At 41.1% G+C, this 125,453-nt stretch overlaps 1 protein-coding gene, 1 non-coding gene and 1 pseudogene across 3 annotated transcripts; 1 reads left to right on the forward strand and 2 right to left on the reverse strand.

Moving 5' to 3' along the window:
* Positions 1–1,958: 1,958 nt before the first annotated feature.
* Positions 1,959–111,100, reverse strand: PLOD2 (procollagen-lysine,2-oxoglutarate 5-dioxygenase 2). 2 transcript variants are annotated; one of them, XM_036242760.1, is made up of 20 exons: positions 110,992–111,100; positions 56,064–56,155; positions 51,550–51,686; positions 41,677–41,840; positions 37,234–37,346; positions 35,013–35,076; positions 32,568–32,665; positions 23,555–23,656; positions 19,469–19,594; positions 17,654–17,775; positions 15,431–15,535; positions 14,441–14,566; positions 11,766–11,907; positions 10,626–10,688; positions 9,518–9,631; positions 6,295–6,360; positions 4,741–4,845; positions 2,903–3,049; positions 2,670–2,795; positions 1,959–2,505 (listed from the first exon to the last, which is right to left on the reverse strand). In XM_036242760.1, the coding sequence occupies exons 1-20, from the start codon at positions 111,098–111,100 to the stop codon at positions 2,350–2,352; spliced, it is 2,277 nt and encodes a 758-aa protein (XP_036098653.1). In that variant the 3' UTR covers positions 1,959–2,349. The 2 variants fall into 2 exon arrangements, with proteins under 2 accessions (XP_036098653.1, XP_036098654.1); XM_036242761.1 differs by lacking the exon at positions 10,626–10,688.
* LOC118617584 lies at positions 62,318–81,675 on the forward strand (annotated as a pseudogene).
* Positions 111,101–117,828: 6,728 nt separating the features above from the next.
* LOC118617956 lies at positions 117,829–117,933 on the reverse strand. The gene has a single exon (XR_004956912.1). It is a non-coding gene; the product is annotated as a U6 spliceosomal RNA (small nuclear RNA).
* Between the last annotated feature and the right edge of the window lie 7,520 nt (positions 117,934–125,453).

Raw genomic sequence — 125,453 nt, forward strand, 5'->3', positions numbered from 1 at the left:
TTTTATGAAATCTGGGATGAAATAGAAAACGTACTCAGCTGACCACCTTGATCCAATTTCTGGACACATGGCATGTGATTAACATGGTGATGATAGGTCAGCACCCATGGATACAACCGAAAGGAACCGGGATCTGGTCGATGTCCGTCCTCTGACATGTTCCCCAGGCACAGTAAGCTGACTTGCACCGGTAGAACTCTGTCTGTTATAACCTGAGTCTGTTCTGACTGGGTGGCATCTATGACATACCAGCTGTTATGTATTTGGAATACCATCCCTGAAGTATACCAAATAAAAATTTTAAATCATTACTACAATGTCTCCTCAACCAACATGACAGATAGTAGGAATTTACTTTGGGTATTAAGTGCCACTGAAAAAGACAAAAGAGGTAGAACCCAACTTCCTTATTTCCTAAATCCATCTCCCAGTAATTATAACATCTTGTTTCATCACCACATCCTCAGTGCCTGCAATACTGCCTGCCCGGCCCACTGTAGAAACTTAAAAAACACCACTGAATAAACAAATATATGTTGAGCCCTGGCCCAGGAGCTCAGTTGGTTAGAGCATCATCCTCATACACCAAGGTTGTGGGTTTGACCTCTGGTTAGGGCACATATAAGAGGCAACCAGCCCTGGCCAGTTTGGCTCAGCAGTTGAGTGTCGGCCTGTGGACCAGAGAGTCCCGGGTTTGGTTTCTGCTAGGGGCACGTACCACAAAGGAAAAAAAAAAAAAAGAGGCAACCAATGAATGCATAAATAAGTGGAACAACAAATCAATATTTCTCTCTCACTCACTCTCTTTTTTCCCTCTTCCCCCCTCCCTCTAAAATCAATAAAATAAATATATATATAGAATAATATAAACTAATAAATATATATTTCCTCACTTGTAAAATAAGTTTGATCAAATCCCTAGTCACTCTGAGATTAAAAATATTAATTCCCTTTGTAATTCAATAAATAGAGTTTTCATTATGTTATGATATCAGTAAATGTACCAAGCAAAATGAAAAAATATAGCCTAGTCTGTCTAGGCTATTCAACTACAATTCCCTTCTTAAGCTAAATCACCAATAATAAAGAGAACAACAGAAACTTCTTTTAAATTATTTTATTTTTCATAATTTTCTAACACATGGTGTTAGAAAAATGAATTTTGGCACCATGACGGAACTTTTTTCAAGTTTAGCCTTTAAATTAAAAACAGTAGCTACAATAAGGATATTGAAACCTCATTCAGAGAAATGGTGAAAATCAAGGCACAAATTCTTTTGTGTAGGGGAGTTACTTCAGAGTGGGATTTTAAAAAGCTAATAAAAACAGTAAGAAGGATAAAATGAAGAATATTCTAGGAAGACTAAAAAAGTGAAAAATCCTTCCTTAAAAAAGAATAAGGAGGGGCAAAGAGCAAAAGGTAAAAAAGAGAGGCTCACCAACTTATTTTCCTGATATAAAATTCAAGTACTTAAAAAAGTTTTTAAGTCACAAAATGCTGCTACTCATCTCAAAGAAAAAATGAATCCTCATTGTTTTATAGAATGAAAAGAAACAACCTTCTTTGACTTAAAGACAGTTCATGATCTTAAGTCAATACTTAAGAAATGGAAAGATTTGAAAGCTTTTCTAAATCTAATATCTGCTTAACAAAATCTACCTTGGTAAATTCATCTGAAGGAACTCAGGGCTTTATTTCTAATACAAATGTAAAATAATCTGTCCAGGAAGCTAAACAAAGATGTTTCCCACTGGATATGCATCTCATTGTATTTTGTACTAAGTTTCTTAAGAAAGAACATGTGTAATACTCTTCATTATATTCTGTCAGGAACTACTATAAAACATACCTACGCAGGTGATCAAAAAAGTATTTACACAATTAATTGCACACAGATTCAGTCAGAATTCCAGTTTTCCAACATTTAAAAAACTGCCAATTTTAATTTATATCCTTCATTATCTACATGTTGATAAATAAAAGTCTTCCCAGGCTTTGTTAAATAAGAAAATATTACTAGTCTCCTTTGTCACTTGTACATCTGTACCAGAATATTTTATCAGAAGAAACGCAAATTCAGAAACACTCTCATTATTCTGAGACAAGAAGGCAAAGAAATAAATATTCGCTTTTCCTTTTTTTCCTTTTTCTTTCTTCTTCGATCTGTGTTTTAAGGCTCAGAGCAGACATTAGGACGTATCAATTTTTTATGAAGTTTTTCAAACGTTTGGCCCAAAGTGAAGTTGTTCTGTTGAAGTTGCTTAAATATCCCTCTCATCTTCTCCAGCACAACTTCAGACATCTTCACCCATTCCCGAGGAAACAGCGCTTCCAAGAATCCGAATAACTTAGGGATCTATGAAGGACACTGCGATGTATCTCGTCCCGTTTTTCACAGGAAGCCCTTCGTGAAGATGCGTGAGCCTCCCGGGGTGCATGAAGCTCCAGCCCTTCCTCGGCGACTCGATGGAGCAGTTGTACCTCAGGAATTTGCAGCCCCCGCCCTAAAAGAGATGCAGCAAATGAACGCATCGGCCTGTGACACTTAAATTTTTATCAGTGGCAACATTGAAAGCATGCCATATACGCAGAATCTTACCCAGAAGAGGGTCAAGTCCTTTTTGTAAGGACAGATTTGCGAAGGGTAAAGACGAGAACCCATACGTACCTGGAAATCTTCTCCCACGTTGTTGAGAGCGATGTTGATGGTGAAGGTGGAGGCATCGTGATGAGGGCGGAGAGAACGCTGTCTGTCAGGGGAGTATTTCACAACGAAATTCAATAATGCGAAGCCCTAAAGAGGCAAAGTAAGTGAATGGATTTGTGATCAATGAAAACATAAAATAGCATAGCTGGGTGGAAACTGGTAGGAGGTGGGCAGGGGAACAGGAGAATAACTACCTTTGTATAATAGCCTGCAAAGACCTTCAGCGTAACCGGTGCAATGAACTCCCGGATGAAATGAAGCCATACATTCTCCAGGTCAATTTGCTTCATGTGGATATCGTCAGTTGGTACATTTTCATAACCGCCAGATATACGACTATCCTGAAAACAGAATTAATGACACGGTAAAGGGTGGGCCATGAGCAATCCACATTTCTACCATCTTGGAATTTTTTCAACCCAAGATCATCATAGACAAAGAAACCAACCATTGAATTATGGCACATCATCTGCTGTAACAGCACAACTATCAGAAAAACTTAGGTAACACGGCTTGGCAAATACATCCGTGAAGCAAAACACTGCAGAGTCAGTAGACCCCTCTCCTACTTATTTAATGTGGTAACCCCAAAACAAAAGGCCAAAGTAAGAGGTAACAAGTTTATTTGACATCCAAAAGAGTAGTTATTCAGAAAGCACTGCTTCGGGCAGAAATCCAAACAGTGTTCTGATTGGGATGCAATGCTGTCCTTAGGGCCAATCCAAGGTTATTTCGCCACTTTAACATTCCGAGGAGGAATAAGATGTGCAAGTCTCTGGGATGGCAGCTCCAGCTGCATTTTAAAGTGGCTCCATTAAGCCCAACCTGTGTGGCTCAGTGGCTGAACATGGACCCATGAACCAAGAGGTCGCCGGTTCAATTTCCGGTCAGGGCACAAGCCCAGGTTGTGGGCCCCATCCCAAGTGGGGGCCATGAAGGAGGCGGACAATCACTGCTCTCTCTCATCAAAGTTTCTATCTATCTCTCTCTCCCTCTCCCTTCCTCTCTTCCTAAAATCAATAAAGAAAAAATAGTTTAAAAAAAAAATAAAGTGGCTCCATTAACGTTACTATTATTATTTTTTTGTATATGCCCCTAGAGAGAACCGAACCTGGGACTCTCTGGTCCACAGGCCAAAGCTTCAACCGCTGAGCCAAACCGGCCAGGGCAATATTATTATTATTTTTTAAATATTTTTTTCTTTATTGACTTTATAGAGGAAAGGAGAGAGATAAAAACATCAATGAGAGAGAACATCGACTGGCTGCCTCCTGCATGCCCCCCACCAGGGATCGGGCCCACAACCTGGGCATGTGCCCAGACCGGGAATCAAACCGGTGACCTTTCGGTGCGTGGATTGATGCTCAACCACTGAGCTACATAGGTTGGGCTCCATTCATATTATTTTTTTTACAAATGTGTGTGTAAGTTCTGACTACAATGTAAATACAATTAATTTCCAAAGCCCTCCCAAGCCCCCTAAAGGGCTTTTCCTTCCTTTTCTCCGAGGAAAAGAAATACATTGGCCCACTGACAGTAAGACTTCCTGCCACGTCTCTGACACAAATGTAAATAGGAAATAATTACACTAAAGGCATTCAGATTCCTCCTTCTTATGTTTTATACAGAAAAATAGCTCTGACCATCAACCAGGTAAAGTCAGACTTGGTATTTTCCCTATAGCTCACTATAAAAATGCAGACTAAAAAGTGGCCGCTGCAGAACAACATTACACAGTAAAGATAAACATTACCTTACCACCACCAGCCTGGGACACCGACCGTTAGGGACCATCCAGTTTACTTACATTCGTAAATGGGAAACTGAGGCCCAGACAGATCAAATGTTAAACACTAATTAGTTAGTGGCACAATTAGACTTAACACCAGCTCTCCTGATGGTCTTGGCTAGCCCGTTCATTTAGGTCTCCTCAGAGATGTACATCAAGGACAATCCACTCCGCATTCTCTAAATATCTACCCTGCTCCCACCCCACACACATTGCGGTTTTCTGTGTGAAAGCACAACTTACGTGATGTTTCCCTCCAGACCACTGGCCATAATGCTCCATTTCTTCCACCAACTCGTCACAGGCTTTTTCAGAAAATATGGGAAACCAAAAGACATCTGGACAAGGCTATAAAACATGGCATCACCATTAAGAGAATAATGTGCTGTCTTTAATAACGAGCAATTCAAAAGGAGTAGTACAGAATATTCGCTATTCATCTCATATAGATGTCTTTTTTAAAGAAATTTCCCCCATATTATTGACATTATTATTACAAACAATACTAGTTTGGGGTTTTAAACACTTTCTGAGATTTTTTTTTTAATTTTAACATCAGTGAAATCAACATGTATCTGTGTGTGTGTGTGTGGTAGGTGCCCCTAGCGGGAACCGAACCTGGGACTCTCTGGTCCACAGGCCGATGCTCAACTGCTGAGCCAAACTGGCCAGGGCAATTCAACATGTATCTTAAAGCCATATAGCCAAGCAGCCACTGTGATGCAGTTTGAATGGCACAGCCTCGGCCATACATTCATTCTGCCCCACCTTGTATGTGTGTACCTGTGTGTTTGTGTGTGTCTGTGTGTGTCTCTGTGTGTACATGTGTGTCTGTGTGTGTATGTTTGTGTGCATGTGTGTCTGTGTGCATGTGTGTGCATGTGCATGTGTGTGTGTGTGTCTGTGTGTACGTGTGTGTCTGTGTACATGTGTGTCGGCGTGTGCGTATGCATACATGCTTTTAGTTGGTTGCATTTGCTTAACTGAGTTGCCCTTTAAAATGTCTTTTAAAATGATTTACACTATAATTGGTGACAGAAATGAAGTTACTGTGTTTGCAGTGCACTAGAACACATTCTTATGCCTTAATAAGTGTAAAATAAGAACATATAACTACGCCTTAAAAATGTAGCACAAGTCTTTCACTATTTATAAAATAAAACAATTCTAAATGATTAAAAAACATTGTCATCGTTTAATTGCAGTGTTTTTTCCTTTCTCATAGTATACAAGAAAACAAGACATCTCAGAATCAAAGATTCCTTACATTCTCTGAAATAAGGAATCAGCAATAATTTGGAGCACAAATCTAACACAGAGTTCATTCGTAAGACATCTCTGAGAAGGGATTCTTGAAGCCCAGTTTCTTTCAAAGGTAAACTTTCACTGAAAGAGATTTGCCACCGGTTTCTTACTTTTCGTGGTTTGAGAAAGCTACGACATTAACTCATGAATACAGACACCAGTGTGGTCATTGCTGGGGAGGTGAGGAGGGGGGTGGAGGTGAGTTTGGGGGGATAAATGGTGACGGAAAAAATAAAACAGAAAGCTATGACATTGCGAGCATGCTTTGAAAACACATGATCTTTAAAATGTTGTTCATCTCCACAGTCTGAAGTTTTACAACTCTATGACTCTTAAGGCTATAAAATTGGAAACTAAGCCATACGAATTTTACCAAAAGGGTAGTTTCTCCACTTTCACAACATCCTCCACTAAAGCAGTACTGCGGTCATATATCCTTCTGGAAAATATAGCAAAAAGGCTCTACATATCGTAGTAATTATTAATACGAACCTGTTCAACTATATTTTCAGTGAAAATCTTTGAATAATCACGGTTTATATACTTTTCTTTCCAGTCCTACCAAGAAAAAAATCAAGTTCACAGGTTAAAGCAAATACCTTTACAAATACTTTAATAAAAAATATTAAGTACATGTATTTTAGAAATTGCTAAAACAACTTATGAATGACTATGTGTTTGGACAAAATAAAGAGTTCTCAGAAACCACAGTTTATATCTTTAATCTTTGCCTGATTTTATGTATGATCATATATCTATTTATAAAACAAAATTTTTATTTATGAAGTTTTATGCCTCAAGATTTTAAAACTGGAGTAACTGTATATTGATTAGATTTGTATGCTATATCCTATGTATATACACAGGGTAGATAAATAAGCGTGTTTAAAGTGAACAAGAACAAAACTTCAGTTCTTAATATTTTTCAAAGAATATTCATATGGTTACTAATACTTTCATTTCTTATAGTTAGTAAAATTAATGTATAAGACCATATATTTAAAAACAGGTCCTCTAGCCCATCCAGTCTGCCTCAGTTGGTTGAGTGTCATCCCATGCACCAAGAGGTCACTGGTTCAAGTCCCAGTCAGGACACATGCCCTGGTTGCAGGCTCAACATCCACTGGGGGCATGTAGGAAGCAGCTGATGGATGTTTCTATCTCTCTCTCTCCACTCCCCCCCCCCCAATCTCTCTCTCTAAAAAAAAAAAAAAAAAAAAAAATCAATAAAAACCTATTTAAAGGGGACAGAAAGCCCTAGCCGGTGTAGCTCAGTGGCTGAACGTCGTCCCATGCACCAAGAGGTTGCAGGTTCAATTCCCGGTCAGGGCACATGCCCCAGTTTCAGGCTTGATCCCCAGTAGGGGGCGTGCAGGAGGCAGCCGATCCATGTTTCTCCCATCGATGTTTCTCTTTCTCTCCCTCTCCCTTCCTCCCTCTCTAAAATCAATAAAAACATATTAAAAAAAAAAAAGGGTCCTCTTCATGCTAATTCATGAACCTGATTCTTCTCTTCAACCAATCTCCAACACATAAACCACACACTAAATATCTCAATTTTTGTCAACATCAGCTAAGGAATCCTTTTCCTCAGTCAAATATTTCATTTAAAAATCCAATTATTTAGAGGGTATATATTAAAATATGAAGTAATTTATTATCCCAAAATATCTCTTCTTAAATGTATTTAAGCAGTCTAACAAAATTTTTAATTTTATCTTTACATAAAACAAATATAGGGAAGCAACAAGAAAGAGCTGAGGTACAGACATAAAATAATTCCAATCAAAATATGTTCTAAAAATATTTGTCAGAAATATACCTTTTGAGGCCAGATTTCAAAGAGGTCTAGATAGTTTATATTCCATTCTTAGTTTAGCCTTTCTGCTTATATTAGCTCGGATATTTCTGATACAGAGAACCAAAGCTGTCTTCAAATTCTTTAATCAATTTCATTTATAGTATATATTTATATGGACCAAATTACTATATTTCCTCATTATTCCCTCTAATATCTGTTAGTTTTTTTTATTCCAAAATATGGAGAAAGTTAGAAGTAAATAATCATTCATAACATTTCAGAATCTTTCTGTATTCTTTTCTATGCATCATTATTGATTTTTGAAGTTAAAGAAAAAAGCCCCTAGGATTTTACATTATTTTTTTATTTCAGACCACCTTTCAAATATCATTGAACAAACTGTGACTTTACCGATATCGTAGAAGTTCTGATAACTGGACAATCATTAGATATGTTGCTGCGTACAACCCTCCCAAGGCAGATCCATAAGGCACATTTCCAAAATCACAGAGTAAAGCCACGAAAAGAAAAGCTGTTCCAACTTACTTATGACATCATAATTGCACACTCTGCAAAGATTTGAATTTCTACACAAACATCTACAACTCAGGATATAATTTGGAATATTTTTTTCAGGAAGCTAACATAACCCAAGAAATCAAATGATTCTATTTCCCAAAAGAACAAGAAATTCAGTGTTAACGTAAAATATGTAATTCCACCTTCACCATTGAAAAAACCTCTTCTCAAGTCTACTCTTGTGAAAGATAAAGATATGCAGCTAAAATAAACTAAAAGTACTTTTAAAATACAAAAGTTGCAAAAGATATTCTTTTCTATTCAACAGAGTATTCAGATACCATTAAATTTACTATGCCTGGACGTCAAATAGGCCTACAAAATAAAACAGATTTCTAATCAGGTGAATTGAGTCTTTGTCATTTAAAACTTTTACGACTGGCAAGAGAAACCCTAAATAGTACCATTACAAAGATGATTATTCAAGAGAGTATTTTCTTTTAAGTAAAAGTGCTGATTTTACTAAAGAGAACAGGCCCCAGTAAGACCAAAACAAAAAACAAAAAAACAACAACAGTTAATTCCTGTAGATTCAACATCTTTCAGAAAATAAATAAGTTTAGAATTTAAAAGGAAATAGTTTCCCAATTTAAGATTTTCTTTCTATGCTAAATCCACTTACTCTGCAATTTCCTCTGGCTATCTCTGGTATATATTCACAAAATTGTTATAAAAATTAAACAAAATGCCCTGGCCAGTTTGGCTCAGCGGTTAGAGTGTCGGCCTGTGGTCCTGAGAGACCCGGGTTCAGTTCCCGCTAAGGGCATGTACTTCAGTTGTAGTTTGTCCCCGGCCCTGGTCGGTTGTGCAGGTGGCAGCCACTCGATGTGTCCTTTCACATCTATGTTTCTCTCTCTCTCTCTGTTCCTCTCTCTCCCTCCCACTCTACCTGAACAACAACAAAAAAATGTCCTCGGGTGAGAATAAAAAAAAAATTAAATTAAAAAAAAAAAAAATGATGAAATAAAATGTATTTTCCCGAACTAACTCTTGAATTTTCTTCCTGAAAATCAAAATGCAATATTGTCATATGTGAGCTACTGGTAAACATTTTTTTCTGAAAGTGTGATTAAAAATTTGATGGTGCTTTTCAATATATAAGTAAAAATGCCAGAAAAAATTTTCTTCCCCAAACCTAATATATATGTTAGTAATAAAAAGTTCTCCATCAAGTTTAGCTCTACTCTATGGGAGATAAAATATAATTAACTACACCCTTCTAAAAAATTGTTAAAGCCTATTACCATAGTGTCATATTATTAACCCAATTTATGTTCATGTATGAAGAGTTACAGGAAAATAAGTAATAAATACAGTTGAGTATGAAATACATACCACAGGATTTTCAAAAATCTGCCAGAGGTCATTGTTATAATGGGAAGTATTGTAATTAGCAGTTGATAGTATTCTTCCAAATTCATGTCTATTAGAAATGTACATAAATACGCCCTATATGTAAAAGATAACAGTATTAACAATCTTAGAACGAAGTACTAGAAAATATAGCAAACCATAGAAAAGTATATGACATTAATTTCAACTTTTATCTTTTCATTCATGAACATGCAGTTTTATTTTTCATAGAAAGCATTATGAGTGAAAGGGAAAGAAATACAATTTCGGTTCATTATGAATTCAGACACCGCACAGAACTAATTGCTAGTGCTGACACTCAACTGAAAAAAAGAAGAGGGAGACCAGACTGTTTTAGTCCCTTCTCAGTGATCCTAGATGCAGACATCGGGGGAAAAATTCCTGTTTGGAAGCAGAAGTATTTTTTAGACACCAATGTGCAATGAATTGTACTTCTTTAGTCTTCTTCCCTTTCAAAGAAGACATCACATTTTTAAACAAGCATTCAGAAGTCAATGTGATTTCACCAGTCTATTTTACTCTTTTATTGTCCTGTTGTTCAAAAACCGAACACAGAAATTACTTGTACATTATAAGGCAGCTAAAGAAAATCAGTTTCATATTCTTGTCCCAAACGAAATAAATGTGGCCACACCACTAAGGTAAGGTTGTTTCTTTTTGAACCTGTTTTAATGGTAAAAGAGTTAGTTATTAATAATTTAAAAATTCACGAGAAGTGTCCAAGTAAATCTCATTTTTATCAACATGTACTTTATACTTACTTCTACTTCTTCTCTCCCTTAGAAAACAAACAAAACAAAAAAACTAGTGAAAGGGATTTATGTTTCATTTTCTCATCTGTCAGCTGTGAAATGTAAATCAGCCCAAAGAACTGAGAGCTGAACATCTTACACCGCCCAACAACACACAGAGCTTATAAGCACATCGGCAAATCCAGATCCAAAGAATACCAACAGTCACCAAGTTAAATGAAAAGAAGACTCTTTAAGACACGTTACTGCGAGGCAATATACCATATCTAATATCAATTAAATAAACAAAAACAAATAAAAAGAAATAAAAAGAACACCTTTGGGGGGCTGAGCATTTGGAATGTTTCCGGAGTAGGGGAGTCTTTTTCCCTTTGTAAAGTCTAAAATGAAGAGAAGCATTAGATAAGTTGACCCGCAAACCCACTCTCTCAGGTATTCTCAGGTACATAATAGCAGCACGTCATGAAAAGCTGAATGTCCTTCAGAGGATACATGCAGAACAAGCCAAGCTTGCAGAGCACACAAAGAAACAACTCCAGCCATAATCCCCCTCCCCTTTTTTTGGTGAAACATAAATCCAAGCTCATTCCGTAGTATAATTTCCGAGAGACATAAAATTCAGGCAAAGAAAAAAAAAATGTGTGAGAGAGGCCATTCCAGGATGCGCTGTTGAGTGAAATTAGCCAAACATGAGCACAAATTATAATTATAGGTACTGAGGAAATTCAATAACAATGCACATAGGTTTTTAGGAACAACAAACATATTCACACAACACATGCCTTATTAAACTAAGAAAAAAAAATACTTGCCAACTTTTCTGATTTTTCCCAGACTTATATTTGCTTACACAAATTTGAATATAATAATCCAATCCTTGCTAAAATAGAAAACCATACAAATATGTTTTAAAAGTAAAAATATATAAAATAAAAAATAAAAGATATTTATACATTTTGAAAAACTATTTTCTACAGTCATTTAAGTTGCATAATGAAAGTAGATTTGCAGAATAGCAATGTATTGTTAATTTTTTATACAGATTAAAGTGTGGACATTGATTTTCAGAATAAAGTATGTTCTTAAATATGTAAACAATCATTTCACCCTGGTTTTATCTAATTATTTTTAATTAGGTCAAGTTTTCAATACAGAATTTCAAATGAAAATAAAGACGAATTCTTAAAAATGCTGAGCTGATTTGTAACAAATTAATGTTTATTATTGAATCCCACTGTTGCTTATGAGTGGCCCTAAGTACCAACCTAAATTTTCAAATGTTTCATAGGTAAATATTCACAAACTCTTCTCCATAATTGTTCCCAACTTGTCAAGACAGAACCAAAAAAATTGGCTAGTATTTCTAAATCAGAAGGAACAAGGACCTCAAACAGCACATCAACCGGGAAAGCAAGCTGCGTACTAGAGCGACGGCACGCCACCTCCGCACACCCTACCGTTTCTCTGGCATTTCGGCAAAGGGCCATGTCAGGGTCCAGTCTGTCGCGGACAAAATAGTTCCTTTCACTCATCTCTGATCGGAGTGTCTGCCCTTTAATTAAGTACACATTAGCCATGTACGGGACATTCCATATTCCTCTGAAAGTAAAGAGAAGACATTCTAAAATGCCATAAATACAAACTATTTAAAGTTTTATTTTTGTTTTAAAAACAAATGCCTTATATGTTTTAAATTTTGTATATATATGAATTATTGAATCAAATGACATGAAAATGAAAACACATTTAATAATACTGACATATCTACACACACACACACACACACACACACATATATATATGAGATCATTTGGTATATACCACATTTTTATGAGATAAATCACTACCTTCCTAGATAAACTTTATTTTAAGGTTGATACCTGTCTGGCATTTTGGCTGTCACCCCACACCTAGTTGTTACAGAGTATAATATTCTATTTTACCAAAGGTGTTTTCATTGAAGATTAAGCAATTTGATAGAAAAAAAAATGACATACAACTGGTTTGCTAGAGCTAGTTTATACTGGCTCCCCAAAGCTGACTTGTCATTTCACTTCCCAACTCTATGCGTGGTGATTTTATACTAGAAGACTGAAATCAGCCATGGTAGAAGTATTTACACCACAGAAACTGGCAAACACCAGAAAGCAGGACATCCTCCAACCCCAAGAACCAGCTATTAGACATTTACCAGCACAACACTGCATATAGCCTAAATTCCTAAAACATATTCCCTTGGAATTTATTAAAGCATCTCAAATTTTTGTACAAAGGGCAAGATGGGAAGGAATACAGCCAGAAGAACATGCGAGGTACATTGTTTTATTGCTCGTTCTTCCACAGACCCATCTCCTCACTCCGAACATGATTCACTGCATCAGAACAAGTAAGAACGGAGCCGCCCGAAGGGACAGGCATGCCTATGGCTTTGCGAGAACAGCGAGGGGAGCTCCGGAAAAGAACAGGATATAATGTTGTCTTACTGGATGAGCCTCAAGAGAAATGGTCATAAAAAATATACACTGTGTCAACTGATTCAGAAATTATTCGCTGGCCGAGTGCAGAGTTTCAATTTAGAAAGAAGACACACACAGATAAGTCATCAGATGTCACTCCTTCATGCAGTTCTTGGACATAAAGAGTATTCTGGTATTAACAAGATAAAAATAAAAAAAAATTAAAAAAAAAAACAACCTCTACCTTATTCTTATCCCCACACTTTAGACAATGACAGGAGGTTGGACAAAAGATCACCCATGCCTCCAGCAACTTAAATAAAAAGGAATTCCCTATTCTACTTCAGGGAACCCTAACTTCTACTGTACCCACAATCAGGCATTTGGTCTCTACAAAGAATCCCAGAGACAATGTTAGTACTTGGAAATAACAGAATATAATCTCAATAGTGTTTCCTCAGCAATCTGCTTCTTAACTGCAGCAAACAAAAGCCTTTATCTCATTTATACCGTTCAAACTTATTACGTTCACCCAATGCTACTTTCACAAACCAAACATCTTTTTATGATTCAACTATTGAACAAGAAGTGTGAAAATTTTTTTCTAAATTTAAGGGCACATATTTTAGTCATGAAAGAATGATTTCCCTTTTTAACTGGGCTGACGCATTTGAGAAACCAGGGAAGGCATTTACGGTCTCGGTCACTCTGGCCCACTGTCTGTGTGACGAAAAGCACCGTTTTCCATTATATTACCCTGGAACAAAGCTACTCTTTCAACTGTGTTTATTTTCTAGTTCAAAAAATATCAACTGTTGTCTCTGAAGTATATATCAGTCATGCACATACTTTGTGACAAGTCTACTTTTTTCAAATTCTAGAAATTGAAATTAGATATCAGTGAGTAAATTGATCTTTAAAGCAGAATATTTTACATGGAAAACACTTGCAATAGGAAATGTTGGAAGATTCTGATTCAGAGTGTTGTTTTTGTTGGTTCCTTTATATGTTCTAAGAGCTATCAAAACGACCTGCATCCTGGCCACTAAATAAATCAGCTAAACTAATTGGTTTTCAAAATGTTTAACTAAAGAATATTACTCTTGCCCTGGCCAGTTTGGCTCAGCACTTAAAGTGTCAGCCCGCGGACCAAAGAGTCGTGGGTTCAATTCCGGTCTAGGGCATGTACCTTGATTGTGGTTTGTCCCTGGCCCGGTCAGGGTCATGAGGGAGGCAATCAGTCAATATATCTCTCTCACATCGATTGTTCTCTCTCTCTCCCCACCCCCCCCCTCACTATCTACCTTTCTCTCTCTCTTTCTCCTTCCCACTCTATCTGCAGATAAATGGAAAAATACCCTCGGGTGAGGATTAAAAAAAAAAGAATATTACTCTTCTCATAATCAATCACAAAATCGCTAGCCATGGTAACCATATATTGTCTCTTAGTATTTCCCACAACAGTGAGTTCGCTCCTTTGGAGATTTAAAATTTTAAAAACATTTTTTTTTTTTTGTAAAATACTAGTTTATACTAGTATTTCAGGATCCCAGGTTTTCACATTTCCATTAAACATAAAGAAAAAGGATAAATAGGAAACATTTTCAAGCAATATGAACAAGTCCCCATCTCTAACTCACGGTGTTTTACATTAAAGATTAAACTGAGTAACGCACACTCTGTTCCCCTGAACAATGTCCACATAATCTTCAGATCGCGCGTAGTACCCATCGGGGCTCAGGGCTCCCCAGAAGTTGGACCACAGCTTTCCATGGCGAGTTACAAGAGGAGCGATGATCTTTCTAAAGAGAAAGAAAAAAAAGCCATGTAACTTTTTTATCTATGACTACAGTACTATGTGTTTTGGATTTAGCATGACAAATAGAACAATAAAGTTCACTTAACATTCATGTAGTTAGTCCAAAATACTTAAAGTAACAGAGAGAGATTTCTTCCCCACACTTTTTCTTGAATAAGTACATTGCTGATTTTCAATAATATTTCTTAAAAAGAGTAATAAAAGCAACTCAAAATGTGAATGAAAGTATAAAAATGACTCTTAAAAGTCCCTTACATATGTCCAAAAAAGTGAAACTACCTTGATTGTTTAAGTATTTCAGAAATTAAGCTATATAAGATCAAATATTTTCATTGTTGTTAGAGACCCAATAGTCCCTAGTGCAGTAAAAGTGCCCAATAAATATCTGGTGAATAAAAAAATAAATGAGCCCTGGCTGGTTTGGCTAAGTGGTTATAGCATCAGACCAAGGACCAAAGAATCGCTGGTTCAAGTCCAATCAAGGGCATGTACCTGGGTTGCTGTTCGGTCCTCGGGCCCTGGGTGGGGTTCTGCAGGAGGCAACCAATCAATGTATGTGTGTCTCTCTCCCTCCCCCTTTCCACTCTATCAGAAAATCAATGGAAAAATATCCTCGGGTGAGAATTTAAAAAACTTCCAATTTTTATCAGGTTATTTTCTATTTGACTCCTTTCAAACAAGACTAATTAGAGTTGAAAGTTTATATGGTGTAGAAAATGACTTAGTGTGAGTTCCCTCAAGTTGCTCCTTCCCATTTGTTCCTTCCACAAATGCCCTCAGTGTGTCCCCCGATTAAGAAAATGATCATCATTTTAAAAATAAATTGACCTTGAATTTTATATAGTACCTGTTTTGTTCAATCAAAATTTTTAAGGTCCTTGGATTCGTCAAAACAACATCTGCGTCCACACTAAAGTAATATTCACAGCTGTTATCCTGACGGCAAAAATCCCTGACATTGGAAAAGAAATGAAATAAGAATTATTTTTAAAAAAGTACATTTGCTGTTGGAAAATGATAATATAAAGCTTATAGATAAAATAAATTTTCTCTAACATAGTTTTCTAATCAAAGTAGTCAGACAACATCCAAAAGGAAATATACTGCTTTGAATTTCAAAACAGTCAGTTTATCAAGATGTTCACAGGTAGGCAACACTAAAAAGTTTAGGCCAGGTGAAATATGTTTTCAGCCAGTAAATATTTTAGGGTATAAAACAACCAGTCAGAATGGCAATTTGTAATTTAGAATTAAATCCTCTCTAAAAGAGAAAAGCAATTTACCCCAATGTATTTATCAGCAACATGTTTTTTTTCAAAAAATCAAAATGTTGCACCTGCACACACACGTGCACACACATGCACACATTGCAAAATACTGTATATCCATCAACTCGGTTTTTAGTGACTCTTGGAGATACAAGTCAATGACTTTAGGGATTCGTACTTTTAAAATTGATTTGCACTGGATTCCTTCTAAGACTGTTACCGCCCTGTTTCTCACCAGGGGCACTGACTGTTCTTGGTACAGTCTGCAGTGTCCTATCAGGACACCAAGGAAAGAACCAGTTGTGATGCACGAAGTTCTTCCCCGTATTACGGCTTCTGCATTCGGGGTCTTCTCTCTCTGGGCTCCCGGTTACCACTGTCAGCTATTGTCCGCGTGTATCTCCACACCACGCTTGTTTCTAAGCAGCGACCAAACCACTGCCCCAGGCAGTAAGTAGTTGAAATCGTACAAATAATTTCAAAAAAACATTTGAATGTGGACCCAAGGATTCTCCACCAAGCAAGTTCTGGAACCGTTAGTAAAAACGGTCTGGTCTTTCTGAGGCCTGTTTCCCCACACACCCCATGCCCCCCACCCCAGTCACCATGCTGGATCCCCCACTTTGACAGCACAGAATGAGACGTCACCGTGACTGATGCGCCTGTTCAGCAGCAGCTGAAGCCCACCGCCTGGACTAGTCAATTAACATTTCCTGAGTAAAAGGCTGTTTTTACTGTTGACAGAAGTGAATGAGTAATCTGGCTGAAGTATTAAAAGGGCTGAACAGAGGACCTGAAATAGTTCCTGTTACAGTATTTTCTAGAGCAGCAGGAAACTAGAACGTAGGAGCTCCTTGCCCTTAGTCTAAAACATTCATCTCTACCGCACACAACCCCCAGAGAGTCACATTTAAAATCACTGCTTATGTAAGCCATACTATACACTTGTCCATTTTTTAAACTCTGTAGTTCAGTTCAGAGTTTGATAAAATATGTGGTCCCTTAGCCATTAAAATAAAAATGTAAACAACTCCCCTGGACCATTAGAGCAGCACAGAGGGAGTCTAACAGTGGAGAGTCCATGAGCACACACACACTCACACACACACTCACACACACCACACTCACACACACCACACTCACTCACTCACATACTCACCACACTCACACATACACTCACATACTCAAGCACCCTCACTCACACACACCACACTCACACACACACTCACACAAACATACTCACGCACCCTCACACACACACACTCACACACACACTCATACACACACCACACTCACACACCATACACACCACACTCACACACTCACCACACACTCACACACTCACACACTCACCACACTCACGCACTCACCACACACACACACTCACACCACACTCACTCACACACTCACCACACACACTCACACCACACTCACTCACACACTCACCACACACACTCACACACTCACTCACACACTCACCACATTCACACACTCACCACACTCACACACTCACCACACTCACTCACACACTCACCACACACTCACACCACACTCACTCACACACTCACCACACACACACACCACACTCATTCACACACTCACCACACACACACTCACACCACACACGCTCACACCACACTCATTCACACACTCACCACACTCACACACTCACCACACTCACACACTCACACACACACACTCACTCACACACCCTCACACACACCTATAATCCAAGATTAGGGTGCCATTTTTTTAAAAGTTTCTTTAGTACAAATTGTTTAATTTAATTTATTAAAACATACATTCCCATGTTTCTGGCTTCGGCTTGACTTAGATTTTCTTCTGGTCCTACTATTTTTATAGTACTGATTTCATGTTTTGCTTTATCAAAAAATACCTTGATGTCCTTTTCATGATAAACTTCCTGTAACATATTTAAAAAAAGAAAATGAATAAGAAGGTAAGACAATTAAGACGACTGTAGTATTCATATGCAGGGATGGGTTCACATTCAAAGTGGTAAATTCTACTATTCAACAGTCACTCAATTACCAAATTAAATGTTTTATTTAAATATCACCTAAATGTCATCTATAGAAGCTAAAATAGATACATATTATATTTTTTTAAAGAGAAGATATCTCAATATTATTTTAACATTTACTCCTAGACAAGTGCTCACATAAATATTTCATTCCCGGGTGTTATCAACTGTTTCTGGCTGAGATGGGGGAATGGTGTGGAAATGCCTTATGGCCTGAGAAGGTTAGACGTGTGAATATCCATTTAAAAATTTATGTTAAACCTAATATGAGCAATAGTTCATGTTCAATGATTAATGTAAGTTATAAACAGAAATTTTATGAAATAAATATTTCAATATTCTGTGAAGCCAGAGAGAAAAAATAATGGTCACATATAAAACTGTGGTTATACAAAACCAGTGTTTCCAAGGCATCAGAATAGTTTTATTAAACTTTGAACTGTGCTAAAACTTCGATAAGATTATTTCCCCCTCATTAGAGCATTTCAGAGCTTTTTATGTATCAAATCTCATCCAGTAGTTTTAAAAGCTTTTTATAGCCTATTAAAACTCCTTACCACATAAAAGCTACATAGACTTAATTTTAAATAAAAGAAGAGAAAAGCTTCTGCCAACAAGGAGTTTTAGGTCCTATGAAAGAAAAGAAAGTATAAATAAAAGACAATGCAGGGTGGGGCAAAAGTAGGCTTACATTTGTTCAAAATAATACAATAATAAATAAGTAATAACACAAAATAGTCACAACGGTAAAACCCTGTATGGAAAAGGAAAACGCCTTGATGTAAATATATGCACAGAACATTTTACAAAGCAAATACTCAATGATTCACCCTTTTAAACTTATTTTAGCTGCTTTTTCTGTAAATTTAAAATACTCTCAGAAAAACGCCGATGATTAGCCGGCATGCACATGAGTCAGAACCGACTGCGGTAAACAAAAGTTTACTGGAACAGAAGAGAGAACAGAGCCTACTTCACAGCTCCCGGGTTTTTCTAGATGATGTTACATGCCACGTGTTAAATCAGGAAAGAGGCTAGTATGGAAAAGTATTGAGAAAAAAATGTTATTAAGTTTGGATTCTATGTGGGAATTGTTTGGGAGGCGCTAAATATTTCTGAAGGAATTGATTCTATTCAGTCCTCTGGGGAACCATGTGCCATTGTGTGACGAATCAAAACAATTCTCTACTTGCAAGATGCTTCAAGTTTTACTGCTATGGTAACAACTGAATGACAGGTTCTATAAATGTGTCAGAACTAACCCAAAGGCAAAGGAATAGAAGGCCCTTGGACATCTCTTCATTATAGACTAAGTTGAGTCACAGGAAATGGCTAATATTCAACCATTTTTGATCTACAAAATATGTTGCTTTCATGAAGTTTATCCCAATATTATGATACTAGTTTCTAGATTCTTATCCTTAGGTCTTAAAAAGCCAGGGCAGTAATTACTCCCCAAATCCCTTACTTAATTTAGCCCAGTGGATTTTCTCAGACACAAATAGATAACAACAAATAGTTCCAAATAAAATAAATACTTGTTACATAAAATATTCACCTTTCAAATACTTACTTTGTTATGAATAAAGACTTTAAGTGCTTCTTTGGGGTAATCCAGTGTCATCAATATGTCCAGAAATCGAGGTAGGAAAGGGGTTGGTTGCTCAATAAAAACTCCTATTGTTACATTTGGATAGACCTTTATTTCATAGCAAACATAAGAAAACATTATCATTAGTGTGATTTTTCTTTAAATTCTATTCAGGTCTTACTCAGAACATCACATTTACTAGAATACTAATTCAACGCAATGGGCTAAATTTGAATGGTCCCATGGTAATTCTCTAACACTCAAAATACATTTGTGTAGACCCCATCAAAGTGATTGATCTTACCCATAGCTTGGCATTAGGAATTACGTTGGAAGAGGAAATTCTCTGTCACATTTATTACACTGATGTAATTAATTGCTTACTCTACGATTCAACGCTTCCTTTATGATGGTCCATAAAGAAACTTCTTTCAGATCTGCATGTTATTACAGCTTCATCTAAGAAACCAAAATGCTAATTTTGCTTCTTCTTTCAAGTTCAGAGGTTAGTCTGTAGCTCAACTAAAGCAATTATGAAGGTCTTGAACCTTTATTTCTACCCTTGAAAAACTCCTTTAATGTAATTTTATTACATAGAATCTAATTTTCATATGTATACATTACCCATATAGAAAATGAAGTACTATTCTGCTTCATTATTATATATAGGAAAGTGATTTCCTTTCACTAATACTTTTTATCTTGCATCTATTTTATATATTTTCTTAAGTGCTCTGAGTATGTTTTAGAGGACAATTTATCTTCATTCATTGCATACCAACTTTTTAAATATCCATTATATTTCTCAGTCCTTGTGACAAGCAACATTTAGAAAAAGAAATGAAAATTCCGACTTGAAAACTTACAGATGGTTGGGGAAATCAGAAACCTAACAACCATGTAATGCTGTTATTACCAGAACTATATGAAAGACTTCTTTATAATGTCATCTTAAAACTGTATTTGAGCCCTGGTCAGTGTGGCTCAGCTGGCTGGAGGGTCGTCCCACACACCACAAGGTGGTAGGTTTGATCCCAGGTCAGGGAGTGCACGGGAGGTAACCGATTAATGTTTTTCTCTCACATCGATATTTCTCTCTCTCTCCCTTTCTCTAAAATCAATTCATTTTTTTTAAATAAATAAGAATAAAACCATCTTTTGAAGACTGAATCTAAGTATTAAATATTTGTTAAAACCCAGATGTTAAATGGGTACCTCTCTCTTTTCCACATGGTACCTCCTACACCTTGAACACTACGAAATTTTTTAATCAATTCACTCAAACACCCAAATATTTAGTATCAAGTGAATAAACAAGCACAAACAACTAAAGACAAAATAGCTATCCTTTAGCTCGTCATAATAAAAGAATAAGTACATAGTGAAGAAAACTCTCCCTTAACAAATGAAACAGATTTTGTTTAAATTTCATAACCTTAAAGTTACCTATACAAAATTTACATGTGAGAAAAATAGAATTTAGAAAAGTTAAGCAACCGAGACACATAAACTAGTAGCTAAAGAGCTAGGCTTCAATATGCTACATCTCCATTATCAGTCTAATGATAACCACAACAAGAGTTAACATTAGGGAAGGCTTAGAAATTCACATATGTATAAAATTTATACACATAAAATATAATTTATACTCACACACATATATACATGTATATATGTATATATAAAATTCCATATTACCCTCCTACCAACCTTCTGAGATAGCCATTCTTATTTTTACATATAAAGAAGCTTGCCTGTGGCCCAATTTAAGAATATGGTAGGACTGAGATCTTAACTACCCATATAATTTTAATTTTTAAAACTATTGCATAATTACTATATATATAAAACATATAAAAATTTATTTTGTATAATAGAGTGGTTTTCCCTTCTAATATATATATATATTTTTTAATTGAATTTTTAGAGAGAGAAGAGGGAAAGAGAGAGAAACAGATGTGAGAGAGATACATTGATCGACTGCCTCCTGCATACCCCGTACTGGGGATCGAGCCCACAACCTGGGCATGTGCCCTGGCCAGAAATCAAGTCTCTCAGTCCATGGGATGATGCTCAGTCCACTGAGCCACACCAGCTGGGATCTAGTATTTTTTAATAGGCTGTAAGACAAAATAGCCCAAGAATCAAGAAATTTATTCCTATATACAAAAGATTTAAAAATTTTTAATATAAATATTTTTCTAACTTTGCACCAGAAAGTTTATATACATGAAACCAAACAGATAAAAAGTATTAACTCTCCCTCCAGGGTACAGAACTATTTGCTGCAAAAAAAAGTCAGGATATATTTTTAAACATCGGCATGAGGCAGCTTCCCTCAGACACAGTCTGGCATTCTTTCCAGAAAGGAAACATTCAGTTTGTTATCTGAGAGACGGCTAAAAACTCTTATTTTCAAGAAAAGAGGGCTCTATTTAAAAAGTTTCTCGAGGAGTGTCGAGTTGCAGGGCACATTATCTGCAAACCTCTGAAATGGGACCAGAACAATTTTTCCCCGAGTGATAGGCACACACTGCGACTAATCTCAGAATCAGGTGGAGGGACAATGGCACACTGCTCAGACATAGGAAGGGACGAAATACTGCCATTTGTGACAACACGGATAGATCTTGAGAATATCATGCTAAGTGAAATAAATCAGACCAAAAAAAGTCCAGAACCACATGATTCCACTCACATGTGGGCATAAAACTGAAGGCAGTAGCCCCGCAGGTGTGGCTCAGTGGATTGAGCATCGTCCCGTGGACTAAGAGGTCCTGATTCAATGCCCGGGTTGCAGATTTGATCCCCAGAGGGAGTTTGCAAGAGACAGCCAATTGATGTTTCTCTCTCACATTGATGTTTCTATCTCTCTCTCCCTTCCTCTCTCTCAAAAAAAACAACAAAATATAAAAAAAAAAAAAAAACTGAAAGCAACAAAAGAACAAACAGGAAAAACAAATGAAAACAGACAACAGCACGGTGGTTACCGGAGGGAAGGCAGGTGTTGGGGTGGTGAAGGGTACAGGGGGTCAAATATATGATGCTAGAAGAAGACCTGAGTTTGGGTGGTGGGCACACAGTGAATTATACAAGTGATGTATCATAGAACTGTACACTTTAGAGCTATACAATTTTATTAATCAATGTCACCTCAATAAATTTAATTTAAAAAAAGAAAGTGACTCAAGGGAAAAAAATCTTTTAAAAAGCTCCTAGCCTGCCTGTGTGGCTCAGTGGATTGAGCATTGTGCCATGGCCTGACAGGTCCTGGCTCAATTCCTGGTCAGGGCACACGCCCGGGCTGCAGGCTCGATCTCCAGTAGGGGGCGTGCAGGAGGCAGCCAACAGATGTCTCTCTCTCTCTCTCTCTCTCTCTCTCTCTAGCCCCCTACCCGGTTCCTCCCACTCTCTACAAATCAATGGAAAAATATCCTTGGGTGAGGATAAACAACAACAAAAAAGAATATAGGATCTGAAGCCAGATTGCTACAATTCAAATCCCACCTCCAACGCAAAGAAATTATATACCCTTAAGCAAGTTTCTTAATCTGTACATACCTCAGTTTTCTCATCGTAAAACTCAGTCAATAATGCTATCTACTGAAACATTTTATGAAGTTTAAATGAATTACTATATGTAAAATACTTAAAATAGTCCTTAGTTACATAATCATATATTATTACTTTTAGATCACATTTAAAATTAAGCACAGATAAAATTAGTCAATAAAAATGCTGAAGCACTGTAACCATTTTTTCCTCAATGCTTTTAACAGGTTAACAAACTAAATAAAACAAGAACACCTAATCATGGTAAGCTATTCAATGTTAATAACCAAGCCCCTTTTATTGGGGTCAACCATTAGCTAGTTTTGCTTTAAAAAATAGTTCAGATATATACAAATCTAACAATTTTCTGAATCATCATGTTTTAGCTTTATAACTCCATTATCTATTTATCAAAACTATATAATAATGTGCCCCCCCTTTTTTTTTACAAATCACTGTATTTCATGACAATATCTTTTTTATTACTATATTTCACACACAGTTAATTCCACTCACATTTACTGAGGACAAGTCAATTGTATCCAATTCACAAAGAGTGCAGCCACTATCCTGTGTCCATCCATTAGGTACATAGTTTCCAAAATAATTCAGGAGAATCTAGTAAATGAAGGAGAACTGTATTAACAAAAGTAATCCCTTCCTCTCAAGCCTCTCAAGGTACTTTCCTTCGATGTAACTGGTCTGTGTAACTAGGCACATTTCATTAATAATTCTACTGATATTTATCACTTAGAGTTACACACTGAACAACATTATTTCCAGACAATGAATCATAAAGCAGGTCAAACTTTGCTAAGAATGCCAAAAAATGCATCATAAACCATATAGGTCATTCAATTTCATTATATAAGGAATGATACCAGTAGAGACACAATTGAAGAAATAGGTCCAACAATGAAACATACGGTTTTAATTGGGCTAACGAGACTTATTAGAAAAACACCACCATGAATAAAAGCAGTCATGTAAAGAATAAATGAGTCATCAGATAAATGTTTAAAGGATCCGCTACAGTCAATGGGAGGGGCAGGACCTCTTACGAACCATTACCACTCAAACCAGTACCGTATACACCTGAGTACCCAAAGGCACGGAACGATGCTGCCCGCTGTGATCTAGCTTCCGAGGCACTGGCTTCAGGAAAGGAAAGCTTGCAGATGAACACAGATGCAGAACAAGCTCCTCGTTACAGCCACCCCAAAAATCCTATCGACAAGAAACTAACGTAACACGGCTTCCCGCCCACCCAGTTCAGATCTATCCTCCTTTGAGGCTCATCTCCTCCCCTTAAGACCCGACTGGCATTCCTTCTTTTCTGTAAAATCTCTGTCCTTGTGTGTGCTCTGGTTGAGGGAGTGAGCGAGAGCAGATGGATGGAGAAAAAGAGATAAACACTCTCAGACATGTTCTCAGACCTCAAACAAATCTTCAATATCCCTAGATGGAAACATCATAGGAAACAGTCTGCCGATTTACTTTTTAAAAAATCACTACCCTTTCTACTGCAATATTAATATCTGTGGTGGTATGAATGTCTGCAGACTTTTACATTTTATTATTCCTTCTCACAAGCTAATTATTTCACTTCAAGACACTGAAGCTGCAGCAACTAGCTTTGGCTGTGACTTTATGACTTTTAAGAGGAAGCAACTAAAATCCTCATTATGCATGTATCGGTGACTCTTCACTGGAAAGGTGAGGTGGGCTCAAAATAAAAACATGTTTGTCCATTAAATATGATGGTCAAAACGTACAGTGAATTTTTCTAGCTTCCTAAGACCAAAAAAAAAAAAAAAAATCTTAATGTATAGCGCAACCAAGATGATCATCCAGTACCATTCTACAAAAATCCTCCAAATTATCTGAGATCCATTTCTATTCCTATTGTGCTGAAACTGAAAATACTGTTAAAACAAGTACAGTATCCATCACAGTGGGAAAATCTGTGTCAGATACCGCAGACCGAGCTACCTTCAATCTGGACAGCACACAGAGGACATGAACAGCAACCAACTCAGTCACGTTCCTCATAAGCTACATGACAATTCAGGAAACAAATTACAAGGCAGGAAATGTGTAGCTGTGACATTTGTTCCTGACCTTTCAAGAGCCAACATGGTCACGCTAATGTGTCTCTAAAACAACAACAACAAAATTGCCGTTGTCAAATCGCAGATGCAAACATTAATCCTTCATGTTCTATACAAAATCATGGCCTTGAGGGAAAACAATAAAGTGATTTATTTGAAAATACATCACTTTACTTAGCATGTTTGCAAAAGAGTTGTTTTTGTTTTAAGGCTAGTGGGAAATACAGTTTTGTTTAAAACATCCTGAGAAAGAATATTTTTTAAAGAAAGAAAAAAATCCCACGTGGCCGGTGTGGCTCAGTGCACCATGCACTGAGAGGTCATCAGTTTGATTCCTGGTCAGGGCACATGCCCAGGTTGTGGGCCAAATCCCCAGTGGGGGGCATGCAGGAGGCAGCCAATCGATGTTCCTTCTCATCAATGTTTCTCTCTCTCTCTCTCTCCCAAATCAAGAACTATTTAAAATATACATACATAAAAGAAAAAACAATCCCTCATATAGTAGGCCATATCTAAAATTCCCATTTATATATATAGCCTCATCCTCCCCGCACCTCAGAAATATCATTTAAAAATCAAATATACATTTCATGAATTACTGATCAGTCTATTAGAATCTCAATGTGAATATACAAGTGACCGGTATTTTTTAAAAGGTCTGCGCATAAAAGCCATGCCTTTTAGTTCTCAAAATTAAGACTTTATTTCATGACCATCCTACTGTCTACCTCAATTCATTTTCATAGAGAGCGGACATATCTTTGAAATCATGGCTTCGGACTGGAGATCTCCCCTCTTGGATTCTCACCACAAAGGCCGAGCTCACACACCACCCAGCCTCCCATCTGTATCTGTTTTCTTCATTAAGAACTGCAGACATTGATGCTGGCAGCTTCGGAAAGTGCAGGAAACTGTTTATGTGTTTGGCTGTTCTGGGCAGCCTCCAGCTACTAGGTGGCAGCCCTCTCCTGGCCCTATTTCACAATCCCAAGTCGTGTCCAAGCATCATGTCATTCCGCTGGCAAAAAACTTTTCCAACCACATCCTTTCTCGTTTTAAATCATTCAATTATTCAAGGTCATACACAATCACCCAGGCATGGTGGTTTTTATACAAGAAAATTAAAGTTTTATTGCAAATCAGTTTCAGGAATGACTTTTTCGTGTACAAATTGGGGAATACGGTCTTGTTCTGTTAAACTTCTGATTGTATAAAAAGGCCACCACTTTCATCATGATTCCTTTAAGATGTATAGTATCTGACATTTAAAAGAAAAGGTGGGCATTTCAGCTTTTCTTATGGCTTAGTATTCCATTGTCTATAAGGACCACATCTTTATCCCATCCTCTGTCAAAGGACACTTCGGTTGTTGCCACCGTGAATGATGTTGCAATGAATATATGAGTGCACATATCTTTGTGAATACCCAGTTTTTTGGGTAGATACCCAGAAGAGGGATTGCTGATCACACGGTAACTCTATTCTTAATTTTTTGAGGGACCTCCATACTGTTTTGCATGGTGGCTGTGTCAGTTTACATTCCTCCAGCAGTGAATGGGGGTTCCTTTTTCTCCACAACATCTCCAACACTTGTTCTTACTTGTCGTGTTGAAAACAGCCATTCTAACAGGTGTGAGGTGGTATCTCACTGTAGTTTTGATTTGCATTTCCCTAACAGCTAGTGAATGAAGTTGAGCATCACCTTTGCATATATCGGCTGGCCATTTGTATGTCTTTTCGAGAGAAGTGTCCTCTGCACATTCGTTAATTGGGTTGTTTGTTTGGTGTTGAGTTGTGTGAGTTCTTTATATATTTTGGATATTAACCCCTTGTTGGAGCTGTTGTTTGCAAATCTCTTCTCCCATCTGTATTAAAATAAAGGTCTCAGGAACATATGTTCAGGAACAAGGAGTTCTGCTCCTTGGCCCATGTCATCAGTATGACTCATAAACTCTTATAAAAGTTGTCCCAAAAAAGCATGTTAAAAAAATTGAAAATCAGGCTGAAATAGCCTCAATCAAAAATAAAACATATTTTGCTTTTTTTTTTTTTTAAAAAAAGAGCCTCTTATGATGTGTTACTAACGATAAATGAGCTTCAAAAATAAAAAGTAAACCTTTACACCAAAATTCATAGTTTCTATCTAAAAACTGATCTATATTTGATTTTCTCTAGACAAGTATGAAAATTACATAGAATACAGAAACATATTTCAAATGAAATGCTAATTTAAAAGACATAAAATGGATGAAAGACAGTGAAGGGATTAGCCAAAGAAGATATACGCATAACTCATAGTCCCAGAGAATAGTGTGGAGATGGCTGGGGGGGGGGGGGGGGGCTGGTGGAGGTGCCAAAGGGCCAGAAAATGGGGGCTTATGTAATAGTGTCAGCAATAAAAATAAAGTTTTTCAAAAAGAACAAAATTATTGATAAATCATTATGGAAAATACGAATGCTCACAGATGTATGCTAGAGGACATCAACTGAAAGCAGTTATGAATGAAAACAATATGGGAGATTATTCGCGATTTTTAAAGTTATTTTCAAATTGTCCTTCCTAAGAATTACATGAGATTTAGAGAAAGGAACTAATTAAGAAATAAACTCATTTTTATATACTTTGGTCTATAAACACACTACAATTAACGTATCCTTTATGGATTATAAATACAGAGTAGTTCCCCTTACCCACAGTTTCACTTTCTAGGTTTTCAGTTACCCCGCTCAACCTCACTCGGTCTGAAATAGTAAAAGGAAAATTCCCTAAGTTTTAGATTGCACCTTGATCTGAGCAGCCCGATGAAACCTTAGGTCTCTCGGCTGACTCCTGCCCAGGATGTGCACCGCCCCTTTGTCCAGGTACCAAATCTGTGTGCGCGCCACACCTGTTTGGTCCCTTAGTAGTTAGGCATTTAGTAGCCCTCTCAGTTACAGGACCGACTGCTGGGGTATCACGGAGATTGTGCTCAAGTCACCCTTATTTCACTTAGTAATGGCCCCAAAGTGCAAGAGGGGCGATACTGGTCATTTGTATGTGACAAAGAGAAGCTGTAAGTGCTTCTTCAAGTGAAAGAATGTGTGTGTGCAGAAAAAACATAGCATATGTAAGGTTCGGTACTATCTGCTGTTTCAGCATCCACCGAGGGTCTTGGAACATATCCCCAGCAAATGGGGGGAGGGGGGACTGTATTTTTATACTCAACCCTCACTAAATCAAATAATAAGTAAAGTTAACTTATAAAATTCATATAAAAAATCCTTTCAGCTTTTCATGATTGTTTTTAAAAGTTTATATCTGCCCTGGCTGGTTTGGCTCAGTGGTGAGAGTGTTGGCCCGTGGACCAATGAGTCGCAGGTTCGATTCCAGTCCAGGGCATATACCTTGGTTGCGGTTCTGTCCCCGGCCCTGTTGGGTCCTGCGGGAGGCAGCTGGTCGGTCGATTAGTTGATGTGGCTCTATGACATCAATGTTTCTCTCTGTCTCTCTCTCCCCTTCCCTCCCACTCTGTCTGATGATAAATAGAAAAGTATCCTCAGGTAAGGAATATATATATATATATATATATATATATATATATATATATATATAGTAATCTGCTTTCTTTCCCTGTTGCCTGTACACAGGGAAAAGTGGGATATACTCATGTACCTCTAGTTAATATTATTTTTGTTTGTTTGTTTGTTTTATAACATTTTTTATTTCATACTTTCTGGCTAGTTTGTTTTTAATTTTTTAAAAATTAGCCTTTATGGTTCAAAGTATTACATCTCTCCCGTCTTCTTCCCCCACTGACCTCCCCTCCACTCCACTCCACCCCTCCCTACGGGCCTTCACTCACTGTGGAGGGACCGGCAGAGTGTTATCTAAACTAAACAAGCCAGTCTGAGAAAGACAAGCACCACAGGATCTCACTTACTTATGGAACATCATGAACAAAATAAGCTGTCAAACAAAACAGATGCAGAGACATAGAAGTAGGGGACAGACTGACAAACCTCAGAGGGAAAGAGGGGGTGGGGATGGGAAGAGATAAACCAAAGAACTTATATGCATTTATGCACAACCAATGGACACAGACAACAGTTTGGGGAAGGCAGGAGGGGGGTGGGAGCGGGGAGGAGAGGATCAATGGGGGAAAAAGGGGGGATATCTGTAATACTTTCAACACTAAAGATTAGAGAAAGAAAGAGTTCACCTATAATAAATGCTTTAGCTCCACTTTCAAAATGAATTCAATCCCGAAACGCGGGTGCATCATAGTGCGAGCAGTACTTGTTCGTTGCCTCGCTTCCGAAGAGCTTCACTCATCTCCAGCCCACACTCGACCTAGGCACTACGGACTAAAATGGGCAACCCCAAAGTTCGTACGTTGAAGCTTTAAGCCACAATGGGACTGTATTTGGAGACAGGGTCTTTAAGGAGGTACGAAGGTTAGTGGGGTCATAAGAGTGAAGACCTGCTCTCACAGTACTGGTGCCCTGACAAGAAGAGAAGCCAAAGAGGAGCACGGAGTGAAGGCCATGAGAGGGCACAGGGAGGAGGCAGCCACCTGCAGCCCCAGCAACGAGGCCTCCGGGAAACTAACCGTGCGGAATATCCGGCCTCCAGGACCGTGACAAAATAAATGTCTGTTGTTTACACCAAAAAAAAAAAAAATGTTACCTTTACTGTTGAAAGTATTACATATATCCACCCCTCTTTCCCCACACTGACCCCCTGCACCCCACTCCCAACCCCTCCCCACAAGGCCTTTACCCACTAATGTCTGTGTCCATGGGTTATGCATACATGCATATAAGTTCTTTGGTCTGTCTCTTCCCACCCCCTCCTTCCCTCTGAGGTTTGTCAGTCTGTCCCCTACTTCCATGTCACTGGCTCTATTTTGTTTGTCAGCTTCTTTTGTTCATTATATTCCACAAACAAGTGAGATCATGTGGTGCTTGTCTTTCTCTGAGTAACTTACTTCGCTTAGCATAATACTCTGCAGGTCCCTCGATGTTGTCTCAAAGAGTAAGAGACCTTTCTTTTTGATAGCTTCATAGTATTCCACTGTGTACATGTACCACAGCTTTTTTATCCACTCATCTACTGATGAGTACTTTGTCTATTTAACTTTAACATAATATTATTAAATAAAGTATTAGCACTAATTGAATACTTTTTATAAAACCTTTTCTCAATTTTTTATATTATACCAAATAATTTTCAAAACTACATTTTTTGTTGCCAAATAAAATCACAGGAAGATAGACTAGCAAGGATCACGTCAGAGAAAATATAATAGAATCATCATACTGCTTAAAATACCAGAAACAGTGAGAGCCCAGAATGTGTTTCCCAGAAGACTTAAAATTTCTTAGTATGCCTTTCTAAATGATTAAGGATTAGTGACCTTTTTCTTGTGAGAAATCTTTTAGTCACTTTGTTAACATGCCAAAGAGATGATCCTGGGAATTTGTAAGAAATTGGTGATCACACTGAAGTCACTGAACCACAATAGCTAAATTCTCAAAACCATGCTCCCTCTTTTAAGACTTTTAAATTTGATTAAAATAGTACGTTGCCCAAAAGGAACAATACACTTTGGTTGTAGATGTTTGCTTGTACAGACCCTTGCTAACAGGCACCAAGGTATCAGAGGGTTAACAGAGAAACTGCACACACACACAAATTAACACATGCATACACAACACACACACACAGATACCGTAAGTGGTTTTTCTAGACAAAATCAGTCCATTTGTCAAATTTGCCTAAAGACAGTTATGATGACCCACAGCAATTTTATGAGTATTTTGTCCAACTAGAAATATAAAAAAACTCCCCAAAATAATGCTAGATCCTTACATTGTTTAGACTCAGACATCCAGATTCCATTTATTGTATGGCTAATATAAGCTGCGCATGTGCTGAACCAGAGGGGAAAAGTGAATGGGGTAGAAATAAGTTCTACAATTCTTAGGCTAAAGGCCCTGTAAGTAAGAGAGATTAAAAACAGTGAAATTTGCCGGGCTGGTGTGGCTCAGTGGTGGAGCGACCCATGCACCAAGAGGTCACCGGTTTGATTCCCGGTCAGGGCGCATGCCCAGGTTGTGGACCCAATCCCCAATGGGGGGCGTGCAGGAGGCGGCCAGTCGATGTTCTCTCTCATCGATATTTCTCTCTCTCTCTCTCAAATCAATAAAGAAAAAAACAAACAGGTGAATCCTGCCACTGCCCCGTGTGAGGTATGTACGTGAAGGACAAAGTTTCAGATACTGTAAAGCGCACACAGGAGCAGGACAGAGCCGACACCTAACAGCCGAGAGGCTCAGTAGGTGGGCAAGGAGCGGGCGCTGGCAGCAGAGGGCTCCAGAGAGTGAGGTGCGCAAACGAAAGACTTGCAGACGTGGAAACGCGAAGGCTTTGTGAAGGTCACAGTCCTTCAGGAGGGCAGGAGCCGAGAGAGAATGATTACCTGGACGAGGTGCGTGCACATCTGTTGTGTCAGGAGTTGGGCATGAGATGGTGGAAGGGTGATCACTAAACAGAGCAAAATTTTAAAGGGCCTTGTGAGCCCTGGCCGGTTTGGCTCAGCGGTTGGAGCGTCGGCCTGTGGTCCCGAGAGACCCGGGTTCGGTGCCCTTAGCCGCTAAGGGCATGTATCTCGGTTGCAGTTTGTCCCCGGCCCTGGTTGATTGTGCGGGTGGCAGACACTCAATGTGTCCCTTTCACGTCGATGTTTCTCTCCCTCTCCCCCTCCCACTCAATCTGAACAAAAAAAAAAAAAAGGAAAAATGTCCCCGGGTGAGGATTAAATAAATAAATATATAAATAAATAAATAAAGCGCCTTGTGAGACACGCTGAGTTTGGAACGTCACACCTACGCCCGCGGAGGGCGCCCGCGGAGGGCACTCGCAGGTGAGTGACTCGACGGGGCCTCTGCTTCAGCACAGACTCTGGCTCCAGCTCCCTGGAGGGTGGTGGTGGGGCTGAGGGTGGCCTGCACTGAGGACGCTAGATCAACCACCACGCACAGCTAAAGCCCAGCGCCGGGACTGGGGGCGAAGCCACGCCGGCCAAAGTAAAACCAGGTTCCGTCAACGGGGGGAGGAAGAGGAGGCAGAGCTGAAGGTCCTGAGCTCCAGGTCTTGTGAGACCTACAACCCATCTACCAGCTGGGGATGCGGACCCGGCGTCCAGGAGAGAGAACGGGAGTCAGTGTCGGGGTCTGGACATCATCGGCCCGGAGAGAGGGCGGCTGGCGTGGGGTGAAGCACATTACCCCAGAACGTGTGTGAAGGGAAAAGGAAGAAGTCTCAGCTGGACGCGGGGCACACTCACCTGAAACAGCACCGGGGGAGGACCCCCCACCCCCACCCCCACCGTCCAGCTCCACATCGAAGGAAACAGAGGAACATCGCTGTGACTCACCTTGGTGGGTCCATTCCCATTAATGGCCACGGGTAACGTTTCATAAAATATATTCTTAGCTCTGGCTTTGCCATTTTCAAATTTCAAAGCCACTTCATCTGAGTTAAAAAGAAAAACAGGTTTTAGTCATTTAAAATGTGAGCGGACATCCACATGCACTCATCTGTTCCTGTGGTTATAAACGTGCTCCCGCACGCCGCTCCCTGTGCTCCCACACTCAGCAGGCACACCAGCGACACAGGACCAGACTCTGACACCTGCAGCCTGAAGTGTGTGGCGGACGGAGAGCACCTACCTCTGCAGTCCTGCCTCTGCCTCTTGACAGTGATGCATCCTAGGAGAGTTAATTATTGCCTCAATTTATTCATCTTAAAATGGGATCCCTGCCTCCCTTCCGAGGTTTTTGTGAAGATGATAACGGCAGATGCATGGCAAACAGAACACTGTGAGACACAGTGAGCAAGGCTTCTACACCTGGCCACCACTGATAGTATTTCCAGTTCTTAAAATCAGGCTTACTGTGGAAAGCAGTATAAAATTGCCTCAAAGATTAAAAATGGCCCTGGCCGGTTGGGTTCAGAGGTTAGAGCATGGGCCCGCAGAACCAAGGGTCATGGGTTCAATTCCCAGTCAAGGGCATGTACCTGGGTTGCAGATTCAACCCCTGGCCCCAGGGCTGTGCGGGAGACAACCAATCGATGTGGACACATCAAAGTTTATGTTTTTCTCTCTCTTTCTCTCTTTTTCTCTCTCCCTCCCTTCCACTCTAAAAAGAAAAAAGAAAAATCAATGGAAAAATATCCCCGGGTGAGGATTATGACCCAGTGAATCTACTTCTGGGATTATTTCTTAAAAATACTTAAACACTAAGTTGAAAGAATATATGCACCCTATGTTCATTGCAGCGTTATTTACAATAGCCAAGATCTGGAAGCAGTCCGAGTGTCCATCAGCAGGTAAGTGGATAAAAAAGTTACAATACACTTACACAATGGAATACTACTTGGCCGTCAAAGAGAAGGAAGTCTTACCCTTTGCCACAGCACGGATGGGCCTGGAGAGCATTATGCTAAGTGAAATAAGCCAGTCAGAGAAAGACAAGTACCATATGATTTCAGTCATATGTGGAATCTAATGAACAGAATAAACTAAACAAGCAAAATAGAGACAGACTCATAGAGAGCAGGCTGTCAGCTGTCAGGGGTGGGCTGGGGTGGGGGTGGAGGAATTGAGCAATAAAAGAAAAAAAACTCCTGGACACAGACAGCAGAATGATGGCCAGAGGGAAGGTGCGGCGGGAGAGGTGGAGGAGGGCAGAGGGGATCAATGGTGACGGGCGGAGACGTGACCTGGGGTGGTGAACACACAGTACAGTGTACAGACTATGTTGTACAGCTGCGCACAAAAACCTGTACAAGTTCGTTAACCAGTGTCACCCCAATTAATTCAACAAAAATGAAAAAGAGAAAAATCAGGCTTAATGTAAATTTCGGGAAGATACAAGTCCGATGGAGCAGAAGGGTGTTTTTGTTTGTTTTCATGATTCTTCCCTCACATTTCCTGAGCACTGCAAACTACATTCTTTCCTTCTGAGCATCCTGTTACTCTGTGCACTGCCTTGAAGCATTGTCTTGGATTGAAATGTATTTTTTTTTTTTTATCCTCACCCGAGGACATTTTTCCTTTTTTTTTTTGTTCAGGTAGAGTGGGAGGGAGAGAGAGGAACAGAGAGAGAGAGAAACATCGATGTGAAGGGACACATCGAGTGGTTGCCACCCGCACAACCAACCAGGGCCGGGGACAAACTGCAACCGAGGTACGCGCCCTTAGCGGGAACCGAACCCGGGTCTCTCAGGACCGCAGGCGGACGCTCTAATCGCTGCGACAAATCGGCCAGGGCTGTAATGTATTTTTAAATGTTAAGTATAATGCACTAATGAATTAATATGTCAATATTTATGTACTGTTTATTTAATTTTAATGTATTTGTGTATTTCATCAAGATATATGTCTATTTTAGGGAAACACACACACATACACACTCTTTACAGTGAATGTGCCCAGTTACCAGGTACCTCTCAGCTAAGTGAAAAAACTCTCACACGCTACCCTTCCTGAGTAACTCACAATACAGAGAACTTATCATGAAAAATGTGAAAGAGTAGGTGTAGTAATTTAAAATCCATCCACAGTCCCAGACAGTGAGACATTGAATTCTGAGTTACCTAAGGCCAGAAGCTTATCTTTTTTTGCATCAGTCTCAGGCAAAGATTTTAACGGAATATATTTAACTATATCAATAAGCTCAAGTCCGGATTTTTTAAAGTTGCAATATCTACACAGTAAACCTTAGGCACGGCCCCAAAACGGTTATACCAAAGCAGACAGCTGAAAACACCAGTGTCCATCTGTGCACACGAGCAACACGGTATTTTGGAAGCATACCTACAGCTCCATTTAAAGCCTGGAAAATTTTGCATTTGTGATCCAACGTGATGTTAAAAGCTTCCTAAAATAAGAACAGAGATAGTATTAAAAATGACAACAAGGACGAAAAACAACACTATCATGGTAATATGGTTTGTTCTTTTTGTAAAATATTTTTAATTCCCGTACGTAAATTATTCCAGCAATGTTCTTCAGAAAGACCATAATTTTATGGTTGATTCAATTAGGGGATAGAGTGTATGGAAAAGCATTTATGCTGTTCTCCAAGTATTTCCACATCTCCACCTTCTGACTAATCCAACCAGTGAATTGCTAGCAGAAGTAAGAGGAATCACTTCCCACCTGGGGAGGTCATTACCAGTTCGAGACCCTAAGTGTGCTCCTTCCCTCTGGCCCGCGACCCAGCAAGGTTGGGGATGGCTGCTCCATCAGCCAGGGTCCCAAAGTGACTACCCTGAGCAGAAACCCTTGCTGACTGATAACGGCCATGCAGCAGGAGAAACAAACCTCCGCTGTGTCAAACTGCCGAGCTTGGGGGTGATTATCTCAGCGTACACTGCCTGGATGCCCCAATAGGTTGGCAACTAATCAATCCAATCGTGAAGATTAATCTGCTTTACAAACCTAATGATTCTCAGGGCACCAGTTTTTCAGCTACATGGCTCTGTCATAGCAATATTTCTAAAACTGTCTTTGCATGCTATTATGAATTGAGTATCTGTGTCCCTTCAAAATTCATATGTTGAAGCCCTAACCCCAAGGAGGGTTAAATACAGGTTACGAGAGTGGGGCCCTTGTGATGAGAATGTTGCCCTTTTAAGATGAAATAAAAGAGTTTGCGCACCTGTGCGTTCTCTCACTCTCTCTCCCCCTCCCCTCCTCTTTCTTTCTCTGTCTCTCTCTCTTCCTCTAGCTCCCCTATCTGAGGACACAGCGAGAAGATGGCCAGCCCCAAGCCAGGAAGAGAGTTCTCACCAGAAACTGACCACCCTGGCCACCCTGTCTCAGGTGTCTAGACTCCACAACAGCGAGCAACACATTTCTTCTGTTCAGACCACGCAGTCTGTGGCATTTTGTGATGGCAACCCAAGCAGACTAAGACACATGCCAACCAGATGCAATCTTGTGCTTAGAGAGAAACTTAAGCAGGTTAGACAACCAAAAACATTGTAGAGCCAACAATGAAGAAGCACCCTAACGCCAAGACAACTCAGTAAGACTCGCAGCCCTTTCCCAGTTGAGCGACACCAAGAAAAGATGGGCCCCATGCTGCATGGGGCCAGCGTGCACACCGGAGCAGGTTTCTCATCCCGCCAGCATGGCTCAGTGGTTGACCCTGCACCAAGTGCACTGGTTCGATTCCTGGTCAGGGCAGAGGCCCAGGTTGTGGGCCCGATCCCCAGTCGAGGGGCATGCAGGAGGCGGCCAGTCGATGTTCTCTCTCATTGATGTTTCTGTCTCTCTCTCTCTCCCTCTCCCTCTAAAATTAATAAAGGGAAAAACATTTTTTTAAAAAGAGCAGGTTTCTCCCCAGACACAAGCCCAAGTCCTTCAGCCTGTTATGCCCGGCACAGGCGAGGGACAGTCACATACAGAGATGAAGAAAAATAAATAGCTTAAGAATAAGGTTTCTGAAGTATTGAGGTCTAATGAAAATATTTAGACGACTGAAGTACTTATCTAAGAAACAGAAACCACGTTAGTTGCAAATCCACTGTTACATGTACTTTCAAAAACCCTTATTCCCTAATGACAGCACCCGCAAATACGCAACTCATCACTTTTAGAACTTAAACTATGATACATAGTCCACTTATGAACAATTAACATATATGAGGTCAATGACTAAAAATATTGTTAAATTGGAGAGCTTTGGTTTTAATTTTCTCCAAAGTTTCATTTAAATCAGTCTCAGGAATGTTCTCTCTGGGGCCTGGGGCAGACCACGGATGGTCACATGCCCCCCAACCCCCCTGTAACTACAGAATTCAGATTTCTAGCAGGACACATGTGCTTGACGTAAAGGACAACACTTCCTCTGCAAGTTCTGTATTGCCACATAAATATGTTGCGATGAAAGAACAATGCGTCGTGCGAAGGAAGTTGGCAAGACTGAGATGGTCCCTGTGCATTCTTCAGCCTGTTGCCTGCCGGGAAGCTCCAGACGCCTCCTTGGACAAGGGGTGCACTAAAAACGGGAGCAGGAGCCATTACGTACCCTCTTCAGTGGATCGATGTAAATTTTAGTGTAAAAGAGCTGATCGTCATCATTATCCTGGAGATTCCACTGTTGAACTATACGGTTGATAGATGGCGCATAACCAATAAATCCTGCAATACCAGAAAGAGAATAGCTTAGTATTCAAACACCAAAATGATGTCTGTGTTAATTCCACTGACCAGCGCACAGTTATAATCCCATTAGGTCCAATCCTTAGGCTGTAGCATCACAGGTCACCATGAGAGAAATGAGAACTATTGGGTATCGCTGTTCTCTCTCGTCGATGTTTCTCTCTCTCTCCCTCTCACTTTCTCTCTCTCTAAAATCAATAAAGAAAATTTTTTTTAAAGAATTATTGAGAGTCCTTTGTTTTATATGTTAATTACTACAGAGTGAATTTTAGCACCAACTACAAATCAAAGATTCTTTGAATAAACAAAGTCCCAAAATTAACTTACACAAGAGGGGGAACTAATATTTTCCAAGGTGCACAGGGAAACAGTTACTAGGAAAAGGAGAGACTAGAGAGAATTCTCTTTCTGGAAAAGGAGAGACTAGAGAGAATTCTCTTTCTGACCTTCTAAAATGCTCTTCCTGGATCCTTCATACAGGAGTCACTGTTTCTGAAAAAAGGAAATCTCTACTAGAGTGGTTTTCATGCCGGTGCCAGAGACGCTAGCGCAATCAAAGGAATGTTGGATTTGTCACTGACTGCAAACATCCCGGAGAAAATTTATATGGAGGACATTTGGGGGATTTTTCCTTTACTTCAGCTAGTCATCACTGTACCTGCTAAACCATTTTCTGGCTCTCTTTTGTGGGTCAGTCTGGAGAAAGGAAATCTAAAATTGGATTGTTCCCTTTGGCCTCAGAACATAAGCCCTGAGTTTGCCAACAACAGCTGTCTATAAAAAACAGACAACAGGATCATTTTCCCTGGTTTGAGTCTTCCTCTGACGTTCAGAAATGTAGCCAAACTGTGTCTCATTGACATGCGATACTTTTTAAGAGACCAATTTTACTCCTGTGAATTAAAGAAACCAATTTTTTTACCCTCAATGTTAAAATGCCCTCATAAGAATAAAAGAATTAAAAGAAATAGGTCCAGCAACATTTATGTTACCTAGAGAAAATAAAACAAAATGAAAACATGGCTACACCAATCACTGGTTGGTCATTTTTGTTATTTTTGCCAAATAAAAAAATCGTAAAACACTGAAAGATGCTGTTTTTAATACTGTGATCAATCTTCTCCAATGAAAAATAGATGCAAGTAGAACATGACATTTTCAATGGTTTATATTACTGTTTTTCAAAAATTATGTTTCATTATCTTTTTTTACGTCCCTAACATCCTTAAAAAAATGAAAAGGGATTATAGTTGACCCTTGAACAACATGAATTTGAACTACACAGGTTCACTTAGAGGTGGATTTTTTCCCAGTAAATATACAGCCCAGCGGGTGTGGCTCAGTGGCTGAGCATCGACCCTGCACCAAGAGATGGCGGGTTCAATTCCCAGTCAGGGCACATGCCCAGGTTGTGGGCCTGATCCCCAGTGGGGTCATACAGGAGGCGGCCAACTGATGTTCTCTTTCATCAATGTTTCTAGCTCTCTCTCCCCTCTCCCTTCTTCTCTCTCTAAAATCAATAAAAAAATTTTAATTAAATAATAATAAATAAATATACAGTTGGCCCTCTATACCCGGGTTTCCTATCCATGAATGCAACTAGTTGCAGATGGAAACCAGTATTTTTTTTTCATCCTCACCCGAGGACACTTCTTTTGCATTTATCTTCAGATAGAGCAAGAGGGAGGGAAGGAGGAAGAGAGAGAAACATCGATGTGAGAGAGACACATCAACTGGCCCCCACCCACACGACCCCAATTGGGGCTGGAAACGAACTGCAACCGAAGCACATGCCCTTGGCAGGAACCGAACCCAGATCTCTTTGGACCACAGGCAGAAGCTCTAACCACTAAACCAAACCGGTCAGGGCGGAAACCAGTATTTTTGACCCAAGGTCGAGAATCCGCAGATGTGGCCAGCCAACTGTAGGCACTGTTTTATGCCATTTCATACGAGACTTGAGCACCCGTGGATTTTGCTATCTGGAACTAATTTCCCTTGGATACTGAGGGACTACTGAAGTTTTGGGGGAGTCAAAAGGTACATGTGAATTTTTGAATGCACAAGGATCAGTGCACTGAACCCCAGAAGTCCAATGGTCAAATACACATCAATGTTCAGAGTATGTGATATATAGTTTATATGATTTATATTTTTCTATTAAACTGCCACATTATTTCAAATCGATCAAGTTTCTCATATTTGAAATTTTCCTTATAAAGAAATAGGTTTACTCTCAATGATAAAGACTTTTGTAATTGAATGATGGACCCAGAGACAAAACTAATGTCCCTTAAAATAACTCTCCATATATCATTCATAAAATTACATAAACTTTTATTGAATGTATTTAGATTTTTCTACCATCTCTTTAATTATTTTACTACAAAAAATCATAAGCATTATTTTTGTTGTCCTTGTATGATCTCTTTTTCACTGATGAGCAACTTTTTCATAATTAAACCTGCTCACAAAGGCACTCACTTGGTAGTTTTTTGTTGTTGTTGTTTTGTGTTTGGGATTTTATTTTATTGTTTTTGCTATGTCTATAGTATTGTGCATCTATCTGACATTAAATTCCTGAGTAGCTATATTATGATCTAGATAAATATATGTATTTCATTATGCATGCTATGTTAGGAAAAAAGTAGTAAATATAAAATAAAACTTCACCGAGTTCCACAGCTAAACAGTTTGGAAATTATCTAGGACTCAATGAGAACTTAAAGATCAGTTGTGCTGAGGGCCCGGCAGCGTGGAGACAGAGGCGGCCCGGTCACAGCCCGTGTGTTCGGCCGGAAGGCGAGTGGGCATCCTCCTGAGGGCTCGGGAGCACAGGGGCTGGCCTCTGAGGGGAGCTGCTGAGACGACGAGGGTGGAGGGACCGACAGCACAAGCCCCAGGCTCTGGTGTGAACAGAGAAGCACAATCCAAAGGTGGTAGGGAGACAGATTAGGAGAAAACAAAATGGTCAGGAGATCCCCCAAAACTTGAAGTGTCGCTGTCCTGAGATGGAAAGAAACGGTGAGCTAAAACTTGGAAGTACAAACTGATTTTTAAGGCTTTAGAAGTGTAGCATTTACGTCGGCTATCAGAGTTCCAGGGTACAACCACGAGAATGAGTTACAGCCCTGGCCGTTTGGCTCAGTGGTTAGAGTGTCGGCCGCAGACCAGAGAGTCCCGGGTTTGGTTCCCGCTAAGGGCACGTACCACGGTTGCACTTTGTCCCCAGCCCTGGTTGGGGTCGTGTGGGTGGCAGCCACTCCATGTGTCTCTGTCACATCGATGTTTCTCTCTCTCTCTTCCTCCCTCTCTCCCGCCTGCTCTATCTGAAGATAAATGCAAAAATGTCTTCCGGTGAGGATTAAAAAAAAAAAAAGGGAATGAGTTACTTAAAAAAAAAAAGTGCAGATGAATAGAGCTATAACTGAGGCATCTCAGAGAATGCAAACTACTGGCTAAAGGTTTCACTCTAAAGCAGCAGTTATGCGAACCAGGCTGAACAGTATCAGTTATATACAGATATGTACACCACTCAAAAATATCTGTTCTCCCAATGAGGCATGCATGTCTAGCATGTCCCCCTCCTGCTCGATTCTACCTTCTGGCCATGTGTTTACATTAATCTCGGTCTAAGAAAACTTTAGTATACACATAATATCCAAAGTCAAACTGTACTTGATGTTTTGAAAGGAGGGAAGAAATGTGATCATCTGTTCCTTGAATCCATGGTGGCACAGTTAACGCAACATTTGCAATATACCAGACACTGCAAGTTGAATCTTTTTGACTAGTGACTTCAAGAAAAATTACTCATTTATGCCAATATATTTAAAGTACAGATAAAATTAAGCAATGCCTATTCTTTAAAGCTACATGATTGTAGCTTGCATGGTTTCCTAAAATAGAGAATTTACTAAATGCATTGTCCTACAGTCAGAAAATTCTCAATGACACTACAATCCGAAGACCTGGGTTCTTATAGCTTTTCCACTAACAACAGAATGTCTTTCAAAGAAGTCACTTAAATTTGGGGAACATGGGTTTTCTCACATATACTTTGGAAATAATGACACACTGTCTAGTGTTCTTAGGGGCATTATATGTTATAACACATATGGAAAAATGCTTTTTCAGCTATAAAATGCACTGTGAATTTTAAACTGATATAATTTTTCCATAGTAATATGATAATGATTATTTAAAACTATGTCTATAGTTACACATACCAAAAAAAAAAAGGTTGTTTCATAATTATTTATAATTTGTTATAACTTACATTACAGCTTTCTGCCAGTCTGTTACCCACCTCCGGAATTCAGGTAGCGTTTCCCAATGTGCACAACAGGATACTTGTCTGCTAGTCTTTTATCTGGCCACAGAATTCCATCTGCTGCAAAGACCACTTTGTGGTTTAACTTTTGGAACTTTTTCAGAACTTCTTCTGGACCACCAGCAAATATGACATCAAAGCTGTTTAATGAAGGGAAACAGTTTTAAAATACAAAAAAAAAAAAAATACACTTCTTGGAATTTAGGCACATATACCACAAAACCATCTCTAAAGAAGTCAGAATTTAGACTCCAACATGAAATTAATACAAACTATTTAGAGGGTACACCAAACAATTTTTCCTCGCCCTAACTGCATTAAATTATTAGTGTTTGCATTATATTGGAAATTGAGGTCCATCCAAATAAGAAACAACTTGTTTTAGTACTAGTCTTATTATTTTCTTCAATAATCACTTATTTTCCTAAATCAAAATTTTAAAACAGTGTTGAAATGTTAAAATATCAGTAGCTTGCCATCTAATTTAATAATATAGACACAATCATCGACAGAAGTTACCAGTGTAACTACCTAATGTTTCAATTTAATTTGTACCCATTCATTATAATTTCTAAAGATTTCTCCTGGCCTATGTGGCTTGGTGGTTGAGCATCGACCCATGCACCAAGAGGTAGCGGGTTCGATTCCCAGTCAGGGCACATGCCCAGGTTGTGGGCCTGATCCCTGGTGGGGGGCATGCAGGAGGCAGTCAATTGATGTTTCTCTCTCTCTCTCCCTCTCTTTTCCTCTCTCCCTAAAATCAATAAAGAAAAAATAAACAAGCAAGTTGCTTGCTTTCTGCTTCCTCTCTCTTTCTTCCCTTCATGGTAAACCAGACCTTATGAAATACTTGACATACACACCCTCACTATATAGTCTACTTCTGAATCTTAAAACAAGAGAGAGAATTATAATGTTGTCAATGTGCAACACAATTTAGTAATTCTGCCTAAACAATTTTTTAAATTGTAACAATAGGGTTGGGATCAGAGACATAGATTATTTCTTTTCATTTTAAATTAGATTTCATTTTAAATTGTTCTAGAGAATTTAAACATTATCATCCTTCTTTATTTTAATTACAGTAAAATAACAACTGAAAATTAAAACATAAATCTGTATGTATGTTTTGGTACATAGTTTTTTCGTTAATCCAGAACGATAGGCAATAAATTGTTAGTACTATTAAAATATAATCATAAAGTGACTGATGACGTATCATTTTAAGTCAGCCAGATGGGTGTCTAATCCCAGCTCCACACCTTGCTATCTGGGTAACTTTACCACGTCAGTCACTTAACCTCTGTATGCTCCCGTTCTTTTGTATAAAATCGAAGAGAAAATAGCACTTATCTCATCGAGTTATAGTAAAAAATAAATAAAAATTAAGAATACATTAAAACAATCAATAAAATTAACAAAAATTAATAGTATTACAAGAAGAAAGGGACTGAAAGAAGGAGAGAGGCGGGAGAAAAAAGTTTCCTTCGAGTTTACACCAATCTGTACTTTAAAATAATTTTATTTTTAGCCAGATACATTTTAATCAGAATAAAGGTTTTCTAACTAAAACTTTGAACCAGTTTTCCCTGTTTATATAAAAAAAAACTGTATTAATCTGATTTCACAAAATAATATTGACATAAATATATCGAGTTTCTGTTTTTTCTTATAAATAAGGACAAGTGATTTCCTCAGTAGGATGACTTTCAAAATCTGCCTCCTTAGATAATCTTATCTTTTCTAACAAGGGCATTTTCCTCCAGACTAGTAGTTGTGGATATAATTTTTAATACTGAAGATTAGGAAATAAGATCAGTTTTACGGGTAATTAAGCAGGGAAAGGCGAAGCAAATAAAACAAATCGTCGGGGACTGAGACTGTCAGATGAGTCACAGAGGAACCCAGCACGCTGTCTGGAGACGGACAGGAAGAGCTTATTGTGTCAGAGAACCCAAACAGTGGACACTTGGGCCAAACTGATCCAAACGTGTTTGCAGGCAGCATCGTGTATTCAAAGGTATAAACACACAGTGCAAAGGGAATGTTTCCTGACACTGTAACCCTAGTGGAGGACACAAAATTGACACAGTGTATCTCCAACTATTAACAGAAATCAACGGTTTACAAAGGAAGAGCCTTCGCAACTTTGACTTTTAAAACTTTATAAGCATGTGTTACCTTTATCACATAAAGTAATTATTTTAAAGCCAACAGTGAAGGCAAGATATTTCAGTCGCATAATTCAAATAATTTGATTTTTTTAAAAATTTAAGGTGGTCAAAATATTTCTATTTTATTCTACTGCCACTGATATTGCTGTGTTTAAGTACTTTAGAAAACTTCTTTGAATCAATTAAAAAAAAATTTAAGTTTTTCTATTTAAGATAACTTTGACCTCAAAAAACCAAGTAGTCAAGATTTTTTGTTGTTTTTTTAATGCAAAAAGTAAAATAAAGCATTCTCATAGGACTTCAGTGCATTTAAATATGAAGAACAAAATTTCCACAGCCACCTGTGGAAAATACTCCTGGGTCCTACAAAAGCCCTTGGTGTTCACCTTATGTGGTCATACTAAGCGTTCTACAGACTGGTTTTGTTCTGTCTCCAACAGGTCACTGAAACTCCACGACCATCTGTCCTTCTGTCTTCCATTTCTTTGGCACCACCGACCACACAGCCACCCAAACTGAAAATCTTTCATGCAACCTTGCCTCCTCTCTTTCCTTAGCCTTCTCTTCAAATCTTCTGCCAAATCCTACTGATTCCACACACTTAATCTACTTAGCACTCAAGTCCTCTCCACTCCCTGGACCAGACTGATTCAAAAACCCCACAAGACTCCACATGACCCACCCCCCTCCACTTCTCATAAGGACCGACGCCTCCCCTGAAGCCATTCTGTGCCTGTCCCCAGAGAGACTGCTGGTGCTCGAGGGACCATGCGGTCTCTGCTGCAGTGACCCTCGGTTGTCCTGTTGCAGAAGCAGCATAGGAAGCAGCACGGGAAATATGTAAACAAGTGGGCATAGCTGTGCTCCAGTAAAACTGTTTGCAACACAGGCAGTGGGCCGGACCACAGTCACCCACACTGGCCCGCAGAACAGTCCTAAATGAATGACCTCACATTAATAACTTGCCATTAAACAGCCTGTTCTGAAGCCAAACTAAATTACCTACCTGTCACCCATGTCTTTCCTCATGGTGTTTCCTCTCTCAGCACGTGTCTTCTCAAACAGGCCCAAACCACTCAACCTCGAGGCCCACCCCTAAGGTCCCCCCCCCTCAAACCTGAACTTCATCAGCGTAAATAAAAAAGATCACTTCCTTCCTCTTAACCCCCACAGCTCTTTCCTGTCCCCTTTCATGAAACATTTCATTTTCTGCTGGGACCAGACGGCATATATGCCAGACCCTCAATTCAGCTAGATATTCCTCTAGCCTAGTATCTCAAAGATAGTCAATATTTGTTGAAAAAGCGAATGAACAAATTAATCCCACATTTCAACAAGAAGCAAAAGCAACTGGGTATCTAGGAAAAGAAAGTAACAGCAGAGTTCCCTAACCCTCAGTCTGTTCCTCTCCAATCCAACACCTGCTTTATCATCACTGATATGAACTTAAGCCAACGTTACAAGCATCCAAACCATTTGCAGCTAGTACTTACAGGCGTAACATTAATGACAATGAAGAATACAAGTAGCAACCCACCTGGATTCTGGCTTTAACCATGTCTTCACCTTAAATACATATCTATTTCCGTAGATATTGCTACTACAAACAATGTTATGGAACCACCCTCACAGCCCCCCCCACCAAACAAAAAATAAAAACAGTTAAAAATGTCTACCCAGTTGAACCTGCAGAATAAATTACAATAAAATCACAGTGGAAATAATTAAATTAAATTTCCAAAATGAGGATGATTAAATTATTCTACGAATTTTGGAGAAAATGAAAGGAATCAGCTTATACAAAGTAGGGACGTTTTTGTTTTAAATTGGTTTGAGAGAGAGAGAGAGACACCAATATGAGAGACAAACATCCATTGGGTGCCTCCAGCACGTGTCCCGCAGGGACGGAACTGTACACCTGGGCATGTGCCCTGACCGAGGATGGAACTGTCCACCTGGCATGTGCCCTGACCGGGGATGGAACCGTCCACCTGGGTATGTTCCCTGACCGGGAATGGAACCATCCACCTGGGTTGCTCAGTGGTTGAGCATCGACCCATGCATGAAGAGGTCGCTGGTTCGATTTCCAGTCAGGGCACATGCCCAGGTTGTGGGCCTGATCCCCAATGGGGGCATGCAGGAGGTGGCCAATTGATGTTCTCTCTCATCAATGTTTCTCTCTGTCTCTCCTCCTTCCTCTCGCTCAAAAAATCAATAAAGAAAAATTTTTAAAAGAAATAAAGAAACCTATTTTTAGTCCCTAGAATGTATTATTATGTAACTACAAACTCCAGATACAACATTTAGAAAGCTAGGGGTAGAAAAATGTATCCAGAGGGCAAGGTTTCTTCCCCAGTCAGTCCCCCTTGTTTTATTTAACACATGCTTAATACATACTTACTCAAAAAATCTAAATTCAAGGAGTAAACAATCAGGTTTGGGAGGGATATATACATATATAAACATATGCACATATGTATATATACACACACACATATACACACACATAAAATAGACAAATTACTGTCATACAGGAGTACCATACATCAATCTCAATATACATCAACACCCAATGCATCTTTTGCATACAATTTGTTTCTTCCTCATTCGAACATACCCACTAACGCACTCAGTAAATATTAAGAACATCTGAACTACTTGAAAAAAATAAATCATTCATTTCCTATATAATTTCTAAACATGTTTCACTATTCTGACAGCTAATAACTCAATTTTTCCTCCAAAAAGAAGGGGAAAAGCAGCACAGAGATGCTGCTTTTGATGTGTTTTGGCTTTCCCTCTTCAGAATGTAATGAAATGTTGTCCATCGCTGATGACTGGGCTCTTCATGTCTGCACACTTAAATTGTCACCGCTGCCTGGATGAAGAAGTCTGTCAAATAAAGCTGGCACAGTGTGTTAAAATTATAGCTATCATACTTGAAAAGCTTTGCTTTAGAAAAATATTTCCTCTGTCTTCCGTATAAACCATGTAAGACTATGGAGGCATGCTGGGTAAGTAACCTGAATTATGAGAGGCATAAAATGTTTATTTTGTAGAATGTAATAAGATAGAAATTTGATTAGCTAAAGAATTAATACATATAAATTATACTCATGACAATAACAAAATCATACAAATATTTTCACAATTAGCAAAATGATCAATAAAGTAATCTTTCGCAATTTTCTACAAGTAAATGAGTCTAAGGAGATTATGCTAATATTCAATGTTTTTTAAAAAAAACATACCTTTTTCTTCCAAATTAGGTTTGTTCAGTTTTGTTTGTAGAATTAGTATAATATGAGAATTTTTTGAGGGTGGGATCTGTGTTGATCTCTTTTTCTGTGATGTTAAGTTCAATGCATAGACCATAGTTTGTGCTCGAAATATATACATTAAACACGTGTATATTAAAGATCTCACTCGTTAAGCAAAATAATGTTGAATTAGCAGCCAAATGAAACAGTACTAGCTTCCATGAAAGAGCAGAACCAAGAGCATGATTTTCATAGTTTCAATCTTTGAGATTAATAAAATTTGAATGTGTTCCTGCTTTTGTGAGTAATTTAGTTTTTCCAAATGAAGGAAGAACAATCTTTAAAATTAGTTTCAGAGCATCCACCATATTTCTCCCTCTTGAAAGTTCTGTTTCTCCTCTTTTAGTGCAACTTACTGGTACCTAATATTTATTGATTCCTTGCTATTTACCCTGACAACATATAAATCAGATATAGCTCCCCCGCCCCCCCCCCCCCCACTTCACTGTCTGAAACATACAAACAAGTCGACTTGGTAAGTGAACTGAAGCCAGCCCCATAGGGTCGTATTGATAACGCACACACCCTAACGGCGAAGATTTGTGTGACGGAGATTTTCAGTCTTGGTCAATCTCCCAAACCAGAGCCAGCTAGAGAACTACTATAGTAATGGCTTTATTTTATATTCTTTTTAATTCTATATTAACTTTTGTATGGTAACACTGACTACCATTCTCGTTTAAATGGCATTCTAGTAGTCTTCTTTACTGCTATCATTAGTTAGCAATAGCCTATCAATTACAAAGTCAGTTTAGTTAATCATCTTTCAACAAATATCTAAATGAACCAAGAGTTTCATACACCAAAATAACTGGGTAGACGTTTTCATAGAGGAAATACTCCTTTTGGTGAGGCAAATAACCACCACTGAATATGTTGTTCAAAAGTTTCATAAATTTGGAGCCTTTTAAAAAGGAGCGTATTTGCGTTCTGATTAATGGTGTAATACTTAGTACCACCAAAAAATATAAATGTCTGCTCAGTCTAAATTCTTATTCAGATAATTACACCAACTTTATTTCAACTAATTTTCTTCTAAAGAATTTTCTTGAGTCTAAAATAAAAGGAATAAAACAAAAAACCCAAAGTTTTTATTAGACATTTATTTGATACTCAAAAGGATTCTTCCACATGCTAATTTTAGGATCTGCGCTCTGCTGGTTTATATTTATTTCACTGTATTCAACACAGAATAAGTGTGCAGGAATATTCAGTATGTACCAAGTTTGCTCACAACTGCTCAAACACTTCTTGTTACATATTGGCCTACATATAATACAATGCTAAAAAGCAAAATAAAACAAAAAAAAAATGTCACCATATAATAATTCAGTCTATCAGCCATCAATGTGACTAGCATAAAAGAAATATATGCTTTGGAAGATAATTCTAAAAGTAATGCAAAGCACCTTATTTAAAATCCAATATGCCAGTTACCTTCTTTAAAGTAATTTAAACAAATATTAATTTTAACAAATAAAATTGTGTTTAAATTAGCTCACAAGAGCCCATCAAAATGAGCTCAAGGGATTACTCTGGAGTATTGGAAATGTTCTAAAATTGAGTACCGACGATAATTGCGCAACTCTTGTCAATTTACTAAAATTACTAAATTTAACACTTAAAATCAGTTATGTCATGGTATATAAATTAAAGCTTAATAAAGCTATTGTTTAAAGAAGCCTATCTAAACCATGAAGTACGTAAGTCTTTGTGTGTTTTTTTCCACATGGCAGTGACCCATGCTTCCATAAAACTATCACAGTGGAACGGCCCTAAAAAAATTACGTAAGAAATAGGAGTTTAATTTATTAAAATTCATGTATTCTGAATTCTAACCTTATCCAGATGTGAACTTAATTAGGAGATTGGCAATTCTATTATAGAATGAGTATCTTATTTCAAAAAATGTACAAACAACCTAATTCATCGTTCCATAATTTTCTATCGTATTGATCATTCTGTATACGATCCTTTTTAAAAAGGGTATAGTTTAAAAAAGAGAGAGAGAAAAAAGCTCTAAACCATCCACCCCTTGTTTCCTTGGTTACTGGCTCATCACCACTAGGTTTTTCCAGGACAGAGGTGGGTGATGAAGAAAGTGTTAACGATCCTTCTTAGACAGTGGTTTGGCTGAGGTGAGTCTGCATGTTTTTAGTTAGCTGGCTGTTCTCCCAAGGAAAGTTGTCAGAAACGTCTGTTTGGTTCACTGATACAGGCCAAACACTAACAGCACCTGGTACACACTGACCTTCCATTAAAACTGTATTATAGTCTTTTTTATCAAACTGGATCTAAAAGTATCATCTAAATAAACAGATGCAACCCCAAGCAGTCGTCAGATATCTGCATCCTTTCCTCATTAGAAACAAATTGGCTCCTGCCCTGGCCCATTTGGCTCAGCAGTTAGAGCATCAGATGTCGGGTTTGATCCCCGGTCAAAGGCATGTACCTCGGTTGAGGCTTGATCCCTGCCGTGGTCGGGGTCATGGAAACCGATTGATGCGTCTCTCTCACATCCATGTCTGTCTGTCTGTCTGTCTCTCCCTCCCTCCCACTCTAAAAATAATAATAATAAATTGAAAAATATCCTTGGGTGAGGAATAACAAAAAAACAAAACAAAACAAACAAAATTGTTTCTTGTTAAAGCAGTTTCTTCCAAGTCTAAGTCTTAGATGAGGGAGAGAGGACAGGGCATGGGATGGGGTGAGACAGAGGGCAAGTGCTTCCTAAAACCAGCACTGTCTAGTATGTGCTGGGTGGTAACGTTTAGAAAGAGAATCTGCCTCAAGGTCAAGACTGAGATCAACATATGGTTAAGTTCAAGCTGACCAAAATTGTTGTTTGAAATCCACAGTAATTTGAAACCAAAACATACTCAGTATTTAACCTAAACACAGTATAAGCCTCCTACTCTTTTGCCAAGGGTGAAAACTTTTTAATAATAGAAAAACTCCCAACACACAAGCTAACACCAGCTATGCTACATATCATGTTGCGAGAATAGGTTACTAGAAGCAAAACTTAATTTTTTTTCAAGACATTAGGGAAATTTAAGAAATGCAAGTATACAGACACTTCCAGAACTTGTGAGTGTTGCCCCGCTGGTGTGGCTCAGTGGATTGAGAGTCATCCCATAGACCAAGAGGTTCTGATTCGATTCCCAGTCAGGGCACATGCCCAGGTTGCAGGGATTGATCCCTAATGGGGGGTGTGCAGGAGGCAGCCGATCGATGGGTCTCTCGCACATCGATGTTTTGATGTTTCTCTCTCTCTCTCTCTCTCTCTCTCCCTTCCTCACTCTCTAAAGAATCAATGAAAATATATTTTTAAAAAAAACAAAAAACTTTTAAGTGTTAATGGCACTGGGAATTCACTGTCTATTTTCCTTTCAAAATATATGCCTTTGTTATTTACAAAATTGTATAAAAAGCATTAGCCTTACTTTCATCTGCAATAATTTGTGGCTTTAGATTTTCAAATTGAAGAAGAGAGATAAAGAAACTTTCCTAAATTAGAGGAGGAAGAGCAAGGGGGTTTCAAATGAGCAATCAATGATCGAAACACAGAAACTGAAAAGGCCGTGGAAGCCCACCCGGTGTGGCTCAGTGGTTGAGCGTCGACCCTGCACCAAGAGTTTGCTGGTTCAATTCCCGGTCAGGGCACATGCCCAAGTTGTAGGCCAAACCCCCACTAGGGGGGTGTTCAGGAGAAAGCCAATGGATGTTCTCTCTCATCAATGTTTCTATCTCTCTCTCCCTCACCCTTCCTCTCTCTCTAAGAATAAATACAGAAAATAGAAAAAAGGCCATGGAAATGAAAGAAGTTGGCGACCACTACTCCCTCATGACAAGCTGACATCATCAAGCACATGTAAGAAGGGAAAGAGAGACAGTAGACACCCAAAATCAAGGAGCATCAAAGTAGAGTAGCATATAAAAAGATATTTACACATTGGAAAGGTTTTTCTTTCTTAATAAACACTGATTTTCCTATTTCTGACTTAAAACTTTACATGATCTATTTCCACCTGGTGGACCAGAGTCCCCTGAGTCACTCTTGATAGAAATGCTCAACATGATCTTTATTCCTTCTCTAAATCAAGATTAAAACCAGGATTTCATGAAAATGTGAGCTCAGGCCATGTTTTCTCATTGGCGTTTACAGTAACTCATCAGATTCGATCATACTACATAACTATGCCAGACTGTGGTTTTATAATCATGAGTAAAATCTACTGTTTGAAGCAATGATTCCTTGTGAATACAACAATTTAATATGCAATCTACACATGAATATCAACTTTTTATAAAAATTTTAATACAGATTTCAAAATCCACAGGTTACTTCTTACCATTCAGTAAACAAGACCACCAGACCCTCTTGATTGGCGTACTGTTCCATAACTTCTTTCATTAATCGCACTTTTTGACCCCCGCCAATACTATTGATCCCATCGCCGCCTCTCCACACTTCTCCTTGCCCGAGGACCTACAAAGGAAATCAACATTCCACCCCTGAGTGACGTTTAAAATGACAGTATCGTAAAAACTGGAAGTCAGCAGCGGCTTGTGTAGCATTAGACAGTAACCACTTTTTAAACGTTTCATTAACTCATGATGCTAGAAAGCAAGCAACTTGACACCTAGGTCATCATTCTGCATAACATGCCATTCCTCGTTTTAGCATTTCAAAAGTAATGTCTAATGGGGGGGGGGTCCCCAGAAAGTTTTCTCATGTTTTCTTTCTGTCTGTTCAGATTAAGAAGAAAATGAAGAAAGACTCCACAGCACTTTCCAATCGGCAGGAAGTCTAGATGAGGAATATTGAACACCTTTGAAGCTCCGTGACTCCTGACAGGGCCATGAGCAATTTCCGACTGAACCGAAACGGGTTGGTGAGGGCAGCACAGGAGGAGTTAAGTCAAACACCGCCTTCTCAGCCTGGAGCTGCTCTCTGTACTGTTTGCCTTCCTGAATCCAAAGTGCAGGATCACCCCCCTGACGGAGGGAGCTGGACGTTTATGTCCGCGCCCCAAACACAGACTTTGCATTTTTGTTTCCTCCGAAGAAAGGTTGAAGTTCCCAAAATAATGGTGTACTTGCAAATTTGTGAAATTAAGGGGGAATGAAATTAAAAATAAATAGGAAGGAAAAGGATACAATGAATTTAGAAAATAAATATTATCAGTTCCATGTTTACTTAACTTTGAGCCAAATAACAACCAGCCTCAGCATCCCAGTTATCACTTCGTGAAGGCTGGGGGGAAAAGGCTGCCCAAGAACACAAACGATGTGACTCTGGATTCATCCTGGGGCGGGTCTAGTAGGTGTCTTAGTTCTTGTCCTAAAACGAGGCCTCTTCTGGCCCTAAGATCCTTGCACTTCCCTCAAGCGCACGCCCTCCTGCACTTGTGCAACACACAGCAGGCTGGGCCCAGCCGCACCTGACAGCCTCTCTGTTCAGGGCCCTCTCCTAGCTCCGCGCCCTCCACTGCACTCAGTCAGTGAGCCCAGCTCCAGCTCCAGCTCCAGCTCCAGCTCCAGCTCCAGCTCCCTCTCCAGCTCCAGCTCCAGCTCCAGCTCCCTCTCCAGCTCCAGCTCCCTCTCCAGCTCCAGCTCCAGCTCCAGCTCCAGCTCCAGCTCCAGCTCCAGCTCCAGCTCCAGCTCCAGCTCCAGCTCCAGCTCCAGCTCCAGCTCCAGCTCCAGCTCCAGCTCCAGCTCCCTCTCCAGCTCCAGCTCCAGCTCCAGCTCCAGCTCCAGCTCCAGCTCCAGCTCCCTCTCCAGCTCCAGCTCCAGCTCCCTCTCCAGCTCCAGCTCCAGCTCCAGCTCCAGCTCCAGCTCCAGCTCCCTCTCCAGCTCCAGCTCCAGCTCCAGCTCCAGCTCCAGCTCCAGCTCCAGCTCGCGTGGGAATCCCACGGTGGGTTCTGAAAACGCCGCCAGGTCCTGCTCCCAGAGCTCGTGATTCCCCCCGCTCAGAGGTGAGGTCTGAGACTCCAGGGCTGATGCACTTTATAAGGGAGCACGTCAGGGAGCACACACTCCATCAGTCCCACGGACTGGGTCCAAGATCTGACGTCACAGCTGCGCACCCTGGGGCAAGTTTTCCTCACTCGTGAACGTAGTTTCCGTAGGGAACCAACAGCATACCACATAGAAAGCTCCCAATGTGGTGCCGCACGTAAGAAACATTCCCTGGTCTCCCCAGTCCGAGACCTGAAGATCCCGCGCACCGAATGGCAGCATGATTTTGCCCTGATTTTCCCGTTACCCCATGGGCCTCCGATCAGGACACACCGCTGCTTCTCCGGCCTGACAAACAGCTCACGTTTTCCCTAGGCAAGGCTACAACCCCTTTTTAAGGTGTTTTCTGTTTGCTTGTTTGTTTTAAAGGGATGAGAAGTGGTTTTATTAGAATAAAAGGTTTTTTACCCTTTTCTTTAATGAAATTTTTAAAAATTGAGGTTGTAATTTACATACAGTAAAAAGGATTTGAAATTTTACAAAATAAAAATGGGGAAATAAAAGCAATTCATTGTAAGTGAGGTTTGTGATTAGGTTCAATGTTAAAACAAAAAAAAAAAAAAATGGGTGTCAAAGTTGCCCTGATAAAAATTTGTTGTCATTTTTTAAAAATTAAATTTGATGGATTTTTTTTTTACAGATTCCATGACATAGATTAATGATAAATGAATAATTTTCTCTGTTACTCATTTTGAGAACCTGTGTGAAATAAGAACCATTTTAAAAATATTTTTCAATTACAGTTGACCTACAACATTATTTTACGTGTTCAACCCAGTAATTAGCCATTTATATAACTTACAAAGTGATCTCCCCCATAAAACTGTACCCATCTGACACCAAACATAGTTATTATATTACTGACTATATTCTCTTCACTGGACTTTACATCTCTATGACTATTCTATAACTTTTTCTATTTTTCTGTGTATGTGTGTGTGGTTTTTTTTCTATATGTTTTTATTGATTTTTTTAGAGAGAGAGGACAGTAACCCACTGGGGATCAAGTCCGTAACCCGGTCATGTGCCCTGACTGGGATCGAACCGGGACCTCTCAGTCCATGGGACAACACTCAATCCTCTGAGCCACACTGGCCAGGTCAACTTCTATTTCTTAATCCCCTCACCTTTTTCACCCATCCTGATAACTTGCTTCCGAACTATCAACCATCAAAATGTTCTCTGGATCTATGAGTCTATTTTTATTCTGCTGGTTCATCTATTTTGTTTTTTAGATTCCACATTAAAATAAAATTATATGGCATTTGTCTCTCTCTGTCTGACTTGTTTCACTTAGTACAATACCCTCCAGGTCCATCCACGTTGTTGCAGATGCAAGATTTCTTTCTTTTTATGGCTGAGTCATATTCCATTGTATATATGCACCATTTCTTCTTTTTCATTCATCTATTGATGGACACCTAAGTTGCTTCCATACCTTGGCTATTGTAAGTAATGCTGCAATGAACATATGGATGCATATGTTTTTTTTATTTAGTGTTTTGGGGTTCTTTGGATAAATACCCAGAATTGGAATTGCTGGGTCTTCTTTGTCTCTTGTTATAACCTTTATTTTTGTTTTTTGTTTTTTTTTATTGTTGAAAGTATTACAGATGTCCCCCTTTTTTCCCCATTGACCCCCTTCTTCCCACTCCCACTCCCCTCCTGCCTTCCCTAGCCTAATGCCCGAGTTGACTGGTTGTGCATAAATTTTTTTTTTAATAAATATGTTGTCCTGGCTGGTTTGGCTCAGCAGTTAGAGCATTGGCCTGCAGACCAAAGAGCCTTGGGTTCAATTCCCAGTCAAGGGCATGAACCTGGGTTACAGGTTTGATCCCTGACCCTTGTTGGGGTTGTGTGGGAGGCAACGAATCAATGTGTGTATGTGTGTGTCTCTCTCTCCCACTCCCTCCCTTCCACTCTATCTAAAAATCAATAGAAAAGTATCCTTGGGTGAGGTTAACAAACAAACAAAAGAATCAACCAATGAATGCATAAATAACTAGAACAACAAACTGATGTTTCTCTCTCCGTCTCTCTGTCTTTCTGACTCTTTCTCTCTAAAAAAAAATCAATTAAATAAATAAATAAATATGTTAATTTATTTGTTTGTTTTTCTATCTGGAATTCCTCCCCCCCACTCTCCTCTTATTTGTGAAAAACTGTCTAACAAACCCTTATTTGTATTAAAGAATAAATAAAATTTTTAAAAGGCTTTTCACAGATCAGTTTACTAGCTCTACCCAATACCTCAGGTTTCCTCTGATCACTTATCAATGAGATATTCCCTTGGAGATGTCTTCTGAAACCTTTTTATATTTTTATAATGATCCCAAACTCTAAAACAAACAAAAAACAGGAAGAGCAATTCTCCACAATGGGACAGAAGAGGCATCTCTCTCTGCCATGTTTCCAATTCTCTGTACACAAAGAAACACACTATGGCAGACCAAAAACTCACTGTCAAATCTTAGTTATGTTGGACATACACATGACTCCCCTCCCAAAGAAATATAAATATAAAAATAGATACATATATACACGTTTCTGTTATTTATAATCATTTCATGCAAAGCATTAGCAAACATAAAGAAATTAACAAGAATAAATAAATATTACATAAAAAAGTATTATAAAATTATTTTCTGAGTTGCAGTGTATTAATAAGGCCAAAATGTATCATTAAAACAATCAAGTATATATAAATTTTAACAGCAACTGTGTGATCAAATTTCAGCTTCCTGCTATTGACTGCAGCCTGTGTTGCTATTGCTGCTATTATTATTATAAAAATGTACTTTAGGCACATATTTTAACATCTCCATATATTAAAGATATACCATACCTTCACAGTATAATTGAAGTATTTGGCTGACTGCATAAATCGATGAAACCCATCACTTTCTTTTGTTGCTACAGTTAGGACTAATAACTTATCTGTAAAGACAGAAGGAAATAACATCAGATGGTTCACCAGGAAAGAAGGTAACTGCTCCCGCTTCACAATCACGGCACCCAAGGGAACACTCTGCTTTCTTCACTGGCATCAGGGTAGATAAAGCCATTGGAAAAACAGGCAACTCAAGCCAGTTACACTACTGCCAAACACTGGACCATCACAGACGAATAATTGTAATGATAAGAAAGTGCACTAATGTTTTTGGAAAAGCACGCCCTCAACAGAGAATTTCAACACTTAAAATAAAAAAATAGTTCTACAAAAAATAGTTTTATAAAATACACAAAATTTTTATCTGTACAGACTCTCCTAGACATCATCAAATCAATTAGCTTCACTTCACCTATAAACCATCACTGATTTATTACAGACTTCAGTGAGGTCTGGAATCACATTATATTACTCAAAACACTAACATGTACAAAAATAAAAGATCCAATCTTGGTTCGAATTTTAAAAAATAAACTATGATAAATAGGGAGAAAATATTTACAAACAGAATCTTAATTGTGTCTTCCTATTAATGAATTTGTGTACATACAAAGCCTGTAAAAGCAACTTTTACATCCCCTTCAGTGTTTTATTTTTTCTGTTATAGAATAAAAGGAATCAAAATCAGCACCACCCTGGTAAATATACAGCTTTTAGTTCCTGTTTTATACAGGATTACCATTCAATCCAACAAAACACTCCCTCTTAGTAGAGAAGTAGACAGATTTAAGGAGTCATTTCAAAATACCTACAGAAGCTGTTAAAGAAAATACTTACAGAAAAAGACATGTTGCAAAAGAAACAATTGCATCACAAATGCCAAAGGTACTAGGATATGCATATTTTATTTATTTATTTATTTATTTATTTATTTATTTATTTATTTATTATTTTAAAATGAGGATGCAGGATGCCCAGTGGACTAAGAAGGCAAAACTAACATCTTTCTGACATTCAACGAACTGGCACTGAGCTACATGATTTGATTCTCACCTGCCCGTTATCAACGAGAAAAATATTCAGAAGGTGTTAAGTAGCTCATAAGCAATAGACAATCATTGAAAATAGCATTCATGTATGAAAGAAATTGATTAAAAACAATTTCATATGACCCAAGGTAGTCACCAAAATTTTAAACCACAGAACATAAATAAGTGCAGTACGTATAAAGAAGTAATAAACTCTTTCACTAGTCAACCCAAAAAAGAAAAATATTTTCATGAAGATAAATATCAACATTCTCAGACTTGTTTTTCTGTTAAGAGGTATTTTTTACCTAATAGTCACCATTATAAGAAATAAATACTCAAGGAAAAAGAAGTCATTTTATAAAGTTGTCAGGTCCCAAGTAAATACATTTTAGGAGTACTTTTTCAATTAACTATTCTCCTTTCTTTTAAAAAAAAATTTCATTTGTGATGTTTCAAAGAAGGCTTCACTGATTAAGAAAATCTGACCTGTTATCATTCACACATAAAAATTCATAATAGTGAATACTAGATTTTATTTATAAAAGTAAAGAACATGCTTTCTGCCCTGGCCGGTTTGGCTCAGTGGTGAGCATCGGCCTGCAGTCCAGAGAGACCCAGGTTCGGTTCCCACTAAGGGCACGTACTTCGGTTGCCGTTTGTCTCCGGCCCTGGTTGGATCGTGCAGGTGGCAGTCACTTGATGTGTCCCTTTCACATCAATGTTTCTCTCTCTCTCTCTCTCCCACTCTATCTGAACAAAATATCAAAAAATGTCCTTGGATGACAAAAAAAAAAAGAACACGCTTTCTAAAGTCTCTTTTCTCTGTAACCGAATGACTATTACAGGTAGCTTTCTTTCTTAACATTTTCCACATAAATCATAAGAATTAGTTACAAGTTTAGATTTTGACTGGATGGATTTTATGCTTACCATTTCCAGTATAAAGTTAACAGCAGGGATTTCATCATCCTTACTAGGAAAGTAACACTGGCCAGACTCTTGAGCAGACAGATACATTACCTAATCCAATGACTCAGAAGGCAAAACTAAAAATGTATGTAGGTTGTCTGGCAATCTTATGCCAAATAAGGACTTGGGCTGTTTCAACACTGCTAATTACAAAAAATAATAATAAGCAATTTGGATAAATGAAGGTATACTTAATAACATTATAAATACACATCTGTTTCCTCTCACCTTCTAATCAGTATCATTACTGTGATGAGAAATAAATCTTACTCAATTGGAGGAAGTAGAAAAAGTGCTGACATGTACCAGTCACAAGCTCTCTCCAACCAACTCAAGAGTCTAAAGTGTTCTTGCCAAAAATTGTAACCTACATTTGAAACATACTTCAGATTTCACTAAAATTTACACTACAAATTTACATAAAATAAAAAGACAACTGACTTATAGAATCAATGTCACATGTGGAAAAAAAGGAACGGAAACTGTTCCAGTATATGAACAGAATTAAGAGATAGTTCATCCAAAGGTAAATCATAGACTTCTGTTGGGTTCTGAGTTGAGAAACTAACTGTAAAATGGTATTTATGAGAAAATTTGAACACTAACTGCGTATTAAGAAATTAATTTTTAACATGATAACGACTGATTTTTTTAAAAAAGCGTCCTTATAATTTTGAGTCAGTACAAAAGTATTTACACAATGAAAGGATCCAGTGTTTGTGATTTTATTCAAAGCCATTTGGGATTAGATGGAAGGCAATGGAGGAGAAGAATAAAAATTAAACAAGACCGGTCATACGTGATGACTGTTAAAACTGAATTTCCTTTGTATATGCTTGGAAATTCCTATAATTAAAAAAACAGGGTGTCTGTGTGGAATAAGGAAAAACATTTGTAACAAAAATAAACTAATAATAATTTTAAAAAAGATAAAAATAAATAAATAAAATCAGAAAATAAATAAAATAAAAATTTAAAAAATTTAAAAATTCATGTACAATCTTCAGTCTTTCAGCCAGAAAAAATGATTACACTATTCAAAATAAAAAAATTTTTTAACAGTCTAAGTCACCTAAGTAACAGAAAGGGTAAAATAGATAAAAAGCAGAATTTTTCTAACCGAACAAAATTATAATTTAAACAACTATAATTAGTACCGTACCCAATCCAACCACAACTGAGATGATGACGTGAGACGGCAGGGAAATGGGCTTGAGGAACAGGTACCCACCAGCACCACTAGGACCCATCTATAGTGGCTCAAAGGAAAAACAATGGAAGCTCAACTGTGGCCAAATATAACTCCCACAGCCTCCGCCTGACTCTATTAGAAAAAGATTAATACAGTGTTCACGAACTAGAAACAGGCAATGCATCTAGATGGTGGTCGATTAGAACAACCACTTTTCCATGAAAATCACATCACATGCCTGGCGGGTGTGGCTCAGTGGTTGTGCGGACCCACATACCCAGAGGTCGCTGGTTGGACCCCGGGTCAGGGCACATTCCAGGGTTGTGGGCTCCATCCCCAGTAGGGGTGTGCAGGCGTCAGCTGATCAATGTTTCTCCCTCACTTGGCTGTACCTCTCTCTCTCTCCCTCTCCCCTGCTTTCTCTCTAAAAATTAATAAAAACATTTAAAAAAAAAAATCACATCACAGAAAAACAACAAAAATTTCTGTAATCATCTTTACAAAGTCCCACAAAATGCCTACTAGCATAGTAAGATTTAATAATACGAAAGTGGCTGACTATTTAACTCTGCAAAAATTTAGTTGAATATCAGAATTTCTCCAAACACCAAGAAGTTACTTTATTTAGAAAGGTGACAATATGCCGCGTCTCTTATGAATGCACCACAGATGGGGGTGGGGGGCAGCTCCCTTCCGCTGGGAAAGAATGAACCCCAGGAATTCCAAGGTGGCCACAGAGGAGGTGGATCTTTCTTGCACCTCCTCCCAGAACCAAACTGGAAATAAAATTAAACTGGGGAACATTTACCCTGAATTACCAACTGAAGACTAGCTGAAGAAGAGACCTTTAAACAAGAAAGGGCAGAAACCACCAGAGGGGCAGAGGCCTGGCCCCAGGCTCCCTAGCCCAGAGCCCAGAACTGGGAACAGCCGCCCACATAGCGCCCCGCAGGGAAAGGTGGTGAGGTTCTATCCACCAGGGAGAGACCGGGCCTGCCAGAGACAAAGCCACTTTCTTTTTCCCAAGGGCCAGGCACGGGGTTGGGTTCCCAGCCACTCACCCTGGCTGAAGCCGGGGGATGGTGACATGGACAGGAATCGCCTGAGGAGAGTCTGGGGGGGAGGCTTTGGGGAGGGACTGGAAGATGGGCTGCCAGGATCCCTGTGCTCGGTCATTCCCCACCCTCAGACCACAACAGACATTCTTCCAGAGAGGCAGAGGCCCCTCCAGCAGCCACAGGCTGGGGAAAGGCAAACCCCCCACGCCTGGGGATAAGCTCGCCCACCCTCCGGAACCCCAGCTCCACCCTGCTCTCCACCCCAGCTGCGAGGCAGCCGCAGAGGCCGGACCCACAGGTCTAGGCAACCTCAGGGGGCGTCAGCCATTCCCCCACTTTCTCAAGAAGCTGAATGGCGACCCCCTCATGGTGGAGCGCACAGAAACTCCTGCTTCAGCAGACTCGGCCAGCAAGCCTGGGAGGGGCTCGCCGTGCCCAGGTAGGGCAGACTCAGACCTGAGGCTCTGGAACAGGGAAACAAACACCTTCTTCCCCCGAGTGTGAATGGAACCTCCCTTCACGGGAGACCCAGAGACCCCATTCCCCGGATTCCACCAAAAACACTTTCAGAAAAAGCCTTTTGAGTGATTACTTCTGACAGCCAGCCAGCAGGGACAGGAAAGTGGTGGCGGATCCCAAAGCCCTTGGGACATTTGCTGACCTGCCCCTGGGCCCCAAGCTGCTATAAGCCAGAGAGCACAGCTGGGTCCCTCCCATGCACAGCCAGGACTAGCGACACAGCCACAAACTGTCTAGCACTTGAAGGTTGAACAGGTTGGCCAGAGCCAAGCGTGGACAGCTTCTGACGTTGGCTAGGACCAAAGTACCTCCCGAGAGGCCCAGAATTGGCTCACAAAAGTCAGCCTCAGACAACATCAGAGAAGGATTCAAAGTGAGATACCAGCAGGTGCTCAACTCTGCCAAGACTAACTCTACTTTGTTTTGTTTTTTCATCATTTCCTTAATTTTTTTTATTTTTACTGCGTTATTATTTTTTTCTTTTTTCTTTAATAGCTCTTATTTTTCTCTTTCCTTTTCTAACTCTATATTTTTTCTCTTTCTTAGTAATTTTATTCTTCTTTCTCTTTTTTCCTTTCTTTAAGTCTTTCTTCTTTTTTACCATTTTACTTTTCCTATTCTTTATTCTAATATTTTGTCTCTCTCTTCTTTCCTTTCATATAATTTTTTCTTCCCCTTTTTTCTTCTCTTATTCATATATTTTCTTTTTCTATTATTCCCATTATTTTTCTCTTTCCTAATTTTATTTTCTTTTGTCATTGTTTTTGTCATTTGTATGTCTTTGTTTTCTTTCATGTTTGTCCTGTTCTGTCAGCACCTGTACAAAAGCTTACACGACATGGGCGGAGTTGATCCTCACAGTGACCCAACCTGAGAACCCACTGATGAATGGGACAACAATCAAGACGCAATTACAGCCCTGGCCGGTTTGGCTCAGCGGTTAGAGCGTCGGCCTGCGGTCCTGAGAGACCCGGGTTCGGTTCCCGCTGGGGGCACGTACCTCGGTTGCAGTTTGTCCCCGGCCCTGGTCGGTTGTGTGGGTGGCAGCCACTCGATGTGTCCCTTTCACATCGATGTTTCTCTCTCTCTCTCCCTCCCACTCTACCTGAACAAAAAATGGAAGAATGTCCTCGGGTGAGGAAAAAAAAAGATCCAATTACAGCAGAAGAGCCCAAATAACCCACACAAGGGACATTCCTAGAGCATCCAGCTCAGGAGATCAAGGAGAATACATCACTGGGTCCCACAGGATACTTACTACATAAGGCCACCCTACAAAGACTGGGAGTCATAGCAGTTCTATCTGATACACAGAAACAAACAGAACGAGATGGCTAACTGGTGGACAAAAAGAAACAACCCCAAATAAAAGAAAAGAAGGAATCTCCAGGGAAAAAAAAAACTAAATGAAGCAATTTATCAGACATAGAGTTCAAAGTAATGGTTATAAGGAAGTTCAAGAAGCTTAGTGAGAATTACAAGGAATTTAATGGGAAGTACAACACAGAAACCATGAATAAGAACCAGTCAGAAATGAATACCATATCTGGCATCAAGAATACACTGGAAGGAATTAAAAGTAGGCTGGATGAAGTAGAGGACCAAATCAGCAATTTAGATGACAAGTTAGAAAGAAAATACCCAGTCAGAGCAACAAAAAGAAACACAAATTAAAAAAAAAAACAAGGATAGTTTAAGGGAACTTTGGAAAAATATGAAACGTAACAATATCTGAATTATAGGGATGCATGAAGAAGAAAATGAGCAAGTGACAGAAAACCTGTTTGAAGAAGGGAGTTCTCATTAGACTGTCAGCTGATTGCTCAACAGAAACACTTCAGTCCATAAGGAATTGCCATGAAGTAGTCAAAGTAATAAAAAGCAAGGACCTGAATCTAAGACTACTCTATCCAGCAAAGCTATCATTTAAAGTTGAAGACATTTTCAAGAGCTCCCCAGACAAAAAAAAAAAAAAAAAAAAAAAACAGGCTAAAGGAGTACATTACCACCAAACCAGCATCACAAGAAATGTGGGGTTTTTTTTTCTTTATTGATTTTTAGAGAAAGAGGAAGGGAGAGGAAGAGAAAAATAGAAACATCGGTGAGAAAGAACATCAATTAGCCACCTCCTGCGTGCCCCCCACTGGGAATCAGGTCTACCACCTGGGCATGTGCACTGACTGGGAATTGAACCAGAGATCTCTTGCTGCATGGGTCGAAGCTCAACCACTGAGTCACACCAGCCGGGCTAGAAATGTTAAAGGGTCTGCTTTAAGAAGAAGAAACAGACAGACAGAGGAACATAGGTATGAAGAAAAAAATGATAATAAACAAATACAGTGACACCTCGGTTCTCGAACACCTCGGTTCTCGACCAAATCGGTATTCGACCAGGAGATTCGAGAAACTTTTGTCTTGGAATCCGAACAAATATTTGGAACTCGAACTTCCGAGATGAGCCGAGTTGAGCCGAATGGCGTTCATTCGGCCCAGCGCGCCTTGCTCGCGGCATCAGTGTGAGTGCAGAGAGAGAGTCACGCTTTGTGGAGAGAGTCACGCTTTACACTGAATTTAACCCTTAGACATACTGTACACTTTTATTTCTTGTTGAGACTTATGTTTTTCTACATATTATATACAAATTAGGCCAGTAAATAGGCATTTTCTGGGGCTTGGAACGAATTAATCCAGTTTCCATGATTTCCTATTGGGTTTCATTGCTTCGGTTCTCGAACAATTCGGTTCTCGACCGTCCTCCTGGAACGAATTATGTTCGAGAACCGAGGTATCACTGTATTGCTGGATCAATTTACTAATAATTTGTTGAGCATTTTAGCATCTATGTTCATCCTGGATATTGCTCTATAATTTTCTTTCTTTGTAGTGTCATATCTGGCTTTATAATTAGGATAATGTTGGCCTTGTAAAAAGAGCTAGAAGTCTTCCTTACTTTTGAATTTTTTGGAATAGTTTGAGGAGGATGGGTGTTAGTTCTTCCTTGAATGTTCAGTAAAATTCCACTGTGAATTCATTTGGTCCAGGACTTTTGTTAGCTGAGAGGTTTTTTTTTTTTTTTAAAAAAAAAATACTGCTTCAATTACCTTAGTTGTTACTGGTCAATAAGGTTTCCTGATTCTTTTTTATTCAGTTTTGGAAGATTGTATGTATCTAGGAATTTGTCCACTTCACCCATGTTTTTCAATTTCTTTGGCATATCGTTGATCATAGTGTTTTCTTATAATTCTTTGTATTTCTGTCATGTTAGTTACTTCTCTTCAATTCTGATTTTATTTATTTGGGTCCTCATTGTTTCTTGGTAAGTTTGGTTACAGGTTTATTAATCTTGTTTATCTTTTCAAAGAACCACCCTTTGGTTTTATGGATCTATTGTATTTTTTTTTAGACTTTATGTTATTTCTTCTGTGATCTTTATTAATCCCTTCCTTTATTCATTCTGAGCTTTGTTTGTTGTTCTATTTCTGCGTCTTTTAGGTATAGGGTTAACTTGTTTATTTGAGATTTTTTTTTGCTTCTTGAGGTAGGCCTGTAATGCTTTGAACTTCCCTCTCAGGTTTGTTTTTCCTGTGTCCCATAGATTTTGGGTTTTTGTATGTTCATTTTTATTTATTTCCAGGTAGTTTTTTATTTCTTCCTTGATATCCTTGGTAACCCATTCATTGTTTATTAACATGCTATTTAGCCTCCATGTGTTTGAATGTTTTTGAGTTTTTTTATTATAGTTGATTTCTAGTTCCATGCCATTGTGATCCCAGCAGATGCTTGATATGATTTCCATCTTCTTGAATTTTTTAGTGTCCTACCAAGTGGTCTATCTCTGAGAATGTTCTATGTGTCCTCGAGAAGAATGAATATTCTGCTGCATTGGGGTGAAATGTTCTGTAATATCAATTAAATCCATCTGATCAGGCACTCCTTTAGCCTGTTTTTTTTTGGTCTAGGGAGCTCTTGAAAATGTCTTCAACTTTAAATGATAGCTTTGCTGGATAGAGTAGTCTTAGATTCAGGTCCTTGCTCTTTATTACTTTGACTACTTCACGGCAATACCTTATGGACTGAAGTGTTTCTGTTGAGCAATCAGCTGACAGTCTAATGAGAACTCCCTTCTTCAAACAGGTTTTCTGTCACTTGCTCATTTTCTTCTTCATGCATCCCTATAATTCAGTGTGTAGCTTAACATCGTTGTTTTGTTGTTGTTGTTGTTGTGGGGTTTTTCTTTTTGGTTTGGATGATCTATCTAGTTATGGTAATGGAGTGTTCAAGTCCCCTACTATGACTGTTGCTGCCTTTCTCCCTTAAAGTCCACCAAGATTTTTTAATATATATTTATATATTTAGTTGCTCCTGTATTGGATGCATATATGTTTCCAAGGGTTATGTCCTCTTGTTGGATTGATCCCTTTAGTATTATGTATTGACCATTTTTTTGTCTCTGGTGATGGCCTTTGTTTTGAAGTCTATTTTGTCAGATATGAATATTGTTACCCAGCTTTTTTTTGTTCTCATTTGCATGGAGTATTTTTTTCCATCCCTTCACTTTTAGTCTCTGTGAATCTTTTGTTCTGAGTTGTGTCTCTTGTAGACTGCATATATATAGGTCATGGTTCCTTATCCATTCAGCTGCCCTATGTGTTTTGATTGTATTGTTTAATTCATTTGAATTTAAGGTTGTTATTGATAGGTACAGTGATACCTCGGTTCTCGAACATAATTCGTTCCAGGAGGACGGTCGAGAACCGAATTGTTCGAGAACCGAAGCAATGAAACCCAATAGGAAATAATGGAAACTGGATTAATTCGTTCCAAGCCCCAGAAAATGCCTATTTACTGGCCTAATTTGTATATAATATGTAGAAAAACATAAGTCTCAACAAGAAATAAAAGTGTACAGTATGTCTAAGGGTTAAATTCAGTGTAAAGCGTGACTCTCTCCACAAAGCGTGACTCTCTCTCTGCACTCACACTGATGCCGCGAGCAAGGCGCGCTGGGCCGAATGAACGCCATTCGGCTCAACTCGGCTCATCTCGGAAGTTCGAGTTCCAAATATTTGTTCGGATTCCAAGACAAAAGTTTCTCGAATCTCCTGGTCGAATACCGATTTGGTCGAGAACCGAGGTGTTCGAGAACCGAGGTGTCACTGTACATTTAAAAGATCATATAATCACAAGTGGGATTTATTTCAGGGATGCAAGGCTGGTACATTATCCATAAATCAATAAATAAATAAACAAAATGAAAGATAAAAATCATAAGATCATATCAATAGTTGCAGAAAAATTATTTGATAAAATCCAATACCCATTTATGATTTAAAAAATTCTCAGCAAGGTGGGAATAGAGGGCTCATACTTCAACATAATAAAGGCCATATATGAAAAACCTACAGCCAATATTAAGTCAATATGTAAATATTAAAAGTGTTTCCCTTAAATTTTATTCTTTTTATTTATTTATTTTTATCCTCACCCAAGGACATTTTTCCACTTTTTATTCAGATAGAGTGGGAGGGAGAGAGAGGAAGAGAGAGAGAGAGAAACATCGATGTGAAAGGGACACATCGAGTGGCCGCCACCCGCACGACCCAACCAGGACCGGGGACAACTGCAGCCAAGGTGCGCCCTTAGCGGGAACCGAACCCAGGTCTCTCCGGACCGCAGGCTGACTCTCTAACCACTGAGCCAAACCAGCCAGGGCTAAAAGTGTTTCCCTTATGATTAGAAACAAAACAAGATGTCCACTTTCGCCACTCTTATTTAACATAGTGCTTGAAGTCCTAGTCAAAGCAATCAGACAAGAAGAAATAAAAGACATCCAAATGGGAAAGGAAGAAGTAAAACTGTTATTAATTGCAGATGACATGATATTGTACATAGAAAACCTGAAAGACTCCACCAAAAACTACTAAATCTAATAAATGAATTCAGCAAAGTAGCAGGATAGAAAATTAATACCTAGAAATTGATAGCATTTTAATACAGCAATAATAAACTCTCAGAAAGAGAATTAAGAAAACAATCCCATTTACTATTGCAACAAAAAATAAATAAGGTATCTAGGAATAAACTTCATCAAAGAGTTGTAAAAGACTTGTACTCGGAAAATTATAGAATACTGAATAAAGAAATAAAGGAAGATATAAACAAGTGGGAGCACATACTATGTTCATGGAGTGGAAGAATTAACATCATTAAAATGTCCACACCACTCAAAGAAATCTATAGATTAAACGCAATTCCTATAAAAATGCCAATGGCATATTTCACAGATCTAGAACAAATACTCCATCAATTTATATGGAACCAAAAAAGACCCCGAATAAGCTGTAGAAATCTTGAAAAAGAATAAAGATGGAGGGATTACAATACCAAATATGAAACTATGTGACAAAACCATTGTAATAAAAAAAAACAAAAAAACATGGTAGTAGGCCCTGACCAGTTTGGCTCAGCGATTATAGCATTGGCCTATGAAACAAAGGATCATGGGTTCAATTCCTGGTCATGGGCACATACCTGGGTTGCAGGTTTAATCAATGTGACTCTTTCACGTCAAAGTTCCAATCTCTCTCTCTCTCTCTCTCTCTCTCTCTCTCTCTCTCTCTCTCTCCTTCCCTCCCACTCTATCTAAAAAATTAATTAAAAAAATATTCTTAGGTGAGGATTAACCAAAAAAAGAAAAAAAAAAAAAAGAGTCTGGTACTGGCACAAGAACAGGCATACAGATCAATGGAACAGAACAGAGACTCCAGAAATCAACCCAAGCCATTAGGTCAATCAATATAAGAGCATACAATACAGTAAAAATAGTCTCTTCAATAAACGTTGTGGGGTACATGCAAAAAAATGCAACTACACCATCAACTTATACCATACACATGAACAAACTCAAAATGGATAAAAGACTTAAATGTAAATCGTGAAACCATAAAAATCCTATAAGAAAATATAAGCAATAAAATCTGAGATATCAAGCCCAGTTGGTGTGGCTCGGTGGACTGAGAGGTCCCAGTTCGATTCCTGGTCAAGGCACATGCCCAGGTTGTGGGCTCGGTCCCCCGTAGGGGGTGTGCAGGATGCAGCAGATCGATGTTTCTCTCTCACATTGATGTTTCTATCCCTCTCTCCCTTCTTCTCTCTCTCTAAAATATCAATAAAAATATATAAAAAATAAAGAAATAAAATCACAGCCATCTCTCGGAACAATATTTTTGCCAATATGTCTCCAAGGGCAAGAGAAACACAGGAAAAAATAAACAAATGGTACTACATCAAACCAAAAAATTTATGCACAGCAAAATAAATGATCAACAAAATGAAAAGGGAATTCACTGCACGGGAGAACATATTTGCCAATGATTCATCTGATAAGTGGTTAATCTCCAAAATACATAAAGAACTTATACAAATCAACACCAGGAAGACAGACAATCCAATTTAAAAAATGGGCAAAGAACCAGAACAGACACTTCTCCAAAGAGGACATACAAATGGCCAGAAGACATATGAAAAAATGCTCAATGGCAGAAATCATCAGAGAGATGCAAATTAAAACTACAATGAGGTATCAACCTCACATCTGTGAGAGTGGCTACTATCAATAAATCAACGAACAGCAAGTGCTGGTGAGAATGTGGAGAAAATGGCACCCTTGTGCACTGCTGGTGGGAATGCAGACTAGTGTAGCCACTGTGGGAAACTGTATGGAGTTTCCTTAAAAAATTAAAAATAGAATTGCCTTTTGACCCATCCATCCCACTTCTGGGAATATATCCTAAGAATCCCAAATCATCAATCAGAAAGAATATATGTGTTCACAGCAGCATTATTTACAATAGCCAAGGTCCGAAAACAGCCCAAGTGCCCATCATTAGATAAGTGGATAAAAAAGCTGTGGTAGGCCTGGCCGGTTTGGCTCAGTGGTTGGAGCGTCGGTCCAGGGACCAAAGAGTCCCAGGTTTGGTTCCCACTAGGGGTACATACCTCAGATGCAGTTTGTCCCTGGCCTGGTTAGGGTTGTTTGGGTGGCAACCACTCAATGTGTCTCTCTCACATAGATGTTTATCTCTCTCTCTCTTCCTTCCTCTCTCCCTCCCACTCCATCTGAAGATAAATGCAAAAATGTCCTCGGGTGAGGATAGAAAAAAAAGCTGTGGTACATTAACACAATGGAATACTATGTGGTTGTAAAAAAGAAGGCTCTCTTACCCTTTGAGACCACATGGAGGGACCTGGAGAGTATTATGCTAAGCAAAATAAGCCAGTCAGAGAAAGACAAGTATCACATGATCTCACTTGTTTATGGAATACAATGAACAAAATACACTGGGGAACAAAGTAGAACCAAAGGCAGGGATACATTGTCAGAGGGATTAGGGTGGGGGTGGGGAGGGGGAAGTGTTACTGGATAAAGCAAGTGAGGGGATTAGCTAAAGAACATATATGGTCCTGGCTGGTTTGGCTCAGCAGTTAGAGCATCAGCCTGCGGACCAAAGAGTCACAGGTTCGATTCCGGTCAAGGGCACATACCTGGGTTGCGGTTCAGACCCTAGCACTAATTGCGGTCGTGTGGGAGACAAACAGTAGATGCGTCTCTCTCACATTAGTGTTTCTCTCTCTCTCTCTTTCTCTCTCTCACAGTCTATCTGAAGATAAATAAAAAAATATCCTTGGGTAAAGATTTTTTTGAAAAAAAAAAAAAAGAACATATATGCATAGCCCACGGACACAGACATATATAATGAGGGCCAATAAAGGGGGGCAGGGGCTGGGTGGAGTTGGTAAAAAAGGGAGGGTGGGGGAACATCTGCAACAGTTTCAACAATAAAAAATTTAAATGAGACTTAAAAAAAGAATGAGTTGTAAATATTTTGGGCTTTATGGGCCACATATAATCTCTGTCACAATTCTCCTTTTTTCTTTCTTCTTTTAATCAGCCTTTAAAAGTGTTCAAAAATATTTGTTTTTTTTAGTTTTCTGGCTGTCTTAACAAAAACAGTCACAGGCCAGATTTGCCCTACTGGCCTAGTTGGCCACTGTGGTTGACTATAAATCTGACGACAAACTACTTGGGTTCAAGTCCCAGCTCTACTACCATTTACTATTTGTTAGAAATTGGCCAGTTAAACTTTGTGGCTCATCTGTTTGTCCCTTTTAATATGTGTGTAATAATAGCAACTATCTGATAGGTCAGCTGTGAGGGTAAAATCAGTTAACATATGCAAAGTAGCTAAAACACTAAGTTTGACGTATCTTATATCTTTATTATTTCCACTCAACTGACACATGGATAAGGTGGGTTGTAGTCGTGCAAATTTCAGCAGGTTATAACTTCATCTCTTTCTTTATAAGAATTATACACTCAAGAATCTGATATCCTTCCAACTTTCAATATTCTATACAAATAATAATAATAATAATAATAATAAGTAAAAACTTGAAGCAGTTCATTCAAATACTTAAGCAAGTAACTGTAGAAATGCCTTCTCAAATCTTTACATTGCTCTTCAGCTCCCAGAAAGCTACCTGACACTAACTCAAATTACAGTCATCATTAGTCCAGGCTTCTGCAATTACCTCCCGAACCCGCTTTACCCACTCCAATCATCGCTACAAAGTAGCCAGAGCGGTCTATTCAAAGCACTTAGATATCTGAACATGTCCCCCTTAAATGGCTTTCCGCTGCTCCGCAAATGTGGCTGAGCTCCATTGCGCCAAAGTGGTCCTCAGCTCCCTTGGTCCCCTGCAGTCCCTCCACCACCTCGCCCTGTGCTCTCTCTGCACCAGCTGCACTGGCCGTTCCCCCAACACTGCCTGCTCCCTCCACCAGACCAAAGAGCCTCTGAAAAACATTGTCTAATGTCTCTCCAGGTCACTTGATGTCGCTACTGCCCGTTCAGATTTGAGGTTCTTCCACATGCCATTTCCTCAGGAAGACCGTCCCTGACCCTACTAGTATTGGTCAGTACCCACATCGTATTTCTACCTCTGTCCGTGCACTTCCCAGGGACTGTAATTGCTGTAATAGTATACTAATTTGCATGACTATTATTGGAGATTAAAGTCTCTTTCCCCATTAAACTATAAATTGCAGACAGGCAGGATGTCTCTTGCTCCGCACTACAGGTCCTGGGCCTATCACAATGTTTAGCATATGGTACGTTCTAGATAAACATTTGTTAAATAGAGTCGGCCCTGGTTTATCGCGGCTCATCAGTTCCAGACTCTACCGGGATAAATGAATTTCCACAAAGTAGGATTCTTTATTTACACATAAGTGGATTCAGGGACCAGTGATGATGTGTTTCATATGTATGTGTGTATAAAATAATCTGTCTTAATAAAATCCCTATGTGGTTAGCTTTATCATCTGCAGTTCTCAGATGATCAGGTTTACAGACATAAAGCAACTTAGCCAAAGTCACCCAACAAGTTGCTAGCAGAGCCAGGGGCAGAACCTCAGTTATTCCTCAAAGTCCACTTCTTTCCAAGGTGTCATGTGGCTTTACTTGATGGTGAGAAGTCAAGAGGCTAGAAGCAAATTTTGAGTTTTATTACTGGTGCAGAAGAGAGACACTGTAGCAAACCGAGACGCCTATCCTTACAAAGACCTGCGGCAGGTCTGCTCCTTGGCCGGCCTCTAGAAAGTTCGATTTGAGGAGGGTTCCCACCGCTGCCAGACAAGAATGTTCACTGGACCTACACTGCACAAATAATACATGCTTGCCTCCTAGGAGTCAGGAATTTCGGTGCAGAGGTTGCCTGTTTGAACAGCTCCCAGAGAAAACCTTGGGCACGGAGTCTACTGAGCTTTCCTGACAAGTAACATTTCCTGTGTGTTGTCACAACGAGTTACTGGGGAAAGTGACAAAATCCTGTGTGACTCTGCTGAGGAAGGACTGTGTCTGGTTTCCCTGGACTTGGCCAGGTGCCTTTTCCCTCGGACGGTTTTGCTGGGTGTCCTTCCCCTGTGCTGAAGGAGGCCCATGAACAAGATGGTTCGCTGAGGCTTCGGAGCCCTCCTGGTGGACGGTCAAACGGCACGGTCTTGAAAATGCCCTCCCCATTATGCTTCTAGCTACAGGCAGCAAGTTTTCATCTGAAAGGGGCTCTATGGGACCAACTGTTCACGTTTCTGACAGAGGCTGGGTATCGGGTTCTCAGAGTGCAGGCTAGAGAGAGATGAGAAAAATCCCCGACCGTCTCCAGAAGAGAGCTGCCCCATAGGGCGGGGATGGCCGGCTCCCCCCACTGACAGAGCCATTCGCTTTAACACAGACTGTGGCCCCATGAACAGCCCAGCACAGAAGCTCACTCCTTTCATCGTGACCCAAGACCTGAGTGGAAACAAGGCCTGTCCAGGACCCTGCAGGGACCAATCTAACGGAACTCAGGGTTGCCAGTCACTAAAAACGTGGTTCCCTCGGGCTTACCGCACAATCGTGGTGCTTTATGAAACAATGAGTCACCCAAACACTAGGGCAGAATGAAGCCACAGAGCCCAGGTGGCAAGAAAACAAATTTAGTTTTGTGGAAACGTTTAAAGAAATTCAAGACGGAAAACCTCTCAAGAGCAATGCCCACCACGATTTCCACCAGGGAAATCCAGAGGAGCGTGGGAGAGGCAGCAGAGGGCGCTGCAGCATTCTGTAGGAAAGGGGAGGAGAAGGGGAGGGGCCTAAGAAACAAAAGGTGTAACCTTCAACCACTCACGCTCCTTGGAGAGCATGTTCACACAGGTTAGCCTTCAGATGGAGCCCGGACTCCCACATGCCACAGTGTGGGGTTGGGGGTTGGAAGATGGGTGTTTTTAAACCTTGTGTTAATGCATTCTGGGAATCCTGGTGGGGGGGGTGGGGGGGCTGGCCCAGGTGTACTGGGTGCTCCTTTGCATGTGTATAAGGGTTTGTTATCTTTTGGCTTCAAGGTCTCTTCCCCTAAAAAGCAAGAGACAAAGTTAGGGTGTATGCAGTAATGCCATCTCAAAGAAATAATTTACTTAAATCCACTTGTGACCTGGGGGTACCAATCTGCAATTAAATAGGACTGCATCCAGAGAGCTGGAGCTTTTGCTACCTTGAAAAGCTCCCCCTCACTCCAAGCAGCGTGTGCTTGTAGTTTTATTGTGTTGCACGCATCTCGGCAGGCCGAGAGAGGCACCACAGTGCACAACACTCAGAGACACGGCAAGTCAAGTGTGCTGGGAGGATGGAGGGTGACCAACCATCCCAGTCTGCCCGGGACTGAGGAGGTTCCCAGACACAGAACTCTCAGTTCTAAAACATGGAAAGTCCCGGGCAAACCAGGACAAGTTGGTCACCCCAACAAGAGTATGGGCAGAAGTCTAGGCAGGGTGAGTACTGCCAGTTGTGCATAAAAAACTCTATGGGAGATAGTCAGGGAGACAAATGGCAGCAAGTTAAGGAAAAATGCTTCTGGGCCAGAAAGTCAACCAACACCAGAGACCCGGTGAAACAGGGCCAGCTTCAGACTTCCAGAGGCCAGAGGCACCTGGAGGTCAAAGCGGACCAAGATCAGCCCTGTCCCTCATAAAAACTGAATCATAATACTTATTTTAAAATGGAAAAATGTTGTTCATTATACTAAAATTAGAAGGCTTTCCTAAGGTTTTCTGATTTCTTTTTTGATACCCACGTTTTCGATTATATATACACACGTTTAGTTTGTTAAGCAGTCCAGTATAGAACAGAAGACAAATTTCAATAGTCAAAAGGGTGATTAATGTTATGCTCTAAAACTCTTAGTGGCTAGGAATAGTTGAGGGATTAACATTTTTTTTATCTGGGGAAAATAAAGATTTAACACTTCTCTATATCCTCATATTTAAAGAGAAAAATAAAATAGATTCCCTCTGTCTTATGTTACAGGAGATAACTGGCTGGGGATTCATGGATTGGAGGCAAACTTTGTATTGATTCTGTGTTATCCATTCAGACTGCTATAATAAAATACCATGAACCAGGTGGCTTATAAAAAACAAAAATGTAGCCTGGTCAGCATGGCTCAGTGGTTGAGCGTTGACCCATGCACCAGGGGGTCACCAGTTCGATTCTCGGCCATGCCCAGGTTGTGAGCCCGAACCCCAGTGGGGGGCATGCAGGAGGTGGCCAATCGATGTTCTCTCTCATCGATGTTTCTCTCTCTCTCCCTCTCCCTTCCTCTCCCTAAAATCAATAAAGAAAAAAAAAATTTTAAGAAAAAGAAATGTACTTCTCACAGCTCTGGAGGCTGGAGACAGGGCATGTGAGACCTTCCTCCCTTTCACAGATGGGCCCTCTTGTGTGTCCTCGTGTGGGAGAAGGGGCCGCAGTTTCTCTGGAGTCTCTTTAACAAGACCACTGACCCAGTGTGTAAGGACTCTGCCCTCATGACTTAAGCAAAGGCCTCACATGTAATACTATGAACTTTGAAGGTTAGGATTTCAGCCTATGAATGGGGGGAGTGGGGGGCACAAACATTCAAACCATAGCAAATACAAAGCACAAGTAAAAGAATGTAGAACGAATGCACTTGTATAGAGAAGCAGTTTACTATCTTTACAAATATTAATACGAAGAGCACAGGACCATTTTCCAGGATTTATGAACTGGAGAGCACACTTCATCCCTTCAAACGTTATGACATCTATACCCTGAATGTAATTTTAACATCGAGGAAAAAGGGATCTGCCCTTTCAGACAGAGCCGACTTTAATCTGTTGAATTCCAAGGGTTCGAAGGTTGCAGCTACCTCCACCAGAGGAAGGGGTACCAGCAATGAGAACGGTCTCTGAGTGGGACTGTGAAATTCATCTGCCGGCAAAATGCTTTAGCAGCGACGATGAATTACCTGCCAGAAATCTGGTCTCAAGGTTGCGTAGTTTACTCAAACCACTTTGATCTATTGCTATTTCGTCCATGTTTTACATAGGCACTAAAAATAGTTCCCACACTCATAAGCAAAGAGCACAATAGTAAAGTGAACCACCAGAACAAAACAGGGCTGAGATCATACATTACTGCTAATTTGCCTACAAATGAAAAGAGTTGCCCTCAGGCAGGGGGCACCTGGAGAAGGACCTGGTAAGAGAAAGGTGCAGGGTAAGGTGCCTGATAAATGACGTTTACTTCTCCCTAAGGGAAAAAGAAAAATCTCTCCGAAGAAGTCTGCCTAAACAAAATGAATGAAAATACATGAATTTAGGATGCAAAATTAAAAGCGGCATAGTCAATCACTAAATAAAAGAAAATGTATTTGTTGTAAAAATAATGGATTCTGGTGGTATCATAAAGAAAGTGATGGAGCAATTTGCCCTAATTTAGAAGGCTGCAGTGCTAAAGAGTGTTGAATCCACAGCAGATTTATTATAGTCCTGCGCTATTTCCCTCGCTTTCTTGTATCATTCATCTTATACCTCTCTTACCAAAGTCCAAACAAAACTCATTCTTTTATATGGGATAGTTTATTTATTTACTTATTTTATTCCTCACCCAAGGATATTTTTCTACTTATTATCAGATAGAGTGGGAGGGAAGGGGAAAAAGAGAGACAGAGAGAAACATCAATGTGATAGTCATATCGACTGGCTGCCTCCCACATGACCCGACCAGGGCCAGGACGAGCCACAACCATGGCACATGCCCTTGACTGGAATCGAACCAGTGACTCATTGGTCCACAGGCTGACATTCTAACTGCTTAGTCAAACCATCCAGGGCTCTATGGGATAGTTTAAATGGGCATGTAATTACAAAGTTCATAATTGAGTATTCTAATTCAATGTAATATTATATAGCACCCCCAAAAAAATAAAATAAAAGCAGTCCTGATAAAGTGTGGTGTGGCTGAAATGGAAACAAGAAAGAAGAAAAGTCATAACTTTCATTCATCATCTTCAACTGAAACATTTGCTTCTTTCAATATACAACACTATGAACAAGTGCTACCTTTTTAAAAACATTATTTTTTAAAATGTTTTCCTTTATTGATTTTAGGGAGAGAGGAAGGGAGAGAGAGATAGAAGCATCGATGAGAGAGAACATCGACTGGCCTCCTCCTGCATGCCCCCCACTGGGGATCGAGCCCTCAACCTGGGCATGTCCCCTAACCAGGAATCAAACTGGTGACCTCTTGATGCATGGGTTGACGCTCAACCACTGAGCCATACTGGCTGGACAAAATTTTTTTTTTTTAATTCTATTTTGTTTTATTTTTATTAAACGTATTGAGGTGACATTGGTTAAAAGGATCAGATAGGTTGAGGCATAGATTTCTGTGATACAAGAAAGAAGCAAGGAGAACTGTGGCAGACTATGTGTGGCCTGCAAAACCTAAAATATTTACAATTCATTCTTCTTTCTTTAATTTAAATGTTTTATTGTGGGCACTACTGTAGATGTCCCTCATCCCCTCCTCTGCCCACCTCCACCCAGCCTCCGCCACCCCTCCCTGGCCCTCACCACACTGTCGTCAGTGTCCACGGGCTATGCATGTGTTCTTTGTCTAATCCCTTCACCTTCTGGTGCACAAGATGATACTCCAACTAACTGAGCCACACCGGCCAGCGCAAAACTTTAATATTTTAATGAGAAATACTATTTATTTCAACTATGGTTGCAAGGTTACCTGTGATTTTTTTTTAAGACAATAAACAAAAAGAATACAATGTAAATTTGTATAAAGTATACAAATTCTGAAAACACTAAAATGAACAGGAACATAATGCTGTTCCACAATTTGTTTTACTACATAAAACTGGCTTTATAACACTGTTTTGATTGGATATAAAGGTTCATATAGAAAGTTCTCCATGTGCTCCCATCTGCTACACTAACAAAAACTATACGATGTAACAACCTCCGATCCAATCAGTTCCCTGTTGTACAACTGCCTGATCTTCCTGTCTTCTTATTTCTTCTCTTAGTTTTGAGTAGTGACTGTCTTAAATTCTGAACCAGGTCATAGGTTAAAAGACAGACATGGATGACTTTCACTGACAAGTTATTGGTGGATAAGTCTGGCCTGTGTCTGATTAACCTTAGGGCAGCCTGACACACAATCATGGTTTATCAGGACCCTGCACCCCACTCCAAGACTTTCTTAATTCTAATGTGATGTGGGTACGTATGCACCCCAACATGGAGCTTACATGTCTTAAAGGTCAGCAGCAGAGGGAGACTACCCAACTGGGCCTTATTTCATGCAAAATAATATAAAACCCTGAACATGTTCACTTTTCTAAATTTTGTGACATTGCAATGGGTATGATTGGTCAGTTTCATCGGGGAGCTGAAGGTCTTCCTGAACACATGTTTACATTCTCCCAGTGCTTCAAATAGTCTTATTCAAGTTTGAAATTAGGAGGGAAAAATCAGAGACTGGTGTCCCATAGTAAACACACATATACAATTAGAATAAGTCCTCATAAACAGCGTATTAAAGTTATTAAAGAGTTTGCTTTCAATCCATTATCATTCAGACAGAAGAGACTGAAAGAAGTATAATGTGTACATAACCTGTCTTCAAGTAAAATATTTAATTTGCTATGTAGCACAGTAATCACTATTTGTTGACCTTAATGAGTTCTGTGATAACTGGCCCCTCTAAGCCTCTAAATGCCACCCCTGAGGTCATTCAACCTTGTTCCAGGAGCTCACATCAACCTCAGTCCTGGGTTCTTCCTTCTGCAAGCTCCTGTCCTTAATAACTGAGTTTCCTGTCCTTGACTGTTTCGGCCAGTGGTCAGATCCCTGTCAAGATGTTTTCACTATAAATGACTACGAAATTAAACTTTAAACAGATATTTTTCTATATCTTAAAGGACATTTTAATAATAATTTGGACCTAGCCAGTGTGACTCAGCAGTTGAGCATCGACCCATGGACCAAGAGGTTGCTGGGTTGATTCCCGGTCAGGGCACATGCCCAGGTTGTGGGCCAAATCCCCAGTGGGGGGCATGCAGGAGTCAGCTAATGGATGTTTCTCTCTCATCAATGTTTCTTTCTCTCTCTCCCTCTCCCTTCCTCTCTCTCTAAAAAAAAAAAAAAAAAAAAATCAATAAAACTAGTGGCTGTCAAAACAAAACTTTTCAAGAAGATTTACAAACCCCTCTCTAGAAAGTAAGTCTTGCTTGTGACCAGCCAAATTGCAAATGTGTATCATAATTATGCCCAAGATAAACCTGGGAATCAAAGCATAATATCTTCTCAGCTGAAAGTCCACCTATGATATCTAAGGTGAAATAAAGTAAATATGCATTCTTAATACACACACATACACACACACGCACACAAGATAAATGACTAGAACCTATGGCTTCTTCCTCAGTGGCGGTTCCTGCACCATATTCCCATCTCACACCTGGTATCCCAAACGCTCGCCACCCACAAGAGGCCATCTTCACTGGTGACTCTGCCTGGCTTGCCCTTCTAATTCTGCCCAATGCTAACACTCACAACTTCCAAAATCTCTGCGAGCCATCGTTGTCCAAAATTTACTCCACAAAAAGCAAGTCTAAGTCATGGATTTAGCAGACCTCCATTCCTCTGACCATCCTTTATCCTATAGACTTATTTTCCAGTTTGGGATATATTTTAGAGAAAGGATTTTGTCTGAGCATTCTTGCAACATTCTACCTCCGGCCCTCCTATATCCACTTGACTTTCCCTCCACTCCTGGGGGGAACTCTGAGGGTCCAACTGGACCCTTAATCCTGACACTCCCAGTCTGATCCATTATGTCACTGCCCCTGTCCAGTGGTTCTCAAACATTAGCGTGCATCAGAAATACCCAAAGGCATATTAAAACACAGTTTCAGGACCCCGCCCCAGAATTCTTGATTTGGTATGTCTTTGCAGAGATTCAGGAATAATTTCTGAGCTCCAGCACCTCCAGCAGAAGATGCTGATGATGCTGAGTAGGAGCCACATCATAAGAACCCTACCCCTGGTATGCCAGTGAATATACACACTTAGGCACTTCGGATTCTAGGTGACAGCCCAGTGAGGGTAAACAATCAAGGGTGAACTCAAGAGCAGACGGGAAAGTGCCAGAGAAAACTAATTTTAGGTGGGCCTCAAAAACAGGCTATGATTTGGCGAGTCAGAAATGCACTGAAACAATAGTGTCTTCGGTATCCAGAATGACAGGGAATACTTCATTGCAAATCACCACTTAGAAGTGAGAGATGGAAGCCGAGTTGGGGCAGACCACGGAGGCCAAGGCTAAGGGCACTGGGAGCTGTAGGTACAGGGGCGGAGCAAGCAGGTTCACAGTTGGGAGTGCGTGAAACACAGAGTTTATTCTCGTATTGTTATTTATTGTGTATTTTCCACACAAACAAAACAAATCAACTATATTATTTTCCGTGTAAAGCTACTTTTGCCCTACCCTGCATTCATGTAGCAGTTACGAGCACAGACTCCGGAACCAGGCTGTCTGGGTTCAAATCTAGGCCCTGACAATTATGGTCTATTAAATTTGGGGCAATATAACATAACTAAGTGTAAAATTGGAATAGTTATCGTATTTGGATTAAATAAGTTAATTGTACCTACGTAGAAAAACTCACTTAAAGATGCAATATGACTCTAGCAGCAAAGGCATCTGGGAAATGTTGGACTGACCTCTCTGTCGCCTCAGGCTTGGCTGACTACCCAGAAAACCAGGAAAGCTTCCCAAAGGTAAACATCAGGCCCCAGAAAGCAGGTTAGGGAATGGATAGTGTGTGATAACTACCTGATGCTATCTGTTCACTTAGGAATGCATTGGTCTTACTGATGGTCCATGTGAATTCCACCATGTGGTTTTACTACTAACCCCCCATAAAAAAAAAAAAAAAAAAAAAGAGACCCTTAATGGGGAGGAAAATAGGAGGGACATCTGTAATACTTTCAACAAAAAAGATAAATTTAAAAAAGAGAGACCCTGTCCTGGAAGGATGTGGGTTCTTCCCAGCCGGCCCCCACTGGCGGCAGCTGCTTGGCCCATGAATGTAACTTTCTCCTATTAAAGCTCTTACGAATTTGAATAAGGCTACTTGTCAGATCTTCGGAATCAATCCCGAATTTAGACTTTTGGGGTTTCCTCCAACAATCGACATGGTAGACACTTGTTATTACTAATAGTAGTAGTTGTATTTTAGCAACTATTATGTCATGCTTTACTCTAATTTTTCTAATAGCCTCATGTTGCATTTGGAGTAAAGGCCAAAATCTTCACAAGGACATGCCGGGCTCTATAATCTCTTCGATCTGATTGTGGACTCGCCTCATTTTCTGTCTTGCTTAGTCTCTGCAGGCCTTTCTCGGTGCGTCCACATACCAGGCCTAAACCTGGCTCAGTTAGATTTTTGTGTTTATTACTTCCTCTTGCAGGAAAGATTTCCCTTAGATATCTATCTGCATAGCTAGCTTACATCCTGTTCGTCATGGGACCCTCCCAGTGAAACTCCCTTATTCTAACCCAAACTGCAGTGCATTCGAGACGCCCTGTGCCCCTCCCCCTTTCTCTTTAGTCTATAGGTTACATAAAAATATTTTGTTTTTGTCTGCCTGTATTAGAGTATAAACTCCAGGGTGGCAGAGATTTATTTTTGTCTCCTTTGCTCACCCTTGAATATTCAGCCTCCAGAACAGCATCTGGAGCACAGCAGACACACAATATGTGTTGAAGGCGTGAATAAAATGATGGCTCCTTAAGAACGTCCGTTCTGCCCTGGCCGGTTTGGCTCAGCAGTTAGAGCATGGGCTTATGGACCAAAGAGTTGTAGGCTCGATTCAGGTCAAGGGCATGTACCTCGGTGGTGGTTCGATCCCCGGCCCTGGTCAGGGTCGTGCGAGAGGCAACCAGTCAACGTGTCTGTCTCACATCAATGTTTCTCCCTCTCTCTCTTTCTCTCCCTCCATCCTTCCCTCCCACTCCTTCCAACCCTATTTGAAAATCAATAGGAAAATATCCTACGTGAGGATTAAAACAACAACAACAAAGAATGTTAACTCTCTGCTCAAAGGTTCAGGCCACTCCCTCCTACCTGCTGGGGGAGGAAGGGGAGGCACTACAGGCCCCCGGAAAGGCCAGCAGAGACTGAGCGAGACAAATGAGGCAAGTTCACAAGTCAGCGTGAGTAGATTGTGCTGAGTAGCTGGTCACTGTAAAGACTTTGGCTTTTGCTTTGTCCAGCTCCGGCCCGGAGGGAGCAGCCCTCACAGTGCTGATGCCCAAGGAGAACCCGATTGCCATTTAAGGAGGCGGTTATGGTGGCGCAGAAGGGTGTGCACGTTCCTAGACACACAGAGCTGGCGGACAAGACCGTGCCTGATCTTCACGTCATGAAGGCCATGCAGTCTCTCAAATCCCGAGGCTACGTGGCAAAACAGTTTGCCTGGAGACATTTCTCCTGGCCCCTTGCCAAGGAGGGCCTCCAGTATCTCTGCGTTACCTCCACCTGCCCCAAGATCCCCGAGCTGTGCCTGCCCCTCTGCGTGCAGCCAGCCCGGGGCTGGCAGGCCAAGGCCCCAGGCCTGGAGGGACAGCCACCTGCAGCGCTCACACCTGGAGACGCTGACAGAAAGGCCTGCGGAGGGAGCCCCCTGCTGCCCACAGGAAGGCCGAGGCCAGGGCTGGTCGGCAACTGAATTCCAGGCTAGGGGTGGATTTGGTCCTGCACGTGGTCAACCACCTCAGTCAAGCTGGAGGGATTCCTTTGCGTTGAATAAACTCGGGGTCAGAAACAAAACAAACAAACAAAATAAAAAGATTTTGGCTTTTACCCCAAAGGCAATATGAAGCTATTAGAAAATTTTGAGCAAAAGATGATATAATAGTTGTTAAAATACTACTACTATTTGTAATAACATGTCTACCATGTAGATGCAATTAATTTACATAATCCAAGTACTACAGCTATTCCAACTTTACACTTACTTATGTTATGTTGTCCCAAATTAAACAGACTGTAAGTGTCAGGGACTAGCTTTGACCCCAGACAGCCTGGTTCCAGAGGCTGTGCTCAACACAGCTGTACAAAACTACGTCCCATAACGTGACCGGAGTTTAACAGGATTACTCTTGTGGCTATGACCGACCACAAGAGCTCAGGGGTAAATGAGGGAGCCTGATGGCCAGTGTTGGCCGCAGTGATCCGCACCACACGCGTCCGTGAGGCAGACCACCCTCCCCCGAGGAATGGCAGCAGAGAAGGTGGTGATCTGTAGTGATCAGTCTAATCTGCATGAAGGTAGATTACACAAGACTGACTGACAAATTAAATGTGGGGTTTGAAAGGAGTAAAGACAAACTCCAAGATATTTAAGAAGGGTCACGGTAAAAACTAGAGCCTGCTTCACATGTAAGATGGTGGGAAAATGTTTAAATCAAAAGTGTTTGCCCTGGCCAGGTGGCCCAGTGGGTTGAAGCATCGTCCCAAATTTACTAAATGGTGGCAGGTTAGATTCCTGGTCAGGACACAAATCTAGGTTGTGGGTTTGAGTCATATGGGAAGGCAACCCAATCAATTGATGTTTTTCTCTCTTTCTCTTCCCCTCGCCCTCTCTCTAAAAAAAAAAAAATTAATAAAGCCCGGCTGGTGTGGCTCAGTGGTTGAGTATTGATCGACCCATGAACCAAGAGGTCGCTGGTTTGATTCCCAGGCAGGGCACATGCCCAGGTTGTGGGACAAATGCCCAAAGAGGAGCTTGCAGGAGGCGGCCAATCGATGTTCTCTCTCATTGATGTTTCTCTCTCTCTCCTTCTCCCTCCCTGTCTCTCTCTAAAATCAATAAAGAAAGAAAAAAAATCAATAAAAATATATCCTTGGGTGAGAATAAAAAAAGAAAAGAAAAGTGTTTACTCTGATCTTAATATGCTAAGGAATCTAAATGCCATATTCCCTATCCTGAAGGGATACAGTCCCTATAACTATCAAACAACTTAAATGTATTTTAACTATTTACTCATAATACATAAAACAGGATAATGACAGAGTTCATTCTAAAACATAAAGCTTTTCTGTACCTGATAATATTTCACTTAGATTTTCACTGGTTCTAGCAGAAATCAATATGCAGAATTTTTTTTTCCTTTTTACAAACCTATTTGTAGAACAAGCAAGCCGTAGTGGCACATGCCTGCATAGAGAGCATCACTTTCAGTCACTAGTAAGAAATGTGTTACAGGGATCGGAATGCGTACACTGGAAAGCAACTGGGGAGGGGGATAAAGGAGAAACATCTGTAAAAAACATAAATCAGTAAGAGAAATAAAATTAAAAAAAAAAGAAAAGCAACCGGGAAAGACATCAGCAGTGAGCAGTGAACACTGCCGGAGGAAGGCCACTGTGCACAAGTTGATCCCTCCCTCCCATTTCTCGCCGTCTCTCTCGTAAAGCGGCATTCGATCAATACCTAGCTGCAGCACGTTAGACACGAATGGTTCCCGACCCCCTTCTTCAAGAAGAACAGAAACATAGCAAGTCATCAAAGCATCATGATATTTATAAAATAGCTCTTTTAGATGCAATCTAATCTCAGCGTTCTAGATCCCCGCGGGGCACCATGCTCTCATGCGTGGGATCAGGTTGTACCTGGACAAGGCAGCAACTCATTCAGATCCTGTGTGACAGAACCAGATACCCTGGTCGCAAAGCTGAGCCAGTTTCACATGGGGCCAGATGCTGCAAAGAATCCTCAAAAGTCCAAGCTCTCTAGAAGCCTCTGCAATCCAGAGTCAAAAGAGGAGACGCCCACAGTGTGGCGGGATCCTAGCATTACTCATCAGAGACTGCTCCCCAGGGAGGTCTGATTTCACGGAGACCTGGAAGCGGGCGTAGGTTTTCAGTATTTTCTCAGCAAGGACGACTTCTCCAACACTCTCACTCACTCTAACTCCAGAGTTTCTCAAAGTAAAAGAAAATTCACAATAATGTCATAAACCCGTACATTGTTAAACAGAAATATATATTTGAGTTACGTATAATCTCAAATAACCAGGATTAAACTACACTATTTATGTGTGGTTTTTTAGAAATATACAATATGACATAAAGTAAAAATAAAAGTATTTCTTTTTTAAAATATTTTCTATTAATTTTTTAGAGAGAAAGATAGAAAGAAACATTGATGTGAGAGAGATAATCGATTGGCTGGCTCCTGCACACCCCCCACTGGGGATCGAGCCCAAAACCTGGGCATGTGCCCTGACTGGGAATTAAACAGGACTTTTCAGTCCATGGGATGAAGCTCAATCCACTGAGCCACATCAGCTAGGCTAAAAATGATTTCTTAAATTCGCAAACTACTGTCTTTCTCTAAACACTTTTAAATAGAAATCATTCTATAAAAGACTATAATTAAGCAAAGAATACCAAACAAATATAACCTCTTCCTGATGTTTTTTTTTTTTTATCCTCACCCGAGGACATTTTTCCATATTTTGTTCAGATAGAGTGGGAGGGAGAAAGAGAGAAACATCGACATGAAAGGGACACATGGAGTGGTTGCCACCCACACAACCCAACCAGGGCCAGGGATAAACTGCAACCTCTTTCTGATGTTTTATGGTCATTTCTTACTGTACTTTCTAGAGATACAGTACTTTTCCAACACACACCTAATTCTACAGAGCTGTTTATCCCAAGAAAGAATGTTTTTCACACGCTGCTTCTGGGTGTCAACTGCCCGCTTCTGGTGATGCACAGCAGGCTTCTCCAGTTCTGCCCCCTTAGAATTTCATACTGTGTACTGAGAGATAGAAAACTCATTTGTTGCCTGGCCGGTGTGGCTCAGTGGTTGAGCGTCAACCCTGCACCAAGAGGTTGCTAGTTTGATTCCCGTCAGGGCACATGCCCAGGTTGTGGGCCCGATCCCCAGTGGGGGGCATGCAGGAGGAGGCCAATCGATGTTCTCTCTCACTGATGTTTCTATCTCTCTCTCCCTCTCCTTTCTCTCTCTCTAAAAGTCAATAAAAGAAAAAACATATTTAAAAAACAATAAAAAATAAATCAAAAAAAAAACAACCTCATTTGTTCATCCTGTGTATTAAAGTCAGTAAATGATTTTCTTATTTTTAATCATAAGCAATATAAAGAAACAGCTGGATGTCTAGATTAATTATGGGCATAAAAGTACAAACATAACTGTTAAAATTAAAAGTTCCGTATTTCATAAACTCACCAATAATAAAAGAATCACTCCCACATGAAGTCGTTAGATATTTATCTTGCCTTTTAAACTGTGCACACTCCCCAAATGTAGTTTACAAAATAAGATCTAACATTAAGGAGGTTCTGGTTTTTACTGAAAGAAAAGTCAGGCTGACCTAAAACATTCTCAGGCTGATACAGTGAAAACTATCTCAGGCTTCCGTGGTATCTGGTGGAAAACCATGCTGCTTTGATAATTATGAGAATGGCATGTAAAAAATTCAAAACTCCTGGGGGAAAATACACACACCACACACACCCTACCTGCCATTCGTCTGCCAAAATAAAGCAGTAGCATCTGAAGAGGAGAGAACCCTCTAGACATAAACTCCACACTCATCTTTCCTTAAGAGGGTAACTCTGGACCTGGCATGGCACCCACCTCAGTCAGACCAATCCATCACTCAGAATCGGTGGGTTTGGGGATTTCCCATTTCAGAGAAGAAACTTCTGAGCACCGCAGCACTGCGGGGCGGGGACACCTGGAAACTTCAGCTGGGAGAGGGAAAAGGAGTCCCCAGCCTCAGATGTTTACATTCCCAACTGTAGGTTTAAATGCTGACTCCACTCCCCCTGGAACCCGGCAGACAATCCTCCATGGCTCCCATCTTCCTTTTGTTAATAAACAGTTACTGACTGTTCTTTGGGAACCAGACACCGTGAGAAATACAACAGTGATGGTAAAAATGTAGGACAGTGTACACTCCAGGAGCTAATGCACCCCCAATTCCTAGTTGAAACAGAATAAGAATTCAATAAATATTTGGGGACGGAAAGAAGGCACTCCATGAATATTTGTGGAAGAATCAATCATCGTCTTCATGGATCTTGTAATACATTGGGGGTGGGGTAGCAGACAAGAAGCAGATAACTGCATGAATAAGTATAAGAGAAAATTGTGGTAAATGCTAAGAATGAATTCAAAGCAAGAATGAGATGAGGGATTTTCACAGAGAAACCTTTTTTAAGCTGAAAGGTTAGGGAAGACGCCAGAAATTCACACTGAAATTAGGACCTGAAAGAACAAGAAGATGAAGAAATGTGCTGTTGGTGTACGGGGATGGGATTAGATACAGCCCAGTAATATGATGTCTCTGGGGCCCCCTCTTTGCCAGCTATGCTGATTTTTTTCAATTCTGTCCCTCAAGAGTTAGAGGATTGGTTCCAATGTCTCTTTCTGTACCACTGAGCAAATGTTCCCATCAAAAAAGGAATTGTGAAGTTACAATGTAACACAATTTCTTTATGTTTCAAAGAGATGAAGAAAATATGTATCCATTTCAAAATAACTCTAAGCCACAACTGAAACTACTATATACTGTTATTTAATATCCTTTATTTAAAAAACTAATTTTTCCTATACAGATTTTTATAGCCTAAATCAATGTGTGTACAGTATTTTCCTTTTTCAGTAAAAAGAAGAGTAGGTGATCCAACAAATGTCCTTGTTTGAGACAATTAGCAAAACATGTAGTGCCCAATTCACTGTCCAGCTATATCAAACTATTCCCTCCTGATGCTTCTCTCCACATGTATTCCCTCTCCTTGCTGATTCATTTCCAGTCTCTTTTTCCAATGTTCCTTCCTCTGTTTGCTCTAGAAAATTAATTGGCACTTATAACAATCGCCTAGAATTTTTTTCCAAGTCCAGGGTAGCTGCATTTTTATGCACAGCGTGGTCAGTGAAAATGCTACAATCCCAAGCCTCTTACATTGCAAGATTGATTTTCCCACTGAACTCAATGGAAACCACGGAGGAGGAAAATATTTTCCAGGCACATAAATCTCCCAGTGCTGGCCTTTAGACATAACCTAAGCCTAACACACAACGAACAATAAAAGCTAAATTCAAAACACAGCTTTCTAATTAGTGTTGCACCGACCACAGGAGTGGGGCACCGCGCATTCGGATGCCAATCAAACACTGATGCCCGGGTGCAGCGGCCCTCTCCCAGCCACGAGGCCGGCTCCCCATCCGTTCCCCTCTTCCTCGGTTTGGTTATCAGTTTATGCAAACTTAAAACTCTGTTTCAAGGTGCTCGTTATGTCTCGGCCCAGAACCCCCAGTTCCCAGTGTGCGCTCCCCCAGCTGGGCTCAGGGCCGCAGCCGCTCAGGCCTGCTCCGAGGGTGGTGCTCCCGCGTCCCCCGCAATAACCTTGCTGGAGGGGCCTGTTTTTCAACACTAGCCCGCTACTGAGTAAATACCTGAACAACAGCATTATCGACATAAAGATGCTATTAATTTTAATGACGGTAATGATTAAAGTCATTGTAAAAGAGTCACCCACGTCTCTTTTTGTTGTTGTTAGAGTGGGAGGGAGAGAGAGGAAGAGAGAGAAACATCCACGTGAAAGGGACACATCGAGTGGCTGCCACACGCACGACTAACCAGGGCCGAGGACAAACTGCAGCCGAGGTACGTGCCCTCAGCGGGAACCGAGCCCGGGTCTCTCCGGACCGCAGGCCGACGCTCTAACCGCTGAGCCACGCCGGCCAGGGCCCCCACGTCGCCGAGGGAAAGTCCGGCCCACGTAGAACGAGAGAGAATGTAAAGCCCGACAGGCAGGGTGTATTCCTAACCGTGCAGACTGCAGCGAGTTTCAACGTTTACCGTGAAGAACTGTAACTCTGCCCCCACGCGCGCCATCCCATCCCTCTGCAACTCCTCCCTGTGTCCTAGGATCCAGCCTCAGCGCCCCGCCTCTCTGCCTGGCCCTCACCTGGGCCCTCACCTGGGCCCGCCCTCCTCTTCCTGGACTCGGAACTGCCCCCCTGGCTCACCTTGCCCATTTGTCTTCCCTTCACACCTCCCCCAGCAGCCCCCTGCCCGCAGCCACCCAGCAAGGGGCCAAAGGGTGAACTGGGCTGAAATGGAGCCCCCTCCATCCAGAGGAGGTAATTCATCCGAATTCACAGAGGTCGTGTCCCTCTTTTCCTCAGAATATTCCAACCGTTTCCTTCTTGTTCTCCAATTCCAGCTTCTACCATATTCTCTGAGCCCCTCCGAGATCTGGACTTGATGCCATCTGATGGCTTCACCCTGCAGCCCCTCCCAGCCCCTCCCGCAGGTCACATCCAGCACACCTGGGCTCCAGGTGTTTGCATCTGGAATCCTGCTTGCCGCCTGCAATGCTCTGCTCCCAGCAGCAAACCTCCCCTTCGGAACCTTTGCTCAGACGGAGCCAGTATGAAAAGCCTCCCTCAAAAACAGTACCTACGATGACCTTTCCGACCTCTGCACTCTCACCCCTAATCCTACTTTATTTTTCTTCTTAGGACGTATACCTACCTAGTACATCGGTGTATGGTCCCTTTTAACTCCACTGGAACGTTCGCTCCATGGACATAAATGTGCAACTCACAGAAGAAAGAGCAGTGACAAAAAAATGCTTTTATTTTGGCAAGTAGAGAAATAAATGGCTATATATTTAAAAAACAAAAAAATGGAGGATAAAGAAAATCAAACCCTATTTTTCCCTAAACACTGGAAGACATTTTCTTCAACGTAGTGCTGCTGAGAGTTCCATACAGACCACAGGGTGCCCTACAGATGGTGCCACTTGATAGTGTGGAACAAGAGACAGAAGAGCCCTTACCTTTGATTTCAATATTTTGGTTTTGGGACCTACCCTGTTAAAATGGAAACCAAACTCATTTTGAAGAACATCCCTACAATATTATTTTCTTAGCACAAAATAGCAAACTATATTCCAACAAGAGGATAATGGTTATATAAGTTATGGTATAATCCGATGACAAACATTAACATGTTAATAAAAAGCATGACTTGAAGAGCATGTGAAGCCATGAGAAAACACTTACAATGTAGTGTTTGATGAATAAAATAGAATATAAATTATCTCTTTGTGCATATCAATAAGTGTACGTATCCTGGTTTTATGAAGAACGCATACAACAATATATGAACAGAAAAAAAAAAAAGAAAAAATACTATCACCATGTTTTACATTATTTATTAATGATGAGATCATAGATAAATTCAACTTATTCTCCTTAAATGTCTTCATTTTTAGTTACAAGCAAGTTTCTTCTTAAAACCAAACATACAACTTTCGGAAGTTACACCACCTTCATGGGTCTATTATATCCTAGTGGTTCACTGGTTCTTACTAGTCCCCGATGGTCTTACAAGAGATCTGTAATTTCTCACTGTAGCATTCAGAACGGTTGACAGATGAAAAATGTATTAGAAAGAGCTAAACTGACTGTACACTGGGCGTATGTCATTATATTGGGTACATGTCATCAAAATAAATCCAGACTCACCAAGGATTTATTTTTATCTTCATCAAAATAAAAGCAAAAAAAATTTGAGATGTATCATTTCAAACACACACAAAAACCAAGAAGCTAAAATTCCCATGGCTGCATATGAAACCTATATACGGAGTATTTAATCTAACCCATCCATTCCCAATCTAGTTTTGTTTGTTTATTCATTTTAATACGGAAGTGTATGTTCTTGCCACTTGGACGCATCACAAACAATAAGCAAAACACATATCATTTTTAAGTAAATAAATGTGTGTGTGTTAAGAGCCCAGAGAAGCCAAGTAAGATGAGCCGACATTTGCATGTCCCGACTCCAGATACTTTTGAGGGAGACCAACATTCTGATTCTAAGGCAGGACAGTTCTCTGGAGATCTGCTCAGCAGAAGTTCCAGCAACAGGCTTGTTTATAGTCTCTGCTGTAAGCAAAGAAACTATAAAAGTAGAGAAAAGGTTTACAAGAACAAAACAAACTTGCAAGTAAAAACCATTAGAAATAAATATCTAATTATGAAGTACAGCACGGCGATCCATAAGTTTTCTTTCATACTTTTTTTCCACGAATACTTAAAAAGCCAAGTCACATTAAATCATTCCTTCCCAATGAGCTGGAATTTCACCTTATCTCTTGGCCTTCTCAAATTCCAGAAGCTTTGAGTAAGCCCCAGCTGCTTCATCTCAGAAAAGTGACTGCAGCTCGTTAAATATTTACTGAAAATTAACAGTGTTAGATGAGACAAAACCACCAGAAAATAAGAAAATGACTAAGTAGCTGAAAGTCAAGCAAACACTATAAACTGGCAATTAGAGATAAGCTACACCATACTGTCCCCACATAATTTAAGATCCCCTGGCCTAAAAAAGAAAAAAAAGAAAAAGATGAGGAGAGATAAATTCCCATTACTTAGTTGTCTCTATTTTGTAGTTTTATCAGATTTTCTTCATAACTTTCTTCAATCATTGTTCTTGAAATCTGACAACGCATTCAATAATCTTAGAACTTCATAACAGACCCCACGTTAATAAGTGGAGTATGTGTTTCACATGATGCTGAGTCCAACTGCTTCCCTCCTGTCAAAAACTTATCATAAAATTCTAAAATTATTGAATGAACTGTCAAGCTTCAAAAAGAACAATACTGAAGAAAGAAAGTCACAGAAAAATATAGACATTAAAACCGTATTTCCCCAACTCCTTCAGAACTCAGCTTCTAGATGAAAATCATGCCCCTTTTTTCCGGTGCATTTGTATGAAGACAAGGCTGTCCCTTCTCCACTACTTCTTTTTTTAATTATTAATTTATTTTTGTTACAGATGTTTCTCCTTTTCCCCCCACTGACATCCTCCTTCCGATCCCACACCCTCCCCCCTAAACATTATTGTCTATGTCCATTGGTTATGCATACATGCATGTAAGTTCTGTGGTTTATCTCATCCACCCTCCCTGCCTCCTCTTCTGAGGTTTGTCAGTCTGCACTCCACTTCCATGTTTCTGGGTCTATTTTGTTCATCAGCTCATTTTGTTCATTATATTCCACAAATAAATGAGATCATGTGATACTTGTCTTTCTCTGACTGCCTTGTTTCACTTAGGATAATCTCTCCAGGTCTCTCCATGTCATCTCAAAGGATAAGAGATCTTTCTGACAGCTGCATAGTATTCCACTGTGTATACGTACCACAGTTTTGTGTCCACTCATCTACTGATGGATACTTGGGCTGTTCCCAGATCTTAGCAATTGTAAATAGTGCTTCTATGAACATACTCCCCACTACTTTTGGCTGCTTCCAATGGTAGGCTTGTCTGGAAGGTGTGAGGTAACTCTCCATTGGAGCTCCAGCCTTCTATTTTGTATGGGGAGGAAGAGAGAAAGGAAGGGGGAAGGGCGGGGAGGGAAAGGAGAAGGAGAGAAGGAAAGAGGGAGGGAAACAGACACAGAAGGAGAAAGATATGTTGCAGAGACAGTAGTTAGATTCTGCTTTCTAGAGTCTAGTCACCAGCTTCCTAACCCCTGAACTACATCTATAGAAAGTTCATAACACAGCAGTTCTACCAGAGGGCGGCTGATTCCCCACTTAGGATTAAGGTAGTAACCTTCTAATTGGGTCGGCGCTCTCTGCTGTTCTTGGAGTCATTGATGAGGCTCATCCTAAAGCCCGCTCTTCAGCCTTTCCAGTAACTGAGTAAGCCTGTAATAATGTTGTTAAGTCACCTTCTGCTCCAGGTATCTCAGTTGGCTTCTCTTTGCTGAATGGCACCCTGACAGACATAGGTGCCCACTTCTCTGGTCAGCTACAACTGGAGTGAGCCATGAGTTATCCTGACTGTCCCTCTGTGGGGCCTACAGGCAAAGAAACTTCCAGAGCTAGTCAACAGAACAGTGTGGTACTGGCATAGTAACAGTACCAATGAAATGAAATCAAGATCCCAAAAATAAACCCATGATATATGGCCAACTAATACTCTATAAGAGAGCAAAGAATATGCAATGGAGAAATAATAGTCTTTTCAGTAATTGATGCTGAGATAACTGGATATTCACCTGTAAAAGAATAAAAGTAGACCCATATACACCACTCACAAAAATTAACTCAACCGGATTAAAGACTTAAACGTAAGACCTAAAACCATGAAACTCCTAGAAGAAAACAGTAATGGAGCTCTCCAACCTGGGTCTTAGCAATGAAATTTTGGACAAACAACAAAGTCGAAAATAAACAAATGGGGCAATATCAAACTAAAAATCTTTAAATGACAAAAGAACTGTCAGTGTGAAAAGAGAACCTACTGAATGAGAAAACAATATTTTCAAACCACCTATGCGATAAGGGTTAATATCTACAGTATACAAAAAAAAAAAAACAATGCATACAGCTCAACAGCAAATAATAGCAAGCCAAATTAAACATGGGCAAAGGACCTGAACAGACATTTCTCCAAAGAAGACATACCAGTAGCCAACAGGAACATAAAAAGATGTTCAACATCACTAGTACTCAGGAAAATGTAAACTGAAACCACAATGAGGTATCACCTCACACCTGTCAGAATAGCTGTCGTCGATAAATCAACAAACAACAGTGCTGGCGCGGGTGTGGAGAGAACCACTGTGAACTGCTGGTGAGGTGTCAGCTGGTGCAGCTGCTGTGGAAGACAGTATGGAGGCTCCTCAAATGTAAAATTGAATTAAATGATCCGCTAATTCCACTTCTGGGAACAGAAACAAAACACTAATTTGAAAAGATAGCTGCATTTCCGTGTTCACAGCAGTGTTATTTACTATAGTCATGGCATGAAAACAATGTGAGTGTCCACAGATGAATGACTGGGTAAAGAAGTCATGGTACACATACAATGGAATATTATTCAGCCATGCAAAAACAAAGAAGGAAATCCTACCATTTGTGATAACATGAGTGTGAGAAAGGACGGTAAGAAGCTAGGGGAATTCGTTGACAAGTGGAATAAGGAAAACTGAGACAAAGTAATCAGACAGGCCAAACAATTGAGCAATTTACAGCCAGCTAATACATCACAAGATTTAATCTTCCCTCACCAAGGACACTTAGGAGCAAATGATTTATACATTCCAGACTATCCTGGGGCAGGTTGGCTTCGCTCCCAGTCCCTCTTCAATAATGTTCTTTAAAAATAAAACTAAACTTGCCCGGCTGGTGTGGGCCAGTGGATTGAGCATTGTCCCAAGGACTGAGAGGTCCCTTTGATTCCCAATCAGGGCACATGCCTGGGTTTCAGGCTCGACCCCAGTGGGGGGCATTCAGGAGGCAGCCGACCAATGTTTCTCTCTCACATCGATGTTTCTATCTCTCTCTCCCTTCCCTTCTCTCTAAATAATCAATAAAAAAATTTTTTTAAACATGCCACACCTGACTATTTAGTCAGGGGCACTGAACTCTTTTCCCTTAGACCATCAAATAAAAAAAAAAATGACAACAGCCAACACAACAATAACCATGCAGTGTGAATGAATCAAAGTTATACCTACGTTTTTTGTCAAATCAGCAAAAATATTGGTTTTGGTGCGCTGCGGAATTTTAGTAATTAGTTTATGTGTGCCATGGGATGAAAAAGGTTGAAAATCGCTGAGAGAGAGCGAAATTGGACATAAGAACAAAGACATCGGGAAACGGGGGGCACTGCAAGCTTCTGAACAGGGGTGGTGACAGTAGCACAACCGCGGCTCTACTGACACTCAGGGCCAGATCATTCTCCCTTGTGAGGGGCACTCTGTGCATTGCAGGATGTTTTAGCAGCATCCCTGGCCTCCACCCACAGGAGGCCAGCAGCACCCACTACTCATGACAACCTACAATCTCCAGACACGACCACATATCCAATAGGAGGCAATATCACCATGGACTCAACACAAGATTGTATGAGAAAAATGAGGCAAGAGTAATAATTTAAGAAGCAATCACAGCAGACCCCTGCACAACACAGGAGTTGGAGCACCAACCACCATGCAGTCAAAAATCCATGTGTAACTTTTGACTCCCCCAAACGACCCTCAGTATCTGCAGGGGATTGTGTCCTGGATCCCCCAAAATACCAAACTCCATGGATGCTCCAGTCCCTTACACGAAATGATGGAGAACAATACATACAGCTGCTCTCCACATCCACAGATTCCCAACTGTGGACGGAGAATACTACTTTCAGTCTGCAGCTAGTTGGATCCACAGATGTGAAAGCTAGGGACACGGAGAGCCAGCTTATTTTCCAGAATTCATTGACAGCCTACACTTTTCTCCTCATTATCAACCAAAACACAAGAATTAATTCCATATCGTCTTGGTTTCACTTTAGAATAATGCTAATTAGACAGATACTGTTTAAAATAATAGCAATAGTTAGTAGCACTCATTGAGCAATTTGTTTGCAGACCCTGGGCTAAGCCTCTTCCTTGAATTACCACATTTAACCTCAAATCAACTCTAGGAGGCAATCACCATTAGAAAGAAACTATAATTCAGAGAGGATACGTAATTTGCTCCAAGGATAACCAGAAAATAAGTATTAGAAATGAGATTTTTTTTTTCTCACCTGAGGGCTTTTTATTGATTTTAGAGCGAGAAGAAGGGGGAAGGATATAGTGAGAGAAACATCGATGTGAGAGTTAAACATCAATCGGTTGCCTCTTCAGGCCCAAGCCCAAAACCTGGGTATGTGCCCTGATTGGAAATCGAACCCGTGACCTTGGGTGTATGGACTGAGTCACATGGGCCAGGGCAGAGACGGGACGTAGATTCAGGCTTTTTGATTCCAAACCCCACCCCCTTAACCATTACTCTATACTGTCTTCCACAGGGTATCTTTCATAATTAGCTCGCAAGCTGTTTATGAGCGTCTGGCCCTAAAATAAGTCGTGCATGCAGTAAGCCAGCCAAGTTCATACAGATCTTGAATTCAGTTAGAAGTATATAGCCCACTTCCTGCACAGAGAACCTACTCTGGCTCGATCTAGAAAACCAACACTCTTCTGTACTATCTCTGCAGTTACCCTGAAGTTTGAAGAGCAAAGTAGCCTCTTCCTCCAATTCTTAATAATATATTCAGAATAAAAGTGAGGCTGACACAGCCTTCCAGATCATTCGAAGCACAACAGACTTGCACCTCAACGTAGAAATGCCAAGCGATGTGAAGTGCCCTCTTCCACGTCGGAACACACCCGTGGCTGGCACCATCGTCACAGCGTGCATATTTCCGAACCTCTGCTGATCACCATGGCAACTGGCTAAGCCGCGCCATCATGTGAAAAGCAAACCCAGTACCACACACTGTCGCAGTGTGCATGTCCTGCCAGGGTCAATATGCATTGGACCACAGGCTGGGAGCTGTGGCATGGCAGGGACGGCTGGGACACACACTCATTATGGGTATATAACATGCTATGTCGGCAGTTAGCATAACCCCAATCAATAAATCCCTAGCGTGAAGCTACTCATACCACACTTCTGCTTAGGGCATTTTACATGAGTCAAGTTCCCCCCTTTGCCAGTGTTTGGGGAAGTGGCTCCTAATTAAAGTTTTTCTGAATTAACTGTCTGAAACCATTTAGATCAACATATTTTATAATTTTCTAACATGCTTTCAAGCAATTTCACCCCGTTCTCCACCTACCCTCTGCCTATCACCTCTTCACATTGAATGAAGCTCAGTTTCAAAAGGATTTTCTACAATTCTGACGTTCAAAACCAATTCAAATGTGGACGTTACTGACACTAAGTACAATTTACACTCTGCAGCTAAGAGAATTTAAATCCATTTATAGAAAGGGAGTTATAAGTAACATTTGTATTTATTTCTTAAGTGCACATGTATGGTTTAAAGTAGGCTTGTTAGTTTATCTTTTACTTCAAACTGAAAAATCTTAGCCACCCATTCAGCCACAGGTGTGACCATCGTGGTGCTGCGGGCTCGGGCAAAGAGCCTGTCAGTGCCTGGCTCCAGGGAGCAGGGGCTCTGCTAGGGATTTCAAACCCTGGGATGAAACCCTATGCTTACACTTGAGAGACATAAAAATACCCACTACTTTATATCAAACAGTAATACAAAGGTTACTTTGTCATTAAAAAAAAAAAAAAATGTTTCCTTTCGCTTACCTCCAGGAGGACCATCTGCTAATGTTTACTTGCTTATTCAATAAATAACAGCTAATCTCCTAAAGCAACATCCAGACTAAATAGTTCTGTGATTTCTGGCAATCTTACACTAGAAGAAAAGTAACAATGGTATCTATTTCCAAAATGTAGCCACTCTCTTCTCCTCCAATGGTTTTGTTTTTTGCTTGTTTGTTTGTTTGTTAATTTTAAATAAGTGTTTTAATAAATTCGGTACATTCTCAACCACAGGGTAGCCTCATCATGCCTGTTGAGCCTTCAAAAACATATTTCAGTATCACTAGCATGGCTATGCTACTATCTGTGGCTAATCCTTGGCCATCTAGAGCAGTGTTAGAAACCCAATGAAAATCTTTTATAAACCCCCACCCCACAAACAACTTTTGCTACTCAGTAGCAAAATTCTCTAAAAATCACTGGATAATAATGCTTGTCTCTTTTGTATATTATAGATTGTGTTTAGCAGTATAGTCTTACAAGTAAGTACAGAATTTACCCCAACCAAAATTGTCTGCTATGCCTCCTTGAATATAGGGTGCAGATGAATAAAATTTGCCTTTATTTTTGTATCATCATCAGAAATTAAGTATCCAATGGTTTTATTTGAACTGTTGCCTTCGCCTTACACAAGATCTCTCTGCAAACAGTTACGGGGGGAAGGCCAGGAACAGAGCAAAGGCACTGGGCACTACCCTCCATCCCCGCCAAGAACCAGGTCTCAGACTGTCTCCCTCACGGGGTGTGTGCCATTCGAGAGCTGTGGGCACACGCCCTCTGTGGGCCCCTGAGCTGGCACCGAGGAAGTGCGGCTGGAACCCGCATTCCAATCCCACTCGGTTCCTCAGGCCACACTAATCTCCAGGGCTGGAAACACACACACACACACACACACACACACACACACAGACACTGCTTCCCTCCAATTAACCGATTTTACTTACCATGTTCCTAGTTTACTAAACGCAATCATATTTTCAAGTATTTAATGCACCTAAAAATAGATGTCGGTGATCTGATAACTGTTACATTCATGTATAAAATGATTTTGACTTTTAAAAAGTTAGCAGCATAATTTCTGTTAACTAATATGAATGACTTAAACAGTGAGGACTGAAACAGAGAAATATAAAGCTATTTTTTAAAACTTACAAGGCTTAACTGTACTAAAGAGTCCATGATTCCTCACAGAAGACAGAAAATAGCTTCCTATAAATGCCTGACTGTTTTCTCCTGTCAAATTACAACACTTGGAATATTTTTAAATGTAAATTTAATTCTAGTTATTCTTGGCCTTACCTCAAAAGTTAGTTAGGAAAAAGGCAATATCAGGTCTGTCCAAGTCCAGCTCCTGCAGGAATAACTAGAATATTGAAACATAAACATCCTTGTATCTGCACTCCCTTTGGCCTGACCGATGTATTCACAGGAGGGTTACTTAGGGCCGTATACTCCCACAGCACTGTCTCTACTGCACATCCTGACACTTAGCATTCAAGAAACATCCGATAACAGAGCTGGGAAGAGCATAAATCACCAAGGAAGTCGGGGAGGCGAGGTAATTGGCTCAAGGCTGATGAGCGGATGAGTGAGAACGAAGATCTGGGTTCCTGCTGCCCAGATGTCTATCTCTTCCCCAGGGGTCAGGCTCCTTCACCATAAGTGCGTCCTTGATTTGTTCAGTTTTACATGTGAAGGATTTCTCCTGCAAGAATCTTAGAATTTCACCAGGCCGGTGTGGCTCAGCGGTTGAGCATCGAGCCCTGCACCAAGAGGTCGCCAGTTCGATTCCCAGTCAGGGCACATGCCCAGGTGTGGGCCAAATCCCCAGTGGGGGGCGTGCAGGAGACAGCCAATCAATGTTCTCTCTCATCGATGTTTCTATCTCTCTCTCTCCCTTCCTCTCTCTAAAATCTATAAAGAAAAAATAAATAAAAATTTTTAAAGAATCTTACGATTTCAATGTGGACCAGACAAAGAGCCTGGAGTGTTTTGTTTTGTTGTTTTTTACTGAGTGTTTTTTTATTTGTCTTGTTTTGCTTTTCTATTTTTCCTCCACATTAGGTGACTAGGAACACAGACTGGACATTCAATAAATACTTGCTGAACTAAATTTTGAAATACTGTCACACTTCAGAGTATTAGGAAATTATTCTTAGCATACATTTGTATTTAAGGAGTCAGGAAATAGTAACCTCTACAGAGAAAATGGATTCTGAGAGAATTTTTAAAATTTGGATAATTAAATAAATGTACATTTATGAAAGTATGTCGATTCATGAAAGCAAATACAAATTACTCAAAACCAATACCAAAAAACTTACAGGCAAAAATACACAAAAACTTTCACCATGGAAAAAACAGATTGTCTGCTGGCTAGGGCTATGCTGTTATGTCCTATGAAAGTATAAAAATATCTCATTCTTCTCTGTCTAAGAAAAAACACACTGTGTTTCTCCTCTGCTTCTTACACACAGTAATTCTGACAACAGAGGTGGGTTTGTTTTCCCCCCACACAGACCGATTCTCCCACACCAGCCGGGGGCCCTGTGATCCAATTCAATTCAACCAGAATCAGTGCAAACCCCACAGGTTAAGGTCTCAGCCCCACAAAACTGCCCCCACTTCAGATGCCAATCACCCGTGGCAGGTCCTTGGTCATCCACAACTTCTGTGTGACCTGGTTACAAATCAGAGGTTCCCAAGACGCCACGCTCAGGTTCAATAATTGGCTAGAGGGGCTCACAGAACCCAGGAAAAGTTCCCTCACTGTTGACTGTTTAGTACAAATAATTTATTTATTTATTTGTTTGTTTTGTTAATCCTCACCTGAGGATATTTTTCCATTGATGTTTAGATAGAGCGGGAAGGCGAGAGGGAGGGAGGGAGAGAAACATCAATGTGAGAGAGACACATAGATTGGTTGCCTCCTGCAGGACCCCAACTGGGGTCAGGGATTGTACCTGCAACCCAGGTACCTGCCCTTGACTAGGAATCCAACCTGAGACCCTTCGGTCCTAGGGCCAATGCTCTAACCCCTGAGCCAAACCGACAGGATACTAAGAACATTTTAAAAGATGCAAATAATCCCAGAAACTCTACAAATCCTGTCAGAGGTTTTTATAGAAAAGCTTCATCATGGAGGCATGAACGACTATTCTCTTACTTCTAACCCCTCTCCCTCTTCAGAAGATGGTGGGGAAGACTGACAGTCCCAAGCGTCTCCCCTCGGCGTGGTCCTTCTAGCCACCAGCCCCATCCCAGAACCCACCAAGAGTTGTCTCCTTAGAACAAAAGATGCTCCTATCACCCAAGAGCCTGGTGTTCGGAACCAAAGTCAAAGACCAAATCTTAGCAGGAGCTGGGGGCAGAGACCACATGCATATTTTTTATTATCTCAACCCTATTAACGCCTGTCTACCCAGGGACTCCCTGGATGCTGCCTGACAAAGGAAGAGGTGGGGTGGGGACCGGCGAGGAGCGGAGAAAGCTCAGGGGACAGGACCTGCGGCCGCCAGAAGGCCAGGTCTCCAGCTCCAGTCCGCGCCCACCGCAACTCTGAGCCTCTGCCCTGCAAGTCTGCTCATTTCTTTGCTTTGGTGCTTTTCCAGTTTCAGGTTTTTTGTTTTGCCCTTGGTTTCCTAGTAAAGTCACTCTTTAAAAAATTCCAACCCTGTTTAAACTCAGCTAAGAAGAAAAGGAGACTTGTCCCGCTCTAGACGTGGCCGACAGGGTCTGGACAGGCACGGTGCTCTGGTCACGGCGCGGGTGCCAGCGGGAGCCGGAGTGGCCCAGCCAGGCCGCAGCGCAGAGCCCGCTGCAGACTGGACAGTCCCGCCGAGGGCCCGCCGCCCTCGCTCAGCAGCTCCTCCGCCCAGGTGGCTGAGTGGTCAGCCTGCCTGCACACTGAGTCAGCTGCTGTCTTTTTAAAAAAGTACTCAAGTTCTGTATTTGCTGATTTCTTTTTTATTATTATTGACTTTTTAGAGAGAGAGGAAAGGAGAAATAGAAACATCGCAGTGAGAGAGACGCATCTATCGGCTGCCTCCCGCACGCCCCTCCTGGGGATCCGCCCGAAACCAGGCGTGTGCCCCGCCCGGGATCCCACCGGGACCTCTCAGCCCATGGGATGACGCTCAGTCCCCAGCCAGCCAGGCCAGGCCTTTTTTTTTTTTTTTTTTAAGATGCTAAAATAGCTACTGGTGTTCATGATACTGCTAGAACCAGAAAGAAAATGATTCCATGTTGAGAAACCAGTTAGAGAATACATTTGACATCATCTAAAAGCAACTGGCTCCCTTCTTAATGCAGTGATTGCACCTGTAAGTAATCAGCACCCTCAGGCCCCATGGGAGTTTGGCTTCAAACCAACACAACAGTGTACTCAGTGACAGAGCCTCGCGGATGGGACATGGGCTCCATGTTGGGGTCACTGGAGTTAAGAAGTACAGCTCTGGCCCTGGCTGGTTTGGCTCAGTGATTAAAGTGCCGGCCTGCCCACAGACCAATGGGTCTCGGGTTCGATTCCTGGTCAGGGGTATGTACCCCGTTTGCAGGTTCCATCCCTGACTCTGGTAAGTCCCTGCGGGAGGCAACCGATCGATGTGTCTCCCTCACATCGATGTCTCACTCTCCCTCCCCCTCCCTCCCTCCCTCCCTTCCATCTAAAAATCAATGTAAAAATATCCTCGGGTGAGGATTAACAAAAAAATTAATAAAGATAGCTTTCCTCTTTAAAAAACAAAACAAGTATAGCTTCTGGGCCGTTTCCTGAGCACTGTCCCAGAAGTGGAAACCCAAGGCTGCCAGGATTCCACCCACTTCTCCCAGCGGCTGCGGTGCCTGCAGAGGGTGCAGCCGTGTGGCAGAGGCACGTTCTGTATCTCCTCGGTGCCCTGAGTGTCTGGGACCACGGGACGCGTGTGGCTGAAAGCCCCTTGGGCCACAGAACCGTCACCAACGGCTTCACACCACAGGGGCCGAACCGCAGCTTCTACATCAGAAGAAACCCTCTTTCTCCCTGGAAGGAACTTCAGAGCATATTACCAGTAACTCCTGGTGGGGTGGCTCAGCTGGTTGGGACGCTGGGCAGTGCACCAGAAGGTTTGATTCCCAGTCAGGGCACCTCCCTAGGTTGTGGGTTCAGTCCCAGGTTGGGGAATGTAAGGGAGGCAACCGACTGAAGTTTCTCTCTAACATCTCTTTCTCTCTCTCCCTCCTTCCCTCTTTCTAAACATGTCCTCCTCAGGTGAGAACTAAAAATAATAATTATTACTATTAGCAGTAACTAGAAAATAAATAGAATTCCTTTTAAAATTTTGAGAATGTAATAGACATAGAAGTAGGGTACAGACTGACAAACCTCAGATTGGGGGGGGATAAACCACAGAACCTCTATGCATGTATGCATAACCAAGGACATCCCGGGGGCGGGATCAGGAGGAGGGGGTCAATGGGCAGAAAAGAAGAAACATTTGTAACAAAAATAAATTAATAAAAATAAATAAATAAAATAAAATATTGAGAATGTAACCCTAAAGAAAATGTGCAGATGAGCAATTAAGGTAATAAAAAACAGGATGTCTTATGCATCTGCAATAATAAATGCAATATGACAATCAATATAACAAAGAAATTTCATTTTAACTCTGGCCCACTGCAGAAACTCAGCCAAGTTTCTTACAAACACTTTCCTCATCATTTAGTTGCCATTTTAGCTGTATGTCTTCCAAAACTCTTATTTGCGTTAAAGGTTTTATATAGTATATTTACAGTAATAAGTGTGTTCTTTGAATTATATTTGAATTTTTAATTGATTTTTAGAGTGAGAGAGAGAGAAACATTGGTTTGTTGTTCCACATATTTATGCATTCATTGGCTGATTCTCTTTTTTATAATTCTCACCCGAGGATATTTTTCCATTGATTTTCAGATGAAAATCAGAGGGAGGAAGGGAGGGAGGGAGGGAGGGGGAGAGAGAGAGAGAGAGAGAGAGAGAGAGAGAGAGAGAAATATCAATGTGAGAGAGATACAGCAATTGGTTGCTTCCCACACAACACCCACCAGGACCAGGGATCAAATCTCAACCAAGGTACGGGCACTGTCCCTGGGTGGAGCTCTAACCACTGAGCAACCCAGCCAGGGCTCCCTGGTTGATTCTTGCATGTGTCCTGACGGGATCAAACCTGAAACCTTGGCATATCCAGATGATGCTCCAACCAACTGAGCTACCCAACCATCATTTGAAATTTTAATGTGTTGTTTTTTTTTTTATTTCTAGTGAAAAATTTGGTTATAAATACAGTGGTTCTTCAGAAATGGTTCTGCTCAAAGGGAGAGGATAATCAGATACAGCAGACTCTGTCTTGATAGTGACTGGGGAGTGTCCCCATCACTCCAAAACGTGCAGCACAGAAACTGTTACTTCCTTGTCAGAGGAGGAAGTCCCTCCCACTCTGTCTAAAAATCAGTGGAAAAACAGCTTCGGATGAGAATTAAAAAAAGAAAAGAAAGAAGTTTCACGAGAGGGGAGATATATCCGTATTTTAATAAAAATTTAAAAAATGATTCTTCTCCCAAAACTGTTTCCCAATACTGTTTCAGTATGCTACTAATACAATTAAGGACTGACTCAATCTAATAAGTAAGTATGTAAATGTACCAACCTGAATCAAGATTTCTTTAAAACCAGCCAATGGCTGGTTTGGCTCAGTGGTGAGGGTGTTGGCCGTAGGGTCTCGGTTTTGTTTCTGGCCAAGGGCACATACCTAGGTTGCAGGTTCGACCCCCACCTCTCATCAGGGTCATGCAAGAGGTCACCAGTCGATGTGTCTTTCTCACCTCTCTCTCTCTCTCTCTCTCTCTCTCTCTCTCTCCCCTCCCCCCTTCACTCTCTCTCAAAATCAATGAAAAAAGATCCGCAGTGAGGACTAACAAAAAATAAAAATTTTTTTAAAAAAAGTATAACAAAAGTCAATCTCTCTCTTTTAACACACAAAAGAAAATATGTAATGGAAATCTTTTCTCTATGTAGAAAAATAACATTCCTCTGCTGTTTGAATTTTGTTTTAAAGTGACCCTGAGTGGGAAACATTAAAAGTTATTTGAAGTTACTGTATTTTTCTATTATAAAGAGTATTTTTTGAAGGACACAGTTAATAATGTACTAATCATTTCTGTAGCATGATTACCAAACACAGACAGGCCTTAAGTATAAGAATAACAAATCATAACACACTGTTTACCATTCTACTACTCTGGAGATCTATTTCTTGGCTAACTAAAATCTCAATAGCTCTGAAAATTAGTTCTATTATTTCAGTTTCGTTTAGTGAGCTAAGCGCACAGCACAGGCAAACGAGTAAAATAGAAAAATATCTGTCACTGTTAAAGCAACCAATCTCTCAGGCTAGCCTAATTTATAGCAACGGCTGAAGAATAAAATACTCATTGATAAATGTGTTAATCATTTGCTGCCAGGAACCTAACCACAAATTTATAACCAAGTTTCTAGACCAAATTTCTAGAACACACACAAGCTCTGAAGAAATATGCACCTCCTTCTCAAAGGGCCGTCAGAGTGTTTTATTCATTTTTGCTCATAAGAACACTATTTACACCAAAGTACATGTCTAGTTAGCATCAAGCGCGGTGTTTAAAATGGCATAACAGAGAACCTCTATGTTTGAATTCAAAGGTCTAAAATAAAAAACAGGCCTCCCCAAAAGGCAGAAACGTCCAGTTAGAAGAAAAATGGAAATACTGGAGATAATACCGTTAACACTGCTGTGTGATCTACAGAAAGGGTGTTCAGAGTTCATCCTAAGAGCTCTCATCACAAGAAGAAAACATATCTTTTCTTTTCCTTGTATTGTATCTATTTGAGAACACAGATGTGAACGGAACCTAATGTGGCAATCATTGTACACTCTATGTAAATCAAAGCGTCAGGCTGTGCACCTTAAACTTTACAGAACAGATCAGTGAGTAACAGGCGTCTCCAGTGCCCAGAGCCAGCTGGCAGAGGGCTGGGTCCGGCTCCTCCCCAGGCCCGCAGACCCGCAGGAACCTCGGCCGCAGAGGGACCGCCTCCTAAGGCACAGGCTGGCAAAACTGTCTCTCCCGGGCCAGAGGGCCATCCAGTCTCTGCAGCGACTCAGCTCTTCACAAAGCACCAAAGCAACCACAGACAGGATGTCAATGGACAAATGTGGTTGTGAGCCAATAAAACTTTATGGACCCTGAAAACTGACTTTCATGTAATTTTCACATCACAATATATTAGTTTTCTTTTGCTATTTTCGAACCATGGAAAAATGTAAAAACCATCGTAAATTCACTGACCATATGTAAACAAGTAACCGTATCTGTCCCAGGGGGGTGGGATGTGGCTCCTGGTCCATAGTCTGTCAGCCTGGCCAAGGTCTGTCTGCCTTCAGTCTGTACCTCTCCCTGCCCTCCACTTATGTAAACTACAAAGTATGGATTTTCTCTTTTAGCAACAATTTCCTTTGCTTTTTTTTTCTTTTTTTAATTTTAATGACTTACCATTTTAATTTCTTTTTTTTTTTTTTTACTCTTTTTTTGAGAGAGAGGAAGGGAGAGAGGGAAACATTGATCGGCTGCCTCCTGTACTCCCCCACCAGGGATGGACCTGGCAACCGGGGCATGTACCCTGGCCAGGAATCAAACCAGGACCTCTCAGTCCACGGGACCACACTGAATCCACTAAGCTACACTGGTCGGGCTCCTTTGCTTCTTTAGGTCTCTAATGCCCAGTCTCTATTTCTTTCCATAGGTCCCAAAAGTCCAGCAGAACAGTGAAGAGGTCAGGAAAGACACGGAGCTGGCCTGCAGGAAGGGCAAGCCCCTCACGTGGCCTTGCAGCTATGTGAGCTTCTGCAGGTCACATAACCGCATTCCCTGTCCCCACGTCACCCTGTATAAAGCGAGGACCATGGTAGCGAACCGCTCAATGCATTTCTGCAGGTGACTCGGGAAGGGGCAGGGAAGGCCCAGCGGAAGGTGTAACAAGTGGAGGGCAGCTGCCAACCACAGGTCAGAAACAAGGTTCACTGGCAGATTGCTAGATGATCGTAGTGTAATATGTGGGTCCGGGGGGCACCCCATGAGTTTAATGGTAGATTGTAGATCATGGTAGTGTAATGTGTGGGTCCGGGGAACACCCCATGAGTTTAATGGTAGATTGTAGATCATGGTAGTGTAATGTGTGGGTCCGGGGGGCACCCCATGAGTTTAATGGTAGATTGCTAGATGATAGCAGTGTAATGTGTGGGTCCGGGGGGCCCCCCATGAGTTTAATGGTAGATTGTAGATCATGGTAGTGTAATGTGTGGGTCTGGGGGGCACCCCATGAGTTTAATGGTAGATTGTAGATCATGGTAGTGTAATGTATGGGTCCGGGGGACACCCCATGAGTTTAATGGTAGATTGTAGATCATGGTAGTGTAATGTGTGGGTCCGGGGGGCACCCCATGAGTTTAATGGTAGATTGTAGATCATGGTAGTGTAATGTATGGGTCTGGGGACACCCCATGAGTTTAATGGTAGATTGTAGATCATGGTAGTGTAATGTATGGGTCCGGGGGGCACCCCATGAGTTTAATGGTAGATTGCTAGATCATGGTAGTGTAATGTATGGGTCCGGGGGGCACCCCATGAGTTTAATGGAAATCCCGGGAAAAGATGCAGCTAGCGATCTCACCAACCTCATGCCGCTTTTCATGATCCTCCGAGTGGACCCAAAACTCAACAAACATAAATTGAGAATCTTCTTTGTGTTCAAGAAACAGGGAAGTACTGTGAAGAGCATAAAGATGAATAAGACTCAGTCCTTACTTCAAAGAATTTATAATTTATTAAGCATAAACGTGGATCACACAAAGCAGATATGATTTGTATAAACCAACTGTACTGAGTTTGAAAAAGAGCCAAACAAAAGACAGTAAGAGGAAGAACTTCCTAGGAGCCAAACTTAAACAATGAATAGAATTTCAAGAACAGGCAGACACAGAAATTTGACAGTATAATCGCCCCTCAGTATCCACGAGGGATTCATTCCAGAATTCCCCATGGATACAAAATCCTTGGATGCACAAATCCCTCATATGAAATGGTGTACAGCAATGTACGCAAATTAGTGCCAAACATTTGAAATAAAATCAGTCTTTTCTTTCTTTCTTTTTTTTTTGTTAACCCTCACCCAAGGACAGTTTTCCATTGATTTTTAGATAGAGTGGATGGGAAGGAGACAGGGAGGGATGGAGGGAGGGAGGGAGAGAGAGAGAGAGAGAGAGAGAGAGAGAAACTATGTGAGAGAGACACATGACCGGTTGCTTCCCACACAACCCAGCCCGACCAGGGTCAGGGATCAAACCTACAACCCAGGTACGTACCCTTTACTGAGAATCGAACCTGCGTCCCTATGGTGTGCAGGCCAATGCTCTAACCACTGACCCCCACTGACCAGGGTCAGTCTTATAAAAGAAACACAAAAACCACAAGGTATGCATTCAGCCCTCGCCATCTATGGATTCCCACCTGCAGCTTGAAAATATTGGTTTGGTCCACAGTCAGTTGATTGTGAGGATGTGGAACCTGCAGACATAGAAACCATGGACATGGAGGACTGACTGTACTACAGGACTGTAGCATATGGATTCTCAGTGTCACCAGACGTTACTAATTTGTTCTCCAAAGATATTGTTCTTCCATCAACAGTGAGAGTTTTCGTCTTTATAACACACAGTATATAATCAGAGATCATTTTAAAATGCTTTAGCCAGCCTGGCCGGTGTGGCTCAGTGGGTTGAGCGTCCTCCCAGGGACTGAGAGGTCCCAGTGTGATTCCGGTCAGGGTACATGCCTGGGTGGCAGGCTCGATGCCCTGTGGGGGGCGTGCAGGAGGCAGCCAATCGATGTCTCACTCTCTCTCCCATCGATGTTTCTGTCACTCTCTCCCTTCCGCTCTAAAAGTAATCAATAAAAACATATTTTAAAAACCACGTTAGCCTATGTGATGGGTAGAAAGGGTATAAGGATATCTCAATTTGATTTTTATTTCCTAGCCTCACATTGTCCTCAGCTGTTTCATATGTCTATTTCTATACTATGACATAAAAGGCCCAGTCTGTTTAAGAATGGGTCCTGTGTGGCTGGAGCCCAGGACACGGAACACAGAGGACAGCCTCTCTCTTCCTGCAGAGGTTTCTCCAGAGCCTGGCTCTCTCCCTCTCCACCCCGTAAATTGCCGGTTTATGTCCACAGATAGGGACAAGCCTCCCTTTGCTCCTTGAATGCGCCTGGGTAAATTAAAGACTTTATAAATGAACATGGTTGAAAAATGCTGGTCTTGACAGAAACATCTGAAACCATTTCCTCCATTTTTGCCCAAAACTTGGTTTCTGCTCAATTTAGATTATGAAACAGTCAAGGTGCCTTAGAAAACACTAAATTGGGCAAATTCCTGGCAGGAATATATCTACTCCTCTCCTCTCATCCAGAACGTAGGAAAGTGCAGGAAAGATAAACCAAGGTATGAACCGGATGTTTTTGTTTTTTAATCCTCACCCAAGAATATATTTTTCCATTGATTTCAGAGAGAGTGGGAAGGAGGGAGGGAGGGAGAGTGAAAGGGAGGGAGGAAGAGAGAGAGAGGGAGAGAGAAACATCCACGTGAAAGAGAAACATCAATCGGTTGCCTCCGCCATGCACCCTGCCCAGGATTGAACTTGCAATCCAGTTACATTCCCTTGACCGGGAATTGAACCCTCGACCTTCCGGTGCAACAGATGACTCTAACCACTGAACACACCAGACAGGCTAAACCTGATTTTTTTACACTCATTGGGAGGGTATTGCCATGAAAGTTCCTATGGAATACAATTTTAAGGTAAATTCCATAAATGATTCTAGGAGAAAAAGATTGTTTGTTTGTTTGTTTAGTTAATCCTCACCCAAGGATATTTTTCCATTGATTTTTTTTTTTTTTAGAGAGAGTGGGAGGGGAGACAGAGAGGGGGGCAAAAAACATCAATGTGAGAGAGACATCAATTGGCTGCCTCTCGCACACACTCCCAATTGGGGTGGAGATCGAACCTGAGACCCTTCTGTACATCGGCCGACATTCTAACCACTGAGTGACACTAGCCCGGGTGAAAATTACTGTTTTTAACCAGAATCTTGTTTAGATTCTTTCCATGGTAAGAACAAAGTAACAAGCAAAAACATTAAAAACAGCACATAGCAGAACACTCAGCAAATATAACAAAAACCAGTGTTCTCAACTCTGGTCAACACACAGCACTAAAGCCAGGAAAACCTATAGTAGTCCAAATTCTGATTAATGTGGTTCAACTAGCACATTCTCTACTTCAACGGAAAATCACTATAAATACTTGCTCTCCAAAAAAGAGTAACACTATCATACTACACTGCCTCTCATACACATTTATTTGTCAAATCCAGTGGTGTTCAAGTCCGCAGGAGACATCTGGCCAGTTTTCATTTTAAGAGAGTTTTGTTCTCACACTTGCAGGAGAGTGCTCCTGGTATCTAGTACGTAGAGGCCAACGATGCTGCTAAACCTCCTACAATGAACAGGACAGCACGTACAATAACTAGTTATCTGGCTCAAAATAATCATCTGGCTGGCTGGGACACAGTGACAGACACAGGCAGTTCGAGATGCTGAGCTCTTCTTACAGACCTCCAATGAAGCTAGAGAACTTAAGAGTTCTAGAGTTTGCTTGATATTGACATAGTTAAATAAAAGTTTCCAATTTAGTAATTTTCACTTGAAATATGTTAGAGAGAGTGGAACATAGTCCAGGATCTTAGCCATGTTACTAATCAGTGTACCATCTATATTTATTTATTAGCTTATCACATCTACCTAAACAAAAGTTTATCATCAAACTGACTACTGCTGGCTCTCCCTATTACAAATTAATTATTTTCCTACATTTAGGTGATAACTGAATTCGCCATGCCCACCCACCAAAAGCAACCAGTCCTCAGATTTCAGCAGTGGTTTTTATGTGGTCATTTTCTAAGGAAAACATTCATATCTGAAATTCCCTTTCTGTGATGTTACAATCCAATAAAACTTTACTGTCCAGCTCCATGAAATGTAAAAGCGAGAGTGGGAAAGGAAGGTGATTTGGGCTGTAAACTTAAAGGCAGCAATGAAGAAATGCCTTCTATAAAAAGTAACGGGTGTTGGTGATCAAGTGAAATAAAACAGACAAAGGCTGAAGAGATTCCTCTAAAAGTAGCAAAACCCTTGGAGATTATTTTATTTCCCGGTAAGTATCCTTAGGTGTTTCACAAGGGAAGTCATTTTTCCAGTGATGATTTTTTTTTTTAATGTCTCCATTTCCAAGTGTGCTGAAGGCACTTGTCTAATTTCTGTTATACTAAAAGAAAAATTTTAAGTGATGAAAAAATTCAGTTCACATTTAAAAGAACCACACAGGTTTCCGAAATTCATTTTAAAACCATCACATAGATCTGAGAGAAAGAAAAGCATTGTGTTCACTGACGGAAATCCATCTGAATGCTGAAGTTTCTCAAGCTAACTATACAGGAATGTAGAAAGATGAACAGTTTGGCCATTGAAGCCTTCTGAAACACTTAAAGATGAAGACAGGCCCTGGTTGGGTGGCTCAGTTGGTGGGAGCATCTCCTTGCAACAAAAGATCGGGGTTCAATTCCTGATCAGGGCACATACTTAGGATGTGGGCTCAATCCCTAGTCCAGAGGCAACTGATCAATGTCTCTCTCTTTCTCTCTCTGTCTCTCTCCCATCCCCTTCCTTTTTCTCTAAAAAAAAAAATCAATGAAAAACATATCCTTGGATGAGGATTTTAAAGATGAAGACAAAACTATTGTTACAGAAATTAGCTAAACTCTACACCAAATGTCAACTTCTGAGTGTAAGCCTGAAATAAAAATGTCTGTCTCTGTGTTACGCGAAATTCGAGCAGTAAAGTGCCCTATGTACTTACCAAAAAAAGTGCCAAAATGATCCTAATTTTAAAAAAGTACAGCCGAACACTTATATGCAAGCTCTAATTTCAGATCACTGAGCACAGTGTTAAAGCACAAACGTGGAAAACTGCAAGGATATCTCGTGTGCAGCAACGGGCAGCCAAGTTATGTTTAGACAAACATGTGGTGAGACTGTCTTTAATCTGGCTAAATGTAAAAAGTTTTGTTTTACATGAACTTGAGTATTCACTGCCGTTCCGGCTTCTGAAAACAAGCACCCGCACCAGGTTTAGGAATGAGGCGGCGAACGGGAGGCGAAGGGGAGACGCCGTGTGTCCACAGCTTCCCTTCGGAGTCCCCAAGGAGGAAAGCTGCTGCCCCAAGGTGTTGGGTTGCCAGGCAGCCTCACTGAAAACAACCAAGGTTTTGAGCATTGTTTTTGGCAAGAGGTAGGTGTTACCGGCAGCTTCCTGGGGCGCTTGGAAGGAATGTGTCACCATCAATCAGAAAGTACACTGAGCTCCGTGTTTAGGGAGCACCGCCTCGCCCAACACGGATAAAACATGCCAACGCCAGGAAAGGGGGAATGAGGGCTGCAGGAAAGGTGTTGTGCCCAGGGACCTGCAAGACCAAAAGGAAATCCCGACTTGGGCAGCACAAAGATCCCCGTGCTCTGGGGTAACTGAGATCCCAGAGCCGCGGGCCGGGCGGGCGCTCCCACACTGCCCGGGGGGCCCGGGGGGCCAGCAGCGCGAGAGCAGTTCTGCAGGGACCTCTGCCTTCCTGGGGTGCAGGGCCAGTGCACCCCACTCCCCACGGAGGGCCTGGGCAGCGTCCAGTGCCCACGGGTGCCTGCGGTGCTGGGGAGGGGCGGGCTCCACACCTCCTCACCTGGCAGCCCTGCCCAGGGCTGAAGATGAATGGGCGCCCGGGACGAGCCCCAGGGGACGGGACAGGGCTCACCTGCGGGGATGCTGCAGGGCTTCTCCGCGTCGGCACCTAAGCAGGGACTCCAGGGCTGGACGGCCAGGGCCAGCAGCAGGAGCAGAGGTTGCACGGCGTACTCCCCCATCTTCGGCCCCTCGAGGGCCGGGCGGCTCGGGCACCCCCACTGCCGGCAGCGCGAACTTCTCGCGAGAGCGCGGACAGTTCCCGGTCCCCACGGCCCAGGACGCGCGGGAGCGAGCAGCCGGAGTGCGCGCAGCGGGCGGCAGAAGCGGCGGTCGCGGAGGCGCCCCCGGCTCCAGCGACTTATAGGCTCCCCGAGGGGGAGGCGACGGGGCGGGCCGCGCCCTGGCTATTGGCCGCCGGCTGACCCGCCGCGGTGCCCGTGCGGTGGCCTCCGCTGCTTCCCGCCCCAGCCTGGGGTTGTTTGCTCAGCGCGACCTATTTCGGGGCCGTCTGCGGCTACGTGTGGAGGCTCACGAGGGCGTCCGGCGGCCCGGAGCGCGGGCTCCCGGAGCGGGCCCGGGACAGCGGGGAGGAGCCGAGGGCGGCGCTCCGGTCCCCGCTGCCCAGCACCGGCCCTTCCTTCCCGGCCCGAGGGTGAGACTTCGCCCCCCTGCACCAGGGGGTCCCTGTGAGGGGACTGGAAGCCCCGCAGTCGGGGCGGAAGGGCAGCTGGCCAGACGCTGGCAAGGGAACGACGCCCCCTCGGCCCCTGTTAAACTCGGGGTCCAGTTTCCTCTCCCTGCGGGAGCAAGGCCCCGCTTTTATTGCTCTGGAAGCCGAAAGTTGTTGGTGTCCGTGAACATTTCTTCCTCGGCCCGTGCCAGGGAGCCCTGGGCCCTCCAGCGGTGCCTGTAAATCCCGCGGAACTGGAGCCGGGAGCCTGGGGCTGAGCCCTACCTGCGCGTCCTTCGGTGCGCGTGGAAAATTACTCCCGGGACGCGGACCCGCCACCGCTTGGCTCTCGGCGTCCTCCCTGCCTCCACTTTTATTCCCCGCTAAGCAAATTTCGTTTTCCTATGTTGCTTCTCGACATTTTCGCTGGCCCAGTGTTTCATCTGTTGGGATGAGCCGGGGAGAAATACAACTTAAGGCGGGAGTGTGAAGATGTGGCCGCATATATTTTGTGACATGAGCTGTATTAGGGGACAAAAAGACTCAGACCGGCCGTGTGGCATTGTTCTGTAATCTACCTCTGTATGCTCAGATGCAGGGGGGATCCTGATTTGAGCCAATACCCTTTCCAACGCTGAACCTTTGAAGTTAAAACAAAAAACTATTGGAAAAGCTATGTTCCATTATGATCCCATTTTGTCTAAAATTAAGATGATATCTAGATAAGAGGAGCACTAAATGGTCCCACAAAAAACAAACAAAAAAACAGGTGGAAGCCCTAGTCGGGTAGCTCAGTTGGGTAGAGTGTCACCCTAATACACCAAGGTTACGGGTTCGATCCCGGTCAGGATACATACAAAAAGCAACCAATGAATGCATAAATAAGTGAAACAACAAATCTCTCGCTCTCGCTCTCAGAATCAATCAGTAAGTAAAACCAGGTGGAACACCCTGCAAAGAAATGTTGCCTTGACTGTGACATTTTAGAAAAAGAATCATTTCCTCTGGCCAGAGCTAAGCTAGTTGTTACAGTGTTTTGAAGGTTTGGTCTTGGTTTTTTAAAAGGAAAATTGGAGAAAGTTCAGAGAAGAGTAACAAATAATTAAAGAAATGGAAAGTATGACCAGTGAGAAGAAAGACATGAGGTTTATTCAGCCTGCAGGAGAAAAAGCTAAGAGATGGATACCTTAATAACACCCTCCAGTGTGCGGGCGGTGCTGCTCCGTAAAGCCAGACAGAAAGCAAGTAGCTTTAGGCCAAATCTCAGCCTCCAGAATTTCAAACTTATCTACTGGGCCCGACCTCTGTCAAAGTTGACTTCTTGCTTTCCTGTTGTCCAGTGTCTTCAAGAAATCACGTGGTCAGAAGCTAGCTCTCTGCCTGCCCTCGTGGCCTGGTGCACAGTGACAGCCTCTCCACATCACAACTCTTGCAATGTCAGCCAATCATTGCAGGCTACTGTGCCATTCACCCTTCTCTGTTGAGAGACACAGGTCAGGACTGTAGGAATTGCATAAAGAAAGTCTCTCTTTGGGATTTTCAAAATAGCTAGACACATGGATCACATTTGAAAGAGCCTCGATTCTGAAACAAACTCCTTCCTACCGTCTTGTACTCCCAGCGGTCTGTGGAACCCCTCTCCTTGGGCATTCCACTGGCACGAAGTGTGAATGTCTTTAACTCATCAGGTCCAGATCCCCCAGCTCCTCATCTCGACTAATGACACCGCTCCTCTCTAACTCACAGGGCCCCACAACAGCCACCCCAACACACAGCTTGACACCAATTCCTGTCATGTTTTTTCTTATTTTCTCTCCACTTGCTCCTTCCCATGCTCACCACCATCTCACTAATGCACTTCTGAATGTACCCTAACTGTGCTGTTTTAATTTTTTCCACCCTCTGACTCTCCCTCCAGTACTACACCATTAGATACCACAGCTAGATTCATCACACACCGTTATCCTTTTGAATGCTTCATCCCCTAACTAAAAGATTTCACAAAGAATTTGGAAACAATCCCAAAACTCTTAACCTAGAATTCAAATTCCTTTGCTATCAAACCTAATCACCACATACCCTATATCCAGCCAATCTGGTTTGCTTTATGACCTCCCAAAGACTTTGTCATTTTTATTCTCTAGAGTTTGGGTAAGAACCACTGTCTTCATTTGGGTCCTTCCAGGGGCCAACCCTGAACCAGATTTAAAGACCAGCCCTTTGTCGGGAGATTGAAGGAAAAGAGGTAGTTGAAGATAAAGTGATACAGGAAAGAGAAGTTAGGCAGTAATGGGTACATTATTAAATCTGCCTCACTACGTGACTAGAGCTTGCCTTTGTCCATGTCATGTCTGTCTAAACCTCTTCTCCTCCCTTCTTGGGCTAACTTCAGTCAGACTCAGAGGCTACCTCCTATAGGAAGCCCAACTGGAGTGCCTCATCCCACCCTAGGCCAGCTTAGGTATCCCTTTTAGATGACAACTCTTTAAACAAAACACTCATTTTTGACAGATTTTTATTAGTTTGTTTATTGGCTGAGGGAAGGATTCAATTTTTTTATTCATCTTTGTATAGCAAATAACCGGCACACAGTAGCATGTATTCATTCATTCATTTGTTCATTCAAACAATATTGTGTGCCTACATGCATACTATGTCTCAGGCACTGTTCTAGGTGCTGGTAAAAGAAATATATCGAAAAAAACAGCCCTGTTTTTATAGAGATTTTACTTTTATATTTTTTTTTTCTTTATTGACTTTAGAGAGGGAGAGATAGAAACATTGATGAGAGAGAACAGCAATTGGCTGCTTCCCACATGCCCCCACTGGGGATCGGGCCCACAATCTGGGCATGTGCCCTGATCAAGAATCGAACCAGCGACCTCTTGGTGCAGGGGTCGATGCTCATCTACTGAGCCACATTGGCCTGGTAAGAGTTTATTCTTATATAATGAAAGAAATAAACACATGATGGTGGAAGTGGTAGAGAGAAAATAAATCAAGAAAGTTAACTAGAAAGAACCAAGAAAGAGAGGGTATGGCCCTGGCCAGTTTGGCTCGGCGGTTAGAGCGTCGGCCTGCGGTCCGGAGAGACCCGGGTTCGGTTCCCGCTAAGGGCACGTACCTCAGTTGCAGTTTGTCCCCGGCCCTGGTTGGGTCATGTGGGTGGCGGCAACCACTCGATGTGTCCCTTTCACCTCTCTCCCCCCCCCCCCCCACTCTATCTGAACAAAAAATGGAAAAATGTCCTCGGGTGAGGAGAAAAGAATAAAGAAAGAAAGAGAGGGTATGCCACAACTGTGAAAGGTCTCGCTGAGAAGGTGCTGCTTATGCATCACCCGAAAGCAGTGAGGGAAAGAAGTGGATTCTGGGGCCAGAACACATCTGGAGTGTTGCAGCTGGGAAGGGGCAATGAGTTCAGTGACTGGAAAATTAGCAGGAGATGAAGCCTGAGGGGTAAAAGGAGGGGAGCGGTCAACGCGCTACACTTGAGGGTTAGAGTAGAACCTGGTAACGACCTGGCCTTGAGGACATGCGGCGAAGTGAAATAAGCCCGACACAGAAGGACCAAAACTGCACGATTCCACTTCTGTCTAAAGTCACCAAACTTGCCCTGGCCAGGGTAGTGCAGATGGTTGGAGGTGGTTCCATTCCCGGTCAGGGCACATCCTGGCAGGGTGCAGAAGCAGCTGATCAATGATCAGTGTTTGTCTCTCTCTCTCCCCCTCTCCCTTTCCCCACCCCTCCCCCTTCCTCTCTTTAAAATCAATTTATAAAAAAATAAAGTAATTAAACTCATAGAAGCAAAGGAATAGAATGGTGGTTTCCAGCAGCTGGGGGGAAGGGGGAAGAGGGAGTCACGACTCAGCCAGTATAAGGTATAAGATCTTCCTTATGCCAGATGAGTAAGTTCCAGATCTATACAGCAGTGTGTCTTCAGATAACAGTACTGTATCAACAACACCTAAAAAGTTGTTCTTATCACAATGACAGAGAGAGAGCGCATTATTTGGATGATGATATGCAGAGAGCAGTGACCTACTCTTATGTGGGGTTTGAAAGGTCGCAGAGTCCAGATGCTGTCTTAGGTAGATGGGTGGGAAAATTAAACGCTAGGCCCGAGACCAGTTTGGAGGTTGACAGGGTGGTTTGGGAGATAGCGGTGGTTTCAACCTGGTTGGTAGAAGTAAAAGCAAATCATTTCTAAGTAGATGCTGATTGCAGAGCCAGCACAACTTGATGGTGTGAGCGTGAGTGTGAGAGTCACAACAGGGAGTCAGCGATATTAATCAAGGGATATTTGTTGAATGAATGAGAAGTAAAGCCTTGGGAACATGTGTTAATAGGGTGGAAAGGGAGGGGTTAAATGAAATAGATGAGAAAGAAAACAAACAGCTAAGAGATAAAACTAAGAGAAGATAGATCCTTGGGTGGGGTGGAGGGGCTGGAAATAGTCGGCAAAGGAGACTGTAAAGTCAGACAAAGAGAAAGCATTCTCTCGAGGAGAGACCTGGGAAACAGAGGAAGCCTGAGGGAAAGCCACTGGGGTCAAGAATGTGAGATCAAAGCCTTAGATGGTGGGAGCAGAAACCACAGTGGCTGTAAGACTAAGCTGGGGACGAGGGTGTGGAGGACCTTGAAACAGAGGCTTCATTCTGAGTCTTTCTTCTAAATCAGGACTGTCCTGCCCGGCTGGTGTGGCTCAGGGCTTGGGCATTGACCCTGCACCAAGAGGTCGCTGGCTCAATTCCTGGTCAGGGCACAGGCCCAGCTTGTGGGTCTGATCCCCAGTGTGGGGCATGCAGGAGGCGGCTAATTGATGTTCTCTCTCATCAATGTTTCTATCTCTCTCACCCTTTCTCTTCCTCTCTCTCTAAATTCAATAAAGAGGAAAAAATGTAAAAAATCAATCAATCACTCAATCAGGTCTGTCCTGCAGATGTCCATGAGTGGCCTTTCTAACTTCAGGGTGAGCTAGTTGCCACCAAGCTGAAGGTATTTTTTTTTCTTTTTTTTTTAAATCCTCACCTGAGGATATTTTTCCACTTATCACAGATAGAGAGGGAGGAAGGGAGGGAGAGAGAGAGAGAGAAAAACATCAATGTGAGAACAACACGTCTACTGGTGCCTCCCACGTGACCCGACCAGGGCCAGGGGCAAACCGCGACCAAGGTATATGCCCTTGACCGGAATTGAACCCGCGACTCTTTGGTCCGTGGGCCCATGCTCCAACTGCTGAGCCAAACCGGCCAGGGCCAAAGCTCCTTTCTCTACGGATATATGAAAGGCTTGTGGGTCCCAGCACTTTTTTTTTTTCTTTTCTTTAATCCTTTAAGCCACAATGCGAAGGGAACGGTTTCCAAGGCGACTTTTCCAAGAGTTGACTATCCAAACAACATCGGTATGAGAAGACAAAAGTGAACTGCTAAGCATCTGGTAGACTTCTTCACCCAACAAAAAAAGTATTTATCCTAGCGGACATGTGCGCGGGTCATCCTCTGAAGGTTTTCACTCCTCCGCTTTCTTACTGGCTTCAGGGAAACACAGTGATTTCTTATTTATGAAGTCTGGTTCTCCTGCGGCACTTCCAGCCGAAGGACCATTTTATTAACCTTCATCATATGTTTTAGTCATCCGAGCATGTCTGTATAGAACCCTCCTGTCGACGTAAGTCACTTCCAAACCTGTAAAGAATTTTTATGAGTTTATTTGAGCCAAGCCGACAACATGTGCCGGGGAGCGAGATCGCAAATGCTCTGTAGAATAGCGCTTTTGAAGGTCCTTTTATGCATTTGAAATTAAAGAGGGGAAGTAAGGAAGATTCCAGGAGGATGGGGAAAAACAAGGTGGAGATTGGCTCGCAGACAAGTTTAGATGATTGCTCTCTTGGGGGTGTTCATGGCTTATCTCACAGATGGCTCAACCTGGGTGCACAGAAACAATGGACAGGGCTTGCTTAGGGCAAAGCCAACCTAGCACTGAAGAAGTTGTATGTCCCCACTGAGAGCCTTGAACAATCTGACGTCGTCTGTCTGTCTTTGTGGCAGCCCAGGTTGTTTAGGGGACTACCGAAAAAGAAGAAGAAAAAGAAAGACAGGGCGCGGGGGCAGAAGTTATATGTCTGGGGCATGACTCCCCGCCATGACCTGCTCAGTTAGGAATTTATGATCAGGTCACCCCGTGAGATTACTTTCCATACCACCCACCCCTTTTTTTTCTGTTTTTTTTTTTTTTTTTCTTAATGTGGAGCACTTCATGAACTTGAGTGGCATCCTTGCGCAGGGGTCATGCTGACCTTCTCTGTGTCACTCCAATTTTAGTGCATGTGCAGCCGCCGTGAGCCCCAGAACCCCTTCTTTGGTTCCCACTCCCTCGGTAGATATGAGCTGAGAAACCCTTGTACCCAGCAAAATGATGTCTGCTGTAAAATTAAATCTAGCCGGGATAGTGAAGAAAGCCAGAGAGCACACAGCATTCAGAAAATGATCCTAACAGATGTTTTGTGACTAGTTGCACCGATCTGGACAGCTGTCTAGGCCATGAGTCACCCTAAAGGTCAGCAGCAGAAGTTTGTGGCTTCTGCATTCGTTCTTCCAAACATATGTTGCTGAAGTTCCAAGTTCTGACGTATTTGTTGACATAGGGATACCGGTATGTCAGTAATTATGATTAACTACCAGATAGTGTAAAAAATTTTTTGTTCGACAGTAATTTCTAATGATATTTTTTAAATCCTCACCCGAGGATACTTTTCCATTTATCTTCAGATAGAGAGAGAAACATCGATGTGAGAGAGACATGTTAACTGGCTGCCTCGCGCACAACCCCGACCAGGGCCGGGGACCGAACCACAACTGAGGTACGTGCCCTTGTTCGGAATCGAACCTGAGACTCTTTGGTCCATGGGCCAATGCTCCAACCACTGAGCCAACCTGGCCAGAACTAATTTCTAATGATTTTTAATGTCTCTCTGCCTTTATGGCCCCTCATTTTCCACTTCTCAGGACTCTCAACTCCTTTACCTGGAATCATCACTGTCCAGAGGCAGATTTGCCCTGAAGCTGGGAAAGATTGTCGTTTCTCCTCACTTGCAAAGGAAAATGTGATGTTGGGAGTAGCGGGGAGTTGTATAGTATCTGAGGTTGGAAAGAAAGCCAGGTTGTAAAAAAGAACAATTACTGAAAGAAAAAAAAACTCAAAGAACAATAAAACAAAAGAAAGAAAAAATGATTACTGAGAAACCACTTCTTAGAAACTATCTAGGGGATCTTAGGAAGTGAGGCCTGAGCCCCAGGGATACAGTAAATGTTAGGTTTTCTTCTCTTATTACACATAAGTACCCCTTTCTTTTATATTGTAGTCCTAGTCTTTTAATTTTTCTTAAAGATTCCTTAGAATGGTAAAAACTTTAGGTCCCATTAAACCTTAATTTGCTCCTTGTCCTACCCCTAAAATCTAGACCCAATCCTTTCCATAAGTATTGGCAATATAAAGAATCAACAATTTTTGGGCTCTGCATGGAGTTGGACCTTCCTGAGTCAACGCTGATCGTAGGTTCCAACAATGGTATTCTTACCTCAGCAATCTGGAGGAAGAAGAACAATGTTGGAGGAATCATACTACCTAATATCAAACTATACTACAAGACCATAGTAATCAAAACATTATGGTACTGGCATAAAAACAGACATATAGATCAAAGGAACAGAATAGAGAGCCCAGAATTAAACCCACACCTATATGGTCAATTAATACTTGACAAATGAGGCAAAAATATACAATGGAGTAGAGTTAGTCTATTCAATAAATGGTGTTGGAAAAAATGGACATTGCAAAAAAAATGAAATTAGACCACCTTCTTACATCATACACAAGAATAATCTCAAAATTTTGAGAATAATCTCAAAAATTTTAATGATAGACTCAAAACCATAAAAATCATAGAAGAAAACACAGGTAGTAAAATCTCAGTAATTTCTTGTAGCAATATTTTATGCTGATGGATCTCCTCGGGGGATGGAAACAAAAGAAAAAATAATCAAATGGGATTACATCAAACTGAAAGTTTTTGCACAGTGAAGGTAGCCATCAACAAAATGAAAGGACAACCCACTGCATGGGAGAACATATTTGCCAATGATACATCTGATGAGGGGTAAATATCCAAAATTTATGAAGAACTTATACAACTTAACATCAAGAAGACAAACAACCCAATTACAAAATGTGCAAAGGACCTGAATAGACACTTCTCTAAAGAAGACATACAAATGAAAAATAGATATATGAAAAAATGCTAAATGTTACTTAGTCACCAGAGAAATGATAATTAAAACTGCAATGAGATATCACCTCACACCTGTCAGAATGACTCTTCAATAAATCAATGAGCAACAAGTGCTGGTGAGGATGTGGAGAAAAGGGAGCCCTCATGCACTGCTGGTGGGAATGCAGGCTGGTGCAGACACTGTGGAAAATTGTATGGAGTTACCTCAAAAAATTAAAAATTGAACTGTGTTACAACCCAGCAATTCCACTAATGGGAATATTATCTGAAGATCCCAAAACAGTAATTTTAAATAATATGTGCACCCCTATGTTCATTGCAGCATTATATACAATAGCCAAGATTTGGAAGCAGTGTCCTTCAGTAATGAGTGGATAAAAAAGCCGTGGTACATATACACAATAGAATATTATGCAGTTGTGAAAAAAAGAAAGAAATCTTACCCTTTGTGATAGCATAGAGGGACCTGGAGGGCATTATGCAAAGTGAAATTAGCCAGTCAGAGAAAGACAAGTACCATATGATTCCACTCATATGTGGAATCTAGTGAACAAAATAAACTAACAAAGAAAACAGAAGCAGACTCAGAGAGAACAGACTGACAGCTAGCTCTCCAAGGGGAGGTGGGTTTCAGGCTGGGTGAAAAAGGTAATGGGATTAAGCAAAAAAAGAAAAAGAAAGAAACTCCTAGACAAAGACAACATGATGGCAATTACTAGAGGGAAGTGGGTGTAAGGGGGGCTAAATGGTGATGGGAAGAGACTTGACTTGGAGTGGTGAACACAGTACAATATACAGATGATGTGTTATAGAAAGGTGCACCTGTAACCTATATAATATTAACCTATGTCTCCCCAATATATTTTTTTAATGAAAAAATAAAAAGCAGGGAGGATAAAATAATAGAAAGTTGTAAAGTTTTGACATAAGAGAAAAGGATATTATTCAGATATATGCCATAATAACTGCTAATACTGTTTAAAATATTTATCATTCTTAAAATCTGGAAAATAAATTCTGTGACATACACTGAAGGAAATATTTTTACAACATAACGGAAGGAAGGAGAATTTACTGTAAAGGGTGTGCCGATGGAGCAAACCGTTACCAGCGTGCCATGGTATGCCCAGTCTGCGTGCAGCACCCGGAATTATAAGTGTTGTTTTCTTTACAACAGTTTCCATTACAGGTTACCAAAAGGGATGGTTTGCATCAGATATAATTTTCTGTACTATAGACACATCACAATGCAGAGCCTCTGCATACTGTTTGAAGTTAGCCATAATGATCATGTAGCCCATTTGCTGACTGCTTGCAAGACTCTTTGTATCAGGCGGGAAAAGTTCAGTGAACTCCCTGTAGGCATGGTATTTGCAGAATTCCCTGACGTCATAAGACCACTCTGGTGTCTGAAGGTAGCCATTTGGTGACTGCCCTCTAATCTCCTTAACTTCAATCACAGTATTTTTCTTAATTACTGCTTTAGTGTTACTTTGTTAATGTGTGGTCTTCTTATTTTTTCTTCCAGTTAATACGATTCTTAAAAATCTCAATTAGAGATCATTAACACTAATTTTAGCCAAAAGTAACAACACTATTTAGGTAAGGGAGGATTATTACTGTTTTTAAAAAATGTTTTAGATGTAGTCTATAAAAGGCAAATAATCACTTAAAGAACAATTTTTTCTGTTTTTTGTATTTAAAAAAAAAAACTGACTTTTTAAAGAAGTCATTTAGTATATCATTGCATGCTCTATTGAGGGAAGTGATTTATAAAAGATGTTTCCTGTTGAAAGTTTTTGACATATTTTTTATTTTAAAAAGTTATGCATATCCAATATGTAATATATTTTAGGGTATGACATTTCCTGCACAATACAGTAAAGAATAAGTTTCAAAACAAGAATTGTTCTTTTTCCCCTAAAATTTTAAAGATCTCTCAAAATGAGAAATAGTATCAAAATTAACTACTCTTGTCATTATAAGACCCTGTAGAGAATTTTATAAAAACGTATTCAAGGCACAAAGAAGATACATCTAGAAGCAAGATGTCAACAGACTGAGATAAATGCTCTGGATAAAAACAGTCCTGCAGTTTCTCTCCTGTGTTTGAAATTAAGGAGGAACATACCGAAGATGGCCTGGAGGAGGGAGAAGCAATAAGGGACTGGATTCAGGGCAGTTAGTAAGATTACTTTGTCTCTGTGGGTGGTCACTGTTTATTTCAAAGGTGTGTTAACCTAGATGCACAGAAACGGTGAACAGAATTTGCTTAAAAAACTTTCACTAAAGAAGTTATTATATGCCTGGGATGTGACTACCCACCTTGACCTGCCCGGTTAGGAATTTATGATCAGATCACCCTGTGGGGTTCCTTTCCATTAAACCCCCTCTTTTGTTCACACTCGAATACCTCCCTTTGAATTCTTCAGTTTTTCTCTTTTTTTATGAATTCTTCAATTTTTCAATAATTATAATTTATTGCCTAAATCAAAACAAATGTTACTAGTATCCAAGTAGCAAAATTGCCCCAAATCAATCACAAAAGTAGAACGTCCCTTTTTCTCTTTATACCACTCCTGGTTTCCTTTAAATGGGTGCATAATGTTTATTCATTCAGTCAACAAATAGTTCATGGCAGCACCATGTTTCAGATACTATTTTGTCTTCAAGATTCCAAGATAAATCAGACAATTCTCTCATTGTAAACCTCCATGCATGTATAAATCCTTATTCTAAAGAGTAAACTAAATCCCCTGTATTCTTTAGGTTACAATGTATCTAACTAAAAAATTGTTAAAGAAAAATTAATGTTCTAAATGTTGGATACTAGATGATATATCTTAACATCCCAGATAAAATCATTTGATTTATCCTCTCAAGAGAATGTTCTTTGTAATGTGTTGTTTTATAAGCATACGGGTATCCTGATTTTGACATCTACTTCAATAATAGGAGTAGGAAATATTACATACTTTCATGTCTCTGTTTTTGTTTTTGTCCATGTCAATTCTCAGTGTTAGTCTTTTGGGAAAGTATAGTGCAGACCAAGGAAATAATTTTTTTTTTGTAATCCTCACTCAAGGATATGTTTATTGATTTTGGAGACAGGAAAGAGGGGAGGGAGGGAGAGAGAGAGAGAGAGAGAGAGAGAGAGAGAGAGAGAGAGAGAGAGACATCGGTTGGTTGTGCCCTGCATATGCCCCAACTGGGGACCAAATCCCAAACCTAGGAATGTGCCCTGACTGGATTCGAACCTGAGACCTTTCCTTGTACGGGATGATGCTTCAACCAATTGAGCCACACTGGTCAGGGCAGGAAATAATTTGAATACTTTAGTTCCATCCCCCCCAAAATGACAATGACCAAATATGCCTTTATTTATATTTTAAAAATAAAACAATGAAAGGTAAGTATTAGGGTTTGATGTGGTCTGTACACTTGACCAATACACCCTAAATTTTTCTCTGTCACAGAATAGATTTTCTTTTTTTTTTTAATCCTCACTCGAGGACATTTTTCCTTTTTTTTTCAGATAGAGTGGGAGGGAGGGAGAGAGAAAGAGAAACATTGACATGAAAGGGACACATCGAGTGGTTGCCACCCACACGACCCAACCAGGGCCGGGGACAAACTGCAACCAAGGTATATGCCCTTAGCGGGAACCGAACCCGGGTCTCTCTGGACTGCAGGCTGATGCTGTAACTGCTGAGCCAAACCAGCCAGGGCTAGATTTCCATTTTTAAAGTATTCTCTGAAGATAATCCAGCAGTGGCAATATGGCATTATGTTTATCTCAAATCTTTGACTCTGACTAACCTGGGTTCCAGTGCTAATTTTACCACTTAATACTTGTGAGTTCTTGGCCTGGACATCGGAAGGTTCCAGAAGCAGGAGGTTGCAGACATGGTGTGTTCAGCATCTGGCTCTATTTCTTCCTAAAGCTCCTGACTTTCCTTCCTCTGCAGGGTTCTTGGATAGGTAGCAACAAGTGTGCAGTAGTCCTGGGCATAATATTAAGATGAAGATATCCAGCCCTGGCTGGTTTGGCTCAGAGGTTAGAGCGTTGGCCCTCGGACCAAATTGTCAAGGGTTCGATTCCCGGTCAAGGGCATGTACCTGGCTTGCAAGTTTGATCCCTGGCCCCGATCAAGGTTGTGCAGGAGGCAACCAATCAATGTCTCTCTCTCTCTCTTTCTCTCCCTTCCACACTATCTGAAAATCAATGGAAAAATATCCTTGGGTGAGGATTAACAAACAAACAACAACAAGAAAAGATGACGATATCCTGCAATGAAGAGAGAGAGAGAAGGAACTGTTGTTTTTCATGCCCAGAAGCTGCTTGAAAAATGTCAAAAGACTTCCCCTCATGTCATTGGCCATAATTAGGTCACATGGTCATTCCTAAATAATTAAGGATAGAGAAAGGGATCGCTATCATATTTAGCTGGTCAGACTCTCCCTAGAGCCATGCATGGAGTCACTTTCCCTGAGTCATATGGCAGGGAGGGCGTCTGCTTTAGGAAGGAAACACAATTGAGGTTCTCCCCTGGCTGGGTTATCAATGGGTTACAGCATCATACAGATACGCCAAGGTTGCAGGTTTCATCCCGACAGGGCACAAACAAGAACCAACCAATGCGTGCAAAAATAAGTGAAACAACAAGCTAAAGTTTCTCTCCACCCCCCCCTCCCCACTTCTAAAATCAATTTTAAAAATTGAGGTTCCACTTCTGGTCATGTTGGCAGGTAGGTAATGCTGTCTCACCTCCTCCCACAACCACATCAAAATGACAACTAAACTACAGAACAACCATCCTTCAGAACCGCCTGACACTGAGCTGAATGTTAGTCCTACAACTACGAGATTAAAGAAGCAGCCACACGAGACTGGTAGGAGGGTCGGAGGCAGACAGGCTGGTCCCACACCCACGTGTGGCAGAAAAAATCAGGACACCTGGGCTGGGAAGTTCCCTCCTGAGGAGTGAAGGGTCCCTGTCTCACATCAGGTGCCCAGCTCAGGGTTCCAGTGCCAGGAAGAAAATCCCCATCACTTCTGGCTGGAAAACCAGTGGGAACTGAGGCTCAGGGGGGCTGAGGCTGCAGGAGCCCCAGGCAGCTCCTCTTAAAGGGCCCGCGCACAGACTTACTCAGACTCACTCCCTCTGAGCTTGGAGGGGAGGCAGCTTCAGGGGCACCAAAGAGATACAGGGAAGAACTGAGCTGTTTGGCCTTGGAACAGGGCTGGAGAGGTGGCTTTCTCCTGGACAGATGTGCTGGCGGAGGCACTTGTTCCTTTGGTGAGCCCTTCCTGGGGTGGCAGACAGCTGCCATATCTGGGACTCCAGCAACCAGGCTCTCACCGGTAGCCCCGCCCTGGTGACTCCCTGAGGCCCTGCCCTACTCAACTTTCAGGCCCACCCAAGCTGTTTCCAAAGGCTTTACCATAGAATTGGCCTGTCTTGAATCCTGCTTCAGGTTTTTCTAAAATCTCTCAAACAAGCAGCATCTGGTCTCAGCGAGCTCCATACCTCTCATTAAGTGGCCCCAGACCCGGCACTAGAAGCATCCAGCC

The sequence above is a fragment of the Molossus molossus genome, unplaced genomic scaffold (genome assembly GCF_014108415.1).
Source record: "Molossus molossus isolate mMolMol1 unplaced genomic scaffold, mMolMol1.p scaffold_m16_p_5, whole genome shotgun sequence".
NCBI lineage: Eukaryota > Metazoa > Chordata > Mammalia > Chiroptera > Molossidae > Molossus > Molossus molossus.

Bases quoted from the DNA above. Each gene is read 5' to 3' on its own strand.
- PLOD2 (XM_036242760.1), bottom strand. From the start codon at position 111,100: ATGGGGGAGTACGCCGTGCAACCTCTGCTCCTGCTGCTGGCCCTGGCC. The intron at 17,776-19,468 runs GTAAGTATTTGA...AATATGTTACAG, and splicing joins AAGTCTTTATTCATAACAAA to GAAGTTTATCATGAAAAGGA. The intron at 14,567-15,430 runs GTACTATATAAA...CTTTCTCTTTAG, and splicing joins ATTTTGATTGAACAAAACAG to AAAGATCATCGCTCCTCTTG.